Source organism: Seriola aureovittata, chromosome 15, assembly GCF_021018895.1.
Source record: "Seriola aureovittata isolate HTS-2021-v1 ecotype China chromosome 15, ASM2101889v1, whole genome shotgun sequence".
NCBI lineage: Eukaryota > Metazoa > Chordata > Actinopteri > Carangiformes > Carangidae > Seriola > Seriola aureovittata.
In genome coordinates this window covers 17,550,164-17,683,692 of record NC_079378.1, presented here as the reverse complement: position 1 = coordinate 17,683,692, position 133,529 = coordinate 17,550,164, and the positions used below count along the sequence as shown (strand labels likewise).

Sequence of the window (133,529 nt, the reverse complement as noted above, 5' to 3'; positions counted from 1 at the left end):
TCCTAGAAACTGCAGAGACACTGTAGGGTCGTGGGAATTAAAATGGGTCAGTGCATAAAAAAGGAAAGTTCACTTTAAAGGAGCCAAGTCTTGTTACATGTGTGCATACTGATATTCAGAAGAAATAATATCAAGTTACTAAAATGCTGAGTTTTTACAGTAGTTGGAATAGCGGTGTACAATTTTCTGGGTTAGGCAGGAAATATGGTGAAAGGTTGTGTTGGCTAAATAATTATGCTTCACTAGAATTAAAAATATGGTCAGGATTGGGATTGCATAGTCTGTATGCATTTATAAATTCAGGTGATGCTGGTTTTTCATCAGATAGTTGGGTATCAGCAATGGAATACCCAAATAATATACCATTGGAAAAGTCTATGATCCGTATAAAGAATTTAGGGACCATAAACATAAAACTTTCACAGGACTCAAAACGGACAGACATCTAAATGCTGTACCATTTTTGTACATGTCCCAAACAGAGTGGAAACTGAGGCTTTAGATGTAACATACTGTGGAGTTCTGAGGACCTTTTTTTTCCATTTATAAAATCTCGGTGTCTTTGGTGTACCAAAGAAATGATTGAAGGATATTCATAAAGTGTCGGTGTCAATAGAGAGGAGGACCAGCAGGTTTTACGATGAAGTTTTTCAGTTACGAATTAAACTAATGCTTTAAATAATAACAGACTTTTAACTCAAACTCATTTGATCTGTTTAGAAGCAAATGTCAATTAATTACAAGATCTTAATATTCAATTTTAACCAGACTTCATTGGCTGAAAACAGTATGTCCTCAAATCCAAATACCAAACACTGGCTTGACTAAAAGTCCACTTGTGATGCGTTTACAGTTATTAGTATGAAAGTAGTACTCAAAAAAAGACAAAAAAAGAAAATCTAAAAAGTCATCTTAGGTCATGTATGCATATAACGAGATACAATTCTTTACTATTTCTGACCACTGCAAAGATTTCTGTAAAAATGTTTGTGTACTTTGGATGCCAATGTTGCCATTTGATCAGGACAATTATACAAATGGCTGGTCCTACAGTAACAGTGTAACTCAGACCAGCAAGAAAAGACTCCAGACAAAGAGCAGTTGTGTTATATTTATTATCACAATAACACAACAATCTGACCAACTAGATATCACAACAGGAATATCTGACATTCTCTACTGGTGAAACAGTTCCTTAACGATACACAACATACCCAGAGTTTCAAGATAGATACATCACTTAAAAGCTGCATAGGGCACTACTGCGCATGGTATTCTAGATGTCTTCAATATGTAATTGGAGATTCACAAGCATGTCTGAAACACCTTATCTACTCAACAACAGCTATGTGCATTTACATTGTGCTTCAGTCTCAGATTTAGTGTGAGCAGCCCACATATCCAAACCTGTGCTTAAATTGTCTTTTTTTAAATACATGTACTGTAGCTATGCATACACAATAAACAAACATACAGGGACAGAGTGCAATAACTGCTGGCTGCATTGTAGACTGCTCAAACAACTCAAATGTGCAGTAACATTTTGGCACAAAGTGGCAGGCAAAATCCGGACAGAACTGACATTCACTACGTCCACTACAACAAACAACTGTCACCATGTAACATATTAACATGTGAACATATTTTATTCAAAATTAATGACACGACAGCCGAGGCTTATTTCATAATGTCATCCGGAGGCGATTCCTTGGGATGTTTCTCTGATGAGGAATACGAAAATTTACAGGACATAAACAGGGAAGTGTGTTTTATGGGTTTCTGTCATTTTTCAGCTTTTCTTTACATTATGTAATCATTTTTTAAATGTTCAAAGAAAAGATTAAAGGCCCCGAAAACATATTTTCACCTTTTTATGATGAGTGATGGGCTCCTACATTAACAGTTATTTTTGTGCCAACGGTTTTTGTCATGAGAGATTTTTGTTGTTGTTGGTTTTTTCTCACTGGTTTGAAGTAGATGGTGTGGTGTTGGAAAAAGGTGATGCCACGTATTTATATGAACAAATCAGAATCAAAATCTGTTTAGAGTTGATGGTTGGTTTTTGCTTCTGTTGCTAGTTAAACAAGAAACAAGAAATAGAGATGGTTTTTTATGAACTTTTCTTCTTCTTTTTTTTTACAAAGTGAAACATGCTTCAGTTGTCCTCACCATCCAAAGTGTTGGAAAAACCCCTAATAGAAGTGAACCTGGGATCTCTTGCTTTTACCTTTGAAATTAGGTGTTTATATTCACAATTACAAAACGTATGACATCATGGAAATATCACAGCAAATTTTGCTCATGTATGTCTGATATCCTATTTCTATACAGTGAATACACAAGTATAGACAGTACTGAATTTTACTCTACAGAGAATGATGGTTCACAAAAAAAGCCATATGGGGGTTTAACCCCTCAGAAACAATTTATCATTATTCAAACTTCAAACACCCAAGCTAAGAATTTTGTTGCCAACAGGTGTTTCAGAAATTATGTTTTTTATGACTTGAGCTTGTAGCTATAGAGAATTATCACATTGCAACATTCTCCTCAACAGGGGAGTGTGACCAGTGCCCTGCCAAAACTGAGCTGAAATGGCAGTAAACAAAGTCCCTACTTCAATTAAATTCTCTCTCTGAGCTCTCTGAAAAAGTGGGCTCCGAGCATTTCTTTCCTTTTCAAAAGTCTTCATCTTGAAAGGGTGACAAGCTTTGCCTCCAGACCCCTTTCAATTCTGACCTTTTATGATCTTTCATGTCCTAAGCAGGAGGGATGTCAAAGCATTAAACAACACTACGCCTGTGGTTGCTTGTTGTTGTTAAAACTTCCATTTGTGCCTCTGCTTGCAGAGCACCATGCTGAAAGCCTACATGCCTCCCTGTGGGCATGTCACTGTAGCTACACCAGGCCAGTCTGCATGTGGACATGTAGAGGGTAGGGGTGGTAGACGAGTGGGGGCTGGCCCTGGGTGATGAAGTAGCTGCTGTAAATCGGCTCCGTCATGTACGGAGCCGGCTGATAGAAGCAGGTAACGTTGGCTGTGTTGGGGATGGCGTTCTGCTCGCCCAGCACCCTCAGAGCCAGGACTGTGATCATATTTAGCGTCTGTCTCCTCTCATGTCCCATCAAGCACACCGTGCTTTCATCTATCACACGTCGCAGGGTCATCAGGTAGTCATACTTGTTTGTCTCCTCGCTGCCAATGAAATGGCACTGCAGGTAGGCCTCGATCTTCCGCTGCTGCTCGCTTACATCAGGAAAGTCAATGAAGAAGCGGGAGCACATGTATCGTTCCAAGGACTTAATCTCTGTCTCGCTGGCTGGCCTGAAGTTCCTCACCAGCAGGTCGCTGTATTTTAGCAGACCGCCCCCTCGAATCTCCTCTGGGTTGTGGGTGCCGATGAGGCGGTGGCGAAGGTGGTGCATCGCCTGCTCAAAGTCTCCGTACATGCACTCTGCTTCAACAGTGATGGTGGGCTCCCCTGCTGCCCCGGTCCATGAGCTTGACCCACAGCTGTTTGGGACAGTGTCTGTCAGGTCATCAACCTGTGGCTGTGTGGCGATGTTCGCTGCACATGTGTGAGTCTCTGAATCAGGGGGCTTCTTTGAGTGTTTTGCCTTAACAGTTTGTTCTCCACTTTCATTTGATCCAGTCCCATCCTGAAGCGCACTGGCTGAACTGTTTGTGGGAACTGTAAGAGCATTTGTACCCTCCAAGTTCTCCAACTTGGTGTCTGGTACATTTGAGCAATGAACTTGAACACTATCCAGTGCAGGAGACTTTGGCTGAAGAGGTTTGGGTATTTCTATGGGTGGAAACAGCTGTGTTGTAAGATCTGACAAATCAGTCAGCAAAGACCATTTTTCAGGCTTACTGATCATCTTTCGTGACATTTTTCTTTGTAATTTTGGTGAGGGGCAATAGTCTGGTACAACGTCCTGTGATGTGCTGCAGGTTTTCTTAGCTGGGGGAGGGAAGGAGAATTCAATATGTGAATCTTGTAGGTCTAATGTATTTTCAGTCTTGCAGATTACAGAGTCTACTTTGAACTGAGTAATTTCTTCACAATGAACTATTTCCTGTGGAGTTGACTTTTCTATATGCGTTACAGACACTGGCTGGGAAGCTTGTGACTCACGTAGCTCTTCATTACTCTGTAGCTTTAAACATGCACGTGTCATCAGCGGATCCCTGATCTCTGTAAATACAGTTTTAGGTGATGAAACTAAAGGATAACCACTTTGAAAATGTTCTTTCTCTTCTCCGGTTTCTTCACATAACTCAAACACAATGTCCTCCTCTGAGTGAACGTCCTCGATGCCATCCGCTTCCTCTTCCTCCTGCTGTAAGTTACTGCTCTCTGGTTCTAATACTTGCTGTGCATTTTGCTTTCCGTCAACATGCTCAGTCTTTGTATGTGGAAGCTCTTTCTCAAGCACAGAAACTGCTTTATCTGGACGCTGACTTTCTCCACCAGTTGCCATTACTGAGTCTTTGTCAACATCCTCTTCAAAATCTTGAGGATTGCTCAAATTAGATTGCTTTTTGCTTTCATCCTCATTGTCGCTTTTAGCCAAATTCCCAGCATTCAATGCCAACTTTCCTCCTTGTTTCCTTTCAGTCTCCCAGTAGGACTCCAGCATGCGATCTAATATTATCTGGAAGGAGTCCACACTGAACTCAAACTGTCTTCGAAGCGAACTAACAAACCTGAGCCCCACAGTTTTTGCTCTGTTGTTAGACAGTGAGATAAGACTCCATCTGTCATGCTCATTGAAAACTTTCACCATCTTTTGCACATATGCTTCCTTCATTGTCAGGCAAGTAATCTTCCGTCTGTTAACTCCACAAGGGAGGAGGTCTCGTAGGCTGCCCAGTACCACCTCCTTAATCACTTGAAAGTCCTCCTGTCTGGGCAGCTCCACTCCAAAAATGATGTCTAAATCGCTATAGCCCAGGCCATTATCCCTCACCAGGACATGGCTGGCAGTCGCACCATTAAGGCGTATATCTTTCACCTGAATGTCTCTTTCAACCAGACGATCCTTCACCACACGTATGATGTCTTTTGCTCTCACCTGCAGTGTGGGAAAATTTCCTCGTCCATGGATCGGGATTACCTCTGTCAACATCTTGTCCAGAGCTTGGACTTGCGCAAGGGTCAAGTTGTGGAATCTCTTCTCCGTTTGGAGCTCCATCATCCTTACCTGTGAAACAGAGGTCTGACATATGTATCACATCATGGCTAATGTTGTAATCTAAAAAAGACTGCTTTTTCTTAGAGTAACATCCACCACCAGCCCCGCCTTTCTGTTCCAGATGCCCTTTACAAATGGCAATGAGTAGAGAAAACACATTTTTCTTTTTTTACACGTTGTCTGCATCATCCCAGCATCTTTTCTACATCCTTATCCTTGAGTATATTTTTCACTAATTTATTTATTTGAAAGTCTAGTCCTTTGAAGACTTGGCATTTGCCATTTTGCACTCCTAAGATATGTAACACTATTTATCAGCTAGATTTGAAATTCAGCATTAAGCATAAAGGGCAGCAACATACTCAAAGTGAGCTCTGAGGACGGAGGACTCATTGATTAACTCATCTGGCGTGTTGCCACAATGTGGCGACAGCATCATAACATATGGTGAAGTCAACGAAATGCCATTTAATAGCTCAAACATAAGGGACCTAATTAAAATTTTCCATGTTGAAATGCACAGATGAAAAGAAGCTACAAGTGTATCTGAAGAATGTAAATTAAAATGTGCTCCCCATTTTGTTTCTTAAACTTGATATTCTACAGATCAATGACATGGCTGTCATAATAACAGATTTTTTTCTTCAACTTATCTAATGAAGAAGACAAATTTGTTGGCTGTGGCTGGTTTAGCTATGAATGAGATGAATGTGCCTACTTTGCAGCTCCTCCCAGGATGCTTTGTGAGGTTTTGTGAGGAACTTTTTTGCTGAGAGTGAGACAATACATTCCAATAGCACTGTGAACGTCATTACTCTCATGCCATTTTGCATTTCGTCAAACAAGATAAACATTCAGCAGTCGCCATGTTGAATTTCTTGATCATCCATGATCATCCACCCATCTGCTAATTATAGGTGACTCCCCTGTGTGTCATTCACTGGCTATCACCTAACAGGGACTACCAGTTTGATAGATCTAAAAGAGGCAAGCTGGACATATCTGTTGATACTGCACCTGTATGTAAGAGCACTCTTCTTCTGAAATAGAAGCACTGAAGTATGTCATGACAAACTAGGCATATAATACTGCGGTTATACACTTGACTCCATAATGTTGCTAACAAACAGCATGCAGTTGATTGATGATGTGTTTATTCCTGCTGTTATAATGTGGCAACACTGTATTTGTAAGAGGGGGAAGAGTACGTCATCATTAATGTACACTGACTCACTCACTACTGAGGAAAATGTCAGATTTTTTGGACCATTGTTTGTAAGCGTTAAAGGATCCTCATATTCTCAGATACAACAGTATGGATAAGGGATCAGTTAAGGATCCTCGGGGTGTTTAGAAAGATGAATGCTCTCATTGTCCCTGAACTCGTTATAAAGTCCTTTTAATTATCTTTTCTTTTTTGCCTTTATGCTTAAGTCAACACTAGCCCATCATGTAAGATATATATACATTTTTAAAAAAGGAGAAGGACATTGAATTTTTCTCATTTCCCACTGGGATTTAGAGAATAGAATCTCACAACCAAAACTACTTCCGGAGAGGAGCTTTACCTTGGACACTTAAGATTACACTATATAGATTGGGAAGTTTAGTTAGCCTACTTTTTGGTTGCACTGCTATTTATTTTTCTGCTGCTCCACCATAATAATATTCAAATCATTTTTCCAGAGGTATGTGAATCCGTGCAATTTTGTAAAGCTTGAAATAAAATATAAATATGCACCAACTTTTAGGTCATCAGATCTATGGTGCTTTAGTTGTATAAAATCAAAGGTGAGTCTTGTTCCATTTTTTTTTTTTTAGATATAGTTTAGATAAAAAATAGTAATATAGTAAATGCTTAAAAAAACCGTATTGTTGCATTTAAATTACTAACTAAAATGGAGCCAGAGTGGCAAAAACTTCATGTAAATACTTTAAATAGTATGTGATAAATGCGTATTGCTGGTTGATTTTATCTGTATTGTTTTCAAAGTAACATGGCCATGTGAGGTACGCCTACTGAAAACAGCACTTGATGATCTGTTGAGTGCAGTTAGTGAACAGCCTACTGCTTCCCCAGCCTGTGTCAGTATTTGGCAGTCACCAGTGTAAATGCTGTCAGTGGGTGGCAGTAACTCGGGCACAGGAAAGCATGGCCCACAGCAGCCTCTAGTGAATCTCACGGGTTACATCAGCTCGGTCCTGCAGCAGGACTGCTCTTCTGCCTCTTGGTTTCTTTATAGATAAGACTATATGAGTCATACAGCCACTGAATGAAGCATCACTCGCTTGCTCTCTTTCCTTGTGTGAAAAAACGACACAAAATGCACCACTTTAGGTGGCGTTTAGTGTCGTGACTTTCAAGAAATGTTTTATCATGAAGCCTGGTCAATGGAATATAGAACAATTACACACTATAATATTCAGCCAATAGATCTGGAGACATACATGTTGATGGGCATTTTTAAAAGCTGCCATGGCCAACACCATTTTGCACAGGCCATTGGTTCTGTAATGTTTCACTACAGCCATTATATCTTGTCCTCTGAACTCAAAATGTTGCTCATTTAGCAACTAACTAAATCACTAGTTAGTTCATAAAGCCCAGATTCTGTATTCCATGGTACAATTATAATCGTGGCAATATATGAATGCAGTTCATAAGTTGACAGCCAGCCTAAGTAAATGAACAGGCTGATATTATGACTGAAACTGTCTTATATACTGGGGGGGAAACAGTACGGTTATCTGCGTTTTGCCAGAATGACACACAATAATACAACAGTCGCGCAATTACAAAAAAGAAAAAAAACTCACCTGGTTTCTGGATAAATAAAAATGGGAAGTAAAGCCAGAGCAGCAACACAAGAAAAATAAATAAACAGTGAGATACCCAACAGGTTTATCCGACCCCGTTGGAGAGGTTGATGCTGAAGTTAACGCGGACAGTTTCCTCTCAGCACAGAAGCACTGTTTCCATGGCAATCAGGCGTCACGAAATTTACGGTAAATCACGACGCTCAGTCTCTCTCTAAATACCCAGCGACGGTCACTCAAGTTTTAAATAACATTGTATGTATGTCATCCAAACAGTTGGATAAAGTTTGACTTTTATTGGTGGAGCACACCGACATGTCATGCTGAACTACCGGCGTGCCACCGCACTGCCGAGATGCTGTTGCGGGGTGAACATCACATCAGACGGAGTGAGTCATCCTCTCTCCCCGCCGTGATCCACACCGTAAATCTAATCATCAATCAGCCGCTTTCACCGCCCACCACTCTGCCTGCTAAGACACCACATCCACTTTTATCTGCCTGTATCCACTTACACATAAACAACAACGCAAACGCACCGATAAAAACGTTAGCAGTGCCGTGTTATAGTGTTAACGGTTAGTTTTTTTTTTCTTCTCTTCATTCACATTTTGCTAGGGGGAGGGTGGCAGCTCCCTCGTGACGTCGAATGGAATACCGCCACCACGTGACAATGACGTTGTTCATATTTTGGTAAGACATCAGGAAGTGCGAGTGAAGGCGAAGACCGAAACCCAAAAGGCTGAAGTTTCACTGAAAACTTTAGCTTTATTTAACTGTCTTTTTGTGGACTGTCCGTAAGGATTCGACCGAGTAACTGTTGGATTCACCAGGAGCAAACTGAAGATGCCGAGCATGGAAAGTATCCTTTTAAAACAGTCATGAGAAGGGGAGGTGAGACTGTGGTGTAATGTCAATACGAAGGCTCAGAGAGCAACCACAGCGCGGTAGTTTATGTCGAGGCTGGAGAGATTTATGTGTGTCAGACACATAATACAATACTTAATAGGTTACATATCCACCAAAGGCACAGGAGTTGCATTATTGAATAACCTGGACACGTTTTAGTCAATTCCAGGCGTCGTTAAATAGGAGAGAGACGGGCTGAGGGCCTGGGAACCGTCGTTTGTAATGGCTGGAAATACCCAACACCTGAGACAGGGTAATACACACTGTAACCTCGCAGTCAGGGTGTTGTTTAATACTCTAAATAATAAAGGCAAGAACTGATTTGTTTTTTATCTGGTAGTCCTATCATGACTGTCTTTGATTTGACACACATGAAGGTTTCACAGGAACCGCAAAACATAGTCAAAGGGAAACTCCAATAAAACCAGTTACATAACCTTTATTCGTCACTGCAGGTATTTCATGTCGTAAATTATAGCTATTTTTGAAGCCAATATTGAAATTAATAATTGGGAGTTTAAAGTTAAAAAATTGGGAGTTTTGGGAGGGTTTTTTGTTGTTTTTGTTAGTCTAGTCTAGTCTATTACTCTAGCTCTACTTTAAACCTGTTATGGTAAGAACGTAACAGGAACGTAGACCCAAGGTTGGATTAATAAATTGAAGCAGACAGTTGTCCTAGACTCCTACACTCTTGGGGCGCCTAGAAAGCTCCAGATTTAATATGGAAGATATTTTCTGGTAATTTTAATTAATTACAAATTTGTAGGGATGCTTCACCATGCTTCACCGATCCACCTGATACTGATTCAGATACCTGAACTCAAGGTTATGATATGAGACCAGTGCTCTCTTTCAGCTAAATTCACAATCTTTATACCTCATAGAGCACAATATTTTTTATGCACATTAAACATGACAGAATGTAACTGATGGCAGAAACATGGAATATTATAATGACATTGACAGAGAAACTGTTTTAATTTGAATTGGTCACATCATGTCTGATCCATCCACTTTATTTGATCAGCATTGCTGCCAAAAACAGTGTTTTGGATCCGATTTCAGAGGATAGCCATCTTACAGATTAGTGCAACGCTGCAAATTTGTCTAGTAATATGGTATGGACCACTCAAATAGAGTATAAACTGAAGTGATAGGGCATTAGGGTAACTTAATACTAAAAAAATGCTGCTTAAACAAGTTACCACAAACTAATTACTAAATGATGCATACACAGCTAATTTTTGTAGTATGGTCTTAACCAAACACATTTCGAGCAGTTCTTACAGGATTTGAGTTGAGAAAACTAAGAGAACCACCACCATCTTCTCATGCCATGCTCACACAAAACAGTTATATTATATTTAAATTATATTCAAAGTTAAACACAGTTATTGAAGTGGTCATCCAAGGTTGCTTGTTTTTGTTTGGACTTTGTTCTTCTTTAACCTCACATTTCAGAAAATCTATTCAATTTAAAATTTGCTGCCAAAGAACTCCAAAGAAACTCCAAGAAATGTGACAAAGAGGAAAAAATAGAGAAGGCTAAAGTCAAGAAAGTAAGTTCCACTTTTGAAGCCAGTCATCAAGATAACACATTATGGGGGGCCTTGTGACTGGTGTTGGCTGCATAAGATTTTACTGAAGCACTTTTTGTGTGTGTCGTCTCTAGGCCATCCAGAAGGGGAATATGGAAGTGGCCAGGATCCATGCAGAGAACGCCATCAGACAGAAGAACCAGTCTGTGAACTTCCTGAGGATGAGCGCTCGGGTAGATGCGGTGGCAGCAAGGGTCCAAACTGCAGTTACAATGAACCAGGTATATTGAAAACAGGGTCACTGCAAACTGTTGTAAGCCTAGAAAAATCTGTTACAGGCTGAAGATTAGCATTTCAGACTAAAGAAAGCTTGTTTTTTTTAATTTCTGTTTTAATGATGGTGTTTCTTTTCACAGGTCACAAAATCTATGGCTGGAGTGGTGAAAGGCATGGATGCCACTCTGAAGAGTATGAATCTGGAAAAGGTAGAGTGTTATTTACACATGAAAATAATATTGTCTTTTCTCTTTGAGTTATCAAACAATTCATTAACCTTTTTTTCCAGATTTCAGGTCTCATGGACAAATTTGAACACCAGTTTGAAACTCTGGATGTTCAGACGGCCCAAATGGAGGACACCATGAGCAGCACAACAACACTCACGACACCACAGGTACGTCTTGGATCTACTCTCATAATATTTCTTGTTGTCTGACAGTGATTTAAACACAAAGGCATTCACTGTATATCTAATGGCGAATGTGTTTTTCAGAATCAAGTGGAGTCACTACTGCATGAAATGGCAGATGAAGCAGGGTAAACTTTTCATTTTTTTTCTAAGTATTGTTTGTGAAATAATGTTAGTTCACTTATATTCCTAACACTAACATGCCTAACTAGCACTTACTATGCACTTTCAGTGCACTTCTTTACATGATCTCCTTGCACTTATTGAATAAATGTAACACCCAGTACTTACACCAAGGCCTCCTACTGCACTGAAGGTTTAGTGTTGTCCCTCACTTTTATGTCACTTTGGATAAAAGCATCTGCCAAATGAGTGAATATAAATGCATTTACACAGGGAATGCATTCACAGAGTACAGGCATAGATCAAAGTGTATATTGTGGTATATTTCAAAGAATTTCATAGACATATAAGGATTGATTTAGACAGCGTTACTCAGTATAGTATAAGCAACAACACTGTGTCTGTAGTCTGAAAGTAAGTTTTAAATGTTGCTGTGTGCATTATATTTAGACTTGACCTGAACATGGAGCTCCCTCAGGGACAGACAGGATCAGTGGGTACCAGCGTGGCCTCTGCAGAACAGGTACACTTGCTTTTCACAACATCTTTGTTTTACAGTCAGGTAACATTTGGCACAGATAACCTTAAGTACATAAAAACCTCACCACTGTTCCTGCTACATGAGCCTGATTACTTATAAAAAGTGTAAATTATAGGTTTAGTGAAAAAGACACAGGTTTTTGTGTGATTCCAGAAAAGAGATTTAAACTGTATTTGTTGATGAAACGTGTTCTCCAAATAACCCATGTACATCCTCCTCACCTATACCCCTCTCTTTGCTCTCTCTTATCCAAAGGATGAACTCTCTCAAAGGCTCGCCAAACTCAGAGATCAAATGTAAAGGACGGCGGTCATCCTTTACATTGGAGTATTTCAGGTGGACTAGCGCCATAATGCAGAGCGCAAAAAACACCTGTACACTACCTGAATATAACTCCCAAACACCTTTTGATTTACATCATGTCCTCTCCTCTCTTTACATCTCATGTGTCTCTCTTGAGGAGCTACTGTATCATTGTTTTTTGTTTTTTTGCCCTTGTTGGTTCTGTATTGATGATATACTCACAGCAATTACAATTATTCTTTGGACACCTTACACTAACAAAACTGCTGGGTATGGAAAATGTATGTATTTCTTAAGCATATATAATTATCAATAAAGAAGATCCAATTTAGCTTTATTTTTAATTATGCACACTTAAGAAGACCACACATTAAAATAATTTGGATTGCAGAAATTATTACCCTGTATATTATTTATAAACCAATTTCATATACTTACGGTGTTTGAGCTTAAGGCTTTGGATGATAGAATTCAGTTTTTGCGTGATTGCAGAAAACATATATGCATTTACTCTTCCTGGTATCAGAGTGTGAAAGACCTTCCCCCATACTGGTGATAGACTTCTTGAGTTGTTTTGTTGTATTTTACTTCTGACAAATATTTTAAGAAGATAGTGGATGATTAGCCCATATGTTTGTCTGGTCATCTTAAATGTTTTCACTGATTGTTTGGGAAGGGGTTACAGTTTGGAGATTAGATACAGAAAATAAACAATAAAATTTTATAATACTTTTATCTCTTTGCCTTTTCAATTAATGTATCCTTTTCAGTAATTCCATATAAACATTTGTTCTGTCTGTTGTGAAATGTCTATTTTCTAAACACAAATTCACATAATGTATATCCTCGGCTCTATGACATCTCAGCAATTGCAGTGTGTTTTTCTGTTGTAGTATGGGCACATAAAACTGTCTGAGTGAAAAGGAGATGAAAGGTGTCATTAATCAACATTATGTAGGTACCAACATTTCTAGGTAAAAAAAAAAAATACTTAGACCCCAACAGCTGAGATTAAAAGTGCAGTCAGTATTGACTATTCATATCCTGTCTGAAATTTGATGCAAATACCTAAATATGTAATATGTTCTCTCCTTGCCTCAGTGTGAGATTTCCAAATGCAGATTATTTCTGACCACATCATTGCCAGTGATATATCGCATTTTCTCCTTAACCCAAAGGAGACAAGTGGTCCAAATTGACTGCTCCCTCTCTCTATCCCTGTCTCCTGCTCTCTCTCTCTTACTTCAAAACAATCTTGAATTTTCTGCTCCACTGCATGCAGATGAAATCAGAGCTAATGCATCACTGTGGGCTTTAAGACATGCATTTCTATTCAAGAAAAACACCTCAGACTTCTCTTCGTCTGGATCATATTTACTGAGAGAGATGTCATTTGCATGAGCTGCAGGGCAATGAGAATGCTGTTGTCAAAGCCGGTTATTCAAGTATTTCATGATTACGGGAGTTATGCATTAATAAGCAGACTTTCTATAATGAAGGACAGCCCTAGTAAACTGTATAGATAAAGTAGGTGAAATGTTTGCAAGTATGCAAAATCTTGCAGTGTTGATGAACTAGTGCACATCATTTATTTCTCTGGTCTCTTCCTTTGACAGAATATTGCTCAAACAGCACATTTTGCTCGTAAGATGTAATCATACCATGTGCACAGAACCACATGTAAATGAGGGTGCAAAGTCCATGGTTGTCTTAGTGTACAGTGAAGCCTTGCTGCTGCTGATCTGAATATTAACTGGTCCTATACAACTAACACTTTTTATTTTATTAATTTAATTTAATTTACGTGTTCATTCATTCTCTCGTGATCACAGTAAGAAATGAAAACTCAACATTCGTGAGTTGGAAAAATACAGAGGTATGCTGTCACAACAATCAATATATTGCAATATATACTAACCCTCGTGGAAGTGTTATCCACCGCATTTTGTGGGGTGCGCAGAATATTTTATTTTGAAAGTGTTTTCCGGACGTGGTAGTCACAGTGTGACGTTGGTGTTGACGATGTAGTGAGTTAATATGTAATCATGACTGCTCACTGCCCTCTGGTGGCTCCTGTCAGGAACTGCAGCACTGTATTAATTTCAGTATATTCATTAATACCAATATGTGAATGACACTAGTGTGGCTATCATGACTATTGTAATGTATTTGCGATAAGTATCAATTGCAAGTTGGTTTGATCACTATTTTCGCTTGTTCGCAGGCGTGATAGCATAGTAACACTTCCTGTGCACCCTTTCAAAATAAATTGAGATGTGAAAAGAAAATTGAAATGTGAAAAGACTTCTCTATGGAAGGCATCTGAGTGCCTTTAAAGGCGTATAACAGAAATACAATTTCTTTAAAAATAATATTTGAATCGACAGTTGTATGCAGTATGCAGTTTTAAATTCAAATTCGTTAATATCGACTCAAACAAAACTATTTTAACACTTCATAGAGGAAGAGGAGAAAGAAAACACAGGGTTTCTATTCTCTGGGTAGTGTCTGTTAGGCATTTAATTCTCTGCCTCAACTCTACTTCAACCTTATAACTGCCCTAACCTGAGTTTTGATCTATTTATAACCTTAATCTAACCATAAACATGTAATCCGTCCGTGATTTTAGTGGTGAAAACAGCACAAGACCTGTCAGACAACACTCAGGGCAGAGAGCCCAAATCACTTCATGTGACTTTGTCGTAAACAGGAAGCAGCTGATCTTGACTTCACTGCCTGTTTCCACCAAGTAATGTGTACAACTGTATTCTTGAAACCAATTAAAAAACATAGTCTAAAGCTGCTTGAATATAAGTAACGGGGTAAGCAGACGATACACCGCTGAATTTTAACTTAGGTAGTTAGCCGTTTAGCCTGGCTAGGATACCTGACATGTATCTGGACAGTCTGTCGTGCTAGCTAAGTTAGCATTAGCTTAGGTGTTTATCCGGAACAGAGAAAATAGTTATAAATTAACATGAGTAAGATGTTTATATATTCCTCTGTGTCTGCTAAGCTAACGATAAAGTTAAACATTTGGACTTGTCCATCATTTGAGAGTTCAAACGTGTTCTCTGTAGTCACATGGTTTTCTGCTTCATCAGAGCTAAGTGGCAGCTAGGTGAAAATATTTGTGTCTGCTCCGCAGCTGAAGGAGAGGAAGGGGAGAGCTGCAACAGACACCGACTGAAGTCATCTGACCTGCAGCTCACTGAAATACTCTACACCGTGTCTGTTGAGGGGGATGTCAAGCACAGCAATGAAGAAAAAGGTGACGCAGCAGTAAAATCACTGGTTGTTTGTAACATCACAAGCTGTGGTGAAGTACATTTACTCATGTGCTGTACTTCAATACAGTACTGTTTCATGCTTCTACCCAGTCTTTCAAAATGATAAGCATTTAGCTATTTTCCAATGCCCCAAAGTGATTCAGGAGGCTGTATTCATAAACATTCAAAAATGTACATGTTGATATGCAGTGTTTGGTATTTTAGTGTTTCAGTCCCTCCATAACCAAAAATCATGAGTCAAAGGGATTGCTCAACGATTGCTTGCCAGGAATTGTAATAACTTTGTAGGAAAGTTCTCACATCTTTTCTGCACTTTCAGCACAAATTACACATCATCAGTTTCATTCTCTAAATTAATTTTTTTCATTTTAAGCAGCCTGATGAGAAGTTTAACATACTATAATGACTTATTAGGCACAATTAAGATTCATTATCTTTAATGTGTCTGTTTTTGGCAAATCACTTAAATTCACTTAAAAGTTAAAGAAATGGGGTATTTCTTCCCCAAAATTATGTTTATGACAGCATGGAGAATTATTTGAAGCAAAATTTTACACTGTTGTGTGGAGATATAGATTTTACAGAGAATAAACAGAAATCAAAACAAAACAATGTACATGCTTTTTGTCAAATATTTATCATACATGTAAGATCTTATGTACAAAACACAGAATCAGTTAATACAATAATGCACATTGTTTTACATTAAACAGTGTAAAGCTGTTGAAATTAGCTTCCTCTCCACTAGCTACAACATCCTAATGGAATACTTTTACATCATGGATTTTCTGTTTTTCTTTAAGTCTGAATATTTCTTTGACTATCCTTCACACAAGTAGAGAGTATAGACAATTTTAGTGATGGTCAAATCTGTTGCATTTATGCTTTCAGGTGCTACTGATGGGGAAAAGTGGGTCTGGAAAGACCAGTATGAGATCAATCATCTTTGCCAATTACATAGCTCGAGACACACGCCGCCTTGGAGCTACAAGTAAGGGCACTGAAAGCACATGAAGATGATATTTTGATCCCAAGTGTTTCTTTAATCTCATCTAAAAAAATTCTTGTCATTCTTTTGTTCAATGAAGTTGACGTGGAGCACTCCCATGTACGGTTTCTTGGCAATCTGGTTCTAAACCTGTGGGACTGTGGAGGGTAAAGTACATCTCTCTTTTACTTTAATTCATAGTGTTTTACCAAATCTGATAAACCCCCGTTAAACACTGCTCTGTGCTCTTCTCTACACATCAGACAGGACACGTTCATGGAGAACTACTTCACCAGCCAGAGGGACAACATTTTCAGAAATGTAGAGGTGCTTATTTATGTATTTGATGTTGAGAGTCGCGAGCTGGAGAAAGACATGCATTACTACCAGTCGTGTCTGGAAGCCATCCTGCAGAACTCCCCTGATGCCAAAGTGTTCTGCCTCGTGCACAAAATGGACCTGGTGCAGGAAGACCAGAGGGACTTGGTGAGCTTTACCTGACATTTTATACATAATTCATGTGAAATGCTGTTTTTCTGTCACTTTCACATTGTTGCTTTCTTTGTCATGTCATGTTCACACACTCACCAGAAACCTTGCTGCTACTGTCCTCCTTTGGTGAATGTGGTGCCCTATAAGTATATTCAAGTAATTCTAGCTAAAAGTGATGGTTGTCCCTGTGAAAATGAAATTAATTAATACATTTATGAAAAAAGTAAATGAATAAAATAATAATGATGTTTTATCTTTTTACCTTTCTCACAAAAGTAATTCTTACATAGAAATAAGTTATCAATTGAAAGTGGTCACCCAGTCATGACACTGTGAGCAAAAATCAGTATCCCATAATATTATTCCTACAATTTCACAGCTGTCAAGGCTACTGACAACGTCATGTATGCATCAGATAATGATGATGATGTTGTTTTAAATATGTTAAATTATTTTAGCATTAGCAATCATTAAGTTCCATCATTAAGTGGCACAAAGGGGGAAGGTGCAGAATGAAGGTTAGTAGAAAGATAGAAAGATAAAGTTAATATTAATTTAATTGCAATTAATGTTAATTGTAATGATCTATCATTATCAATTAAAAATAAAATCATTACTTTAGTAAGTAGTTAATTTATGTATTCAATTGTTTTTGATGTTGGACTACAGGAGAATACAGAAAGCTAACTGCTTCATGTCCTTGGTTTCCTGTGACCCAATGACTCTACTGTGTTCACTGTCTTTACAGATCTTTAAGGAGCGTGAAGAAGATCTGAAGAGACTGTCCAGACCTTTGGCTTGCACGTGCTTCAGGACATCGATCTGGGACGAAACCCTGTATAAGGTTTTGAATCTGCCTGGCTGTATGTTGAATTGTTAGCTGATAAAGTGGATAGTCTAAGACACATTTTTACTCATCTTTGCAGGCCTGGTCTAGCATAGTGTACCAGCTCATCCCGAACGTCCAGCAGCTGGAGACAAACCTGAGAAATTTTGCACAGATCATTGAGGCAGATGAAGTTCTTCTGTTTGAGAGAGCCACCTTCCTGGTAAGAGCAACTGCTTCCTGTGGCATGACAGCTTCTGGGCAGAAAATCTGGATCTAGAAATGAAAGTCTTTTCTTTCTTATTTTCCATGGTGCTTTGCAAATGCAGGTGATCTCTCACTATCAGTGCAAAGAGCAGCGCGATGCTCACCGGTTTGAGAAGATCAGTAACATTATTAAGCAGTTCAAACTCAGCTGTAGGTAAGTTCACTCTGCAAAAACATCACCTTTACTGCCCTATTCACCTGCAGCATTTTTATGATGTTTCTGATTTTTAAAAAAAATATTTTTATTCCAGTAAACTTGCAGCCTCTTTCCAAAGCATGGAAGTGAGAAACTCCAACTTTGCGGCCTTCATTGACGTCTTCACCTCCAACACATATGTCATGGTCATCATGTCAGACCCATCCATTCGTAAGTAGTGAAGAGCCATTCTCTGCCTTGAGTGTATAGTTAAGAAACCAACTCAAAATAATAATAATAATAATAATATTAATGATAATAGTAATAATAATGATCCATGTGTTTATTTTCTAGCATCTGCAGCCACTCTCATCAATATCCGTAATGCTAGGAAACACTTTGAGAAGTTGGAGCGGGTGGATGGACCCAAGCACAGCCTGCACATGCGAATGCGCTAGCTGGCGCATTTGTCCCAGTGGATACTCTCAGCCAATCAGTGCACAGACCACAGAAGGCATGTTGCGGCCTTCCACCTTGCCGATACATATGAGCAGCCCTGCACCGTTTCTCTATATTTTCACATTCAATCACAGTTATTACGAGAGAAATCATATTTTCTTTTGGTCTAATTTCTACAGTATCTTGAACAGTGATCCTTTTTGTTGAAATATTTGTCCTAACTTGATGCATTAAAGAAAAAATGTATAGTTGTGCTTATTATGGAGGCGGCTACCTTTGCTGTCACACTTTGTCATACACGGTAGATACATTCACTTCATGCAATGCGTGAATCCCCGTGATCGGGGGATGTTATCCCCAAATTTGATTTTCAGATGCAGTTTGTAAGCTGTTACTCTTTGACAGTACAAACAATATAGTTATATTCAAAAAAATATCATATGTGATGTGTTTTTTCTGCTTTTATATTTTGAAAGTCCTCACCACTTGATCCACATTTACAAAAACATCATATTTATGGCGGTACATGTTTTAAACAGATCTACATATTGGTACATATTTACTTCCTGTACAAACTATCCTGCTTTGATAAGGTTCATGTTATTTCCTCTATTCACTACAATGCCCATGCACATAAGACCCTATTAACACTGCACCAGTTGTCCTGTACACATGGCACATGGTGGCAAAAGTGTGTAGGGGGTTGGTTGGAGCTGCGTGGGAGGGGACATGATAATGGGGTGCACCTGTTAAGCAAGCTGAATGGAACTGACAACAGTGTATGTGCAGATGGAGCAGCATGTTCATTTCAGTGAATTTAACATGACAGCTGCATGTAGTGCAAAGTGAATGTCCTATGTTGGTACTGTATATAAGTATTACTCTGCAACATTAAATATTCACAACTACATAAGCAACAATTAAGGTTATAAACATCTCCAGGTATTTATTGAGAATTTAACACCCAAAAACTCATCTAATCTACTTTATCAGGACTTTGTGGGATTGGTTTGAGTTCAACACGTGTCATCAGATTGTGATTCAAATGTTGCTAAATTCTGATTGGTGCAAAGAATTACATGACATCACTGCTTACCAAATCTCATTGGACTGTTGGCAAACACTTTATTCTTAACATAAAGGATCTGGCTCCAAGATTATAAAGATTCCTGTTGAATCCAATCCGTAAAAAGGCTGAAAATATGTATCAGTGAAATACGCCTGAAACACTCAAACTGAGCTGTTGCTGTGCTGCTTAAATCACCAGTGAAGGGCTGCGTTTCTTCAGTCTTTTGAGATACACTGCTGTGATTGGTCGAGTGTTTTGTTATTGTCCCTTAATTTGATAGATTAGTATGAGTTAATACTTCTTTTTATTTCAAGACTGATCTATATTCAATAATGTGTTGTGCCCAGACAGGCAGACTAAATGTTGTGCCATTCAGCCACCACACATATCTAACACATATCTGATTTCCGTGATTTGAGGGACAAAATTGGTTGTAAAATGAAAGATTTTTACAAGTCTAGATTACAAAAAAATTATTGTTTCAACCCAATTTCAATTATATTTTTCAATTAAGTCGACTCTTGCATAAAAATATAGGATTACATTACATGTAACAATGATGATATGTGACCTGGAAGTCAAACATTAAACTTTTCCATCAAATGTAGCCCATATATAGATTATATATTTGATCTCATACTAAGGTTATATTTAGGCCAAGATGGCAATCTTCATATGCTGTTGTCAAAACGTTTAATATTTGAGTCTATCAGGAGCTATATCTGTCATTTGTTTCTAATATCGTACAAAAGCGAGACCAATGCATTAACCAGCTTACAGAAGGTAACTGGAGATTTTAGCACTTTAGCCCACCCACTCCTTCAGGGACTGCAGGGGATATGCACTCACTACCTCCTGCCTCTTTATTATAGGCAGCTCTGCTGCAGAAGCATTGTTCCAGCTCTGCTTATCATCACTGCTCATGTGGTTGACTTGTATCCTGGAATGTTGAGGCTGAATAACTGGAAAATCCCCGGCCCCTCAATTCACAGTGTGTAATAGAGATAGGAGAAACTAAATGTAAACTAAGACAAAGCATCTTACTTGTTTTAATAAAAGACTAGCAAACCCATTTGCAGCACAACTGAAAAATATAAACAACTGCAAATTGCAAGTGAGTCACTTCATGACAGTTTAAAACCATTTTCAAAGCAAAAACTCCCCTTAAATGTCCCACAGTGTGTCTGATTCAGATCCAACCTGGAAAATAAGGACACTGGAAAATAATTGTTTGTGTATGTGAACCCAGCAATCACCTTCAACCAACTCTCCTTGGACTTTTTTCCCAGGAGGGGCAGCAAGGGAGGAGGTGCACAGGGCGAGAGCACAATATATTTCAAGAGAACGAATCCCTCCACTGATGCAACCCAACACAAGATGTTTACGAGTGACCCAACAACTATAACAACCAGCAATTTAAACTTGTACTCTAGCTTTTATTTTTCTTCTCATGTGTGTTTACCGTACCTTGATTAAGCATCTTCAGGAAAGAAACCTTAAAGCCACAATTTAAACACATTCATCTAGCTGGTTTTGGCACAGTCACGAACCCAAAGACTGCATGGGCACAGCAGTGTTGTCAGCTTTCTTTTCTTGTTTATTGACATGCAGACGTCTCTTTACACTCAGCTAAACTGACAAAACATTCTCTCAATGGAAGTTAAAAAGGGTGTCATGAGGTTTTCCTACTCTCTTAATGAGTCTGTATCAAAGTACTTCAGGAAATCTAAAAGTCTCTCGGTGAGACAGTTAATGTTTTGATGTTGTGCTCTTCCTGTTCTCCATCTGCACATTATTATCAGCAACAGGCACAGGGTCTGTTTCATTGACCGTCTCTTCATACGCATCCATGTCATGGTTTGCATCTGCGCCACAGTCCATGTGGTCCAGCTGCCGCTCCAGAAGAGTGATGCGCTGCTTCAGCTGTTGCTGAGTGTGTGTGTATTCATTAAGTAGACGGGAAAAACGAGTCTGAAGTGTGTCCAGAGAGGACTCCAGCCTCTCGACCTTCTCCTCTGTGTCTTCTTTCTGCAGCCCGCCACTCTCTACAGTCTCGTCCAACAGACCCTCCTTCATCAGGATCTCCCGGCCCCTCTCCTCTAGCACAGTCTTAGCATCTGGATACTCGGTCACTGCCTCCATCAAGTCGTCCTTAGAGAGGCAGAAGAGATCAGAGTAACCCAAGCTGCGTATGTTGGCTGTCCGACGATTTCCCATTTTACTACCTTTTATGTTCAGGATGCTGATTTCCCCGAAGCAGCTGCCAGAGGTGAGGAGAGCGTACTGTGTGACCCCGTCATCAGCCACCACAGCCAGCTTCCCCTCCTTAATAATGTACATCTCCTTACCTATGTCCCCTTTTCTGCAGATGTAATCTCCTGGACTGAAGACCTGTGGTCGTAGTTTGAGTACAAGCTCCACCAGCAGTCCTGCCTCACAATCTTGAAAAATGCGCACTTTCTTCAGGGTCTCCAGGTGTACATTTATAGCAATCTCAGCCCGCAGTTTGTTTGGCAAGTTCTTCAACACCTCCTGCTCATCTACCGCTTTCTTGTTTGTCCAGAGGTAATCAAACCATTTAATGACCCTCGTCTCCAGTTCTCTGCTGACTTTGCGGAAGTGCATGTAGTGTTTGATAGCATCGATCCGGGCTTGAAACTCAGCACGGGTTGCATTCATGTTGGCAATCATAGAGCCAACGTTTCCCACAATCGTGGCAAAGATCAGCACCCCGACAAGAAAATCGAAGACCACAAATAGGTACTCTTCATCTCGCACAGGTGCAGGCATCTCTCCAATGGTGGTGAGAGTAAGAGTCGACCAGTACAGACAGTAGACGTAACTCCGAGTCAGGGAAGCGTACTCAGGCTTGGAGGTGTTTGGGAATACCCACGTGTCCGAGCCAAATCCCAAAGACTTGGATATAGCGTAGTAGATGCATGCATTCCAGTGAATGATGACCAGGATGTAGAGCACCAAGTTGCAGATGCGGAAGATGTTGGGGTAGTTGGTGCGCGTCTCTGTGCGGTCAAAGAATTCAAACATGCGTGGGAAGCGCAGCAGGCGGTTGAACCTGAGCTGTGGTGTGTGGATGCCAGTGGAGATGTAGGCCAGGTCAGTGGGCAGGATGGACATCACGTCCAGCTTGAACTGCAGTGTACGGACGTAGCTGTCTCTTAGCTTGGCGTGGTCCTTCACCAGCAAACCTTGTTCCAGGAACCCTGAGGAAAGACAGATTGAGCACAAATTCAGTTGAGCAGTGATGCCTCATCTCATCTCAGCTCACTGCTGTGTTTTATCTCTGAAAATCAGTTCATGTCGTGAGATGAAGCTGTACTGTGGATGAAAAAAACTTAAAGCTGGTCTACTCAAAATGTTTATATCAACAAAGGATCAGATTACAGTGTTTGATATGAAAAGTATGACTTGTAGTGACAAACTTTCAGGGTTTTTATCATCTCACCCTTTTTAGCTGCTTTTGTCTCATTGTTTTGGTACGGTTACTCTCATTTACTTTGTTTCCAGCAGCAGCAGCAGGCACCTGATTTTAGTGAAAAAGATCTGCTAACTTAAGTTAGTGGAAACCAGAAAAGAGCTAACGGAGAGTGAATATCAGACTTCCATTTGCCGTGAGCACAGAAACATGACCCAAAATAAATGCTGATGTTGCTCTGTGTCTGCTGGGTGTGTAAAATGGCAACTATTTGCTTCGAACCTTCTACGTGATAAAATGTCAGTGTTGTATTTATACTTTGTTCTGCTCTCCATAGAATAAAAGAATCACTTAATGCAGCTTTAAACATTTTATGTGCTTGTAGTTTGTGCTCGCTTATGTGTTCTGTTGTCGAGGATAATAAGTCCAAATGACACAAGTAGTTTAAGGACAACTCACCTCACCTGGCTTAATTAATATTACAAATGCAACATAAGCCAGTGTTGCCTTTGACTTTGTGCTTCTGGATATCCTGTGACCTGGGTGCAAATGTAAATCATGCCAATTGTATAATACTGAGGGGAATCATTCTGCATTGTGTTGTAACAGCATTTCAAATGTTACCAAACACTGAATCTTTTAGGTATTGGGCTGAGAGCGACATATACAATGCCAACCACAACAGGATTGTCACATTTTTCAACAAACAGTAACATATACCATCAGAATAATTTGAAAGATATCATCTTTAATCACATAAGATGTTTACACATAGGGTCTTTAAGGCTTAACACTGCATTGTGTCTTGATGCCAGAAGCCGTATTTCATAGGTTACCTGTGCGAAGTCGGACACAAGTGTCCATAATGTATACAGTGTCAGAGAGGTAGTCCAACACCAGCCAGCAGATGTAATTGCCCACCTGTAACTTGTCAAAGCATGCCCTGTGGATAGAAAAAGAAAAATGGTTTACTTAGCCTAATAAGTGGACACTACATCCATCATCATTCTCCGGAGGCTGCAGGGCCTAAACAGATGACTACTGTGGGGTTATTACCTTGCAACAACAAGGAACAGGTTGTACAGCACTGCTGTGGCAATGACAAATAACCAACGGTAGTAGGCGTTATCGGATGGGGACACCACAAACAAATCCCACTTTTTCCTGAAAACATAGAGAGATCGCAGATAACACACTCAGATAAAACTATGGCTTATAATTCTATAAAGTAGTACATGTTACTGTAAAGATATGCAGAAAAACAGAAGCAGTTGCAAGACATAAGGCAATGCAAAACAACACCTCCACAATAAATACTATGATTCAAACAGTGTATTGTATGTATGTCATTTTTAAGGCTTTGAGGTGTTGTCTTCTAATGTATTATGTTGGAAGTTCAACTTCTTTTCCCGACATAGCAAAGCAAAAAATCATCTCAAGCAGGACCTGTCTATGAACTTAATGGGACAGTTGGAAGCTTAATTTTTGCCCTGAAGCCCCAAGTGCTCATCTGATTTGCTCAAGTGTAACTCTGTGGTGACTGCTGGGATAAATTTACCCTGAAACCTAAACATGCCCTAAGCTTGTGTGCTGATTAGGTGCCTTGTAACTCTTGTGGTATAAAATTATTTTGAATTTTACTGGTCATCCAGTGTTATGTAATGTAATGTGTTCATCAAAGTCCATAGTCATGGTTCAAGGTGGCAGGAAGGCATACTTAAAGATCCCTTTAGCATTGTTGCCGTTGGCGTCTGGTTGTGTGTTGCTGATGCGGCTGGGGGCTGTTCTCAGCTCAGGGCCACGGAAGCGCTCCAGGAAGGAGTCTGGCCGCTCCTCCTCCTCCAGCAGACTCCTGTGTGCCCATTCCCTCAGCCTAACCACCAGGCTCACCAGTCTGACACACACATGAGGAACAGACACACACATCTCATTAGAAATTAAACGTGAATGATGTTTCAGTCAAAACAACTTGTAACACTTGTGTTAAAGTACCAGGATACATGAAAACAATGACAGTGATACAAAAAGCACACATCTTGAAGGAGCTGCATAATGATTCAGACCCAGGTTAAAAATAAACAAATGAATAGTTATTAATGTACAACAACATCAGAGAGAGGACTGGCAGTCTCACCAGGTTGGGTAAAACACACTGACAGTGGGGCAAGTGAATGGGTGATGAAAAAAATTCCCGACATGTCCCATCAGGAAACTAAAATAGACGACTGTAAGATTTAATTGTGATATCCTATTTTTGACTGAGAGGAATCAGGTTTATTGAAAATATTGAGAAACCAATACCATTTAGCTTGACTGCACTCTCACTAGTTCAAACGATTCTACGAGTTATGTTTAAAATGGTACAAGTAAGTTTTAATTTATTAAATTATTTGGGAAAACATCCCTCAAGAAAAGATCCATTATCTTGGCATCAAGGAATTTCTCAGTGTGTGAAATTGAACATATGCTCTTGCTATAAAATATTTAGATTTCTACTAATTGTTTAATCCTCCAATGAGTATTGAGCTCTTTCTATAAACAAATGAAAAATTTTAGAATTTTAGTCTATACACTTTCTTAAACGCTCTGGATTCACAACTGATTTCATTGGTTTCTATGAAGTTATTGTACTTTTTTGTCAAGATTCTGGGAAACAAACAACTTAAAATACAACAAGAAGAAGTTTTACACATTGACAAAACAAGATGGAAAATGTTTTCTCTGTTTTCATGGTCCCTATACAACATTTTGATCATCATCATTTTCTGTACGAATTTCAAACTTTGTCTGCAGAAACAGTTGTGGGCTGTTTTTAAAAAAGTAAGAAAACCTTTGTTTGAAACAATAATGCATCAGTGGCGGTCAGTTTCTGAAGGATTTGTGAAGGAGGCGGATGGGCCACAGCTGGGCTGTCGCAGTTTTTACCTTGAGATAGCGCCGCTCCTTAGAAAAGAATTTCTGGAATTGCCTCTGTGAGCGCCGAGAGTGGCGATTCTTTGTAGCTCTGAGGAAGTGTCATCACAGTCAGATGGCACCCTGGGAGGAACAGAGAGAAAATACACCAACAAACAAACATATGACATTTCACTTTTTTGTAAATTACATGGTTTACTTCTCTCGAACAAACCTCTGAGACAAGTACATAAAAACAAATGACTGAATTGTTCTCATCACCTGCTGAGAATACTCTCAGCTCTCTCGATCTCCTCCTCCAAGGTGGTCTTCACTGACAGATTGTGGGGTGACCGTTCTCTCTCTGCCGCCTGGCCGGTCATCTTCAGCTCTGACAGTGTGCATAAACACTCATATTAAAGACACTTTTGTAGCTGTCTGTTCAATATGACTGGGAGAGTTGAACAATGTTTGGAGTTGGCTTTTCATGCAGTTACACTGTGGCAGGAGAAGAAAGTGTTTATAGTTCACAGGGAGCCTCAGTGTATATGGTGCGTATGACAGATTATAGTCAGGGGACAGGGGACAACTGGGACTGTCTGCCACAGTCCCTTAACTGGCCCATCACACAGCAGGTGGTTGCTGTGGTGACTGAAGCAACTGCAAGAGAAACTCAGTGCAGTTACATGCAGATGCTGCATTATTTTAAATACAGTTTCAAGTGGTGGAAATTCACCATCCACAAAGAGTAGCATCCCCCCACCCCCCGAAAACATGAGGGCAGTGACACACTTCCTCCCTGAGCAGCACAGACAGCTGACGGGGTGTTTAGATGACTGTTACCATTGTGTGACTAATTGGTGGATCATTAACGAAAACACACACATGGTTGGTCTGAAGCTCTGTGGCTCAGTGAGCCAATCAGCTTCTCTCCCTCAGGAGCCACATCACTTAGGAAACCAAGGTGTATGTGTTATAACTACCCGACAGCTGCTGGGTGAAATAAATGGAGGGTGCAAAAACTGGTAATTCACCCTTAAATTGATTCAGATATTACTTATACTATTTATTACTGTAAGTGCAGCCTGAAAAGGCTGTTTTTATTTACTTTTATTTTGGTAACACTTTATTTTATAGTTCCATATTTCTCAAGGAAGTTTCCCAGAACATTGCAATTTTGTACAAATTATAGGAGTTAATTCCAATGTATTGCTTGTGTCATCTAGATATTTGACAATAAGCATACGTGAAGAATGAGTTGTCAATAATAAATGAGAAATTAATAAATATTTATTTTGGTTTGAATTCTATTTTCTCTATCACAAATACCAAATTACAGTGATTAGTATGACACTCTCTAGGACATTATAGACCCTATAAATTCCAATGACATGGTGGAAACACATTTTATTTCCAATTGCAAATAAATATTAACTTGAATTGAGTAATAGATAATAAGACAGAGCTTATGTTTGTTTCACTTGAAACACACAGTACTGTAAATGCCAAATGAATCTTAGTTTTACGTACCAAAATACTGTTAAATTCATAATATATCTCTACAGAAAGAAGGTCATTACTTTTAATTGACTTTCATTTTTAACAAAAGAAGCATTGGGATCTTAATAAAATGTATATGCTACCAAAAAAGACAAAAGAAAATCATGGAAAATACATCAGATCACACATATCCTTATTCTTACCTTTACTTTCGTTAATAAACTCCTTATGGTGACTTTACACAGACACACCCAGAGCAACAATCTCTCAGCCAATCCATCCTCAGTGAGATCCTCAGTGTTATAAGAGGAAAAACCAAACTGCATCCAATGCCCCTAAAAAAACCCCCCAAAAAACCCCAATCACAAGTCCTGTTTTTGCAACATCTTCTGTGAGCCTCTGCTTGAAGTGTTTCCCCTCTTCCCACCAGGTGTGTAAATTCAGATGGAGCAGCTACATGTGGGAGGCTGGTAGGATGGGAGATGCAGGGCGGGGAAATCCTTGAAATGTTAAGAGCCCAGATGTCAGCTTTAGACGGAGGAATCTTCTGGGACAACCTCTTGGTGGTGCCTCTCCTCTGCTTGTCTCAGGGAGAATAGTGAGTAACAGCACAAAGCAATCAGGAAATTCAGCAGGTTATCCTATTGATGTGTGGTTATTTTTCTTTATAAACCTTGTATTTCAATGAATTCAGCTTGTTTATTATTTTGATCAATTCTTCACCTTATATGATATTTATGTCAGGCTATTTATTTGACATTTCTTTAAAAAAACAATACCACTATTTTTTACTATTCATCTTCATTTGACAGAGATAGAGATAGTGGGGCAGATACGCAAAACAATTGTGCATTTTATGACTAAAGCATGAAAGGTTCCGCAAATAATCTACATACCCCAAGGTTTTATTTCAGATGGAGGCAATTTGTATCTGAACTCTGGTGACCTTGAGAGGTCATTGACCTCAGCATTGCATTTTTCCAGTCTTTGCACCATTTCTCCATTATAATCATGTATATCTTTACCAAAATTGAATAAAGATGCGTATTTGCTGCTGTGGCCATGTAACATAATTTTGCATAGAGCACCAATTTTGCAGGAGGACTGCAGACCGCACCGTTTCCAGGTGTTAAGGTAGCTATAGCTTGTTAAAAACACTGACAACTTCTGCTGTGTGTTTCTATGGAATCACATGACTTGCTATCACATTAATGAACACTCTTATCAGAAGCTAGGATGCTAGTTTGGTCTGGACCACACTCATTACTCCAGGGGGCTCTGCCCTGTCCCAGAGGTCACATCTGAAATGCCTCCACGTCTGAAAATAAACTTCATGGTTTATAGAAGCAATAGTGAAAGTTTTACGCTTTAGTCATAAAATGCACAATAACCTTCCATATACAAGCTTATCAACTGCACTAAGACTGTAGTTACTAGTTACTTTTCAATTAAAAAATATGAGGCCAAAAGAAGTGAAATTATCCAATATTTCATAAAAAGAACAAAGATTAGACAAAACATAAATTTTGTTTTTTTCTTATTTCCTTCCCTTCGGAAGAGGCCTAACCCCTGGCTTGATATTTTGTGCAGCATTAGTTTATTTACAGTAACCTGTCATCGATTTTTTCATTATTTCCAGATTGGATATGAGACTTGGACTGGTCGTTGTCCGATCTTCCTCTCTCCTCTGTTTAAAGGTCTCCTGTTGAAAAAAAAAAAAAATCACTTATTTTAGAGATGTGTTAACTCTCCTAACTCTAAGTCCTAACTCTTTATCCAACACCACAGACACACTCTCTAGTGCAAATGGTGCTAGAAAATCCACAAGATGAAGGCCTCTGGAGACAACCTCTTCATCATCCAGCTCTCTGACAGAGCCTGTTAGTCTCTGCTATAATCAGGTCCTTGGAAAACTTGAAGACGGGAGACTTGCTGAGAAACTCTTTAGGGACTGGAGCCCAAAGGACTGACCCAGACCAGTGAGCAGTAAACTACAATCTGCCACTGCTATCCCTGTTGGACTACAAGTGTTGGTGGACTGTAAAAAAAAATCATGTCTGTTAACACTGACGAAGAGCCATCAATACACAGCTCAGATTCTCCTCAGTATTCCCATCTGGTTACATTCAAATCCCAATGTATTATTCATCTACACTACTACTAATCCATGTTTAAAGTCCATTTAAATGTTCATAGAAATCTTACATGATTGGGCTCAGTCCTGGCACATTTCCTCTTGGGTAGACTTAACCAGGCAGGAGAGAGGGGAAACACAAACAACAATAAATATATATTTTTATGATGTGCAATTTAAAACAGGTAGTGTGTTTTACAATGAGAAAGAGGGAAGAACATAAAAGCAAGAGGGCAGTAACAATAACAGAACATGTGATAAGAGAAAGGAGAAGCAGAGAGCTGTAAAAACAAAAAGAGGTAAAAGCTCGGATCAATGTGATATTAAAGAAGAGGTGAGTACCTGCTGTTCCTCCGGCCGCTTGTTTCAAACTCTCATATCACCAATACTAGCTGCAACTAGCTGTTCTGCAGATTCCAACCACATCACACAATCTGCTTCAGCAGATGGAATTTGTCCAGTATTCATGGAAATGCAGAGATTTAAATGTTTTTTTCTGGTCCATGTTGGCTTAAAATTTGAGATTAAAAGTAATTCTTCGCTATCGAAACAGCAGCTGACCATGAGGTCTATATAGTCGTCCATTTGAACATCAACAAATACATGACAAGTGGGCAAACTCTGTCCACTCAGGAAACTATAACTATACTAACTGTTCTTGGAAACTTGGAACTCAAAGGTCAAGAATGATTTTTCAATCTGAAATTTATTTAATGGCAAGTTTACAAAATATGTTTCATGTCAACAGGTGCAATATGACTTCACTCTAATGACGATCATTGGCATGGCTAAGCTTTAACTAACTATTGTTGATGTGCAGTAAATATAAAAAGGCACTTTGCCCCACAAGATTTATGTGAAATTGTTTCCAAAGGCCATTTACAATTAAGTTACTCTCACAAATAAGTTATGATGTAAAACATTTCATGTAAGAAAAATATAGTTTCTGAAAGTCTCATTCTTTCTCATTTAGGAATGAACAATATTAGAACAGAAAAATGTTTTATTTAAAAGTCCTCGCTTCTTTTGTAATTCATCATCTGACTCCTTCGTCTTTTATTTTTAATAAAATGTAGCCTACTGTGTTTATTATATTTACTAGCTTCATTACTATATTGAGATAATGTGTCTTTAAGGGAATTAAGCATTTGATTGCACTCCAGTAATTAATAAGAAATTTATTTGAATTTTATGTTGTAAATATTGTAAATAATTGTAAATGTGAACATATTAATGTAATGGCTGGGCAAACAAATATCCTGTAATTGTAATGAATTGATCGTTTAGTCTTGGATCACCAGTTCTGCTCAGTCAGGAGAGCAGTGGCAGATTAACAAGTTCATTTATAGTTAATTCCAAATCTATGGAAGATAAACACACAAGCACTTTTCAAAGTCATATTTATTGTTACATGTAAAGCACCTAAAGAGTAGACATGAAAATGGGACCAAATACAATTTGGCCACTGTCATAGAATATCATGAACCTACCTGGAATGAAGTAACTGTTTATATTTGGTAATGTTGAATACAAAATGGAAAAAAAGGAAAACCTCAAAGCGCAAAGGACAAGTCATCTCTATGACAAGAAGAAGGCACAGCAGAAGGCAGGAGAGTCCAGTCAGCCTGCTCCTCATCCAACGTAACAGACGAAAATAAAAAAGACCAAACACCAGACACCTCAATAACAGCATTTACCTCATGTGATAATCCCGAGAAACAAACAAATGACGAGTACAAGCATACAGACAGCACATCAGACTGGTCATTAGAATAATTTGACCACATGGCCTCTGTATGCCGACATGTAGAAGTTTATGGCGCCAGTTATTAAGACATGCCTGTACTTCATTAAGTGAGAGGGAATGATTGGGTGTTTTTAACATGTGCTGCACCCAAACATCCCACTGCTCTTAATTTTTTTTCTTTTTTCGCCTTGTCAAGCATTGTTTCATAAGTATGGTATTCAGGAATGTGTGTTGCTTAGTGAAGGATAATTAACTTATCAGTCTGAGTAAAAATATGTAAACAACCTTGCAGCTGTAAATAGGCATACTCGCTTAAAAAACAGCATTCTTATACATTAAGAGTTCTGGATATGGAAAGTAACAAGTTGTCCTCTGTACCATGAGACCCATCGCTTTATAAATTTTAGGATTTTGACCCACTTTGAATGAGAGGACAGCGCATTATTCATCAGTAAACACCTCTATTAATTAAGAGAAGCAGGGACACATGCAAATTTATGATTCTGACTGAATTCAAAAAAACAAAACAAAAACAAAAACAAAAACAAAAAAAAGAAAAAAAAAAAAAGAAGAAAAAACATATTCTTCATTCCTTCAGTTGGGGGAGCTCTTTCAAATTGCTAATGGCTTGTGGGTTATAAGTGTCACAATGATCCCAGTCACTCTCTTAGGCTCGCTTCATCCCCCGACCCATCAAGCAGGCAAAGACTGTCATCACCATTTTGGGTTTGACCTCCACAAGGTCTTCTGGGAGAGCGTAGACACGGGCGCCGATCTTCCTCGCCATAGAGACAGCATATCTAAGAAGGACAGAGAGGTTGTCTTGAATAAAACTGTTGACACAAACTAGTTACCAAAATAATGGCAAAAGGCAGGTTCTTTCTTACTTGGCGTTCTCCAGCTTGTCATCTTCAGATAGGCTGCCGGTTTTTATCAGCTCGTAGTTGATGCTGCCCGGCTGGATGGCGTCTATCAGTTCCAATACTGCCAGACTGCTGCTGATCTCCTTGTCCTGATCACCACACCACACACAGATTAAGGATCTGACTCACACAAGCTTATCTGACCAATGAGAAAATGTAGTGCTCTTGGTTTGCATGACACTGCCTGTATATAAATGACATTAAACTGCCAGATTTTTCTAATTGTGAAATCATCTTTCCTTCTTTTGAACATGGAGGTTAAATAATCTAACCTTAAAGGTCCACTTACTAGCTTTGTCAGAGCTTTCAACCACACCTCAGAGTCTTCAACAAATGAGAAATGATACATCAATGCCACCCCCATGTATGACCTTGTTATCGCATGACATTGTAAACTTGTGCAGTTGAAAGTAAAGGCTTTCCAAAAGAGCTCAGATGATTTTGCTACTTTCACTATATTTTAAACTCAGTGTTAAAATGTTTCAATCTAATCTACACATACAGGTCTTTTCACAGCAATGTGAGCAAATAGAGGAAAAAGAGCTCTACCTTAAAGCTTGAAATCTTGGTTGATTTTCCAGCCTCCGCCAATGTTTTGTTCACCCAGTTTACAATGATGTCATCATTTACTTTCTGTCCATCTCCTAGTTCCTCCAGTACATTCAACGTATATCTGAAAGAGTGGAGAAGCAGCTTGTTTATTAGAAACACTCCAAGACTCTAAGTAACTAGTTTTTTTGTTTTTTTAACACAAAGATGTGGGCTGAGACAAAAAAAACTTTAACTCTGGAGCCCTTTTCTTGTTTTAAAACATGTATTTTTCATTTGAAGAACCACATGGTCATATTGAGCAGAATGGACTTCTGTATCGTTGTGATTTTTGGGTCACTCAAACCCTGGAAACTCTGACACAAAGAATACAAAATATGGGGAACTATGTCAACACACATCCTTGTGATAGGAGCCAAGTGAGTTCATGGAAATGTGGTCTCGTTTTGGAGGAACACACATACTAACACCACCACTGGCATGGAGTGGAGGTTTCTAATTACCAACTCCCTAGAAGTTGTTTACAGTAAATACACAGTTATCACAATGAATCTGACAATGAAGACTGATGGTGATTGTAGAGTTTCAAAATACCACACAGACATACTGACTGAAAAACAACATGTTATTTGGAAGCACCACTGTGCATCCTAAGCTTTTTGATTTGTCTGTTTTTTTTTTTTCCCCAGAGTAATTCCTCGATAGCAACCTTTATCATTTTAGTTCTTTTTATATTTTGGTACATAATAATACTTCAATCTTACTAGTTATCATTAATTTAAGTTCTAAATAACATTTTAAAAAAGGTGATCCACCACACTTTGTCTAAAGTTTGGCCATTATTTCATTTTTTTCTTGTAGACCACATACTGTACATTTCGGAGATGTATTTCTATTTCACTCTTTTCTGAAGTGTCACCTTCTCATCAGCTGCCACACCAGTGCCAGAGTCAGGGTAGCGTTTCCATCGTTCAGGTCCTGCCCGCCGATGCCAACGAGGGAGAACTTGGCTGTTTTGCCCAGTTCTACTGCATAGTTACAATTCTCCAACTACGGGCACAAGAAGAAAAGTTGACAAAAGACAACCAAAAAGGTGGGTTTTTTCTTTCTTGCCTCGTAATGATCAAAAGAAACCTTAGGTTACCTTTTTCATGTTGGTCCCCAGCTTGGGGTAAGGTGGCTTGTTGACCTTGTTGTTCCAGTCGACAGGCACTTTGATCTTGTCGTAAAGTTGAAGGATAACCATGGCATCCTGTAGGTCTCTAGAAGACAGGAATGTGTTTTGTTATTATTCATATTAAATACATAAAAGTTCCCAAAAGCTTCAGATGTTTATTTATAAAGAGTGACACAAAGTGTCGTGTGTGGTACTTACCCATACAGATGATTGACATGTGGATTCACTCCCAGAGAGTTCATCCAGTTTCGGAACGTTCTCTCTTCTCTCGTCTCACCTAGAGAGCAAAGGATCATGGGATTCAGGGGATTTCCATGTGATCAGACTGGCAGCTCAACTCAGCAGTAGTCAATTGTGATTCTAAATGCGCAGAGCTGAATAGACATAGTACATATTTCTTTTTAATATTTTTTATGCTGCACAATTCAGCTGTCACTGACTTGTAAATAGATCATGTGCAGACAGTAGCTAATGTATCCAGAGGGAGCCAAAGTTAGGGTCAGCTTGTTGTCACATTCTAATATCAAAATTAGTTTCTCTGCAGGCCAGTTAGTTGACTAATAAAGGTTTTCAATTGGTTCTTCTCATACTTTTTGCTCAGTTGATTTGTAGCTGAAAACCTGCTTTGTCAGTCAGCGTCTTACTAGTAGCGATGGGCTTCTACATGAACACACAGTTTTTTGCCAAAGGTTGAATGGTTGTTTTACATGGGAGATATCTGTATTTGTGTTTTCGTCTTGTCTCTGGTTTGAAGTGAGCTGGTTTTGTTTGGAACGGGTCTCATCACAACAGTAATTCTGTACTGTGACGATGACAGTTATGGGGCTGTTTGATTATATTTCTAGGTAGCTGTCAAAGGTGATTAAATCCCACTCACATGATGAAGAACATTATTTGAGTTTGTGACAGTTAAACTCTTAATCGATAATTCATATAATGAGGATGTTTTCTTTAGTTGTTGCTTATTGGTCATGAATATCTAATGTTACATAACTCTAATACTAGAAGTTAACTATCCAATTCTTCTGCTCTCCATACCTTCCAATAGTCCCCAGTCAATATCCTCATTCTCAGGTTTGGTCAGCGCTGGATACTTGTTGAACAGATTGGCCACAAAAGCAAGGTTGAGTTTGGGGTTTCCACTGACGACGTCAGCTGGGGTGACAAACTGTCGACAGCCGAGCGTGTCGGCCTGCTGCAGCATGGCTTCTGCCCTCTTCATGTCGTCTTTCTCCTGAACCGGACACAGAGCACACGCTACGATCAGAGACAATGTACTGCTGTAACCGTGTGGTGAAGATACTCAACTGTGAGCACTGACGGTCGGTGCTTACACTGAAGCCTGCCATGTTGATGTCTATGCGAGGTTGGTTTTCATCTGTGCCTTTTGGAGAGATCTGATTCAGGAGGTGGAAATAGGCCCTCGAGTCCTGGAAAATAATGTAAACAACAAAACACAATCAGACTTCTTTATACATCATTATAACTTTTTGTCTCATGATGACAGTTACACTGATTAACTTAATATTGTCAAGCTTTTCATGTGAACTATATATTTTGTCTACCATCTGTGTTATTTACACAATTTGGGTATGGCAACCCTGTCACACATGCTTCTTAATGTGTAGTACTGTGTTTTCCTACTGTTGAGTTCCTTGGTGAAAATGTTCTATTTGTTGTATATTAAGTATAAGCTATGAAACTACATGCATATGCAGAGTAACAAAAGTATATGTGTGGAATAATAGAGTTACAGAAGAACTATTTACTTTTTCTGTACACATGATATCTTAATCCCTTCATAAACATTTGACAGTTTGTTAGTGTTAGCCAGAGACACTACCCTTTCAGCACTATATTTGGAGCAGTGGAGGCGTTTATTTGAGTTGAGTTTGTTGTGCAAACACAAACATGTACTGCCTGGTGCAGTGTGCTGATAGATGTCTGTGTTGGTGTTTCAAAAGAAATTCACACAAACCTACAGACACTTTCTGCAAGAACCTTAAAACCAAAGGTTTTTGAGTGGTTTCTGTTCCTGCATCTAACGTTTACTACGCCAGCTGGATTCAGTGTCAGTGTGTAGGCCCACCTTGATGTCAGAGCTGAAGTTGTTGATCTTCTGCCAGCCAGCATTTTCCAGGTGAAAGTTTGCCCAGCGTAACAGCAGTTCCTCTGGAGACAGCTTCATCAGGTCTTCCAGTGTTTCCCCATCTCTCAGCAATGCTGCCAGCGCTGTCAAAGGGTATAAATGATCAGTTAAGCTACTTGACAAAAGACCAGGAAACGCTAATGATAGAAGCACAGACTCAAATACATGTTATGTAACAGACAATCTCAATTATGGCCCGTACCTTCATTTCTGCTTAGCTCGATGTCGGCAAACAGACCGATCTTGATGATCTGCCATAGCAGGCCCAGCACCAGATGGGGCTTCCCCTCTTTCAGGTCTAAAGCACCAATGTTCACTACATGGCAGCCAATGGCAGAAGCTGAGTTCAGGGCCAGGTTCAGATTCTCCTGTAAGGTACAAAACATCAGCTGTTGGAAGATTTGCATAAAAAGTGATGGACAAAAAAAAACACCATAAATTAATTGTGACTCACCTGTATTGTGAACGGCGTCAGCTTCTTCTTATTTATGGTTCTCTCATCTATAGTGTCTGGCACTGACAGGTTGATCATTTTGCTGCGCAAACATACAAAACCAAACATGAGTTTTTAATCAGTCATTTGATGCAGTGTACATGTTGTGAAATAAGGCAGAAATAACAACCCAAATGTTCACTGTTCGCAAAAGATTTGGAAAAGTTTGTGAACTTTGTTTAAAAAATTAAATTTTTGTGGAGGAGGTGTTCAACATACTGACCATGTAATTTTTCACATCCAGAGTCCAGCTACCACTTACGGCACATTATTGCACATGTCTCTCTCTCTGCACTCATTTCATACGTATACTGTATACTACTTAAGGCAAAATGCCTGAAAAAATAAATACATGAATTTAACTTTTCCAAATGTTGCCTCTTATTGTGGTAAACGGCCATAAAGTGGAAGTATGCATGTTTAACAATTAGACAAAATGGCAATACTATAACAGACATGTATCATATTAGGTTGCTTCCTAATTAGCACGTCGGCCAACGTGATGTGCACAAGTCTTCATTATCCCTGTTAAGTTAGCTTCAGCATGTGCACAGTGTATCTCTTTGTCATGCAGTTTATCTGTTTGGAATATATTCAACTACAGTTGATTTGGTCTCTGCAGCTCTGCAATCTGTTTTATGTTAATCTAAATACTCACATGACAAAGTGCTGAATACTTCCAAGGCTGCTAAGTGCTAACTAGCATTCAGCCCACTATGAACTACCTTTACATCAAAGTTTACAATTTTGATTATGTTACTTTAGTATTAAAGTCACTTTCTGTTTCAACTAGTATACATCTGTAAACTTTCAACTTGTGATTTAACAAAAAGAAAGATAGATTTGGAACATATATATTAATTTCTGAATATCTTTAAATTAATTTAGTAGTACTGTGTTAGTCTCAACGTCTTCTTTGCAACTCAAAGCAGAATAATGTCATGGTTGACTGACATTCCCCAATACAGGCTAATAGTTGTCTGTTTTTCAGCCTGAATGTGACCACAACAGTAAATGCAGTGAGATGGAGGTATTTGACATTTATATCAGAAGGGTAGCTCGGAGATGAAGGGGAGAGCTGTGCTGCTTGCTTGAAGTGACAACAGGTTTCCTTACCAGAGTACTATACCATCTCCGACAGATGTGAAGAGAGAGTCTGTGTTGGGATCCATGGGCAGGACATGTTGGCTGTCAGGATCTTTTTCCAGAGCAGTGTTGATCCAGTTAACGAAGGCATATCGCTCCTCCTCTGAAGGTGTGTACATATACAAGCATCAGTTAAAAGCAAAACATCAACAACATAAAGTTACGTTGTTGCTCATAATGACTGATTTTAGTAGGTTATATGGTACATTAAGAGTTTCTTCAATGGTAAATTAACCAACTGTAACTGAATTGTAGGAGGCGCAAAGTCAACACTTTATGTGAAACATTTGCAGCGACTGACAGAAAGGAAGGAGTCGATATCCATGATGTCAGGACTCTGTGGACTTACCAGAGAACGAGTGTTGTGTTCCTTCACTCGACAGCTCAGACGTCCCTCCAATAGCCAGGATGCCTTCTTTTCTGTTGATGACCTTGCGGAATGTTTTTGCTATTTCGCTGCCCCTCAGCTCCTGGACGATCTAAAACAATAACAAACAAAACTCTGAGACCAATTTCTACTAGACCAGGAAAATCCTATATTATTGCTTTAACCTCCTAAGACCCGAACTCTTGCATGGCGTGCATTTTTAATTTCTCTTTGCTATTTAGGCTGATTGGGACCTGAGAAAAATGATGTCCACATATGAGGACATTAGTTTTAAATTTCGATTACTGAGTGGCAGTATAATATCCTCATATGTGGTCACCAGGCCCTTGTTGAGAATAAGTTAGTATTGTGGTCTAGAGGACCCAAAATGTGAGGTCCACATATGTGGACGCCAGGTCCTAGGAGGTTAAGCTGAAAATTGATATTATTTGTGTTAATAACTGACAGAATTGCCTGCTGCTGTTTGTAACAGTTTCCTGTTAATGTTTCAAATAAGAGGGAAATTATTTTCTGACGTGTACATTCGGTGGCCGCTTGATCGGGTACACCTGTCCAATCTAATTTAAGTCAATGCAACTGTTAAACAGTATATCTTCAAATCAATCCAGATCAACCACATTGTGGTTTTATTACAATATGAACCAGGTAAATTGATCTGTAACACACCTTTTACACATAATTTCTGCTCCACAAATACTGGATATTTGTCAGTTATTTTAAAACAAATTAAAAAAAATCTTAAATCAAAAAATAAATACATTATTTAATGTTTAAAACAATCTTTAGTTGCAGCCATGTCTGTGCAAAAGTCTTAATCATCTTCTCTCTGTTTACTGGTGTTTGCATCCTTTGTTGTCTTATCAAACTCCTGTTAGCCATCATGAGAGCCGAGCTCGCTGAGCAGACACAGCTGTGCCGCTGGAATTTCCCCTCACTGTCATTACAACACAAAGCCAACCTGCCAGCTACAGGGCTGAGAAAATATGATGAACGTGGCTTGTAATCGAGTTTTTGAACAATATAAATGGGCTCAAAAACAACATTTGGTTGATGGGTTCATAAAAGCAACTTTATTTTGGCGATTTAACGTGAGACTGTGCTTTCACTACACATCTAATCTAAGAATTACAGTGCTGAGTGTGTGAGTGCCAGTATGTCATTAGTGTTATCAACAGTAACAGTAAACCACCAAAGCAACAGCTATTATCATCCTCCACCACCTTAACACCATCATCAGGCTTGTCCCTACATCCTAACATTAAATAATTACCTCTAAACATTAAACCAGTCTCAACAACTAATGAGACCACAGGGAGCTCTGTGGTGCGAGTATGTAGCTTATCAGTAACGCACAACATGTGAGCGGCTTCAGACAAAGCTGCTTTGACAAAAAGTTTTCTATCGAAATTTGTGCGATACTTCCTGAAGCTGAAGTTATCACTGCTTCATCAGTGACCACTGCCCCACAGGCGTTGGTGTGACCACAATGAGCTATTGAGCCTGGTACCGGGAGAGTTGTTTAAAAAGCAAAGCACACTTGATACACAAACATACACAAGGTCACAGGGTGCCAGCTTCCATTGTTTGTGAACTCTAGGTAAAAGAAGCAACTACAAAAAGACAATCATTGCATGAATGATAAAGATTTCCACTCAATTCTGTAAGTTTAGCAAACAGCTATTTTCCATTGTATGGGCTGTGAGGGGGACATTTACATTAATTCCATATACATTTAATCTGGGTTGTTTTCATGCATAAGAACATATTTTGTATGGTGGTGTTTTATCAAACCCTAGTTTTGAAGCCTAGACCTTCTGCACACAATGGCACAATACTATTTTTGCATTTGGAAAGAGAAAAAAAAGAAAAATCAGCTGATCAATCACATGCTGGACTTATCTCCACAAATTATATACATAAAAGGTGTAATTTTAGACATTGTTTGACTTTTGTTGACCAGTTCCATAAATAGTTAAATATTAAATTTTTATTTTCCAATTCTAATATATCTGTTTATTTCACACTTTCATTCTATTTTATTTGAACTTTCAAGTGCCCAATCTTATTTAATTCCCTAAAATGCATGAAAGCTGATTTTCCCATTTAAAAAAAAACATTTAACTTTGTTTTGAAAGGGGCAATATGAATAAAACTTATCATTATTATTATCATCAGCATTGTGAAACCATAAAGTACCTCAAATTGTAAGATTATAAATGAGCCCTTTAAATTCGAGACTCAAACATGTTCCAGGTGGAGTCAAAGATGATGATCCAAGTTATAGGATGATCCAATCCAATTAGTTTCACTCTGTTGTTATCATAGTCATGGTTAAGCTTACTAACAGCCACACATCCTAAAACAAGATATCAGAACTATTATAGAGCGACAAAACACAGCTACACCCTCCTGATCTAGAGATTTTGAATCATGCAGTGCTGCTGTAGCAGAAGGGGAGGCGGTGAATGACTGCTCTCTCTAAATGACTGCTCCGTCTAAATGACTGCTCCGTCTAAATGACTGCTCCGTCTAAATGACTGCTCCCTCATCACTGCTGAAACAAAATAATGGAACTCGCACCACTTTGCTGACCTCACTTCCACATTCCCTGAGTATGTATGCCTGTGTGTGTGGTTTGTAGAGGCCTTCAATCTCCTGTCGAGCATTTAGCTGCTAAAAGTTGCTTTTCATAGCTGGCCCACTCAGGAGGGTGAGGTACGTTTAGGCAGAGCGGAAAACAAAGACCGACTCCCTGTATGAGAAGCTCCAAACAGAAGGTGAAAACTACGAGCTGCTCTGAGCTCAACTTGACCTACCGACAAAAACTCGTCAAAGCTGATCTTATTATCCTTGTTGCGATCGAGTTTCTGGATGATCTCTCGAACCATGTATCCAGGTAGGGGGTGGCCGGCCTCTTTAAGGAGCTCATGGAGTTCATAATCACAGATAGATCCATCGCCGTCCAGATCTACAGAAACAAAGAAATGAAAATTAGATACCAACAGTCATTTATTTTGATTTACACTGTCAGTTAAAGTTTTTTTTATTAATTATTTAGTGTATAAAAGGAATAATAATAAATGCCCATCAGGAGTTACATTTACCTCTTGGTTTTCAATTAAAAAAAAAAATTAAACAGTTTGCACTCTAAACATGCTGTAATGAGAAAATGTGTTGCTTATGTAATTATAGAATGATCTAATTAATAACACACTGTTATGGTAAAGCAGCTTTTACTAACCAATTTTTCCAAAGATCTCCCTCATCTCCTCCAGCTCCTCTTTTGTTATCTTTCCGGACATTTTTCTGTGATTGACCTGAGGTGGTCAGTCAGAGAGAAGTGGGACTGCAGGGAGAAAAAGTGCACAGAGTCATTAGCAAGGACCCCATCCTCATCAGTCTCCCGCAAACCTCTTTTCAATCCTTTTACAGACCGCCACAGCCAGGATTTGTACTCCCCAGCTCATCCTCACTGAAATAGCCAACTTTCCTGCTTCCTTGCCAACATAGAAGTGACTTTTCCCTCTTCAGAGCAGCAAGATAAAGGTCACTCCTCATCTTGTCAGGACTAAAAACTCTTAAAGTAGTACCTCTTGTTCCCGTCTCCTCACCGGTCCCCTCTGATCCCACACCCCTGCTGTTCATATCTACTGTTCTCTTTAGTTTCTCTCTTTAGCCCTTTTCCTTTTCCAAGCACGTCTCTCTCCCATGATCAATGTAATTTCATGATATTTCTATTGGATAGCAATGAGCCTGTAGTGTAAAAAACACTGCCAGAGAGGGTGAGACTACTTCATTGTTTAGCTGAAAAGATAATTCTATACAACATTTTCTTACATTTGATTACTGCAACTGCATTATCAAACAAATACCCTAAAACTGACCACTGCTTTTCATTTTTTTGTCTTTTTTTCTGCACTACAAATCAAATGTAACCATTTTATTTTAGTTTTAATAATAATCTTTATAATAATATAATGATTAATAATAATCTTTCATCCAAACTGAGCTAGCTGTAATGAAGGAAAAAATAAAAAGCTATTTTATGTGATAACGTAACATCTGGGTAATTTTTGTGAGTCTTCTGTGACAAAAACCTGGATCCCGGTTCATCATGAAGTTGTTTGGGCTATATTTTTAAATTGCATCAGAGAGAAGAGTCCTCACTGAAAAGAGAGATTCATCTAAATGTGTAAAGACTGAAGTCACAAAACGCAACCAGTGACAAGTTATTTAGCTTGGAAACAAAAACACTGTGTTCCCAAACTCCTCTGAGGCAAACTAACCATTTGAAAATCACTGAAAATAAGGAATTCCTCTGAGTACCTCCTTCCCGTTCAGTAGTAACAGAGGAATGCATGAGGCCTGGGTAGATCGAGCTTCAATTCACAGAGACGTGAGCAGGGTTTGCTGCCTCGCTCACCGAGGCTGAACTGGTATGATGGCATTCCTCTCTCCAACACAAGTGCTCAGAAAAGAAAGATGAGGTTTATATTGGGGTAAAATAAGGATCACAGATTTTTCCAAGCAGAAAAGTGTTCCCGTTTCCTGACTTAAAGTTCAGATTGTTGATTTTCATAGTGCATTAGTCAGAAATCCTGGGCAAGGCCGTTCTGGTTTCCACAATATAACATGAGTAAAACCATATTAGGGAATAGTTGAATGTCCAGTTTTTCAAATGGCTCATGTCTCATCTGACTGTAAGTAATTAATCTATGTCTGAAGTGAGTGATTTCAGCAATCTAGTCTTTCTCAGGCCACAGCAGCATCACAGGATGACATTCAAGCAGATAAACAATGAACAAAAGTCCAGTAAGTGTGCTTCCTCTTTCATGAATGACACTATTAATAGCATTCATCAAAGATGATTCAACAGTAGACTCGTGGACTCGGATGACTCAGTTAACGCTATTCTTACAAACCAAACAAAATGTTGACATAATAACACTTTGTCCCGCACAATCGGGAATGAGTTTTGCATCAAAGTCATTAATGACAAAAATGCTAAATACAGTAAACTGGTTCTGGGTCAGAGAGTGTTTTTCTTCTACAAAAGTAATACTAAATCAGGGCAGGCACAAACTCCTAACTAAACGATTAGGAAAATGACGATGTCAGTGTTGCTATATTTAACTTTTCTCCAAAAGGATGTGAACTGTGGCTGCTGAAGTCAGCCCGGCTACAATAAGAACCGACAAACATTACCTCATTTGCCAGCCCTTGTCACACCCTCTACAGAGGCAGAGTGAAAACGGAAGAGAGGCTAAGTACATGGAGCAAAGGCACAGATGGCAGCGGACAAATGTGAGACGTATCACTGGTGGTATAGAAGAATAGAGGGTTTGTAATCACCGTCACAAACCACGGCAATAAATCCTGTGTAATGCTCGAAAATGAGTCAGGAGTGTCAGGATCCAAAGACAGTTGCTGTCTTTGACAGCTGCTCTGTGTGCTTGGAGACACAAGAAAATTCCTGCACTCTTCTAAACGCAAAAACCAACCTCTTAAATAGAGTGGCTCATGTTTGCTTTAAAGCATAGGCCTATCAATACTTCTGATAGAGTTTAAACATATTATTCAAATGTCAGTACTTGGCCACAATGATATGGTTCAGTAGATGAGAATGATACAGACATACTTTTGAAAATTATGGAGAGAAGATTTACAAAACTGGAAGATTTTGCACTTTGAGTGGAAAAGTTCCATAGGGATGCAGTAACATAAAATGAAAACAAATGCAAGTACTACATACAACTGTGTAAGTTTCAGTCATCTAAGTCACGCAATGTCTAGCAGTAGCAAAACAAGAGCAACTGGACTTGCTTTGCAATCTTCACGACATTTCACCACTCATTCAAGGCGCTCTCAGTTCTCTAGCTCAGTTTTACAAATGAATATCACCCATACACAAGAATTTCTTTCCAAGCATCAACAGCATTGATTAGTGAGCCAAAAACAGCACTTTGACGTTGTTTATAATCGCTTTCAATGGATATTTTAGTTATTTTAAAGCGAAGGGCTGTTCCCAGATGGCTGAGTTAAATGTGTAGAGCTGACACACCCCACTCCGCCAGTGTTTCGTGCACACAGTTACATGGGAAATGTGAGGCGCGCAAATAGATTGGGCACCCTTCCCAAGTGTGGTCAAGTTCATATGCGCACACACCCAACTTAGTCTGCAGGAACACGGACATTTTTACTCAGTCAAAATCCACAGCAGATGTGAAGCAAACTGACTCATAAACACCAAACAGTCTGTAGCACCAGCCCTTTATTTCCTTTTCAGGCTGTGTGGATAAGATAAGCATGGCTATACTGACAAGTAAGGCGCAGGTAATGACAACAAATACTGCATGTGTAGTTTGCACATGTCTGACATCATGTGCAGCTGCAAGCATAACAACCTGGGCTGGGTTTAGGGGTGTTATAAAATCTTACAAAGCTTGACTATATGATGAATCAGCATGGAAATATTCAAACGAAATAGTCCCCTTGACATTTTCCCGAACCATGAACAGCTAACCTTCACAGCCTGCTCTCTATAGTACACTACTTTTCACCAAATGAAAGGACGGAGCTGTAGTAAATGATGCAGCAGGTTTTCAGAGGCCTGTGCTAGCAAAGGTGTAAATTCCTACCAACCATCTCTTAAGAATGTCATTAGACAGGTTACTGAGGTGCTGCAGAATCAGTTGGGTTAGGCTGTTACTGCTACAGGTAAGCAGCCACACCTCAAGCGTTTGCCATTACTCAACAAAAGCACTGTAAAGCATTATCATTTAAATGCTGTATAATCAGACAGTACAAGCAACAGTAACTATTAAGTACCACCCTTTCTTCATGCAAGCATTATACCACTGAGCAAGACACTGCATCACTGCTTGGGAAACTTTTAAACATTTAATATTTATAAGTTAACAAGTTTAGGGGATTGTTTCTTTAGGGCTTCTAATTGTAATGAACTTCAAAGAAGCTGAACAGTTCAAAGACTAGTGCAGCTAATAAGTAATTTGATCACTTTCACTGCGTTGAACAACAAGTGAGGGCACCTGTTTAAAATCCTGACAGCACAGAAAGTGGGGCAACCTGTTCATTTGCACAGGCGTGAGTGTGTGCAAGGGTGGAAACAAAATATAAGCACACTCCCTCCCCCCTTTCGACTGTCTGGTTTGTCCTTACAGAGATAGCATCAGACACATAACGTCTGTTTTTAACACACCTACAGTAGGTGATCTCATGTGGTACCGCAGCATGAGCAAGGGAAACTCACATTTTACATAAACTGTTGTGAAGCATAGTGCACATACCACACAGGCACACTCATGGGCAATTTGACCACACCAATCACGTTAATGACAGGCAGACTGAAATGAATTACAGCTTTTTTTCTTTCCCACAAAGGAAGTGCAAACAAAACTTTTTCCAGCCTTGATACTCTGAACAAAACTTTGTCTCCTGAGTCCAGACACCAATAATGGATTATTTTTGTCTTTAAGAACTAAACATCTTTAACAATCTCTCTATCAAAGTATGCCACTGTACAAGCAAAAAAAGATTTAAACCAAGGACAGACAGTAGGAAATGCTGAATAGGAAATACCGATCATGGATGAGCAACTGTATTCACAACACACTTGTTCCAAGGCACAATATTTATCCAGTTAAAATGTGGGTTTTTCTGATACTATCAGACAGCCTTAGTACAGTGCTTTTCTAACTGTGATCAACAATTGGGATCCCAGATGTACGTGTACATGTGCATGCTGCAGCCCCAGATAGGTTTACAGGAAAAATCTGGGAAATCATTCAGGGAGGTAAACAACATAGACCACTGTTTTGCATGAGTGAAAAAAAAAACACACTGAGTAACTAAACGGATGTCAATTCAGCTTTAAAACAATCACCAACCAACCTTTCCCAACACACTGTGTCACCCACTAAAATAAAGAACATATAAGAACAATTTGAGGGACCAGTTACCAACTCATGTACGGGGAGTGAAATTCCACTTTGTAAATAGCTCATACCACATCAAAGAAATATGACACACCAGGGAGGTAGGGGCAGAGCTATTTAACCCTGAGTAAAACATTTACTCGAATTGTTCTCACATCGTATGAAAGTGACAACAAAAAAGAAAAAATGTGATTTGTCATCACAGGAGCAAACAGTGGGGTTAGAGACGCCTAGCATGGTTAAAGACCTGTGAGACTAGGCTTCATCTAGTGTACAGACTGTATGTGCAATGTGTTTATGTACGGGTCAAAAAAAAAAAAAAAAGAATATATATATATTCTTTTTTTTTTTTAACCGGTGTAGGCTCCACCTATGCGGTTTCCTCTGGTGAGAGGTGATGTTCAAAATGAACGAACCTGGTTATGTCTAACTTGCTCCTTGCTATGGCATTTGTCAAATTCACAAATGTGAAATACTTCCACAAGCTCGAAGAAAACGTGGACCCTGTGTATAATTTTCAAAACACATACTGAAATTACTACTTACTTGTAGCCAATATTTTTGAATAGTAGTTTCTACTTTACTTTACTTGACTTGTACTGAAAGTTATCTGCTATCTGGTCATGAGGTTAAAGGACTCAGAGATTACTTTGTTACAGTGTTTAGGATCTTTGCAGCGCCGTGAGGATGAGAAGGCTGCTGTGAAGGTGCAGCTAAAGCTAACCGGCTAGCGACGGACACGCAAGTTTTACAGACAGGAAACTATCCCTATTTAACCTGCAGATCTACCTCTCTGGACAGAGGATAACCACTATCACAGAGAGCAATAGATTAAGGCGAGGGTGTAATTTTAATAAACAATGCTGAGACAAACTCTGGCTGTAAGTAGTTGTTGGTCTAGAAAGTTGCTAGGAAATTGGTACTCACCGTCGGTGCGCCTGAAATTCCAGACAGCGTCCAGTCTGGAGTCCTGCCTCCTCCACGTAGAGACAAAAGTAGACGGCAGTTGGAATGTTGCCCCGCCCCGCCCGCTTACGTCATCGCCAGGCGTTGAGGGTGTATGGAGTATTATCGATGCCAAAAATTAAAATAAAGTTACACGTAAAATATATCATTTTTAGATAAATTGATTAATAATGACTCTTGGGAATTCTTAAAAATATTAATCATTCATGGCATTACCATTTTGTATGGTACATATTATGTTTGTGTTTATGTGTATATTCTCAGTTGGTCTTACACAACAGTCTTAGAATAAATCCTACCTTCATAAAGGTTGTAATGTTCAGTTTTTGTTTAAACTGTTTTAGACAGGTGCTGAATGTATTTTGTAATGTTGCTGAACAATATTGCATAGAGAGGTGTTTCTGTTATTTAGTTTATTTTGTCATTGATCCGTCCAAAATCATGTAGTTGAATCATCAGCTCTTTGTTTCAATATGAACATCAACAACAAATTGAAAATTATAATCGTTATGAAGATAGGATTTATTGCAGGGCTGTAAGCAAGTTAGGTATACCTAATGAAATACCAACTGTGTTTATGTATACACTATTGTGCAAGACTTTTTCCTACTAAACATAAAGAGAGAATGCATTCAAAAAATAATACCATGAATATTTTTTATTTTCTCAGTTAACTTCACACAAATTGCAGTGAGTGAACAAAAAAAACAACTTAAAAATTGAAATCAATATTTGGGGTGACCACTCTTTGCCTTTAAACAATACCAATTCAGTACCAATTCTCCTCGGTACAGTTTTTTAAGCTTTTTGGCAGGTAGATTGTTCCAAGCATCTTGGAGAAGTTGACCAGTTCTTCTGTGGATTTAGACTGTCTCAGTGTCTTCTGTCTCTTCATGTAATCCCAGACTGATTCTATCATATTGAGATCAGGGCTCTGAGGGGGGCATACCATCTGTTGCAGGACTCCTTGTTCTAGTCACATACAATTGTTTTTTGTGACTCTGGCTGTATTTTTGTATGTGGACTCATGCTGATTTTAGAGGGTAATTTTGGGTACCAGTTACTTGAAAAGAAGAGACCCCCAGTCCGAGGAAAGAAAGTAGAGATCAGAACACACAAAACATGGTGGTACACAGTCATGATGTCTACAGTGCTGATAACACCACAAGGGATGGAAGGGTTAGGAAAGAAATTAGTTTTTCTTATTCATTTCGCTGTGCAAACAGGTTCATGTCCCTCCCTCATCAAAATTCAAAGGTTTTCAGACTTGTTATTTGAAACGTCATCCTTGTCAGCTTCTGCTTTAGTTGAAGGGGAAAGAGAGGCTGGATTCTTTTGCAAAGTAATGTGTGGTACAAGGAACAACAACAGTTTTTGTACATACAACATACAACATACAAAAGCCAATATACAAAAGCCAAAGGTTTAACAGGAAAACGATAATAGACTGTTAGGATATTAGAATATTAGGATGGAGAGCTACCGAGAAGTCCTTTGTATCAAATGTTGAAAATGTTGAAAAAGCATCTTATAAAGACACAATGATTTTAGAGCCACAGGGGAGTCTTGTAAGAAGAGACAATAGGTTAGACAAAAGAGAGCAGTCGGTGTAATGTGTGGCTTGAAATATGAGACGCGCAGTAAGATTAGAGCGAAACTCAGGGCTGCAGGATATGCAAGAAATTACACTAAAAAACAGCCTATTAAGATTTAACAAATAGCCTAATGTACCAGGAGTTATTTGCTTGTTTGAGAAAGGCGAGAGAAACATTGATAGTTTTATGATATATCTTAGTGCAAACGAAATAACACCAATCAAACCTGTAAAAACAAGTATAATGGTGCATATGATATAAGCTGCTTCCATGAAAGAAACGATAAACAGCAAATCTGCTTATCGGCGAAATGGCCGATCCATACTCCGGACCAGCAGGTGGCGACAATGCGCAATAGGTTAACATTAAAGGTGGAGCGCGTTAAAAAAAACAACAAAAAAAAAAACCACGGACCGTTCACTGGCTGTTGTTGGTTCTGCCTTCAGCTTCGCCTGTGATGGGAAATGGGACGCAGATTGAGCGCCATACTCTTATTACCAGATTATTCCAGTATCATGAGACGACAAGGATTTGAATGACTTCGGTTGTTCACCTGCTTCGCGATATGTCTACAGCGATGCTCAGGTAAAAACTGTGGACTGAACTGCGGTTGTCTAGCAGTAGGTATAACGACGAGCTAGCTTAGCAACTAGCTAGCTGTCTCAGCTAACTGGAGTGATACCATAAATAAAGATAATTCTAGTTTAGTTAGCTACGAACTTCAATTTTGTTATTGTTAACGGGATAAACAGCATATATTAGAAAAACGTGTTTTCGTGACGTCCCTGTGGTAATGTAAGTTAATTGTTCATAGCTATTGCTACATTGAAAATATCTTATGTGGGTTGAATTGAAGGTAACCCATCCTAGCTGCCAGTGTGTCTGGTGTAATGAGCAAGTGCATCTAAAATCCGACATTCATGAAGGTTATAATGCCCATCTGAACTACGATCTTTACAGTGGTATTTCCAATCATTTGTGCTGTTGCCCAGGGTACACCAAAAACCACTAACACTTCAATGTAAAGAAATACAGGTCATCAACATTACTTACAACCTACAACACGACCATAAGAATTAATCAACGCCTCTCTAAAACAAAAGCAAGCCTTCTCTTCATGGAGGTAGGGTTTACTAGACTTCATTAGTTTTGACTGGTGTACCTACTAAACTGGTGACTGTGTGTTAATGTGAAGTTGCTTTTTTGAACCTGTTAGTTTCTTAATTCCCCATGTCATGCCTGCTAAAAGTGGTCAGATAGATAATCATACCCTTTAGCAGAAAGAAAACAAGAGCCAAGAAAAAAACATGATTAAAATGCTTTATTTATCTCCCACATTGCTGTAGTAAGAGCTTGGATGAATGAAATCTATCTAAGCTTTGCTACACTGCCCTTCCAAGTAATCAGCAGGACAGTCCATGTAAAGCTGCGACACTCGTAACAATACTGGACAGTTCAGGAAAGTTTATATTCATTGCTACATTCTGTAGAAAACCCCTTCACAACTACTGTGACATGGAAGAGTTTATGCATTAACAACTCAATTTGCAATGTTGAATCCTTCACTCCCATAAGTTCATAACTTAACTCAGTAGCTGTTCCTAACATCAGAGGCTGGATCCTCTGAATGCAGCTCATATACTGTAGGTGGGTCTCTGCCCTGACGGCCAGACTGAATTACTGTATTTCCTGTTCTGGGATATTGCAGCACAACAGACACCAAAACTATCGAATGTCCAGGTGTTTTTTTCTCAATTTCTTGCCAGAATGCTCTATTAAACAGCTTATCAATGTACAGTAAACAGTAGGATACAGAGCATTAGAGTTTTGGATGTGTCTCGCAAATCTGGACAACAAGCTGCATTGATGGTCAGCTTTTGTAGGAGCCCTTGAAATGGGACAATTTTGTCAGGTTTCATTCATCACTATTTTATAAAAGCTGAAACGTAATATTTTGTGAAACATGGTATTTTAATTCCATATTTCAAGGTAAATTGGTGTCTACTACTGTATTAGATAGTAAAAGTTGAGATGTAGACGCCGAATAGGTTTTTGATCGGATGTTTAATGGGTTCCCAGATGATGAACAATTGATTCCACTGAAATCACTTACTAATACTGTTACTAATACTAACAAAATATGTAAATATGCCTTCTATCCAACAAGTTGATCAACCGGCTAGCCATTTCTGTTTTTAAGTTTACCATAATCACACTCTTTTTTTCTTTTTTTTTTCTTGACTGAAGTACTACTACCAACAAGCTGAATGTATTGGTCAACAAGCTGCATGAGTACTTGGCTCACTCCACTGTTGAGGACAGCAATGGCAAACCAACCCTAGAGGATTCTGAAGGTACAGCTTCTGATTAATGCGTTGATGAGTGATGGAAAAATTCTTGTCATGTTCACATGCTTTACAAACCTTTTAACTGATCTTCTGTTCATAGGTCTGACAAACTGGAGCTGCTCTGTGGGAACAGGTCATACTGCAGCAGAGGTAACTGAAGATTCTTTGTGTTTTTGTCATATCTGTCATCATTTGTATGGATTTGTACATTGGGGGAAGTAATGGTGCCAGTAACCCTTTAATTGGATCCACCGAAAAAAAATTCACATTTAATTTACAACAGTGCCACATTGGATGAAAATTTTTTTGTTGTTGTGGATATTGAAGCCCCCCGTGCAAAACTTGAATATGAAAAATGTATAATAATGTCTGTAGTTAATCCTTATGAATGAACTGATGACTAATTCACAAACCATTGCCAACAAACAAACAAAAATAAATAACATGTTTTTCACTTGCCTCACTTTTAATACAGAGATGACAAGACTAACCTTGCATTCATGTGGTGTCAGAATAATCGTACAAATGAGTTTCTGACAAGGACAATTCACATGAACTCCCCCTCAAAACAGCAGAAATTTTGTTACATGGCTTGCCGAGTTGTTTACGTCATATTCCCATGTGTCCAGTGTGCCTCCATCCACAAAATGCCAAAAGTCCACTTGCATCACCTCAAATGGTTTTTTCCCCCTTATGTTTTTGTTTACATAAATGTACTTCAATGTGGTCTTTTTAAGCAGTAGCCCACTGCTTAAACATTCAACCAGATGTTTACTTATATTTAGCCCACTTGTAATCTCTCTTGTCTGTCTCCCATGGTCTCTCCCAAATACTCAGTGAGTAGTTTATGATTTTTGAGCAGTCGTCTAACTCCTTGGATGTCGTTATTATCAATGCTTTCTGTTCGTTCTCACGTGACTCATAGTCTCCATGGTTTGCATAACAAATTAAGTACTTGCTGCTGAATGAGCATTACCCATTATTGTAATGGTTTCAACACCAAACATGCCACTGGTCACTACCAGTAACAACCAAACTAACCGACTGTATTGCTTTGCAGGCAGGAGTGGATGCCAGGTACTCAAGAAGGTGAATTTGCATTTCATCCATACCCTGCAAGCATAGATAACGCACCACAGCATAACACAATCATCACTTTGTGTGTCATTTAGTGTCAATAATTGGAGGACAGCTTAGATATATTTTAACACTACCATATAAAGTTTTGTTTTTGGAGTCAGATGGATTGCAGTGATACATAGAAATAGAGGATAATGCAATTACAGCTTTACTCAAAGAGTCCAGATTCCATGCACAAATACAGTGTATAATGGAGACTTTGGACTTAATATGCACACAGTTATTGCTGATTAGAACTGCAGTATGTCTGTGCTGACACAAAACTATAAAAAGCTTGAAACAAAAATGTTCATAATCAGATGAAATGATTTTTGCAAGGCAGATACTATTTGCACCCAGGTGTCTGTAGCCAATAGTGCTATTTGCTCCCAGGGTGGATACCAGGGTTTTAGCCTTTCTTGGACCATTTCAGTGAGTCTCATGGGAGAAATTCTGGCAGAAAGGCTTTCTAGCATGTGGGTAACGTTGTGAAAGGGTCTATTTTAGGGCAATCTAACCCACTAGTCTTGTTGTCTAAACCTAACCAATCTGTGACTGAAAACTGAATGTATTAAAAAAAGATAATAAGTAAAAATAAACTACTGGTACTGGGAGTCCAACCCTAGCCCCTTGGAGAAAGTCCAGTGCTCAACCCATTCATCCACCACAACCTCCCCTTTACGGTGACTCTGTCGCCCTTTTTGTTGCCTGACTTCTAAAAACATTCCTGCTGTAGTGGCGTTTCATAGGGGCCTGACAATGGCAGACGTTTAGAATGACTCTTATTGAACGGCACATTGCAACAATTTGTGCCATCCTGTGCACCGTTTTTAACAGGGCAAAAAACATGCCACTGTAAATAGTCAAATAGCTGCTGTGTGACTATTTTCACCTGGGTTTAATAGGCTTAGGTTATACTAGCTTTGTGTAGCTTAGCTTTAAAATAGGTTTATAATATATAAAATAAGAAATAAAATAAACTTTCACAGTCCAAGTAAACTATTAAACTGTGGGAAATATTAAAAGATATCTGTGACTTATATTTCTTCTGTTTCACTGATATTACAGAAAACCTTCTGTTGTCATAAAGCATTCTGGTCTGGATGAGTCTGGGGACTCAAATGCAAGTGTGGACTTGGATTTACCATTTAATGCAAATGGTCACCTTGATATGACTAGACTGCCTAAAGGTAGGTCTTTAAGATTCTCACACTGCTACTTTGACATTAAATAGGATTATATACTTCGACTCATAACTGTTTCTGGACAAATTGAGATGCAGATAATGTCAGTGGTTGATTGGTGTTCAATGAATTTATGTGGCTATGGAAATTTTGGCAGGTTGCCTCAGACTACAACACTCATCATATACTTGTTGCTAAGTATGTGTTGTTAATTATCTTTGCTTAGTTCCTTAGTACCTGTATCTGTATTTTTCCAACTGCAAGACTGAAAAATGGTAGACACAACTCAGTAATTATATTTGTTATGTTTTGTATTTTACTATCTGTATGGTGTAAGAAGTCTTTATATTGGTCTCCAGGTTGAGGCCATGATGAAATATTTTTATATATTTTTAATGTTGGTATGGTTTGTTTACACAGGCACTATATTAGTCAGGCCTGAACCAGTTGATAATGGAAGAGATGACTTCAGGGGTCCTGAGTTTCGCAGCCGCAAATCCGGTGTACTGCGGAAAGATTTCTCAAGAAGACGTGGAGGTCAGTCATTGCTGGTTTGTCATAAAATTGCACATCACTTCATGATTACTCAGGCAGCCATTTCTTCAACATAAAAAACAGTGGTCATGCAAATCCATTTTGTAACAAATGAAACAAAAACAAGGCACTTGTTAGTTTACTCATCCATTGTTTGCTTGGAATGTAAAAAAACAATCAGTGGTCATAGGGAGTGGAAAATGCACTTCACTTTCTGTCTAAATGCAGCTTGGTCATTATCTTGTTGTGAGAGAGATAACTGATTCACTGACTCTGAAATAAATCTGGTTCAATGGCTTCACTTCAATTCCACACTGCTTAAGGCTGTTTCGTATTCTAACCAGTGGTCTTGCTCATGGACATCTTACCAGCAGAATGAAGTGGATTTAAGTAGCGATTGAGTCTCACACTGTTGGAAGAAACCCATCAAGCTATATTTATATCCACTTTGTTGGTGATGACAGTGGTCTATCTTCGCAGGAGTTGAACACATCGGAATTGTCAGTTGCACTGCATGTGGCCGACAAGTTAACCACTTCCAGAGAGATTCCCTCTACCGGCATCCAGTTCTGAAAGTACTTATTTGCAAGGTGAGTTTGCTTTTTGATATGTCAGAAACAAATCCTCGATTATCAGTGCTATTCTGATTCATTTTACTATTATCTATGACCTTTTTAAGTTGGCACTCATGAACATATACAACTCCAAAAGTTAGAAACCTTTTTGAATACCTACCTTGTTATCAAGGTGTGAAGTTTACATGAATTGGTTATCATGATTAAAACGGCAGTGACAGTTGAGAGTATCATGCCTTTTAAATTTTAGTATCGAAGTATCCCATCGTTTTCTGTTAGGAAGCTCCATAATTTGGCACATGAAAGGCATCGCCAGTTTCTCTTATTTCTCTGTTTGCCTTGGGAGCGTGTCATTAATTCTGAAAGTACTGCTATGAATGGTGGGGATAATTTGCAGACTGGCTGGCTTCTATTTACAGAAACATGAAACATACCACTGTATAAAATAGTTAAAACATACAAAAACCAAAAACATACCAAAAAGCTAATCTTTTCTAGACACTTGAATCGTGTTCTCCGAAATGAATCAGCATGTATAAGATAGTGTAAATTAATGGATTTTATAAGTCTCCATTTTTTTAATTGTCATGATCTTTCAGCCCCCCAGTATTTGGATGTGCGATTTAAGCAATTTGGTTTGTCAGTTTTGAGTGTGTCATCAAACGAAATACCTAAATATTAAATAATGCAGACAGATGTAAAAATGTAAAGGAATCAGACTGAAAACTAAAGTGTTCATTTTACACTCAGGCACTGTCATTTCATATTCAAATGGATAAAATGTATACTAAACAAATTCTGTCAGAAACATAACTATTTGTCTGCTATGATCAATCAGATTAATATTATTAAAAGCTTGGTTTTAAGAAATGCACTTTTGCTTAAAATGTTACTGTAGCCATAAGAAATATTTGCTAATAAGCATTTACATTGCAATAAACAAGCTTGTGATACTTTTGTATAGAATTTCAAGTGCATTTGTAGTGTTCAAAAAATCTCTTGCATGTTTCTAATGCACTTTTTGTTCAAGTTGTCTGTAACTTTTCCATTAAATGTTTTGGTTTGTCAGTCTTGCTACAAGTATTACTTAAGTGACGACATCAGTAAGGATGGAGATGGAATGGATGAGCAGTGCAGGTAGCATAAGTTTTATTTAATGTTTTCACTGAAATAAAGACCTTTTCCTTAATTTATTTGGTACTAAGCTTTTAGCAACTGTCTTTTTTGTCTTTTTTTTCCCCCCTCATGTAGATGGTGTGCTGAAGGAGGAAATTTGATCTGTTGTGACTTCTGTAGTAATGCCTTTTGCAAGAAGTGCATTCTAAGAAATTTGGGAAGGAAGGAGCTGTCTGGCATCTTGGAGAGTAAATGGTACTGCTATGTGTGTAGTCCGGATCCCCTTTTCGACTTGGTTGTGGCCTGTGACAATGTCCTGGAGAGCATGGAGCATCTGTGGCATCAGCAGCGCAAGAGGAACCGAGCGGAGCCAGGGAAATCTGGACTTTATCACATGTTGCCACACTTGCCACAAAACATTCCTTTGGATAAATGGGATCACACTGGTATGGATGGTAACGTGGTTTTCAACTATAACACACTGCAGATTCCCAAGGACTTGACCAAAAAGGCCAAACACTTAGTGGACACAACAAACACCTTAAACCGAACATTTGTCAATTTCATTCATACTGTGACAAGAAACAAACAAGCACCTGGTGTTCGCCAGCTGTATCTGAAGTCTTTTTTGTCAGTAGTTAAAGGCTTGCGAAAATCACTTGTCATACTTGAGGATAGCCTGAAGGAAGAATTCAGTGACTTGGATGTATTGAACTGTTGGGAAAAGTTCCTTAGTGATGACTTTGATGCACAAACTGTAACAGACACAGAGCCGGAGATCTCTGAAGAAAGATGCTTTGGCAACTTGCAGAAATTGGCAGCTGAACATTTGGAAAACGATGATGATTCTGACTCCAAGGGTTTCGTAGATGGGAGAAGTACATATGACTGCCCTGGGGAAGACATGGATTCAGATTCACATGAAGCCAGGCAGAGTTCACAAAACATTGGCCCGAAGCTGTCAGAAACAGGGGTCAACATGACTAAAAAATTAGTAGTAAAACTTACACCTGTACCTATGGATCAGAAGCCTTCCTCTCATGCCCCAAAGATGGAGGAGGGCATCCACATGAAGGATAAACAGTCTGAGGGAAAAGATGTACCAGAAGATAAAGAGACAGCTGACAGCAAGATGAGCAATGACAATTCTAGTGCATTTCAACACTTAGAAGAGGAACATGGCAAGAGACGGTCTCCTCGCGTAAAGACGACCCCTTTGCGCCGACCAAGTGATGTCACAGGCAAATCGTCTCTTACTGCAGCAGACAGTGACAGTGACTCTGACCCAGAGGAAACTCCCAGCACAGTACCTGCAAAAAACACTGAAGAACAAAGTCTAAGCAGAGCAAGAGACGACTCTGACTCAGATGAAGTCCCTGCAGCTCTGCTTGAGCGAGCAGCTCTGACGCAAAGCTCTGATGACCCGCAGAGTGATGAGGATGGTGGAAAAGCGTCAACTAAGGTGGCCAAGAAATGTCTCTTTTGGCTCACTAAGAACACCCCGATGTCGCCAGAGAAGATGCGCCGCAAACGCAAGATGCTGGACCGCTCCCCCAAGTCTGACTCAAGTGACAGAAGAGTCAAAGCTCGAAGGGAAAGTGGGACAGATTTCTCCAGTGATGAGCAAGACTCCCAGAAGAAAATGCAACACTTGAAAAGGCTGAGGTCAATAGGGAAGCCTCACCTCATCAAAAGAGAGGAGAAAGGTGTGGCTAAAAAGCACGATAGGATACAGGCTGGGAAGTCTAAGGCTAAATCTCGTCAGGAAGCAATGGAGTCGTCAACCTCATCGAGTGAAGATGAACGTGATGATGACTCTGGAAGTGACGGAAGTGATCAGAAGATAAAGCCGATCACTGAAGATGAGGCCTTACTGGGAGCAGCAGCATTCCACCAATCATCAGGTGAGTCTTTGATTATTATGTATATATACTGTATAAGGTCTATGCTAACTTGTCAATGATCTATGTCTTGTCAGTTGTTAATTAGAAATTGTGGACTGAAACTGACTGAAGCTGATTAGACCTTTGACAGCAGGCAACTGTTAAAGCGACTATATATTTTTCCCACAGTGTGTAGTAGACACAGCTTGTGGCTAGCTGGTGAATATAGTGGAGCATTAAGCAGCTAAAGAGCCAGATGTTTCCCCCAGAAGTAGGTAGAGACCAAAAACAAAGTTAAAAGCATGTGAAGATGAGGTTTAAATTTTCCAGGTGGACATAAACCATACTCCTATTGAATGCTAATGTTACTCTAAAACTGCTGAATGTATAAATACCATAAAGTGAATTACATCAACTGAAACTGTGAAGATGTCAGTGTTGTATTTATAAATTGTTACTGCTGCCCCCAAGCGAACAAAAAGTAAATACTATTGAAAGTTTTAAACATGGTTGGGATTAATAATTGCATTAAATACAGTATTTGTTTTTATGGATTTATCATTAATGTTTTAAGTTCCACCTGTAGTGTGTTTTATGTTTTACAATAAGGAAAAAGAAAAGTGCTTTGTTAGCTAGCAACAGTATTACCAAGTTTCATGTTAGCAAGATTTATTCAGACACTAGAGTAACCTTCCAGATGGACAAACTCACAGAGAGAGAAAAACTGCTGATGCTCATCAGGGAACCACTATCTTAGGCACAGACTGTCTCAGGGGAATTTGTCAGTGCCATGTTGTACTTAATGAGCTGCACAGAGGCAATTCTGTTAGCTAGCAGGCTGTCTATTGTTTGAAATGGTATAATAACTATAAGGTAGTTTCTCTCTCTTTCTCTCTTCAAACGACATGACTAGATAAACAATTTAATTAAATATATATAATTAAACAATTTGTTTCTTTTTTGTGCTCATAGGAGATGAGGAGCACTCCGGGCTCTCGTGGGCAGCAGAAGATGATGATGATCCAGAAAATAGGTATGGTTCAAAAAGCCCGGATCTAGACATTGTAAAGCACCCTAAATGTGGAAGAAAGGCTGCAACTTCGAACCCTAACCTCTGTGCAAAATCTAGGAACACCCATGTCATTAAGACTCAGTTGCAGTCTATTCAAACACGACCAAAACGTAGCTGCAGTAAGGGCCCAGCGATCAAATACACATTCTAGAGCAACACTGTGAAACTCTGGCCTCACATGATGCAGTGAGACAGAACCTTGTTTAGAAGAGGCTTGTGTGCTTTTTCTTTTTCTTTTTTTCTTTTTTTCTTTCTTTTAGTATGCAACCTTGTAAATTCAATCAATTAAGTTAAGTTAAAATTTTTATTTGTATTACTTCTTATACCACACTTCCTCTCCCTGGTATATTAAGCATATACAAAGGGAAAGCCCTGCAGTTGACAGACCTTGAAGAAATACAAACATAGATCTGAACAAAGACTGAAACTTATTTTGCCTTACACCTCAACCTGTTAATATATTAGTTTTTTTTCAGTGACAGTGTTCTTGCGTATTTAGAAAGTTTTGAACCTCAGCATACTTTCCTGTGTACTGAATGCACAAAGAACTGTTGTCCTCCACTGTGCATCACTGGTAATATAAATAAATGGAATATTGTTATTACAGGTGAAGTATAAAGTTTGAAACATACTTTTTAAATTATTTGCACACACTTTTATTTAAAAATAAAAATACAAAATTTTAAGTAATTGTTTTTCTCAAATCTCCCTCATTAATATTTTGTGTTCACTGATGGGAGGCAGAACTTTTATGCTTCACCTTGGAAATCATCTTTTTGATATTCTGCTTTAAAAGTAATTCTACATGGGTTTCATTATGACAACTCAATTATGATAAAATGGCAAAAATGAATGTCTGTTAAAATTTCCCATGTGATGTACACGGCTATGTAAATGGATTTTAGATTTATGTTATTTAGCCCCAAAGTTAAAATTCCTTCCCGTTGCAGCCACTGTTTATTTTGGCCACAAATATATTTAGGAATTCTTCTACCAGAAAAGGCTTGAACCTCATTTTCAAGAGTGTGCCTGCATTTAATACAAGTGTTGATGCATTATTTCAGAGTCTGATTTCCTAATTTGTTTTGAAAAAAACTATAATGATGATTATGATCATCTGTAAATCTCAGGATTTGTTATAGGGCTACTCCCACAATCCAACAAACAGAAAGATTGGTATGATTTTTTTTAGCCTAGAAATTTTATTCAATGATAAACACCCAAAGCCCTGAGCAGCTCTCACCCCAAACACCATAAACAATTGTTAAAATTTTTTCCATTGGTGTTGAAATTTATGCAAATCAACCATGTTTACAGCCAATTGCAGTAGGTTTGATTTGTGGTTACATGTCACTGGGCATTGCGCATTTGTTTTGCCTCTTTGCAGTGGTATATTTAAGGTATCAACATCAAGGCTCTGCTATTTGCTCTTGGCAACCATGATGAATAATAAATGTTGGTATTACATAATACTCTATAACCTGGTATGTAGTCTCTCTTCTTAAAAATCTAGTTGATGTGCAAGCTACTAATGGAGTTGATAATATCGACCTCTTGAAAAAATGTATTACTGCAGCTCCAAAAACTACAAATACCAGCCCTGCTGGCCCACTTACTCTCTCAATCACACACAATGTACTTCACAGCAGGCATCATGCCAGACTAACAGATGGTGAATGGCTAGAGTGCTCATTTGTACCATTGAATTAATCAGAGCTTGTGAACATGCATGTTACACATTCAGTGCATTACTGGCTTCATTGACAATGTCAAGAGACTCAAGTAAAGGTTGTAAACACAGCACCCAGCTGTTTTACATAATTATTTCAATGCCAAGATGATCGTTGTCCCATTGTAAGTATTTGGGTCGCAATGAGTGGAGCTACTGTTCAGTGTTCCTGTCATTCAGTGATATTTATTGATATCAGATATTATCGCATTGCTGTTACTGTCACTTTTACACATATACACGCATACAGCACTGACCTCAGGTCTTCTCTGTATCTTGTAGTGTTGAAATATTTGAAACATAGATACACCTGGTCACATTGCTGTTGGAGCTTGGGAACATGTCCTTTTGCATATATTCAATGTGCTGTAGTTGTAATTTCAGGATTTGTGTCCTCTACCAAAAAAGTTTTTATATATATATATATATATATATATATATATATATATATAAAACGTTTTTATATAAATATATAAAAATTTCAGAGACATGTCATTTTGTTTCTCTTACAGTGGTGCCTTCAGAGATTCTCTTAAAGGGTGGCTCACTCAAATTATAAATGCATAGTTTTTCACTATTAGCTATGTGCAGACATTCGGTTTTATCTGCTGAGTTTTTGAGATATCGGTCTGAGATTTTTGACACCATCACAGTACAGTGGAGGTTAATAAAATTTTGGCATGTCTGCTCAAGGCAAAGCCCTAAAGAATCATGCAGGGTTTGGCTGGAGATTTTGGTGTTGAAATGGGAGGTCATCTGACTCTGGCCCCATACAAAATGTTATAGAGGATGCAGCTGCAAAACAATGAAGTAAATCAACTGTCACCAGCATTCAGAAATTACTCCACTAGTGCCAAAAAGTCTAATTGTGTATAATTTGTGTTTTTGTATGTTTTACCCCACTTTCTATACACAGTATACATTACTGCTGACCATTTTCTAAAGCATACTGTTCCTTTTATCAATTAAAATTGCAGAGACTTAGGCCGTGTTCAGACCTGGCATTGACATGTGTCTCGGGTGATCCGATCACAAGTGCTCAGCTCTAAGCACGTCAGTTCACACCTGGCATTGAAATGTATCTCCACATGCTTTATATGCAAATGAATAGGTACGCATGGTTGTTTTTAGCTAATCTGACAGAAGGGTCCATTGTGTGTGTGTGTGTGTGTGTGTGCGTGTGTGTGTGCGTTATTTTTGGTTCTTTATGAAATAGTGGAGGGACTAAGGAGATTGTGGCAGAGGATGTCAGTAGAGTCGGCGGTCCTTCAGTGAGGCCCAGGATGCATTTGCACAGAATGTGGCCGAGACCACCTCAGAATGTGATCTGAGTGAGCAGATCTCAAATGCGCCCTCTTTGCATCTTGGGTGCATTCACACCTGAACTTTGAACTGTCCACTTGTGATCGGATCACCAGAGACAGATGTTAATACCAGTTCTGAACAGGCCCTTAGACCCTGCTTGAGAGGTGAACCAGCAGAGAACAAGCTGTTGCTGTTTGTTTTTTTGGAGTGCTGCAGATTAAACCAATTTGTGTTAAAAATCCTTTCAGGTCAGTGCTTTCAGATGTTTATAGGAACGTTGTATATCTGAGAATTGACAGTGGGCTGTGAAACAACGACCATTATAATGCAAGAAGCGACCAAATTCTCATTATGCCTTTAATGACATAAATGTCTGTTTCTCATGTTTTTTCCAGGTTGGATTTCCTGACAGCACAGCAGTGAATATAGTGCTGTTAGGCAACAATCACTTAATGTGGAATTATGTAGCCTCCTATGAGCAGAAACTTTTTTTTTTTTTTTTTTCCCCCAGAAGTCTCTTTTTAGCTGTGGTCTAGTGTAGCTGTAGTAGCACAGAAAAATGGTCAGCAGAAATGTAAAATTCATATTGTTTATAGTTAGTGGGCTAAAACATTAAATGTACTGTTACTGCTTTGAAAACCACACAGCATGTTATTTCCAATGGCAACAATGCCAAATTTGCGTTTTTGTAGTATTTAAATTTTCTTCAGTGCTTTTTTGTTTTTTCTGCTTTTTCTGTGTCGTCCTCTGTCAAAACATGTCAAATGAGATCCAAAGCTCTGGTCTGTTTCTGCTGCTGTCCTCTCGCTTTGCTTTACTGTAATACAGTGAGTCTTTTACAATAAACTCTCATTCGATGTTGGCAGTTATCTTATGTCCAGTGACCTGCATCGACTACCCAATTTCAGATCACGATCAGACCTGTGTGCACAGTACATATTGAGAAAGGGGTGATGTGGAATGTACAATTGACCAGAGAGTAGATCTACTTGATCCAGACCCTGGTCCCGTCAAAGCTGTTGGACTCATGATTATTATGTGTAATTATAGGTCAGCCCTGTGTTGGGAAATGTCGTTTGAACACAGGAAGATGTAGAAGGGGTTTAAGAGAGTTGCTAATTGTATGTATTAATGAGTGGCCAAAACACAATATGGTATTAAATCATAATTTTCTGAACAAAGTATTTAACGCATGCATCAGTATTCCACTGGAATATAAAAATGTAAAACCACTTAACATAACATTTCACTCTCAGCAAATATTTATGTAGAGACTTTGTTAGTGATTCACTGTTTTTGTCTGGTAGTACCAGAGTAATATGTTGCCTTTCAGTCAGCTCTCAGTTTGTGTTAAAAAAGCCTGTAGCTCTTTCACCCCGAGCTGCCATGATCGGATGAAGTACAGGTAAATATCGTTCTTATTTTCAATTGAAAACAATTGACAAAATGTCTGACAGACATTTCAAGCAGAAAAACTGTCGGAAAAAAATTTAAATATCCCTCCCCATCCGAAGGACAATAAACCAAGAAAATGTCTGTTTTTTTTCTGTGAAGAATACTTGTAATAAATTCTTACTCTTAAAAACGTCTCTGTCTCATTTTTATCTTATTTTATGTACTATTATTTTAAATATATGTCTTCTGGCGTTATGGTATTTCACTTGGTCTGTGACGTGACCAACAGAATTTAAAATTGGCTTATCAGTTCAAGACTTGGCATTGACACATAATGTTGATTGAGTAGAGAAAGATATCTGATCTGATTTATAGGTCATTTCTTTTTAAGGCCAACAGCTGAGGTATTGTTAGCGCCCAACCTGCACTAAAAATGACTTAAATCTTGAAATTTAACTGTTAACTGCTATACTTAATTGTGATTTTTAAAAATATCCAGCTGAAGATGATGTTACTGATCATGAATTGAACTTCAGGTACCTTTCCCTTCTTTTCTACTTTTGAAAGAATCGCTAAGAAAATGCTATTGGCCCAAATCAAAGCCAACTACTCCTCGGGTGATGATATCTCTTCGGATGAGGAAACGCAGGAGGATGAATCTGATGAGTCGGACGATAACAAGGAGGTCAGACAAGGCAATAAGGATAATGGAACAGATGAAAATGGTAAGTATTTCTTTTTTTAAAGTGGCACATTTTTAGCTTCTTGTGCATCTTTAATAAGCACAATAATTATTTTCCAGTTTTATTCCAATTAACTGCTGAATTTACTACCGAACTTGTGAACAGAAAGAATCCCAATTGTCGGGTACCTTATCTGTCACTGTGGGTAGAAAATATGATGGAATATATCTCTGCTACAGGGGAAGACTTGGCCTCAGAATCATCTGACACCATGTCCGGTGGGCCAAAGACAAGGCATCATCTGCTACGCCACAAACTCACCTTGGATGAGGAAACATCAAGTAATAAGGCGGCGGCAGAGAGTGAAGTAGGAAAGCAGGAGAGCAAGAAAAAAGCCAGCAGCAAATGTCTGAGCTGTAAGGACATCTCTAACATTAGAAACTGATCTGCCTTTACAGGGAATACCTATGTTGCTCAAATATCTGATTTTGATTTTTGTCAAGCTGATGGTGGAAGCAGTGGTGACAATACAGAGTCGAACCTGGATGACCTTGGCATGAGCGAGGAGCTGAGTCAGTCAGAGGATGAGACAGAAGAAGAAAAGCTTAAAAGGTACATTAAATGGCAGCTGATGTCAACAACATCAGAAGTAAAACGTTAAAAAACAAAAATGAATGTCTTTGCTCTGATTTTAAATTAAAATTTGCCTTACAACTGTAAAATTCAGTTTTCTGCACATGATCCTGGATACTCTAAGGACTGTACTTGAGTCCTCCACTTAAGTGAGCAGCACTACAACATAAAAATACTCCCATTAAATATAAAAGCACTGCATTTAGAATTTTATTAGTACAGAATTATTGGCAGTAAAATGTACCAATGTGTCTAAACTTTTATATTTACATTACTACTCTTGTTTCTATATACAGTATGTGGCTGGTGTTATACCTTTAAAGCTAGCCTGTGTAACATAAGATAACATTGGCCACCTTTAGCTTCTGGTCATACCGGACCAATTAAGGCTGTAGCAGAAAAAAACCCTGAGTGTATTCAGTTGAGTTATGGGGGAATTTTAATGCTTATGAATTCAATTTCATTTGTAAGTGAATTACTGTGCTACAGCTTTTTTTTCAAAAGTTACAAGGTCTTTCTAGTAAATTAATATGAAAGAATACATAGACTTAGTCCTAATGCAGAGGATGCACTCAAAACAATGCACATCTGGATAATATACAGTAATGCAATAAAAACAAATAATTTCTTTCATTAAAAAAAACACAACTGATTATCCTCTAATCCTATGTGATGTAGAGACTGACAGCTTCAAAGCTAAATTATGTATTAGCATTTGTTGCTGGGCTAATGTGTGTGATTGCTTTAGACTGTACAGGTGTTCATGATATTGTGCCCATCCAAGTTGAACACTGTACCAGTGAAACAAATCAAGCACAGATCAGGATTAATGTAGAAAACACATTTTTATGTTGAATATTTAACAGGTTAACTTAATTTAACTGAATATTTAACAAAAAAATGTGTGTAATAGAGTAAAAATAGCTATATTTACTTCTGAAATAGTGAATGTTACTGCAGGACCAGTACTTTAGTATTCACACTTCAGTATATACTTTGCACATGTACTAAATTCATCAATTCATTTTCATTTCTCATCCTCTCCTTTTAGCTCCAGATTAACCAGGAAAGTGAAGGAAACACCCCGTAGTTTCAAACAGACGAAAGAAGTGCCCTGCATTTTATTGTCTGACACAAGCACTGAAGAGGTAGCAGCTGATGTTATATTTAAGTTATTTATCATTTCTATCTGTATCTGCTCATCTCTGATATTAACTTCATTTTTACCTCCCAGGTGAGGGAAGGGGAGTTAGCTCCTGTGTCTAATAGTCATATTTCTTGATGGATCTTTCTGTGTTTGAGCAGAGTGATCAAGAGGATGGAGAAGAGGATGGAGAGGAGGATATCGACTCTAAGGGCACTCCCAAAAGACGCAAAAAGATCCGCAAAATCATTGAAGATGTGAATCTTCGTGCTGAGACCCAGGAAGCGCTGAGAGAGGAGGAGGAGAGATGCAAACGGTTGGCAGATCGGGATCAACAAATGGAAGACAGGAGAGAGGTACTGCATGCACAGCAGGTCAAACAAACCCTTAAACTTCACTGCGGTGATGCTCATTGGATATTTACAGTAGTTTAACATTCAGACATCTGCAACAGGACTTGAATCAAATGCCATGCTCATAAGAGGCTGTATTTCTGTATCACTATAATTATTCAACGTTTTGGGTTTTATTAAGAGGAGGAGCAAATACACAAAATTCTGGCTGTGATTGTGTGGCATTGTTTTCCAGGTATTTGTTATAGCGGATGAGCTGTCTCAAGTGGCGTGTCCCATCACCACCAAGCTGGTCCTGGATCAGGATGAGGAGACCAAGAAGCCCCTTGTTCAGGTGCACAGGAACCTGGTGACATGCCTGAAGCCTCACCAGGTGGATGGTTAGTTTGTGCTCTCTTTTCACTTACACTGTCTTACATACTGTGTGAATGCAAAAATATCTTCATCTTTGGTCTGTTATAGGTATGAGACTCAGCTATTAATGCAAATGAAAAGCTAATTAATGTTGTTATTTAATGCTGTTAACTAACAGCTGTATTCAGGCCAATTTACCGTGTTCTCTTTATTCTCCACAGGTGTCCAGTTTATTTGGGACAGCTGTTGTGAGTCTGTAAAGAAGGCCAACTCTTCTCCAGGATCAGGCTGTATACTGGCACATTGCATGGGCCTGGGGAAGACTCTGCAGGTGAAGAAATAAACATATGCACCTCCAATATGTGTTAACTTAGATTTGTCTTAGACAATGGAATACGCCAAAGTTGCCGTAGATATTGATAGTTGTACAAAAGTGCTATCTTTCCACTTACTGTATGTACATCACCCAACAGGTGGGCCAACAGGCCAGTGTCCCCTTAACCTGTTACATTGTTATTACTGTCTTGGTCCTTAATTGTGCTTTATTATCTGTGGTCAATTGTCTATGCCTCATATTCATAGTTGTGTTGTCTTATAGGTGGTAACATTCCTCCACACAGTCCTGCTGTCGAGAAACCTGAAATTCAGAACAGCCCTGGTTGTGTGTCCACTTAATACTATCCTCAACTGGGTCAGCGAGTTCAAAAAATGGCAAGGAACCATGGGAAAGGACACAGTCAAGGTTTCAAAGCAGTTAATTATTTTAAATCATAAGAGTGTGGGACTAAATTTTGTGCTTCAGATGCTTTATGTCACACCTTTTGCCTAATGTCTGTCTATATGTAGTGATTGTTCAAATACAAATTTGTTACAGGTTACAGAACTGGCTACAATAAAGCATCCTTCAGAACGACTTGGAGCTCTGCAGAGTTGGCAGAGAGATGGAGGTGTTTTGATAATTGGTTATGAGATGTACCGCATCCTGTCACTAGGCCAGAAAATCAACAACGAGCAGTGGAAGACAGAGTTAAAGAGCATACTGGTGGACCCCGGTACAGTAACTTTGTAATGTCACAATGTTATTAAAATGTTTCCTGTTGTATGTGTCATTTCTTTGCTTATTGACACAGTTATTATCTGTTTTTTATTTTCAGGCCCAGACATTGTGGTTTGTGACGAAGGGCACATCCTGCGCAATGATGCGTCCAATATCTCCAAAGCTATGAATGCTGTCACGACCCGACGAAGAGTGGTGCTAACTGGCACACCACTGCAAAATAACCTGATTGAGTGTAAGTCTGCATTATAATATATGCCATATTAAAGATATGAGGCCAAACTTTGCTTGAAGTGATGTAGAATATAGAGAATGTGCAGTAATGTGCAATGAGACCATCATCTTTCACAACACATGGCATCATTTTCCTCATTAGAGGAAAAACCTGTCTGCCCTAACCTGCCTCACTCATGGCTGACTAACACTGTGCACCAATCTCAGAGCTGCTGAGAGAAAATGGAGTAAAACCAGTGACTCCACTGATCTCAAGGTCTATCAGTTGCTCTTATCTTCCTTCTCGTCCTATATCACTGCTGCCATAACTGCATTTTACAATGATGAGATAAGCAGAACCAAGAACAGCTAGAGCTGCATCTCAGTCCTCAGTTATGATCTTGTTGGATCTATCGGCAGCCATTGATATGGTGAAACACCACATCCTTCTATCTGTTCTCTCTGATATGGGTATCTCGGGCAAAACACTCTCTTGGTTCGAATTCTGTCTTGCTTGGGGCTCCTTCAGTGTGTCATTGCACTGAAAAACGTCCTTATCTCATCCCCTTCCCACAGGGGTGCCCAAAGGATCGGTACTCAGACCCCTTCTCTTTGTACTGTCCACCACCTCCTTGGGTCCAATGATTCGCTCACATGGCGTCTCATATAAATGCTATGCACCTGACACCCAACTGTACCTGTTGGTCCTGCCAGCCGACCCTATGGTCTCTGAACAGATCTCAGTTTATCTCTCTGACATTAACTAAACCTCTCCACGGGCCTCTCTTTACGCACAGTGAAACCCTTTCAGATGGTCTAGAATGTGGCAGCGCGTCTGGTCTTCGATCAGCCAAAAAGATCAGCTCACTGGCCACTCATGGCGGCTCAAATCAAATCCAAGTCACTAATGCTGCCTTTAGAATGACTCTACTTTAACTCAATCATACAAACTTTTATGGTCCTTTCCAAGGAATGTCCTCTGACATTGCCATCCCTGCACACAAGGGAGTCTCAGTCCAGACTATTCTCGTCTGTGGTTCCCTGATGGTGGAAAAATCTACCAAATGCTATCAAGACAGGGCATCCCTATCTATCTTCAAGAATCTTTTGAAAACTCATCTCTTCAGAGAGCACCTCCTCTCCTAATACCTCTAACACGCTCACATGCCTAACTACCACACTGCTAAATGAGTAAATGGAAATGTAAATACACTACGTACAGGGCCAACAAGGCTACTTGACATACATCACTCGGTAAATACTTTAAACAAATCTGGCAGGACTAAAACAAATTCTGCCTCACAGTCAGATCTAAGTCAGTAAAGTAGGTTAAGGTGCAATGTTTTGGAACACATTTTATTTTGAAATTAAACTCTTCATATTGATACAGCATATTTCGTTCCCACAGACCACTGCATGGTCAATTTCATCAAGAAGAATCTCCTGGGCTCATTGGGCGAATTCCGAAACCGGTTTATCAACCCAATACAGAACGGGCAATGTGCTGACTCCACGCCAAGAGATGTCAGAATCATGAAGAGGCGAGCACATGTACTTCATGCAATGTTGGCTGGATGTGTGCAGGTAAAAAATAAAAAAAAATCAGTGCATGTACACATACAGTTTGGTTTTATGTTCCAGGTCTCACTACACTGTGTTAATGTTTTTCCTAGAGAAGAGATTACTCTGAGTTGACACAGTTTCTACCTCCCAAACATGAGTACGTGCTGGCGGTGAGGGTTTCCCCGCTTCAGTATAAGTTGTACCGCCACTACCTTGACCACGTCGCTGGTAAGAGTCAATCTTCGTATTTTTGCCGTAACGAATGCAGATGTACGATTATTACAACTATAGAAGACTCTTAATGTTGCTGAGTTTAAGTTTTTTGCTGGGCTATGATTGGACAAATGTGTGACATAAATCTACATATTTATTATTTAAGACTGTTATGATCATTTTTTTTTTCAGAGCTCTAGTTTCGTATTATGTGATGTGTTCCAGCTGTGGTTACATGCACACGTTTCTTCACTCTGATTTAAGATTTGGAGTCACCTGTTTATAGAGTTGTGATCTGATAGGGTCTGGTATTTAAACTACCACTCTCCAACCGATTCAGTTTCAACCAGTTTAGGACTGTTTATTCCGATTGAGGATTTTATATAGAGCATTTTAATCTGGGCTTTTAAACTAATTATAATTGGAATATTAGGCCCCATGTAAACATATCTACTTAACACTTATCTCATTAAATCATCCAAGGCTGAGATAGGTTCAGTAATTGTGTCAGATCCTGTAAAATGTGTCTTTTTTTTTATTCCATTATGTTTTGGGGTTGTTCGTCTGTCCCATTATTGTGAGCCAATATCTCAGCAACGGTTTTAGTGATTTTTTTTCAAATTTGGCGAAAGCATTCACTTGGACTCAAGGATGAACTGATTAGATTTTGGTGGCCAAAGGTCAAGGTCTTGCTGACCACAAATCATGGTTTTGGCCTTGTGAATGCTTTATCTCAGGAACTCCTCAAGGGAATCCCTTGAAATTTGGCACAAACATTCACTTGGACTCAATGACGAACTGATTAGATTTTTTTGGTCAAAGGTCAAGGTCACAGTGACCGCACAAAACACTTTTTAACCATAACTCAAGATGTCGCACAGCAATTATTTCACACAAATGTTTAATATTTTATATGATTCTGGATAAACAGGGATGCAACCTGAAACTAGTCTGAGTGGCTGAGGCATACAAGTGCGAAGCGGTAATTCTAGTTTTTATTAGATTTTGTTAAAATTATGGGGTCAACCATCTGAAGAACCATCTTTTTTTCAGGTGTGGGTTCAATGGTTAACGCAGCAAAGATAAGGACTAGAGCAAACCTGTTCAAGGACTTTCAGGTGCTCAGCCGAATTTGGACTCATCCCTGGTGCCTTCAGCTCAGCTATGTCAGCAAAATAAAAAAGGTACTTTGAACACAAGTTGATTCCTTACTTTGACATGTGTGTTTAAAATGTTAATTAACACTTAAACTGATTTTTGTGTCAGGGACATTTTGAAAAGAAGAACCAAGTTAAAGCAGCAGCTCTGCTGAGAAATGAAGATGTCACTCTGCCTGAGAGGTATAATATGATAATATATAATATGTTCACAGTCAAAGATTAGGTATTGTGTAGAATGGTGCTTAAAAATTGCATCAACTTTGGAACAAGAAACTCCAAAATCTGAGGTTCTTCCCTACCTGCTGTTTCACAGAAACTGCAGTTCTCAACTTTATTGTCTAATTTACATTTTATCCTTTATTTGGTGTAGTGGACTGAAAGAGAACGAAGGAACAGAAGAGACAAACCCCAACAACAGTACAATGGTTAGCGCTGCTGTGTCCAAAGGCGCTCTAGTAGTGGAAGGTATTAAAGCTCCATGTGTCATGAATACTTCAAACCTGTAGCGTACAACCTAATACAGTTTCTCCTATGTTATGTTCTGTGTAGGAGAGAAAGCAACCACTAGCTCAAAGTCTCAGAGTGCAGATGAGGGCTGGTATAAGAATCTGCTGTCTGATGTGGATGCCAAAATCCTGGAGCACTCAGGGAAGATGGTGCTCTTGTTTGAAATTCTCAGAATGGCCGAAGATCTTGGGGATAAAGTGTAAGTTTCTTTTCTGATCTGAAGCAAATTTAACAGATTTATAAATGTAAGTGGTCTTTCAAGATGTTGACTTGTAATCGCATCTAACCAAATTCATTTTTGCATTTCAAGGCTTGTGTTCAGTCAGTCCCTGATCTCATTAAACCTAATTGAGGATTTTCTACAGGCTTCTCACAATGCAAGAAGCCCATCATCATCCAAAGGTATTTTTGTGTTCATGATAAAGAAAATATAAATACCTTTAGAAGATGTCTCACTTAATGGTACTTAATTTCTGTGCTTTATTGTTCTAACAGCAGGCAGCTGGATTAAAAACATTGATTATTACCGTCTGGATGGCTCCACCAATGCTACATACAGGAAGAAATGGGCAGATCATTTCAACAGTGCTGCCAATGTCCGGTACAGATTATCTGACTGTTCCATCTTTTATACAAGTTATACTGGAATAATAAGGTAGAATGTTTGACTGTGTCCTGACAAAGTCTCTCTTCTAATTGTATTTTATCAATCTTTGTTTTAGCGGACGATTGTTTCTCATCTCAACGAGAGCTGGCTCGCTTGGCATAAACCTCGTGGCAGCCAACAGGGTCATCATTTTTGATGCCTCATGGAATCCCTCCTATGACATACAGAGCATATACAGGGTGTACCGCTTCGGTCAGCTGAAACAAGTGTGTGTGTACCGCTTCTTAGCTCAGGTAAGCTCACTGGTCTTCATCAATATTGCCTAAAACGTGAGGAAATGTGTTCAGTGGTGGTGAACTGATCTTGCTATTAAACAAACTTTACAGTTTACTTTTCTAGGTTTTGTTATATGTAAATAAGAATTTTCCCATGATTATCCTTGTCCATTATCTAAATAAAGAAACTTAATGGTATCAGTGTGAATCTTCTGAGATTAAATGTAAAGGGTCCTGAGCTGCATGTTATGTAAATATTAAGAGCTTAAACATGAAAAAGATTTAACACTGATGGATGAAATCCTTCTTATTTCCATTACTGATGAATTCTCTAAGAATTTAATTTCACAAACAAACAAAAAAAAAAAAGAAAGTAAAATAAGGTGTTGGACATGGATTTCCTGGAGCTGCTGTATTTTTACTAAAGCTATAAAATCTTCTAGTGTGTGTGTTTTTTTTTTTTTATTGCTGTTATTTTCATCTCCAGGGCACAATGGAGGAGAAGATCTATGATCGTCAGGTGACCAAGCAGTCTTTGTCCTATCGAGTGGTGGATCAGCAGCAGATTGAGAGGCACTTCACCCTTTTTGAACTGACTGAACTGTATATATTTGAGCCGGACCTGCTGAACGACCCAAACTCTAAGAAAAGCAAGAGACCCAGTTCTGTTTCGCCGAAGGTGATGTCACAGTTGTTATTGTCAGGTCTCTGCTTCGACGCCACAAAAATATGACACACAGCAGTGTGACAAATCCTTACATGATGAACTGTGTCTGATTCTCAGGATAAGGTCCTGGCACAACTGCTGCAAACCTGTAAAGACCAGATAGTGTCCTACCACGAGCATGAATCTCTGCTGGACCATAAACAAGAGGAGGAGCTCAGTGAAGCAGAACGCAAAGATGCCTGGGCTGAGTACGAGGCCGAGGTAAAACGCTGCACACTGCAAATCGTAAATTATCATGAGCCACATCATGATGCCCTAGACTTTCTACTCTACGTCATAATGCTGTCTGCTTACTGTATGTAAATGTGTGCCTGTGTTTTTCTTCAGTCAAACACATCCAACCTTTCAGTCAGTGTGAGCCAGGAAACACTGGAGAAGAGGAGCAATGAAGAATTATTGGTATAAATACATATAATTTTCTAAAACTTTTTCTTAGAATTCCTACTGGTGATGTTTGTGTCTTATACAACATTTTATATAAAATTTATTTGCAGGAATTGCTTAACAAGTGCAGAAAAAATGTATCGGTGGCCTTCTTGTCAATGCAGAAGACGAAGTCTCACACTATTGAAGACTACCTGTTAAAAGTGGTGAGTGACTCTCAGTCATGTGGTAAATAAAAGTATTTAAAATCACGGTGAATTTTTTACAGTAATGAAAACAAGCTGGAAAACAGGAAGGATGTGTCTGACAGTATGTTTTTTAAATATACAGTATGTTCATTATCATGAGTTATTATTATACTGTGTCTAAGCGCCCTCAGCGTATGGATGATTTGTGGCTGTCGGCTTTTAGCATTTCACTGAAGCACTGCTGCAGATGTAGCTGGAATTTTTTTTGTTCAGGAGGCATTATGGTTTCATTTTTGAGGTGAAATAAATAATCATGGTTACATTTTGTCACAATGACTTTGCGATGAAGAGCAGCAATAGTAGCAGTAAGCAACATCGAGTAGATGTCATTTTACTGATCAAATCACCAGCCTCTCTTTGACCTGCTGTGTTTTCCGTTCATACAATACATTTGAACACCTTCAGGTCGGAGCGTCTTATGTGAGATTAAGACTGGATTTTGGGCTGTTGGTCAGACAAAGCCAGCAATTTAGTGACATCACCTTGTGCTTTAGGAAACTGTGATTTGCATTTTTTTTTTTCAATTAATTACGAAAAATCTCAATTCTTACATCTCAATTCATCCCATACATAAATACCCTTTTAAAAAAGTTGTGAAAGGTCTATTATAATATCTAAATATTGTGATCATTTATTTTTCAGCTTCTTTGTCTGTTATCATTTATAGAGAACTTTAGTTGTGTGACATAATGAACAGTCGGTCTCCCAGGCTCTTAATCCTTTTCCTTCCTGGGAGAGATACAACTGTATCTTGTCTTCTGTCAAAGGAATTCTATGTTCAAGGACAGAAAGCAGAAACTGCTGTGTTAGTATCTGTGTGCACTAAAGGGAGGATCATTTTGTGTTGAAAAATAAGACAGAAAATGTCACAAGACATAATAAAACCTCCCACTTGAGCGTGCTTTGACTGTTGGAAGTAAGAGGATGCGTTAACATTCTCCAACCGGCCTTCATGAGTAGGGATGGATATCGTTAAGATTTTAAAGGCACTACTACTTTTGTTGATACCATTTGTCGATCTGGTCCTTTAACTGTATTCTCATCTGTAAGTGCGAAAGCACTTTTATGTTGCAATAATAAAAAGGAAATCTATTTTCTTACTTTCTCAAGTACCGAGAACAGAACCGATAATGTTGGAGCTTATCGAGACTCTGGTCTTTAAAGGTTTTTCCCCTGGGCCTGTTTAATACTGGGTTTCGGTACCAATCCCTATTCATGAGCTGTGTGCACATGAATTTGAATTTTTTTTTGTGCAGCTGATAATGGTTCTCAATTATCAACCTTACTGTATGTTACACTTAAAATCAGCTGAGGCTCAGAATATTCCTTGTAGCTTTTGTGTGAACTTTGATTTAATTATATAACAGTGGCACCAGTATCCTCAACTGCCTGAAGACCACATTAAGACCAAGGCTGAGATTTGGAGGCTGTGTGATGAGAAGGAGCAGGAGCGTAGACAGGCCTTTTATCGAGAAATCCTTGCACAGCAACAAACCGTAAGTCCATATTACACGTGAGTGTGTGTGTGTGTGTGCATGTTTATCTGTGCATATGTGCACAAATAGCCATTCTCAGGTTTCAATCATATTTCTCCACAGCTCACACTCAGCATTCAGGCCATACTGAACAGTCGAAGAAATCAGTGAGGCAGACGACCATGATCATTGTGAACCAGCCCAGACAGACTGTGATTGTACTGGTAAAACACAGCAATGCCTTTGTTCTTTATTACATTATAGGGACCTTCTTTAATCACTGCTGTACCAGTGAATTGAATGTATCATTAACCAATATGGTAACGAGAGTACACTGCACCCAAAACATTAAAACAACATAGCAGCAGCATGTAATCAGGTGTCATAGAACCATATCTCCAATCCTTAAGAGTTTCAAGTGTCACATTATTGCAATGTTCAGTTTTGATTTGTAACACTCTGAGCACTTTAACTTTCATAGGATATGTAGTTAAGTTGTACAAATGATAGTGTTGGCAAAAACCTTGTAGTTCTTCAGCTGCTTCTCACCGAAAATAATATTCTGTGGAGAACATAAAGTTGATGGTTTCAACACTGGATGTTTACTATACATGCCTTACCTTTTCTATTGTTTAACATTTATATGTTTCTTACCAGTTGTTATAATTCTTTAATAAATCAACAAAAAACCTAATTGGTTCCTATTATTTTTGCCCATGTTTGTGAACCATTAACTAGGCTGAGAGAGGATATCTCTTCTGTGTTTTATGTAAATAATGATTTCCCCATCCTCTCAAGAATATCATTTTACGCAAATGCCGTTTTGTGAATCTGCAGCTTACTACAGTTTCCAAGTTGGTCAATGCTGAGTTAATCTTCCTCGTGACATACACCAACAATAACGTTATCTCCCTCACAAGTATCCCAGCAGAAAGGGAGCAGCTGTTCAGACACTGATTTGCTCCCGAAAGGAAGGTTCCATGCTCGGAAGTTTATTTGTTAATTAATGAAACCAAGCCAGCTGCAGTGGTGGAAACCCATCAAGGTTTCCCTCTGGCTCCACTTCAGCTGACAACCAGTGCAAAGGAAAGCAGTGTGCAAAACACTATACAGGCCTGGAATATTTTTAAAAAAACAAAAAACCTTTACACAGAGGACACCTTTCTTATAAATTACATTTTTAAGTGGTATAAAAGGCATTAGACCCCCCCCCCCAAAAAAAATGATAAGTCTTTGTGCACATACACATACATGTGGCAGTCAAGTATTGCCCCCTTACACAAATGTTATCCACAATTAGAGATTTTTTATGTTTTAGTTTGGGGAAAGCACCTCAAAAGGGAAATTAGGTCCACTTAGTGGATCAGCAAGTTAAAGGTCATAATGGTATCAATTTATATTTCTAAATTCACTGATAATGTTGAGTTCAATGTGAAGAATAAACTGGAAAATGCAGACTTTGGCAGGAATGACAAATAACCACCAAATCATGTAGTGAAATGCAGCATGCAGTCACTCATTTCCTCTACTTGGTTACTGTATTTCAGGGTGCAGAAACTGCAGAAATGTGTCCCAGCATGCACTGGGCAGAAGGAACGCCAGTCCATCACAGGTTCAACAGTCTGTGGTTATCAATGTACTATGACATTTGCACCCATGGACATTTCAGTTTAAAATGGTGGACTTGATGTGTTTTGAAAGGTAGAGATTATACACACAGGCACCGGAGAAGACCGCAGAGATAAAAAACAATTTGATAAAATTAATTGCCAACAATTTAGAAAATCTGATCATTTTAGATTTTCAAATGTCAGAACTAGTTGCTTTCCTTGTTTTATATCATTTTAAATAACACATGTTTGGGTTTTGGACTATTTGACAGAAAAGCAATTTCAAGATGTTAAAATTTAGATTTTTTCCCTGATGCTTGAGTCCAAATAATTAATTAAAATAACCAACATTTTAAAACAGTAATGAATTGTTAGGTACATCCCAGAAAAGATATTGGACGTACATGTGCAAATAGATGAAAAATGACTGATCCGCTTCACCTGCTACATGTTAAAATGTATTTTATCAAAAAAAAAGAAAAAAGGGATCTGGAAGATTAGAAATCATCAAGTAAAGGGGAAATTAAAATATTAATTGATTGATGTACTGCCAAATTTGACATGTATGCACTAGTTAAGTTGGTTTGGTGAGGTGTGAAGAAGAAAGGACACTACACTCAGACAGTCACATTTTAAGTTAATTAATAAAAACTTGGTATATAAAAAAAAAAAATATATCAGTCCACAAAAAGTAGTCCTTCACAGTGATGGCTGTAGCTTCCTGAAATCCTGTGAGTCTGACCCTCCAGAGGGAGGCTTAGTGTCTTACATGAGCACACATGAACAGGTAAGCCCATTGCTCATGTTTGAAGATCGGTTCCTCAGCCTAAACTGTGTCAGTGCCCTGTATCTAGGTCCCTCATGTATTCCTGAAGCGCCTGCAGCCTGGCATCGATCTCCGACAGCTCAGCACCTGTATCTATGGAGCTCTCTGTAGATGGAGAACATAGAAATAATCAGATGTTTTGAGGTGGCTAGATATTTTTTCCCCAGTTAAAATAATTTTATTGCAGCAAAAATGTAAAATCATGAGTTACCTTTGTCTTTCATTTTGTGTGTTGGAGTACTACACAATGGCTTCCTGGTTAAAAGGCCTCCTTTTGACTAGAAACAGATAAATTGCATATTGCATAAGATAAAGCTGGCGATATCCTCTATTTTCTTATTGACAACAAATCCCATGAAAATACCAAAACCATCAACGACTTACTGGCATGTCCTGCCTGTGTAGCCAAAGCTTGATCTGTGTTCCTCTCTACTATTGTGGTCTATGTAGCTTCAACAAACATAGGCACTAGTGCACCAAATGTGTATTAATCCAAGACTGAAAACCGTCGCCACCAAATAAAGATTTACTCTTGAATATTTTATCTTTTTTAAAAAACCAATGCTGAGACGTTTTAGGAAATTACTGAGACTTAAATTAAGGAAGTCAGACAGTACTCAGAGATAAACGACTAACACTGTTGTTTTTGGTATTTTCATAGGATTTATTGACTGTAAGATGTACATGTAAAATGTAAATGACCCCAACCTTATCCTTTAAATATACTGAGAGAGCAGCAGTGAACAGTGTACCAGAGTTGCATATATTTCCATGTCACTCACCACATTGGGTCCATTGTAAGTCTTTTTTCGTCCTCTATAAACACAGAAGAACAGATGTCAAACTAACCGGCTGAAACAGCAGATACTTCACAAAACCTGTGAAAGGTAATCTCATCACCTGAACAAATTTTTGGCCATTTCATCCATGTCCACTAATGAGCTTTCAGAGGAGTTCCTGCTTCCTCTCCGCTCCACAGATAAACTCCTGCCTCTGCTGCCAGACCGGGCCATCTGAGGATAGGCCTCTCTGGAGCGTGAACGTCCCCTCTCAGGGACGAGGGGTGACGTCAGCATATCCTTCCGCACCTTCCTCTGTCTGACACAGAAAACAGGATTACAACTATTGAACCAACCAACTACAGTGCTGTCAATGGAAAAATAACAGGAACCAACTTTTTGAGTTCTGTCTCTTTCTGTCTGCGATTTCTGTCCTGGATGTACGCAGTTGGATCAAAGCGTGGTACCCGTGACCCTGGATGATAACAGGCGGGAATAAAACACATTATTGCTCAGTTTGATGACTGTGGTTGATAAAATTACAAATTCTCTTGAAATTATTTTGTTCTACATTTTGATCTTTTAGGTTATTGATATAACAAAAGAGGCAAATGTAGAAAAAAAAAGAGAGACAGAGACAGTACCAGTGGGAGAGGGTGAAGGTCTGGGTATGCGAGCACGTGGTCCTGAAGAATCCGCTCTTCTTCCTCTTTCATCTGACCTTTGCAATCGGTCCTGTATCCGTTCTCTTGATCCTGAGCGAGCCCTGACCGTCCCGTACCCTGTTCTTCTCTCGCGGGATAGAGAACGATAGCTTTCCCCATCGACTCGAGAGCTGATGTGACCAGACACAGGCGTCACTCTGCTGCAGACACAAAAAAAAGTTGTGCCCTAAGTAGGTAAATAAGATTCAGATTTTAAATGTTTGTCCATATTGTAAGTGAATGGATGAAAGAGAGAAAGTAAAGATAAAGTACATGCTTAGAGTATCTAACCCTCTCCGTAGTAACGCCAGTTCACTGGTGAGACTCTTGACACGAACACGGAGAGCACACTCTGATGCTCTCAGCTCCTCCAACTAGCCAGGATGGGGGAGAAAAAGTTAAAACCAGCTGAGCAACCAAGAAAACAACATAAATCTTTTTCAGCTGACAACTGTGAGAAGCAGAACATCCACCTGCTCCATTAGGAGTCTCTGCTCCTGGCATCTCTTGCTTGCAGAGCGTTGACTTTTGGCTCTCTCCTTGACAAGCTGTTCCTCCAGCGTCCTAACCACATCTATAACCCTCCTGTCCTCTCGCCCAGGTGTGGGACCACAAGCTGTCATCTGCAATCGCTCCAGAACTTTGGCCATGGTCTCCTTCTCTTCTTTCACCAGAGTCAACCTGGAAAACAACAGAACACGTCAAAAAAAAGTCCTGCATCCCTTCGTATTGGTCATGGTAAGTTACGAACATTAAATACAACCTACTCTGCTCGTAGCCGCTGTATTTCTAGTCCTGCTGATTTGTCAACTCCATGTGAGGTGAGAGCGCTGAGCTCAGCCCTGAGGGTTCTGATTTCCTTCTGCTGGGTAGCTGGGTCAGGTTTACCCACGTAGGGCAGGGGTAAAGGGTAGTGTATCCTTCAAATACAGCAAATCAGCATATCAGGCCAGTTGTTGCCACTGACACAACAAAAATATTCACAAACTAAATCTGTGGTCAAAAGAGGACATAATGCATAAACAAAGTTTGTGAATATGTAAACGTTGCCCCAGAGAGACACAAACCTGTCAAACTCCACAGTGTATATGAGGATTAGATATCTTTTGGCAGTGAGTGCAGATGATTGTTGATGTCCGCGAGGACGACTAACCACTCCTGCTTTTCTGTTACGTAGCAGCTCCAGGTCGGCATAGGTCAAAAGGTCAAGTGTAACAGAATCACTCGTCTGCAGAAAAAGCTCAAATTCACTAAACAACATCAAAAATTAAAAATAGATTGTATGTAGAATGTAAAACATGTAAAATATTTTTTTATATGCTTCCCCTATTATAATACACAAAGAATAATGATTATGTATTTTTCTCTGATGAGAATCATGCATTTAAGTTACATTCAGATACAACAGGAGCCAAATTTCTTTACACAAAATTTGCCTGCTTGGGTGTTTTTGTGGTCAGTGTGTTACTTTTTTTTAGCCACAAACAGCCTGACAGACAGTACGGATCTTTGTTTGAACAGCACACACAAAAGGTTGTGTGTGTGTGTGTGTGTGTGTGTGTGTGTGTGTGTGTTTGTGTTTGCTTTGCTCGTGTGTATATGACAGTTGACTGAGACTGAGACTGATTTCTCAATGTACCCATAATTCCAATAGTTACTCCTATTTTCCTCCAGGCCCTCTCTCCTTTTAGCCCCTGTTCCTGTACATTCATGAGTAGGAGAAAGGGAACAAGACAGTTCGGGACAACTGTACAATTTTCGCTCAAGTGGAAACACTGAACTCAAACGAATGAGTCTCGCCTCAGCTCACACAGCCTGGAGCGAGAGTGAGTTTGTCTGTGTGTGTGTGTGTGTGTGTGTGGGGCTATCTTCACATCTTCATATCATTCTACTGACTTTATTTCTACCACCTCTACATTTCCTCCTTCCTCTTTTTATTTTATCTATGTATGAGTGCAACGTTAAACGTACCTTTCTAACAGCTGATTCCAACATGCTACAGAAAATGGGAAACTGCTTGAAGTTACCAGTTTTCCGAGTGAGGTCCTCAATATCTGAAAATAAATAAATAAATAAATGTAAATATCGTGAGTAGGACTATTTGTATTTAGTCAATGTTAAATTTATGCTACTTACATGCTGGATCAAATCCCCCCCTCCATTGATCTGCTGTCATTGAGTCAGAGATTTCAACCATCAGCGAACCCTTGTCCACCTCTATCTTCACAGAAAACTCCACCCCTCGAAATACAATATCCTCCATCACCTCAGAGCCCTCCTCCATTGCTCTGGATCTGTGCAGAATAAATAATTGATTTCTATGAATTACAAGCAACTGGAATAAAGCTACATACATCTGATGTCAGGAAAAACTACAAGATCTAAAGCCTCATCACAACCATGATCTGACTAAGAAAGCTAGATTTAAACAGCTTGGGAAGCCTTGGAAAGTTCATGTCTGCGAAAAACAGGGGCGCTCACTGTTCACAGTCAGCACGTTGATTCTTAGCGTGGTGGGGGTTTGGGATTTAGATCTGTTGTCCCCTGCAGCAGTGCCTTAGATCAAATGGAGCCATCACGAACAACCTAATAAATCTGGACAAATCTGAACTTGAGTCCCAATGGTTTCAAGAGGTTCACAAGATAAATCCAAATGGAGACAACTGTAATCTCTGAAAAGCAGTCATTAAATGATGCATGCAACGCTTCTGAGTAACTCATTTGTCCATTAGTGCGTTCATAGCTTTACAGAAACAACCCAAAAGCCACATTGCTGAGCAGTAAACTAGTTACTACAATTCTCAGTGCATTTAACTCAGTGTTGTTTTAGGAAAATACTTTATATTTGTGCTAAGTTTATCTTGATTTGTGCAGATTTGCTTTAACTTTAACATGCTTTTTTTGTCACTATCATAAAAACCTAGTTGCAAAAACACAGACCATGGGGATATAGAAATAGGATGGATATCTGTAATTATGAATCTAGCTATAGATATTATTTCTCATGACAGCAATGTAGTGTATTAGTTGTTTCAAATTTTTCCACATCACTGTTCTGGCTTTCTCTCCTGTTTCACCTGACTCACCTCAAAGTTTGTCTTCATCAAATCACACCGCGGGGGGCGGTAGCGAGCAGACAGGGTACATTTCAAAGGTGCCATCATTTTTATTGAAAAAAAGTTCGGGTTGATGGGTCATAGCGTATGTCAAAAACTCAGATGAAATGCCTTAAATCGTGTTTTCCGAGGTAAGTTATTAAATCATTGTGTATTTTGCTGCATTAAAATGCTGTTTAGATTTCACGCTTGACTTCACTTTCTCCCGTAGAGAGTGAAAGAGACTGACATGTTACCTGTGTTAATCTCGTCTTTCACTGTATATGATAAAACATTGGATATAACAATATCCAATATCCAATGTTGCTGGTTTAGCTACGATAACTTTAAGTTTAAGGGTCGGCTCTTCTCAAAAATACTCACGTTATCTTCCACTTTGTTGTTAATAGGTCAACTAGCGGGAATAACATCTCCGCACTGGTAACGTTGACGTTAGCTAAGGTTGGCTAGCACGGACATTACCGTTACTTAAAGCTAGGTAACTCAAGTTAGTACATTTATCTCAGTTTATCTCTTAGTGAACCACGTAACGTTATATGATGCGCGAGTAATCGCCAAACAAAAACACGTTAACGTTACCTTTGTTTGCAGTAATGATCCTGGATGAGGTGAGTTATTAGCACATAGCTGCTCGTTGTTAACACATCGCGGTGATATGGCCTGGTGAAGTAAATGAAACAGCCAACCGTCTGACCGGTGGCTCACTCGATCCCAAATCAGCCTGTAAGCCACCGGCACCGTGGAGGGTGCAGCGGTTCAACAACCGGGAACCGTTAAATTCTTCTTCGTCTCTTTGCGCTGTCTGTGCTGCATCTTCCTCTCACTGAATTCGACGGAGGTTTTCCGCCTCTCAGGCGCATCACTGCCCCCTACAGGCCATGGATACACACTGCTTTCAACGTTACTGCAAGAGGACAGTACAATTTCATTTCAACGTTTTAGTGTTAAAACAAGGGAGATAAATGTGTCGTGAGGTGAATGCATTATTAACAGGCTACTTTTGATTATATTTTCATTATTACCAGATAATAGGCCAAACATGAAACATTTCTTTTTACTATTTGCAGTTAAATATTCACATGCATCTATGGAATCTAACACGTGATGGATCCATTTCTTTAGTATAGATCCTATTGACACTAGCATTCAAAACAAGCCTTGCTAGTATCAATACTGAACCCCACCCATAGAAGTATAAGAAGTATAAGATGTTTCACTTAAGTAAAAGTAGCAATATACTGTAACAATAAACATCCTTCATTATAAGTAAAAGTCCTGCACTTCCAAAACTGACTCATAGAAGTTTCATCACTGATAATTACTACTTAGTACTGAGTACTTGACACTCATTATGCAGAAAAAAAATGGGTAAATTACAGTATTATTATAACACTAATAATAATCTGTAAACAGCATTTTACTGTTGTAGTTGACAAGAGTGGCACTAACTTCAACTGCTTTATATACTTTTGGATAGTGTCATATCTAACAGTGCATCATATTTTATAAACTGATCATATATTGTGCATGTAAAACCTTAATCTGCAAAGTAACTATAGTAGCTAGAGTTGTCAAATAAATACTGGAGAGTAAAAAGTAATAATTTCCTCTGAAGTGTAGCGTAGAAGTATACTCTTGGCATTTGATATTCTTCATGTCAATTTTGAATGTCCACATTTTTACGTTATCTGTGTTCATTGATGAACCCCAGGAAGATTAGCAACCACTATACTATAAACAGTAAATAGTATGACGCCTTTAATGAATGTTGCACATTGTATTCTGCAGGTAATCATGTAACATGATACCTTTTTACATCTGCAAATAATTATATTTCTTTTATTTCTTTTATTTCATTTAACCTACTTTTTATTTTTCTTGTTAATTAGTTAACTGTTTGCTCCATAAAATATTTGTGTGATGCCTTACAGTTTAATTTATAATGATCTGATGAACCAACAGAACCAACAACTCTTTATACCTGTGAAGCTGTTTTTCTGACACAATTGTATCAACACTATTGTTCATGTTCAACATTATTTTGAAACTTTCCATGTTGATAATTGTCATCATATGTGTGTTCAGCCTTCCACTGTTTGGTTAAGTGGTTAATAGCAGTTTTCAGTAGAAAACAAGTGCTCCCTGTAAATGTTTGATGAACCTGTTGCATAACACCAGAGCCGACCCTGTCCTCTGCAAGTCTTCACTCTGTCTTAGTGAAGGGCTGTTTCCATGGAGATGTTGTTCAACCAATAGACAAAACCTTGAGTGACTAAGTCTGAGGTCCTTGCTGCCTGTCCGTGAAGATGCAAAAAAAAAACACAGGCAGCACAGGAGTGTGACCTGGAGTGTGTATGTTCTGAGGAATGACTGACTAGGTTTTTTTTGTCTTTGCGTGCAGGTCTGCATGGAAGTAACACAAAAGCTGCCGGACTTCGTCTCTTGTTCCTATGACTCCCAAGAAACCTCAGAAGTGGCTGCAAGTGGTCGGACATGCAGGTTTGTTTATCTGGCCTCACTTGTCTTTCATGTTCCTCCTCAGCGAGTCTAATTCTGATTAAAAAACAAAATATTCACAATGTGATTTTTTTTTTTAACATTTCTTGTGTTTTAACTCCTGATTCTGCTTTTCCTTGCTTGTCTTCACAGGGAGCTTTCATGTAGGGGATTATGGTACACTGCTGAAGAGATTTTGTAGGACGGAGCAACAATGCTACCTCAGGCTGATGACGGACACTTTGAGGCCCTTTGTTCCAGCCTACCACGGTGTGGTGCAGCAGGACAAGCAGGATTACAACATGATGGACAACTTGCTGACCCATTTCCACACACCTGCCATCATGGACTGCAAAATGGGCAGCCGGTGAGTTTTAACAGGGCTTTTTTTGTTACTGTCAGAAGCTGATGGAGTTTTCTTTATGCAATTTCATAGGAGGAGAAATATAGTGCAAAACTACACCACAAAAAAGGCCTTGTAGTTTTTGATACAACCTGAATATCAAAAAAAGGGAACACAATCGTTTAGGGATAAAATAAGCAGAAAAATAATAACACTTGTTTAAATAGGCCAATAACTTATTAACTGAACTGACTGAAATACACAAAACGCCTATAAATTTAATAATAGCTTGTTTTACTTACATTTGTCATACATAGGGATTAAAAGATCTTTATTATTTCTAAAAACTTGACAAATTAGGATATTTCATGCTTCAATCATACTATTTATTCCTATGTAAAAGGAATGTATTCCTCTGAAAAGCTAGTAATAATAATAATAATGTAATAAGTCTAATACAATTAATATTCTCCAGTCACAATAAAGACAATGAGGCACTGTCCTTCACAGCACATATCTTGAGGAGGAGCTGCACATAGCCCGAGAACGTCCTCAGCCTCGTAATGACATGTATGAGAAGATGGTGGCTATGGACCCAGAAGCCCCAACAGTCCATGAACGAGCCCAGCAGGCAGTGCTGAAGACTAGGTACATGCAGTGGAGGGAGACGCTGAGCTCCACAGCAACTCTGGGATTCCGCATCGAGGGATTCAGGGTATGCTCTTCATAGATGGTTGTTTCAGGTCATTGATCCATCGTGATATAGTGAATAAATGCTGCTAGGTTTGACAGTCCTTTTTTGCACCAATAAAAATTACAATTTTTTTTATTGCTACAAATATTGGATTCCAATGCTGAGATTCGTACTTTTAATGTGCAGAAGGCAAATGAAGAATGCCACACAAACTTCAAAAGAACCAAAAGCAGAGAGCAAGTGATGGCAGCACTTGACAAATTTGTTGAATCCAGTACGCACATTGTGGTGAGTGTAGCATTCACTGACTTTGTTTACTTCTATTGCTACTTCTTCCTTTGTAATTCTTGTATCTTTCCCTTCAGTGGGGTTATCTGAGACAGCTGAAACAGTTGCGGCAGGTCTTGGAGGCATCTGACTTCTTCAGAACACATGAGGTAAGCTGTGTGATAGTTTTGTTGAACAGTGTACCAGATGTTTTGATTAAGATTTTGCGAAAGTAAAGGAGAAAACACACATATCTTGTTCCAAAAGATCTATACTGGAAATGAATGATGTGTTTTTGAGCCTATTTTTGTTAGCAGGTCTGGGCAGGCTTAGGCTAATAATATAGTACATTTGTCATTTTTCATTTTTTCTTAACAGCTGTTTCCCTGCAGGTTGTCGGCAGCTCCTTACTGTTTGTGCATGACTGGACAGGCAGAACAGGAGTCTGGATGATTGACTTTGGAAAGACAGTGGCCTTGCCGCCACACCTCACACTGGACCACCGCACTCCCTGGGCAGAGGGCAATCGAGAAGATGGCTACCTGAGGGGTCTGGACAACCTCATTGATATCCTAGCCGATATGCTGCCACTGACCTGAATGCCACTTTAAAAATGTGTGGAAATCCAATGTCAGACTTCCTTCATCACTCAGAAATGAATGACTGCAGATGGCTTGGCTTCTGAAATGATTGTGTTGTCAGACTTGATAGAATGAGCTCTATAGGAAAATAAAGCAATGAACAAAAGTATGAGGGGGGTAAAAAATTAAAGATGTGTGATTCGTTACAGGAGTCCTCTATGAGTGTCCTTTAGGACTGTGAGATGTAAAATTCATTGTTTTATGTTATCTAAAACTAAAGCCATAGAATCTAATAATACATAAGCCCATAATGTATTTAATTTTAAACCACTACATCTAGAAGGTGATTGCAAATGACTGACAATAAATAATCACAAAAACCACAATTTGAAAGGAGCCTAATAAATCTATCAGATTAAATCTCATGGATTAACTAAAACTAAAACCAGGCTTTTCTCATCAGAGTCAAGTCACTGAGTGTGAGTGAAGTGGGCTGGTAACCGGAGTGTAAGCAGCTGTGTAGTGTCCAGTTTTATATGACCGCACCAACCAATCAGATATAAATAAACTTTGATTATTTGAATGTGGTATGTTTATGGTTGGTCATAAAATTAAGTATTTTTTTCTTTAATTTTGTTCACTGTGTTTCACTTAAGTGAGATATGACAACTATGGATTGCCATGAAGTTTGGTTTCATCTAGGGCCATCAACAGGTTGAAAACTCTCAGCACTACTTTGTGTTTACTGAAAATCAGCAAATGGTTACATGCTAAGTTGAGATAGTGAAAATGTTAAACATCATATCTGGTAAACATCAGCATGTTAGCATACTGGCTTTAGCATATAGCTCAGTTATACATAAGTAGAGACCCACACAGCCGCTAGCATGCTGAAGACTTTATCTACTTTATCTACAAATTAAACTAGGCCCAAAGACAGCAATAGCAGATAAACATTATCTGATGCAGTGTTTATCGGAGCAATAAAGAGTAATATTATATCACAGTAGTTTTACTTTCATTTATTGAAAGATCAGTGACTAGAGATTATGCCATTATCAGCTCTTAAAGTTTCTGATCAGTTTATTTTCAGTTACACATTGAGATTTTAACATTGGTTTATCCTCCCTGCAGCTGACACCTAGACAGGAACCCTGCTTTTAAATTTAAAAGCACACAATGAGCTCATTATTTAAAAACATATATTTTATTGTCTTGGTATTGGTTAAATGAATTGTAAAGTAATTCTGGTGGGAAAGTAATGCATTGATGCATTCATTAAGATATCATGTAAAAATGATTGATAAGTTGTGCTCTAAATCTGAACAGATGAGGATATGAATCAAACTTGACTGGCGACATGAAGGTAGATGTGCTCTCTGTCTTCCACACCTGTCCTCTCCTGTCACTCAGCCATGAGACGGCTGGCAGAGGGAACCCCTGCCCTTGCCTGCAGCATCACACAAGATTAAAGGGATGGACAGACAGAGAAACTGAAAGTCATGCTCAACAAATCCTCCCACACAGTCTGCAGCAACAACAAAAAGCCCTCTCAGAGGGACTGGAAGCTGCACAGTACAACTACAGTCTGATATGGTGGCTACTGAGCAAACCCCACTGGGGCAGTTTTAGGTTCAGTGACTTGCTCATGCCCTAACTCATGTTTATCTGATGAGCTTATGTACATATAATACAACCCTACATGTACTTACATGACGCTTGTCTAACGGTCTAATGTTTGTATCACTGCTAAACATTCATTCCAGTTGATCATCTTCTTCAATCAGGACTTGAAATTCCTTGGTTGATGTAACTCAGTGATTAAGGGACCAATTATTTAAAGTAAACCTTGTGTCACTTGTTGCTCTTGCAGGAGAAGTTGATTTGAGGCGTGATGAAGGCTTGAGAGAAAAGGAAAGTGCTTTTAAAATGAAGAGATGACTGCACCAATCAGGGTGTGCTCAAAGACAGAGGGTGTGGGCAAGGGAATGATGATGTCAGTGTTTGACAGATGAAACATCAGACAGCCTCTCTGTTTGCATAAAAAACTCCAGAGGCTTCCTTTCGCTGGTCATTGTTCAGCAGATCCATGGATCGAGCACAGCAGATCAGCAACGCTCAGGAAACGGACACCGCTGTCAAGGAGACCAGGTACTAAGTGTTTGTTTTTTTTATTTAAATTAAACTGATAATTTGGTCTATGCGTGGATTACATATCTTACACCTCTACTGACTCATGAATTTAGTGTTTCCTTGTCACAAATGTCTTTATGATTTATTGATTTAACCAAAACTCGTCACATTTTCAGTCAGATTTTTGTGGTTGAATTAATTTTTTATTAATAAGGGGAAATATAAAGCATATACAGTTATGCAAAATTAAATAATAATAAGATATTACCATATTAGTGAACATACTGCTAATATATGTGTTTTTTGTTTTGTTACAGGCTATTATCTTCAGATGCTTAATCTTCTAAATAATCAAAGCAGCCCTCTGTAACCCTCTTCAAGAGATGTTTTGCGTCCTAATGTAATTTTAGAGCCAGATGTATCCCTGTGAATTTGAACCAACAGTGTTTCATATAGTCAGTGCATTCAAGTGATGCATGCAAAACATAGTGTGAGTCTGTGACTTGGCAGCGCTGGCAGAAGCAGTGCATGTTGTTGCAGTGGTGTATCTGTGCTGCTGCTGTGCTCATGGCTCAGAGGAGGGCTGCCGGTGGCTGCTGCTGCCCCAGGGTGCCCATGAATGAAGACAACGCCCGTTTCTGCCTTCTGGCTGGGCTCATCTTACTCTACTTATTATGTGGGGCTGCCATCTTCTCAGCCCTGGAGCACCCCTTTGAGCTGCGTGCCCGACGCCTCTGGAAACAACAGCTGGACAACTTTACCCAGCGGTATAGGGTCAACCTGGGTGCCCTACATACTCTGCTGAGACAGTACGAGGAGGCGAATGGAGCTGGGATCAGAGTGGATGCGCTGAGGCCCCGATGGGACTTTTCTGGAGCTTTCTACTTTGTGGGCACTGTGGTCTCTACTATTGGTAAGTGTTCACCTTTACAAAGTTTTATACAACTTCTTCTCAGATTCTTCTTCAGAAGTTCTTCCATATTGCTTATGAGATACTAAGTCCAAAACAGTACTGTTTAAGAACCATGACCTTTGAACCTTTTATTTTGTATGTCTTCTCAAGGATTTGGCATGACCACACCAGCGACCATCGCTGGAAAAATATTCTTGATCTTCTACGGTCTCATTGGCTGTGCTGCCACCATCCTCTTCTTTAACCTCTTCCTGGAGAGGATCATCACGATGCTAGCTTACATCATGCGCTGGTGTCATGAACGTCGGCTGAGGTGTGGTGGGGTTGGGGTGATGTCGAGCAGGGAGGAGACATCGGGCGAGGAGGACAGCCTGGAAGGCTGGAAACCATCAGTCTATTATGTTATGCTGATCCTGGGAATAGCATCTATCGTGATCGCCTGCAGTGCCTCCACCCTGTACTGCACCATGGAGAACTGGAGCTACGTGGACTCCCTCTACTTCTGCTTTGTGGCCTTCAGCACCATTGGCTTCGGGGACTTGGTGAGCAGTCAGAGACAGCAGTATGAGTCCCAGGAAGCCTACCGGCTCGGGAACTGCCTTTTCATTTTAATGGGAGTATGTTGTATCTACTCACTTTTCAATGTCATTTCTATTGTCATAAAGCAAACTCTCAACTGGATTCTGGGTAAGCTGGTCTGCTCGGGGCAGCATCAGCTCTGCTCTTGCTGTGCACCTGGCTGCTGGGGGCTCTGCTGCCCCTGCCTCCAAAACAAAAATCACAACCAGAGGCGCCTGCCTGCACACATCAGGCAAAAATGCTTAAAACGCAACACCGTGCAGCCGATCTCATCCCACTGCCCTGCAGGAAGACACGGCTACACAGACGGCTCAGTGGAGACAGTGTGTGACAGTGAGACGGAGGCAGGTGCAGTGGCTGATGGGGTATACGTGGGCCGTCGTCTGTCAGGAGAGATGATCTCTGTCAATGAATTCATGGTGTCCAATAAGGTGTCTCTGGCACTGCTGCAGAAGCAGCTGAGCGAAACAGCTCATCAGGGCCCACGGCAGAGCTACGGCCATCAAAATGGATTCTCTGCTGGAGTAGGGGCCTTGGCCATTATGAATAATCGCCTACAAGAAACCAGTGTGGATAGATAGCACCACATTGTATAACACACTAAGATTTTATTTGTGTGTACATTGTTTTAGGGTCTTTATATTAGAGCCCTAATCCAACCTGTTTCATAACTGAGTGATCTCAAGAAAGTCAATAATTTGCCCTCTCAGCACGACACAACAAAGAGATAGATGGAATAATTTTCCTCTAATTAGCCTCTGTTTAGAGTCTCTCTGAGTAATGTCAGTGGAAGTCTATGCAGATAATAGCAGACCTCCAGCATGGATGCTGGACACCAAATAATTGTTCACATTTTGTTCTGTGAGGAGAAAGATGAATACAGTTTATAGAATTCAGCATCACTGTGAAGAGGGGTCTGATTTCCTGAAGTGATTGGCTCATACAAACGCAATCAGATGAAAGAAGCAGTGAAGGACCACTCAAAGGGGACTGCTGATTTAAGAGTGCTGCACATGTCACCCGTCCTTCTCTACAAATATGGTTGTATGTGAGGTAGCAGTCAGTATTAGTGAACATACAGACATAGCCACACTATCTACAGTCTCCTCTAAGGTAACAGACATCTGCATATATAAAACATTTGAATTGTGATTAGTTTTTCAACAGAGCTTCTCAAACCCACTACAGGAGCTCGGAGAAAGAGACATTTTAATTTGTTGATTGCACAGAAGTAGCCCACCTTTTTTTCATCAGCCCATGTAATTGAAATTCACAGTAATCATGAAAGAGCACTGAGATCCAGAGTTTTCAATGGAGCACATCTAATCAAATGTGGCCTGTAGAGGACGTCCTTATGTCAATAAGTGCTGTACAGATAGCCATAGGATCACAGGAACCGAACGGTGAGCAAGATTCGGTCTCTCATTGGCCAGCTGGAGGAGATCCTTTACTATGCAAGAAAACCCATTTAATCCATCCTGTGTCATCCTGTATCATCTATAAGGCAGATTTTCATCAGTGCTTTGGATGAGTGTGTGGAGAAAAGCTTCCTCCTTAGAGATCTCACAGGAACCAAAATCATCCATTTTCGCTGTAGTGATCACGCTTAATGAATTGTCTTGACTGTTTCTGATTTCAAAGCAATGAGGAATATAGTTCTTTAGTGGGTTATCGTGGGTAAAAACAAAGCAAGTTGTCAGTCAAATATTCTTTATTTAGATTTAAAACAATCATGACCTTAACATGTAATGTCTATACACGGAATTACTCACTGAAATAATTTAATAATGCAGTATGATGCAGATAAAATGACCCATCTCTTATGCTGTTTGCTTTATCAACTCTTAAAAAGCACAGAACATGTCATCCAATTTATGGAAAAAATACATTTCATATACTCTGTATTGAAGAATGTGTTTAGTAATATGGTTTAATATATGGAAAGAATCACACAAAATGTGTACATGTAGAATTTATTTATGTAAAATACATTTTGATTGGTCAGTAAATATAGATCTTAGTTTATTTGGATACTTTTATTCCATTTCTGGTCATCAAACTGCAACATGCTCTTCTGTTAATAATCTAACTTTTATTTCAACAAAGAACTAATTTTCCAAACAACACTCCAGCAGAGTGGATTTTACTCTATATGTTTAAAACAACAAAAACAACAACAACAACAACAACAAAAACAACAACAACAACAACAAAAACAAAAAGTTGTAAAAGTAAACACCTCTTCAAAAATTTTTTAGATAATCTGTGAAATTTATTTTTTCTTGATGAGTGTGTGTGTGTGTACGTATTGAGACTTACTTAGCAGAATAAAATACTTAATCAATGTTTATTTGCCTGTCACTTCCAACCATGAGAGAAAAATATATATTTGTGCACTCCCATCAGCCACCAGCTATTAGCATTTCCTGTTGTAACAAATACAGTGTTTCACAATTTGTTTTTCCTGAAGATGAAAGGCAAATGGAAAATTCCTTAAATTATTATTCTATTATATCTATTCTTAAAACATCATCTTTAAAATACAACCCTACATATACTTATACTATCCAAAAATGAAAACGGACAATTTCACAGTTGGTTATTATTCAGTTTTATAGGCCATCATTTGAAATGATCATCTGTACTTTCTGTTCACTGAATATGAGGCAGAGGTTTGTTGCTGGGTCGGTGTCTCTGAGTAAGTTTTACAAAATGTCCTTCTTATATAAATATAAATGTATCAGGCTTTATTAGATCTATTTTTGCATTGTGTTTGTTGTGACAAGATGCTACTTGTTAGCATGATGTAAACAAACACCCCTGTCTGTTCATCATCTCCCTTTTTATCAAATTGCACACATGAAGAAAACAGTTTTAATATCGACAGTAGTTACAGTCGCTCCATGGATCCTTGGAGACAAACTCCAGTAGGGCTTCTCAGGAGCCTCCCAGGCCCTGGCAGACAGTCAAGTTAGGATACAATGATGAATATACATCATTTTTACATTTACATTTACATTTACATAGTGAAGGAAATAACATGTCCTCTAATGGTTAGAATTGGACAGATGTATAATTGTACTCACATTTGGTACTGTGGGCTTGTGTGTCTCTCTTTGTTGATAGTACGCAGAAATAATGCAGTTCCTTCTGTAACACACAGAGAAGTAACGTGGTATAATTTCCCAGTACAGAGTATAGATGTTCACACGCATACACATAAACACACATTCTGACTCTCTTACTTGCTCTGTATGCCTCCACCTGGTGGTAATCCAGGGATGACAGTGGATGCGAGGACCGTTAGGACAGACAGCAGGTCAGGCTCCTCTCCTCTGGCACACAGCTCATCATAGATTTCTGTCAGATATCAAAACAAAGAAACATGAAAACAGGCACACAAACAAATTAAAGGGGGTTACATGCAGATAACATACAGTAAGGTTGACTTTATTCTGTATTTTTCTATTGTCAACATATTACCAACAATATGTTAGTCAATCTCTCAATAATTCCTAGTACATATATATTTGTAAAAAACAAAAAAACAAACAAAAAAAAAGGTAACACATTCAATTTTTATTTTTTTTATTTTCAAAAATACTAAATCATTTCTGTAACAGTTTCACATTACAGAATTAACTCTCAAACGGGGTATATTGTGCATAGTTTTAGCTGTGGATTAATACACATTTGGTGCACTAGTGAGTTCAGTGTTTACGACACCAAACTGCACGTGTGTTTGCAGCTCTATGTTCTTTATCATTAACCTTCAGTGAAGTATGTTGAAATGACTCAAAACAAACTACAATGGGTGTTCATGGTAATGAAGGAACACCCGCCACAATGGTGTGACTCATTAAAGAGATTTTAATAGTTTTTTTGTACAGTGGAGCTCTATGTCACAGAGGAATAAATTACATTAGGCTTTGGCTCCACAGACAATTGTTATTCTCAGGAGGATCAATTCATTGTTGCTTTTGGTCGTCTCATGGGATTTATTGATGGCAAGAAAAATGGAGAACTAATAAAAGAGAGCGGTGACACAGTAGCACATTGGTTAGCACTGTCGCCTCAAAACAAGAAGGTTCAGGGGATTGAACCCCTAACCTGGGGCCTTTCTGTGTGGAGTTTGCATGTTCTCCCTGTGCCTGTGTGGGTCATGTCCGGGTACTACAGCTTCCTCCCACAGTCCAAAGACATGCACATTAGGTAGTTTGGTGACTGTAAAGTGCCCGGGTGTGAATGCCAGTGTGACTGGTTGTTTTTCTCTATATATGTCAGCCCTGTGATAGACTGGCGACCTGTCCAGGAAGTAACCCGCCCTCACCCAATGTCAGCTGGGTTTGGCTCCAGCCCCCCTGCCACCCTATAAGGATAAGCTTATAGTAAAAGAAAGGTGGTGAAGAGTTTCACCTTGATGTGTTTCAAGAGCAAACCATAAATCTCAAGAGAACAGAAAAAAAAATCAGACTTCAAATATTAATCCATCCTCCATCTAATATGCCTAACGCTTAATATCATTATACCCACATACCTGCTACTTTGGACTCCAGCAGGTCCTCCAGCTTGGCCTCCTGGTGTAATGCCTCTGCTGACAGCTGGGGGGCTCCAGGGAAGCACAGCAGGATGATGCTGATGTTGTCCAAGCTGCCCTGTAGAGCGAAGCGGTGTCAGCAGAGGTGAGTAATGATGGCTGACCTTACAAATGTCAACATATGAAGCATTATTTCATCCTGTGTGAGCTGTTTTAGAAATAGATTATTTTCACCTCAAGGTCCGGACACCAGTGTCACACAGATGCGGTCGAGCAGGAAAAACGTAAATGGAGTGTGGAAAAAGCTGTGACATTTTGAGGTCGTGCAAATCCAAGCTGAAGCCCTGTCACATAACAGTGACATGATGGCCAAACAGAGAGCACATGTGGCCCATGTTTATCCTGATATAATTATTTGACTCAATGTAACATTTACAATAAGCCCAATTAATTTTATGAATTGCCTTGAGGTGCTGTGGAACCTGGTTTTAAATAGGGTATGAATTTGAATCTTCAACTAAGGTAGAAAATATTTAAATTATGGATACAACCTAACAGCTAAAAACTTCTTCCTTTATTCTACAGATGAATTACTCTTTAGTGAAAAAAAAAGCCTTCACTAAACACCCATAACTCTAGCAGCTATAATATGAGTGCTTGCTGTAGTGGAATAATTACTCTCTGGTCTGAAATGATTTCTTATAGTATTCTGTGTTCCTGAATCACCCATCTGACACCCTCAGTAAGGGGCTGAAATGAGTCTGCATAGGAACCTAGAATAATCCCATGTAACCTATTCTGACACCTCTGCGGCCTATTTTAAGGTGGTCTGTCAGACTATTGTACCAACAGCAGCAACAGTGAGAGACTCACTGAACCGAAGCTTTAGCATAAGTCACTGCTGATTTTTCAGTGTAAATTTATGCTATTACACCCAAAGATGCTATTCTCTGGTTCACTTACAGATCTTCGCCTCTGTATGGACATGGATGTGTTTAAAGCGCCTATGAACAATATTTTTATATTAACAATGAATCACATGATTAATGGTATGTGAAAGTAGTTGCTTATAGTGATGAACCCACAGAGAATTATCACCAGACTTCATCGCTGCCCTCAGCTCTGTGGAGTTTAAAACTTCATTTATGGCCCATAACTTTACTTTTTACATTTGGTTCACTCTCACCGCTCCAATAATGTTCCACAGTAGGCAGCTGCTCTTAGTGAAAAGAACTAAAACCCAATGTACACTACCTGTCATACACCAAGTGAAGAAAGTCAAACGGGACCGATATTTCTCATGTGTTGGCAGAGAGCAAAATTTAACAAAAAGGAGAGCAGATATTGGACTTAAATTTGCCGAGTGGTCATAAGCAACTGTTTGCTAAGAAGTTCACCATATCAACTTTAAGGTCATAATATTTCAGCATTATGGTCACAGCATGTTTTGCTGCCCCCTAGTAGCCAAAAAAAAAAAAAGAAAAAAAGATAGAAACTTTTTGGGGTGACCAAACGGGATAAGTGACACTATGAAATACCATGTTCAGTCTCATATTACTTAAATCTATAGCACATATTGGCTACTTCTACTCATAGCTGTCTATCATACATCCAAAGGCAATGACTGAACTTTGGTGGATCTTAAGTGTGTTTGCAACCACCTGCATGTAATGGTTTTAAACTTTTTATCTTTATCTGTACCTGCCCACCATATACAATTTTTACTACCTATCTAATCAAAGATAAAAGTAGGTGAGACTACAGTGATTTGTTTTGAAAGCCTGAGTGTAATGAACATAAAAAATTGATTGTGATTGATAAGGTGTGTGTAGTATGAATCAAATAGAAACTGTCCCTGAGTTGCGTTTCAAATGAGATGATAGTCTTCAGATCAAGGCAAGCCGACTCAACACAGTCACAGTTCAAGAGATTATGTTATTACATAAAATCCACAGCCCTTTAAAAATTATGTAAGTCAGTTTTAAAGTGAAATTTTGTTTTGTGTTCATAATCACTTAAAAGGATTTGCTTTTTAAACTGCTGCAGAAATGCAAAGGCGCTGGATCACTTTGTATTTAAAAGGGACTAAGATAACATGGGCACTGGTTTGAGGCAGCAGGTTCTGACCTTATAGAGACAGAGGTCAATGACTTGAGTGCAGACGTCCCTCAGGTCAGTGCAGACACACAGCCGGTTGTGGATGAAGGCACACAGCTCCTCGTTGCTGATGGTGTCCCACACCCCGTCGCAGGCGAGCACCAGGAACTCATCTGCTGGTGAGCGCTCCACCACACACACCTCTGGCTCTGGTGATACCATCTGTTGGCTGGGCGTCCGGTTCTCTGCCCCCTTGTAGCTGAAGTCCCCCATAGCACGGGAGACTGCCAGGGAGCCGTTGATCCGTTGGAGGGACACAGAGCCGCCTGCGCTCTCAATTCGCTCTTTCTCAAGAGGGTTGTAAGGTTTGTGGTCTTCAGTGGAAAAGCAAACCTGGCCAGACCGGCACAGCATGGCCCTTGAGTCACCACAGTTGGCGAAGTAGATGTAATACGGTGAGATGAGAGTGGCCACCACAGTGGTGCCGCCTCTCTCCCAGCCTTCTCGACGTGCCACAGAGTGCAAGTGCTTGTCTGTTTGCAGGAAGCCTTCAGTGATGGCACATTTCACCCTTTGAGGGTCGTCCTCTGGCCCTATTCCACCTGTTTGCACACAGAGGTGCGATGTTAGAAAAAGCGTTTTCTGACACAAGCATCCCATTAAAACACATAACCTCATAGAATAAAATAGATATTTGCAGAATACAATGAGAAATTATCAGTCATGACATTGATGTTTGACAACAGCGAAAAATCACAGTTAGAAGAAAGTTTTCTCATTAGAACAAAATAAACAGCTGAGTATCATTGTATTAAATCAATAATTTGTATTATAAAATATTGCAACACTTTATTTAATCATATTTGATTCAATCTTTTATATTCATTTGATTGCTGCATTTTAAGTCCATATCTTTCACCTGTGGCTAGGATGTGACCCAGAAGGTGCTGGGAGCAGTGCTGTGCCACTGTGCTGCCTGCGTGACCATCAAACACAGCGAAGAAGCTCCAATCGGCCAGCTCTCCACCCAGCTGTGGCACACAGTTGTGAAAGTCCTCCATGTTGGCCCTCCAGCCCTGCATGCTTCCCAGGGCGTAGGTGAGGCCCCAGCGGGCGCAGCCCTCCTCCGTCAGCTTGTCCAGGACCGGCCGATCCAGGTAGGGGCTGGGGATGACCTCCTCCTTCTCCCCCTCCCCTGGTTGCTCTCCCTCTGCTGTTCCTCCACGGCTCCCCTTGAAGAAAGAGCTGACCCTCTTCTCTGTCTCTTTCACCAGCTGCCGCACAAAGGCAGGCATCTCCACGCTGCCCTTCCTGGCTGTCCTCATGGCTCTTATGCACAGCTGATGTGTGGGGAATCTTCTTTTCTCCCTGTGTTAGTGGCTGAGGGCTGAGCTAGGCCGGATACTGGGCCTGTGCAGTGTCTGCGTAGCCCTGCTGCTCCAAGGCTCAGAGCATGGCTGCCTGAGCTGATGGATGTTCCCTGTACTGGCTGCTCACCCGCCTCTCCCTGTTCATCTCCTCCCTTTCCTCTCTCCTTTCCCTCTCTGGAGATCTCACTGATCAGCACTCTCTCCTCCACTCATGCCTCCTCTCCTTCTTGTTTGCTCTCTTCTCTGTGCTGCTGTGATTTCCCCTTCTCCCTTGCGTTTTCATAGCTCTTCCCTCTTTCACTAGCTCTCCCCTTGCCTTGTTATTTTCCCTGCCTCTGTTCTGATTGGCTGGCTATTTATGTGCACCAATCCCTGCCTGGCTTGAATCCCTACTGTCATGTTTGAGCTCACCCTCTCTCGCCGTCCTCCTATCTGAAACTCTGCCCCTCCCACATCTTTGATAATCTCAACCTTTGATCAATTGGGATTATGGGCTTCCACTGCTGTGGATTACAGGACTGTCGGCCATTTAGGACAAAGTGTGTGGCTGATGGCGGGAAGGAGAGACACAAGGGAAAAAAAGACTTATTTTCATTATGTACACAGATCCCTTAAAACTGACATTTCACATGGTGACAGACCATAAACCTGAAATATGATTCTGAATTAAATTAGAGGAAGCATGAAACATTTACTGGCTCTTAATGTAGCAAAGTTTGCTATAGGCTGAATGCAGTTATTAATCAAGGCTGCAAAATGTATTCTGTTTAAATGTTGAAAAAAAAAATTGTAAGCCACGCATTTGTACATTTTCTATCTTTATAAGACAAGAAATTTGGAAAATTTGGATCTGAATCAGTAGAGATAAAGGGGAAAAGACTGCTGTGTGTTTCAACTGAACAAGCAGAAACATGATTTTGGTTTTGCATGATGATGCATGTCACCACAACATGACTTACAGCAGTTTTGTAGCAGTTTTAACTGTTTAAATCTTAATCAGCCATTTAATACTGTAGCAAAATAAATGATTTGGAGGATTTCAGAGGATGTGTTGGACTTGTTATAAGCATACACACATATTACTCAGAAAATATATTCAAGTCAAGTCCAATTTTAGTTATATAGCTCAATACTACAAATCACAACATTGCCTGAAGGGGCTTATTGTAATAGTAAGTACCATACAGTCTCTATTGTACCTGTATTGGAATAATGTACAATAATGTCATATGATGTCTGCAACATAAAGAATTAAACTAAATGTTGCACGTTGGAATAAGCACTATACAACAACCCACTTGTCATCCATTATATATTAATAGCAGTTGTAGAAGTAGTAACATATAACAATACTGCAGAACCCTGCAGAAAAATGTTTGCTTTTCTGTCATGCATGCAATCAAAATGGGATAAGTTTCTCTGTTAAAGTGTGTTGAGTTATGATTCCAGCTTTAATATAAATTCATTAGTTTTTGATGAATACTGCAGTACAGCTGGTGGAGATAGCAGAACACTGATTGTGCTCTTATTAATCCTGATTGTTGATAAATGTTACATTAAAAGTGGTTCCTCGCTATAACCTGGCTGCATGTGAAACCCTCTGCCTGCAGGTCGGCCACCAACTGGCTGAGGAGCCACAAGCGTCTCTGAAAGCTGAGGGACATGTACATGCTGATGTCTCAGGTTCCCAATATGAGTGTATTTGTGTGTGTGTGTGTGTGTGTCTGTGTGCTTGTGTGTGTGTGTGTGTGTGTGTGTGTGTCTGTGTGCTTGTGTGTGTGTGTGTGTGTGTGTGTGTGAATTCAAACAGGGGGTATCCAATACAGGATAAAATTAGGCCAGCCAGGCCTTATATTGCTGACGGAGCTCGGGTGGCCAAAAAAAGCCTGGAGTACAAGCCAACGGAGGAAGCGCAAGGAAGAGGACCGCTGCTGAAATGGCCACCAAACGTAAGGAAAATAAACTGTGACAGCTTTAAGTAAAGTGGATGGGAGCAGACAGGGAATTGGTCAGAGTTCAGCCATCAGGTGAAAGAGAGAGTTTATTTTTTCCCTCTCCTGGGAAGGTGTGAATACAGACAGGATGGCAAGTCAAATACCGAGTCCAGTTTGTCTTTCATTTGGTGGACAGATGGACAGAAAGGGACTCAGCAAAATGAGAGCTTGTTGCTGATTGAATGCTGTTGTTTCCTACCAAATTGTCCCATAAGACATAAGTGTTTTCTTATCAGGGCTGTTTTCTCAGACTTTATTTTTCCTTTGTTATTAAAGTTAGAATTAGAGTCAGGTTATGGTTATGCCCAGCTTGGAAAATGACTTCATAGGTATAATAGCAGCAGTAGAGTGTCTCTGTTTCTGACTCAACACCTTCTTGCCCAAATTTGTTGTTAAATAAGAAAACCAGAAAAGTGTAAACATATGTATTTCTCCGGAAACTTGATTATGAAATTGGGGCTGCTGGTTTAATTGTGTATGTCTGTGTGTGTGTGTGTGTGTGTGTGTGTGTGTGTGTGTGTGTGTGTGTGTGTAAATGTATGATTGTTGCTTGTAAATTGTCTTTTGAGGACAAGTTGTTGTTGTTGTTGTGTGTGTGTGTGTGTGTGTCTGTGTGTGTGTTTATGCGTAAGGATTTGTTTTAATCAGATAATTATCTTGACATTAACACTGGAGTTAGGAAGGTCGTGCTTGAACATCTAATATCATACTCTGGCTCATTGCATAATTATTAATTTATCTATTATTCATTCATTATTAAAAGCAATTAATTCATTCTGAAACATGTTTTCCTAAACTATCTTCTTTTTGTAGTAAGAAGAAATGACTGTATGGATGAATAATTACTTAGATTACTAAAATATATACTTAGATATTTTCTCTCCATAATGTACTGAACTGAACTCCTGTTATTTTTCTTTGTCATCCTTTCTCCAGCCTCTCACTTACTTATTTTACTTGCTACTTGTTTTTAAATAACTTTTCATTTTGCCACTCATATAACTTCTCTGGCACCGAGAGAGGGATGTGTGTCACATTTCTGTCAGCAACAGCAGATTTGTTTGTAATAAAAGACGATGATTTGTGTTGTTAGACTGAAACCGCATCCACTGACTAATCTTCTGCAGAATTTTGGAAAAGTGATATGAAATAATGTGTTTTATGGGCACAGATTTTTCTTACTGATTGCGCCTGACTATACTTCCCTCTGTCTGAGGCATCTTTACTGTCGCTTTTTCATCGTCAATGCAATTTAGTTCAATTCTCTTCACTCATCTGTCATGTATGTATAACTCAAATGTTATCACAGGGTAAAACAGCTGCTTCAGAGGCATCTAAAACCTTGTCACCATAATCAAAAACAAAAGCATCTGTTGGATTAACATATCTATGCAAATGATTTTCCATCATCTAACTGATCAAGGCCTTACTGAGTATGGAGGATATGATCTACAAAGTTAACATTTCTTAACTTGCCTCTGTCCATCTCTCATTCAGTGTAACTCATCTAATTTCTTGTCTCTAGCAAGTGTCCACCTTGTTTTGCAGTTGTGGATCTGGTGTACTGGCGGAACATGAGGAGGACCGGTGTGGTGTTCACCGGACTTGTGATCGGTCTGGCCAGCATGTTCCAGCTCAGTGCCATCACCGTGCTCTCCCACATCTGTCTGGGTGTCATGTGTGTCACCTTCCCTCTCCGTCTTTACTATAAGCTGCTGGAGCTGCTGCGCTGGAACCCTGGGCTGCACCCCTTCCAGTGAGTCTGCTGACTGAGGCATCATTGGTTTGTTTTCCCCAACTTCAAGCCCACGCCAGGGGCAGAAAACTGCTGTAAAGCTTTCAATCATCTTGCACTGCTGTGCCAAATATAGAGCCTCAGTTGACTTGTTTCACTTCAGAATTTCAATATATACAGCTTGTTGTTTTTCTAATTGTGCGTTTACGTGTCTGTTCCCAGGTCGCATCTAGATTATGACAGCTCTCTGACAGATAAGGACACTGTGATGCTGGTGGAGGAGGTGGTGTTGCTGATTGCATTTGCAGTTACAGAGATCAAACGCCTCCTTTTCATCGACAGCATGATCGAGTCTATTAAGGTCTGAGCTTGATGATAAAATAATGATTGAAATAAGACAAGTTAATGTATGAACAGTAACAAATCCTGAAAACTGAGTCTACAAATGAAGTGCATGGTAGAAAACCAAGACATTGCTGATTAATTAATTGTAAAAAATATAGGGAATAACCATTAACCATCATTGTTCTCTCTCTCCCCCAGTTTGTTTTGCTCCTGTATCTGTTGACCTATGTCGGTCTCCTAACCAACGGACTGACTCTTGTCATTACTGGTGAGTGGAAATTATTCTTCTCACATTTACTCAGGTTCCTGTTAGATCACCCTCCCGACATTCTTGTGTGGCCAAAGTCAAATGCTTTGTGCTCCCATCCATCCACTCGTACCTCATCCTGAAGAGCCTTTTCACACACGTCCTGCAGCCTACATTCAAAGACTTCTAGAGCTGTAATAATGTGCTGTGAAGTGTCCTTCATTTCAAGTTTTGCACTTGTCATTTAAATACTATTTTTTTATGTTTTAGGGAGGTAAACCATGCAAACCAGTCTTTTCTCCTTTGTCCTTGTTTTACAGCTGTCATCGCTATTTTCTCCTTTCCATTGTTGTACAAGAAGCAGCAGGTGAGACTTTGTGCTGCTGGACCAAATTTCAAAACACTTTTTGATAACATCATTAAACTACATACATTTCCTCAAGCAGAAAAGAGAGCAGTATGTATGAGAATAAAAAAAAAAAATCTCAAAGTGATTAAATACATGAGAATATCATATGGAAACTCTACTGAAGCAGCTCATGAGACACATTTAATTTTCTTGGAGAGAATATAAATGTCTTTTAGTAAATCCATCTCTCATTTTGGTGACAGGTGCGGATAAGGAGGATGGTTAGAGTGATCAAAGCTTTTGTAAAGAGAATCAAAAACATGTGAGTAACCTGGTCTTTATCATGGTCTTTTATGTGCTCCTAATATCTCGCTAGCAAAATAGAAAACATATTTTTTCTCTTTCTTTGTCTTTTCACATTGTGCCATGTAATGTGATGAACCTCTCTTGTTGCAGGTTCCTCAGTGTGTATAATTTAGTGAGACCCTCTGCTGCCCCTGCCCCAAAACCTGCACCTGCGGCTGCAGCTGCCGCCAAACAGAAAACCAAGTCAAAATAACTTGTTTTGTTGCCTGTTGAACGTACCGAGGATTTGAGATTTGGGAAAAATGTTGGAATGGTACATCCTCTGTGGGGCCGCTGGAGGAGAAGCTCTCTTCCATTTCTGCACTGCCATGTTTGTTTATGGGAGCAAGGTTTAATCAATCCTGACAGCTGAAACAAAGCTGCCATTCACTCAAGGACAGGAAGGGGAAATGTATGAGGAAAGGAATTTTATTTACAGAGATGCTTTGCTGGCAGGGTTTAGTATAACCAGTTCACACAGTCATACCCAAGCAGGGACAGCACAGAATATCACCTTTTTTTTTCCTTTGATATCATGTCTTTTTAACATAACTAGTGAGCACTGTGTTCCTGTTGAGCTGCAAAATTATTCATAACGAAGCAACGAAGCATTACTGCTGCTTTCATTATTTAGCATAATTTATTTTTAGTTGAATAGAAAAAAACTGACATAAGCATCACCTGCCGTTGATTAACATGAACAGTTTATTACCTGCTGTTGAAGTACGCACAACTTTCTCAGCAGCAACTGCTTACAACTTTCATGAGACTTACTGTCCTCTGCACTTCATGCAAACTGCATCAGACTTCCAGTTTAGTGGCAGGAACCTCAGCTGTCCTGCACTGACTCCAACTCAATTTGAAATCATTAACGGCACAAAAATATGTTGCTTTCTGGCACAAACAGAAGCAGCTTTTTACTTTGCAGGTAACAGCAGGTAACAGCCGCCTGCTGTGGCCCAAAACTGTCAAGCTATGCAGCAGAAAACTGAAACAATGAGCTGAAAGATGCTAAAATGCTCAATAGTGCTGAGTCAAACTGCAGAGTTGGGTGATAACTCTCATAGTCTTAGAATACTTTGTTAATATAAAAATTATATGTATTATATTATTTATCAAGTGCATTAAGACTGTCAGTGTATTTCTCTCTTATTTGTCAAGTTGCTCTTTCAACGACACGAAATGCCACTAGGTTATTATGTTCAGCTACATTTGTTCTCATCGTTCACCTTTAGTTTTACTCTTACATAACTATGTCTAACTACATAACTATTACTGTCTCATTGGGGATACACCACCTCCACCCTGTTTCAGTTGCATAACTGTGTGAACAAGCTGCACCATAAACTGCCATCAGAGGACGTTTCAATAGGTAAAACTGCAGATTTTATTTTTCTAAAATATGTATCGTCATCAGACATTAGACAAAAAGCCAGGAAATCAGTGGGTCACTAGACTCTTCTTTCAAGGCCGTGTCTTGCTTCCAAAAACAAATGAACAAATTAAGCAACCTCACAAAATGGTGCTGACAGCTTGAGAAGAGAGGAGTGCTTGAGGGGCAGTTTGACAAGGAGTTGAAGGCCACTGGTAAATACAAAATCCACTTTAGGAAGACATTCAATTACTCAGACCACTTACAATGTAGTTTCACTTGTTTCAAGAATGTTTGGGAAAGGCTCGAAATCCATAAAAGAATAATGCATTGAGAAAATTATGTTTAACTCCAAAAGTCTCTTTTTGATAGTTTGTCAGTCCATAATTCAACAGCTATTCGCTTGCACAACTCCAAATCAACATTTTGCAAATCAACCAAACAATGTGAGAATGTCGTCATAGGTTAATGATGAACCTTTGTTTTTACTGTAACTCAATACACTTCAGTTGTGACCTGATGTGGAGAGTTGCACTTGTCCCTGTAACTTGCTATTGGCTATTTGGACATTTAAACTTCACCTGATTTCTCTCCAGCCTCCAGTTGATAAATTATCGCCCCTGCAAACTGTGACAACAGCTGAAAGACTTACAAACGGCTATGGACAGATGAGAGTTGGATGTGTGCCAGTTTGATAAATCTTCCAGTACTTTACACAATCATGAATAGATAATGACAGAAGTTTCAATATTGGGTCAAATGTTCCTTTACCCTAAGAAATGTATGGTTTTAGCTGCCAAACCTGAGCCATTAAACTGCAAGCAGTTATTTCAGTACAGCAGTGTAGCCACCAAGCTACTGTTAGCATGTCGGAGTATTGTCGGTGACCGTGCCGTGCTCTCTAGTGGTTGTTGTTTCAGAACTTAAAATGAAGCTGCGCTCATACTAACATGTCTTAGTGAGCTTATTTACTTATTTACTGTAATTTCACATTATGATCCCAGGTTTAAGCAGCATTTGGACCCCTGCTGATATCACAAAGAGGGCTTTAGTAGTTTCAGTACGTCATCAAAAAATAAAAGGGTCAGTGCACATATTATGAAAAAAAATGAAGCAAAAAAAACATTGTCTTATTCAATCAAAATTATCTGCAGATGATTTTGTTTTAATTTGCAGAGAAAACACTTCAACAGTTTTTGTTATTAGGAAGAAATAGTCCCTTAGAAAAAAAAAGTCTTAAGATTATCCAAAGGAACAGTTTCTGATTAAAGACATTGCTGTTGAATCGTGTACATGTTAAAAGCTCCACAAACAAAATCCCATTCACCTCCATTGTATAGGGGTGGCAGCAGATCGACATTGCAGTAACTAGGAGCATAAAACCAAAACTACCTGCATCACTACTACTAAAAGAAAAAGTGAAAAAATGTAATTTGGGTGAACTGACCCTTTAACCAATGCAACCGTTTACTGTAGTACCAGCTCACATTATAGTAGTAGTATCAGTGCAATATTAGTTTTACTACCGACTTTTGGCTGTTGAATTGAATCTTTGTGATCTTAATACAACTGTCAAATGTGCAACAAACTAAAAGCGTAATTGTGGTCTTAAAAAATGGTCTGTTATAGTTGTCACTGTTACCTTTTGTTTTTGATTTACTTATTTCTATAGGTATTTCCTATTTTTTTATTGTCCTTTTCCTATTCTTATGTTGATCCCCAATAAAATGATTATTTTCAAAAATGAAGGACACTTTCCTTAGCACTATATTCAGTGATGGTGATTCAACACATACCACTAGGGGCTGCACTGACACATCTGACCACTAGGTGTCACTCTTGGAAAGTGTCAGCTACAACCCTTCTTAACTAAGTAAGCGCAGAAGCCCACAGCACCGACTGATCTGAAGAAATAAATGGATCCTGACAATTATTTTCACCATCAGTGTGATGTTAATATTGCGCAAGCCTCGGCTACTCCAACACAAACACTGCTGCATCTACTCACAATGTTCCTGGTAATAAAAACACCTTTTCTTTCTCCCTGTTGTGAGAATCACAGTGACTGTGACCTTGAGATTAAATTTTCTCAAAAACCCTCCATCCGTCAATTCAAACTATCTCTCAAATCTTCAAGGACTTCTTCTCTTGTTTCCACATGTGGTGACTCAGAGCTCTCGTCTCTTAGACTGTTTACTTTCACAGGGCTATTGAACACCCTCATGTAGAGCTATCTGATTTTACACAGCAGTTTAAAAGATTGCTTGGTCTGATTTTCTTTCTTTTAGCCTCTTTTGTTATTCTTTGGATGTGATTTTGTGTTGTTTCAGAGTGAGGACAGATGATGGATTTTCATTGTAAGGTCACTTACATACACTTGCAATTTAATATATAAATCAATCAGGACAACAACTCATGGCTATATACCCACATTGGAGAAATGAGAGCACTACAGCATGCATACTATATATTTAGAGGGAATGCCCTCAAAATGGCACTTATAACAGTTAGTTCTCCAGATCTTCACTATAAAAGTCGGACACAGTATTTTTTACAGGAGCCACATTTCCCTCAGTTTATATTTCTACATTACACATAAAAACACTGACATCAGTTATGTTACATTACTTACATTACATTGTTGTTTCCCTGATTAGTAGATTATGACTGCATAATTATACTGACGCAGAGGCTACATTTACACATTTACAAATCTACAGTTTCTGCTGCTAGAAAGCATTGTGTCATAACATTACAACAGCAAATCACAGGCCTGGGACAGAAACACCTTGATTAATCCCTTCATGGTCTGTGTTGCAGTTAGCACATTTGGTCTCAGTGGACCTCAGCAGTTCGCATCTGATGTGGTTTGGCGTAGTGATATGCCTGAGAATACAGTCTCAAATTTATGCTTTGTGGTATCCTCTCTGACAGGGGAAAAAAGATAATAGTGGTTAGATTTTGGTGGACAACTATGACCCTAATGTGAGCTTTGTTCTCTTGCTCATGTGATTTCTAAAGCCTCATCTTTGTATCCTAAGTGATATCAAAAAACTGAATACTGATAAATACAGAGTATTTGCAAAACGAAAATCAGATAAGGAATATTTTGACATTTTGGTAAATGCACTTATTAGCTTCATTGCAGAGAGTTAGAAAAGATTCATACCATTGAAATGCTTGTGCAAGTCATTTTAGCTGCAGCAAGCAGTTAATTATCTTAGCTTAGCATACAGGAGTAAACAGTTTGATAAGCTCTGTTTTGTTTAATCTCTAAAAAAACAGAAAGAGTGGTTTGTGGTTTGTGGACTATTTCTTGGCTGGGCTCCACTGGACAGAGCCAGGGTAGCTGAGTCCCTCTGTTTCTAGCCTTTGTGCTAAGCTAAGTTAACCAGTAGCTTCATATTTCACAGACAGATGTCAGATTAATCTTCTCATCTAACTCTCAGAAAGAAAGCAAATACATGTATTTCTCAAAAATGTTGAACTATTCCTTTCAGACATAACATTTTCACAATACGGAGTAAAAGTTCAAATGTATAAAAACTGCCTGCAAAGAGAGACGTAGCCTTTGATGTCTCAGGTAATCAGGTGACAGAGTGGATGACCGCCAGCTGCTTGGTGGATTGTGTTCAGGATGCCTGTTACACATAGTGTTCACGGTGGTTGATGTACACCCGGTCTGTCCCACTCTGATGACACACCCACTCCAGGCGGGACAGCTGCTGGGTGGGGTCTTGTGTTCCGGACGGCCCCGGCCTTGATTTGGGTGGGTGCTGCCAATCAGTCAGCTCGTACCTGCGCTCTGCCCTGCGAGTCTGCAGGTGAAAAAAACCCCATCAAAGCCAGAGTGATATCATTCACATCCAGCTGCTGCTCTTAATGTCACAAAACACAAAATAGTTTTAACTTCTTATGTGATTTTTTTTATGTCAGAGTCTCAGAAAGTCATGTAAAATGTGAGGTTTACTAGGTTTACTAGGTTTTTACTTTAGGCTTCTTTCTGGGTGAGACAAAAAAAAAGTACAGGCTTATCAAAGCTGGGGTTGAACTGAGAACACAAATTTAAATTCAAATTATCTTACATATTAAAGGAGTACAACCATCAGGCCTCCTACTTAATAAAAACTGATGACATCGGTCAGTATGTCCTAATTACTTCCTGTTGTGACTCAGTGCTCATTAGCTTACCAAGTGTTACTGTTTGCGTTGTAAGTACATGATGATTCAGATATGCAGAAATATACTGATACAAGGTGTGGGAGTGAGGTGGAGAGAAGAGGGGTTACCTGACAGAGCCAGGCCACTTGTGATGCGTGGACACCCAGAGGAACAGCCGGTGCTCTCTCAGTGTAGGGAGGAGGCGGCTTGTGTGTCGGAGGAAGGTCAATCCTTCAGAGAAAGAGAGAGAGCAAAATAGAAATCACAATGACAAGAGATTTTAGCTTCCACAGACACCTGAAAGGAAGCAGATTAATTTAGTGATAGTTTATGCTGGGTACAAAACCAATAACTGAATAAAATTTAAAGAGGAGACACTTAAAAGTTCACCTTTTGAGTCAGATGCTGCTCTCTAAAAACTGAGATAACTGATGATATGAAATAACCCTGATGATGTCATAGTGATGTCACCCAGGTTATCTTGAGTTGGCCTTGGAGATTTGTAACAAATTTATTACATAAAAGTGCTGTATCATCTGTCTCTTGTACGTCCGCCAACTTTTATGGAAATACAATACTGAATCAGCCGAGTATGCCTTTAAGCAGTGGTATCCTGTGACACTAATGGCATCATGCCTAAATCTGCAGGGTTTAGAATATTTGAAAACATGTGTACAAGGGTGATGGACTTTCATACATAATACTACATCTGAAGATTTTTGACAACTGTTCCTCTAAACCCCTGAAAGACGCTGAGGTCAGAGTCATTCTCTCCTTTATTGAAATCCCTGTCCACTACCAAGCCGGAGACCTAGAAACTGACCTTGGCCATTCATACAATGATGCCATGACAGGCATTGATTTTTCTAACACTGTATATCACTTGATGTTGTGCTTCTCTTTCATACTTCAGATGAGAAGTGGTCAGAGATTACAGTTAGAGCTCTCAGTGACCTGCTGTCCTACACTCACATCTGAGTCTGATGAAGGCCTACGTCCACCCGTCTGCCCCCTCCCCATCATCCCACTGGGACTTCCAGCCACGGTCACACTTAAGATGCTAAGTTTGTCATGGCATTGACCACAGACCAACATACGGCTAGATACACCGCCCTGTAGTTTCAGCACTATGATGCAGGCCTCACACCTGTGCACAAAAGTATTTTCCCCTCAATTAATACTATAATTTTCTGCTTGTGATCAGACAATCAGCAGTAACTGTAGGTCGACTATTTTCACCAGCATTGTACATAATCAGTCGGTTTGAAACTCAGTCTGAAGCATTCACAGTAAAATGTCTTTCAAATTTCCCTGAAGAGGGCACAGTCACTAGAATTAGGATGAAAAATTTAAAACATTCTGTATCTTGTCATTGACATATTTGCAGTTTACACAAAATTAGAATTTAGGGATTTACATTTATTTAGCCATTAGTTGCATTGAGATATAGTTGATGCATATAGCTGCGCTTCCCTGGAGTGAGCATGCACAATGACACACTAACAAGGATGGATGAGGGGATCAACCCTTACAGATATGGGTTGATATGGTCCAGAGGTTCACAATAATGATACGTACATAAGAGGTAGTAGGTCGATGAGCAGTATTAGATATTGGATATATAAAGTACACATTTGTGTTGCCATGTGGACTTAAATAGAAGCAGAGTCAATCAAAATAAACCCTCTAGGTTTCATCCCTCTGCACATAAAAGATCCTGTTCAGTCCTGTAAGTTACCATCTGTCACATTTATTTAGAATAGACACAAGAGAGACAGACAAAACAAAGAGCAAACTGCGCGCACATACACACACACTCTCTCTCTCTCTCTCTCTGTCTCTCTCTCTCTCTGTCTCTCTCTCTCCATGACTTCAGAGGACATTACAATGACTTAAATTCATTTCCTGGAGACTTACTCTAACCTCTAACTGTAACCATGACTACAACCTGCCTAACCTTTCACCCAACCTAAACCTAACTTTAAAACATTAAATGATTCATGTTATGGAGATTTGCTTTTGTCCCCATAAGGAAGACAAGTCCCCATCATGTGACTGTGTAAACAGATTTAGGTCCCCACAACATGAGTACTTCTTACATCACACGCACGCACACACAAACACACACACACACACACACACACATACACACACACACACACACACACACACACACACACATACACACACATACATACAAACAAAGACTCTGGCAGAGTGTCAACCAGCTTCTTCTGTAAATAATTTAACCTCAAATTTATTCCTCTTTGCTCTAACATTTACACGAGTGCTGCTGCGCTATAGGAACAGACGGAACAATATAGGACAAAGGCTCGCTGCCAAGACACCAATTATCTGCTACCCCTCAATCTTGTCCCACAGCCTCCCTGCTCCAGGGTGAGCACCGCTGCAGCTCTCTCCACAGGAGTAAGTAGCAACTCCCTGAACCCATTGATGGACTTCAGTCAACCTCGTGAGGTATCGTTTCATTAATTAACCAGCCGAGTATGTTCTGCAGCATGAATTATTTGTCAGACTTACACTTTGTCAGTGAAGGCTGGAGGCGGGGCCTTGCGAGCAGTGAGGATCACAATGATGAAGACGGCGATGAGGAAGAGAGCGAGGACGGCACCGATCACAGCTCCGGCCACAGCAATGGAGTTTGACCTCTCCGCTTGAGACTGGTCTGAGACAGAGTAGAGAGAGATTTTTAGTACCACAAGCGCAATAACATCAACAAGAGAGAGCAAAGGACAGACCCATCAAACTCAAAGGCGTAAAGTAGATTTTGTGTCAACATAGTCGGAGATGGTATTCAGGCATATATTAAAAAATGGGTTATTTGCTGAGAAAGGATACATGCTGTGTCAGCTGTGTACAACCAGTTTCAGATCCACAGTTGCCCTCTAGAGGCAAGGACAGTAACAGCAACAGCATTTAATATCGATATGTCACCATCTACTGGCAAAGAAGTAAAAGCATCTGAATGTTACACATTAAGATTGTTTTTTTTCAAATTTTTGAGGGTGTTTGATATTAGATTTGATAATTTACATGTTAAGCTTGCAAGATGAGTTTTGTTACTGGAGCACATTTTGTTCTGAAGAGAGCAAACTGCTCTGAGTCAAAGTCCTTCTAGGCTCATAATGTTTCTGTCTGAGTGTCATCATGTGTCTGCTGTCCTGAAGGACCAGGTTTGAAACATCCACAGGAAACGTGGGGCAACGCACGCACGCACGCACGCACGCACGCACGCACGCAATCATAAAAGCTGCTGAATATTTGAACTATGAATGGGTACTATTAAAATCGTTTACATATCTGCTTTTCATTATAAAATAGCATCAGACAAATTGTTGTTTTTTTTTAAAAACAACTGATAAAATAGACAAACATGTTGTATGTTAATGATGTATGAAAATTCTGCAAATAAGGAAATAAAGATGTATACTGTCTTCGTATATCATATATTATCAACATACATATTATACATATATATATATATATATATATATATATATATATATATATATATATATACTGTATATGGAGCTCAGTGTGACACATTGATGTTAAGTGGTAAAATCTCATTTTAAGCCTACACACACACACACACACACACACGATAAAACAGTGGCTTAACAAATTATAACATTGACATTTATTCATCTCTAGAGGTTTTTAACCATGGTCTTACTACTACAATTATTTTCTTCCCTTATAGGTGACAGAATAACTGGTTTGACACTGGCTGGTTTGAAACCAGCTCAGAATCTGCAACCTTGCTGCGGCTGACCAAGAAATAGTTGAACACACAATGTTTATAAAACCACAAACTATACTTTTCACGCTTCAGTTTCTGCACAAATGAAACGAACATGATATACCTTGTTTAATAGGTAGACAGATTTTGTTACCTTTGGTCAGAGCCAGGCAATCTGATTCCCCCTACTTATATTCTTTACACTAAACTAAGTTATGCTAAGCAAAATGTTGCCTCATGTTTAACAGACATATATTCGACTAGTATCAATTTTCTAATCCAATTTTTGGTAAGAAAGAAATAACGCATATCCCATATATTTTTTTTTTAAAAATGAGATAGGTGGCTAAATTCAGTCGGAGGTCATGCATTTTGAAAAATTTTTGTTTAATCACTTTATTTGAACATCTTCACCTCCATCCATCCATCCCTTCATCCATCTTTATTTTGTGTTTTGTGTGTGGAGTTGTTATGTCTGTTGAACTAGCTTTGTGAGACCATATGCTGCATATGCTCCATGTTGTCCGCTGAGGGGATTAGGATTAATTGTGATTAAGATGCATTAAACTCACAGAACAATGAGCTTTGGCCAATCAGCAGTAATGTGTAAAACTGTGATTGTGGGACACTGAAGGAAGCAGAGGACAAAAGGTGACGGAGAAAAAAAAGTGTGTAATGGTCAATTCCAGTTGATTTAACTGTTGAGGTAGGGGAAATAAAATCAATAATGTGCTAAGAATCCTAAATGACATTTCAATTATGATGCAGATTGAACAAGCTAGGACTTCTGAGCTTGACCCTGAAAGCCACTTCTCCCCCTTCTTTTCCCCCTCCCTCTATCCAGTCTTCTCCCTTCATTCTGTCCTCTAACAGTTAATAACCGTTCGACTTTTCTATGACAAAAGTCTCTTGAGTTGCTCAAAATGCCTTTAAAAATGCAGTGCATTAAGCTGCCTGCTTTACTTCCAGATGACAGACAATTTCTAAGACATTCATAATGTGGCAAGAAATAAAAAGCCCTTTAAACCCAATATGCAAGGAGCACCTTCAGCAGTTCATAAGGTCTAATTGTACAGGAGTATAACTTGATATGTTCATTACATGAAAGTCTTGTGAATGGTCAAAACTGAGGTGTGCATCTAGGGCAAATACATTATTAATCACACAGTGTTTCCTACATGCTTTTAGAAGACATTTAGCTAAAAATAAGACTATTTGGGACAATTAAACACATAAATATATCATGAATGTTCTATTTTGACATTTTTCTTCTATTTGAACGTTTCATTGGTTCAAATACCATCCATGCTGGAGGGGGCTTGGATTAGTGGTTAGTGGTGGATCAACTGTCCCGACACTGGGATCTGGCTCCAGTGCAACAGCCTCTCTGTCTCTTCTACTTCAGCACTTTATCACACACACATCGCAGCTGTGAGAGGTGCATACCAATGCTCATTGAGGTCAACGTAGCAGACGTGCTCATCATGAATTAAACACAGCACTGCACCTCAGTTGCCTGAAGTGAAGTGTGGGAGCAAGTCATGGCTATCCCCCCCCCCCATCCTACAACTGCAAGAGCAGGGTCAAGGGTCATACTATTGCCCAGACAAAAGAGCCCACCGGGGGGGGATTAGAGCTGTAGGCAGTGTGTCATTTCTAGATTTTCAGCTCAATGGTGACAATTTGATCCCACTTCTGCTCAGGAGTTAATATCAAAGTCTCTCTCAAAACCGGGGCGGCATCCCTGTACACTGCCTAAGTCGTTTGCTCATTCCTTTGTGAAAAGTATCCTTGGAAACTGTTGTGTTGCAGGCAAAAAGCAAATCCACTGATCTTCTTCACAAGTGTCTCAAACAAATTGGAGCATTGCTGGCTGACATCATTACTGCTACTGAGCTGCTCCATCATGTATTTTCAGACTGAGCATGCCCTGCTTCAAGGTCACAATGACAACAACTGCGGTGACCATGATAAGATCTGTAGAAGACAGAGAGGTCAGCTCAAATAAAGACTTTCAGAGGGAAGTGTGTCAGTCATGAGGACCTGGGGTCCATGCTTAACAGTGTCAAGGTCACATTGGCGTGATACGTCCTTATAGCCCGAGGAGCTCTCTGCAGTGCAGCAGGACATAATGGGCCATTTTCAATTCCAGTAGCTAATTCTCCCTTTCTGGCTTGCCTTTCACAGCAGCACATTTAACCTCTTTGCTCCACACAGCCCCTAGCATTCCTCTCCCTCCCGCTCTCTGTGGCCAGGTAGAGCTAGGAAGACAGTCTCCATCAGCAGCTCCAGATGAGCTTGTTGCCATGGGGACAGTCAATGGGCTGGAGAGTGGGGACTTTGGGCCAGACACAAACACTCAGCATTTAATTTTACCAGCTGGTAGACAGTTGGAGAAAGGGGGGGGTTGAAACTGCAAAGGAGAGGAGCTGTAGGAGAGAGTGAGGGCCTTTCTGTCCTGAAACAAAGGAAACTAGGACTGGTGAAGAGGACACAGAAAGAGCAGAAGGTGCTGAATCTCCCCCGACTATAAAGATACCACTGGTGAGGAACAGTTCAGTATTGCAGTATTGTATTTAATCAAGTGGCAAAGGCAATAAATAAACCTCCTTCAGCATTCTTGGATATTCAAGAGTCATGAAGATAAGCTGAAGTGAAGAGACATGATTTTGAATTGCGTCATGTACGGCGTCCCACACGTGCGTACTGGATTTGGGGGAGTGGAGGGTGGGGGACAGTTATGCAGCATTATGCGTTAGGGAGCTGGAGATGATGTCATTTATAGAGGCACAAAGAAGCTGAGACTGAACAGTATGAGAGTAATGGCAAGCTCAAAAACCTCCAGAGAAAAAATTACTCACAGGTGCTAAGGTGCTTTATTGAACTAAAGTATCTCAAAAAGGTGGACAAAATAATGCTCCACTGTTGTCACTGACATAAATATTTTTTTCTTCCAGAAACTTACATTTCCTCGTGTATATACAAAAACAAACATGACCACAAGGTATATTTAATTGATAATGTGAAACTGAAGTGAACTCTTCAGTCCTTCGAGCAACAGTGATTCTACAAAAACATAAACCCCTGACAAATACCTACGAAGTAGAGATTTAATTCATTTTACATCAAAATTCATTCAAGCATCGTCTTTTTGTGTGTTTTAATGACTCTAGGTTTTGCAAATATACTGCGTCATTAACTGTCATAGTGACAAGGGCAGAGAAGTGAATATGGCACTACAGAGTCCTCTTAACACACTGTAAGCAGTGAAAATCAGAACAAAAAGGTAACAAATAAATCTCATAGAGCAACAAATCAGGTTGTCACAGCCATAAGTAAACAATAATAAGAAAACACTTGAATTTATTCTTCTAGGTATCTAAGGCACTAGTTGTATTTCTCAACCCAAGGTAAAGATACTGATCGATCTCTATACAAAATGTCACAGTACAAAAGAACTTCAATAATCTAGGTGAAGGGCTGCAAACTGACAAGTCAAGCAAAAATAGTATATTGATTAGTGGAATTTCTGTCTTAATGCACAGAGACAAACAGGAGAAGAGGTTAAACAGCTGTGCTTCCTGTTATTCTTGACATTTATGTGAAATTCAGATAGAATAGGTGTCGGCAGCACACCCACGCCAAAACATATTTTTTCTAAATGAGGTTCTGTGGTTCACAAATTGCCAACTGTACGCTTAATCTTGCACACTCCCATTTAAAAGGGTCAATTCACCTAAATTACATAGAAACACATTTTGTCATTTACATATAGCACTATCTAACAATGCAGATAGTTTTGCATTTATTAACCCAGGTTTTGAGACTTGAGTCTCTGAGGTTTCAAACTACCACAGTATGATAAAGGTGGATGGGATTTTGTTATAGTGTCATAGTCTTGGAAAATTAGATTTCGAAATTCACCAGCAACATCTCTTTACAAAAATGTTGTCCTGGTTACTTTGGGTGATCCACACTGTTAACGGTTTTTCTACCAAAGAAATAGTCCATATGAAAACTTTTGACAATGTGTTGTGTAGATTATCCAGAGTGATTTAGGCAAGAGATGTTGCAGCAGAAATCTGAGAAGGAAATCTGAAAACCTAGGAACATTGAACCAAACCTTTCTGTATAGCACTAGTGGTAAGTGAGGAATTATGTTTATGTACCTGGAGTGAACTGAAACTGAAGGTCGTTATTGGACTGAGAAGTTTAGATGGAATAAATTAGTCCCCTTGTACTGCACAACATCTGAAACAACACTTGAAACGACATGAACTGCAGTAAAGAGGTCACATTCTCTGCTTCCAAGTTACAGTGGCACATTTTTAAATCTCACTATGAGAGTCGCTGCCTATTCACGCCACAAAATTCATACCCTGACAAATAATTAGTGCAGGTTCATAACAATATAACTCATTCCCATTTGAACAACTCTTACTGTAATATTAAAGTGGCCTTAAAGCATCTTTTCATTTCTATTTCAGGCTACAGACCCTGTATACAACAGTGATACGTTAGTCATTTATATAAGCTAATAATCAGTTGCTAGCTAGTCAGTAATACTTATGTGAGACACTGTCATCATATTTATACATACAAGTTAAACAAATATTTGGCATCTAGCAGCAAATATTGTAAAGGTGACCATACTACTTAAGTTGGCATGTATTCACAAACACTAGTGTACATGAAATAAACTGTTTGATATCCTCATGCAGTCTGGTGAACAGGCGCATGTGTTGAAATACTTTAGGTTTTATCTGTGTACCTGATCAAATACAAAAACTGAAATTTAACTTTAAATCCATAATAGCGTTATATACGTTTGACTTCTGAACTGATGGTGCTCCATAGCCCAGTGACACTGACGTGTAAAACATTTTCGCCTCAGTTCAGTCACCTGCAAGGTCTGAGCATCTTGACTGGCAATAACATGCAGCTGGTTACAACTGAATACAGATTTAATTGTAAATCCAGGCTGAGAACTATTTTTTTTGGGTGTATAATTTTGCAGCTACTTAAAGATAATCAAAAGTTGAAGATTTAATGATCAGTGCAACAAAATATTGTCTGTCCCTTCTGGTGAGTCAGCACTGGGCTGTGGATAAAAGGCTGAGTGGAAGTTTTGATAACCACAGGTGACGGTGACAGCATATCCATCACAAAAGACCTGATTTGCCTACATAATGTATATTTTACTGTGATAGTACAGGTAATAACATAAATGCTTCAGTTAAAAATAACTGGTTAGCATGATTAGTGTGCAGTTGCACACATGGATAAGACCCAATAAGCCTATTAATGCCTCAGATTGTAACTGTTTCTTGTTCCTACAGATTACTCGGAATAGTGAAATTAGACCATGGAGTGTACTGGCTGCACTCTTGAATGGTTTCTTTGTGTGACAAAGTACTTTGTGACTAGGAGGCCAGTGCATGGTGGCTGCCATACTGTAGCCTACTTTAAACAATGCCCCTGCTCATAGCACTGTTGAATTTCCAAGAGCCTTGGTTTGATGCTAGAGTGCAAATTCTTATACACGTCCATTGTCATCATCTGAGAGACAACAGGACAGTGTGTGTGTGGCTAACTGAAAAGGACAACTAACCTGAAAAAAAAAAAAAAAAAATCAATAACTCACAAATGTTCAAAAAAGTTTAAGCGATAGTTTTCCAACTTCTTTTAACTTGCGTTGGATGGCAGAATGTTGTGGCAAATTTGCATATCAAAGCATGACTGTATGGCAAACCTGTCTGTTGTTACAGTGGCTTGTACCTCCTGCATGCAGGCTTCCCTGCTCACCCTTTCTCCAGCCCTCCCTCCTGAGGATATAAGACGAGCTGAGGACATGCAGTAGGACACCAGTTTTAAAGGACACTGCTAAGACATCAGTGGTCAACTCCTCAAGCTCAAAAGTCTCCAATCAAAGGCAGACTTTATTGTAGAGAACAAATGGTTTGATGATCTGTTTGCCCGTTATTAAGTTTGGCAAGAGGCAGTGCAATACTTTGTATGACCATGAATGTGGAGAGGTCACTAATCACGGAGGAAATATTGATTTCTCAGGGAGACAAATCCTTGAGCCTGTAACAGCTCTGTTATATCCTACTGGGTTTTCAGAAAAGGACCTGTGACCAACTGAATTTCATGGATTTATTTCCAACCTAGGTCCTGTACTATTCTTGAGTATCAGCTGATCATATTCAGGTCTTTTAAACAGATCAGTGTCATCAATATCAACACATACAAATACAAATAAGCAAGTGTCACATAGCTTAAGAGGGCTGATTCTGTAGAAACAAACAAAAAAACTTTCTTCCACCCATATGTGATCTCCAAGCCCCCAGGGCTTCCATTCAACTCAAAGACATTAGTAATGCTAAATAAATTGGCAGTCCGTGTAGTAAGGCAGAGACAGCACATACATCATGATCTTTTAGTCTCTACACACACAAACTATTGACATGCCCACTTCTGTAGGCATGTAGATGTTGACTGTCAAAGTGGCTGTGCAGTCCACAGTCTGTCCCCCATGAAGAAAATAAACATCAAGTGTCAACCAGGACGCTTGAAAAACAAGGGAATTACAGAACTGAGATTAGTAGAAGTGTGCATGTGCATACAGAACAGAAAAATTGTGTTGCTTCCTCATTTAATAAAGGAAACTCTCCGATTACTGTTGTTCTTCTGCTCCTGCAGAACCAGGTAGCTTGTCAAACGTACCACTCCCTACGTGAGATGACTGAGCCGTCTGTGTGAGAGACATAGTCACCGTCTGGCCCACTATCGTAGCAGTCATCTGACAGATAGGGGGAGCCGTTTCCCTGTGGTTTCGGTGAATGAGGGTATCTGGCCTGCCGTGGACTAGAATACTGTGTGTGTTCACGGTGGTGATTCGGCTGATGGCTGTGGTGACTGCTCTCCCTCATTGCCCTAGTGTAGCCATTAGAGGGATACTCCTCTCCGTTATAGTTGCTATGGTGACGGCGGTCACGCTCTTCTTTGAGCTGGCGGTCGCCCCACTCCTCTCGGTCGTGGTCTTGATGGTAGGAGCTGCTGCCGGCTTTGGTAGGGTGGAGCTCATGCTGTGTGGGGGCTTTTTGGAAGTCACTGGGGCCCAGGTACTGCTTGGTGTAGTAGTTCCCGTGGAAGGTCTGCTGTTTCCGTAGGTAACACACACCAACCAGAGACAGCAGCAGCAGAAGGAACAAGGCCCCACCCACAGCCCCACCCACTATGGAACCAAGATTACTCTCAGGTAGGGCTTCAAGTGTGGGGGAGCTGAGGAGGACATGACCCTTATCATCCACTAAGGTGGAGGAGGCAGAGCCAGTTAGGACAGGAGCAGTAATGGTGGAAGGCATGGTGGGAGGATCTAATGAACGGAAGGAGGGTGAGAAGGGAGTAGAGGGTGAAGGGGACAAATGAACAGACAAAGAAGCAGATAATGTCAATGCCAACTACATCAGCATTTACTAAGAAGGGATAGGTTGACGAAAACATTAAATAAACTACCACATATACAAAACTATGCAGAACATGCTCGCACCAGTCTCAAGTTTGCACTACCAATGATGTAAGTAAAGTATAAAAATCTAGAATTTGGTCAAATCCGTTTACACAGCGGATATATTAGATGATGGATAAATTAGAAAGTTTGTCACAAGGGTTTGAGCAGCAATGGTTCAATTTTTAATAAAATAAACAGCACTGCAACACCGGCAGTGTTTTTCAAACTCTAACCCTAAGATAATAGCTACCAGTCACAGTATTTACAGCTCTGAAATGTCTCTAATGAGTTTTCTCCATCCCTTTAAATCTGAAATTAAAATGCATACATATTGTTTTACTTTGGTCAAAGCAGGACATGTTGTCTTCAGTTAACAAATTAACAATTAACATGTAAGAAATCTTTACAAAGCTTTCATAGACTGTTATTCTGCATCAGCATTTTTAGTCTTGCTAACAAAATCTTATTTGAGTACAGTTTCGGGTGTTTGAGCACCATTTTGCTGTCAGTTTTCTTTATTTGACATGAATACATTTAAAGACAATACATCTCTGGAGATTTTGAGGAAAAGTAAGAGCAAACCAAAGGCCACTGAGGAAATCAAAGACTAAACAGAATATATTGTACAAAATCAATGAAATCCTCTTGTATTTCTTTTGGTTTTTCTCACAGTAAACTACTTTAAAAGGAGCTATATGTAAGTCTTCTCTGCCGCTGAACATGGTTACTTGCCAAGAGGTGGGGATGGTTGCTGGCGGCTTTGAAAAGAGCGATGTAATGGCTTTGGACAGAGTGACATAACAGTTGCTTCCACATAAACAAAAAGGATCTTTAATGTTTTCAGACACTTACAATAACAATCTGAACCTATCAGTGGCAAAAACAAGCACTTTAAGTGGACATACTTTGAAGCGGACAAAGGCACCATTTGGTTATATTGCAGCAGCTGTTTAGCGGTTCCGGGTACACCGTTCTAGCTCAATAGTGGAACTGCAATATTACCTTTGTGAAATGTCATTCAAGTTTTATTTGTTGTTGACACTGACACAAAGAGGTGTTGATTCAACTACATCGAAATTTTGTAATTTTTAAGACCACAAACGACAGTCTCAAAGTACCAATGGGTTGAATGCGAATTGTAAACTATTAAGTCACAGAGTTATTTTTACATGTAGAGAGAAAATGTGTGACTTAATGAGGTTAATTAACGATGGGACTTGAAGAAACACCAAATGTTATCAGGGATATCCCTAAACTTCCTGACTATGTCGGTGTTACCAACTTTCATAGGAGTGCATAACCAAATCATTTTGTACATTGCATGCTTAAATTGCATTGCAAATATACATTTAAGACCCTATTTTGCAAGTATAACGATACATTGCCACCTTATCTCTAAGCCTAAAATTAACTGGATTAGGGGTGATGTCCACAAAACAGAAAAGCCAAAAGCCATATTCAGCAGGAGCTAAAGAAATGGAAAGAATCTCTGTCTAAAAGCTTTAATGGTGCTGCTAAATTGCTCTGCCGCTGTAACCTTGGTGCCAGGCCAGATGTGAGGAAAAGATTCACATCTGAGAGATGAGAAACATGAACCCAAAGGTTTGTAGTCTCTAAGTATATCAATCGTCCAGCTCCATGCAGAGGCAGTGAACTGACATATATGAGCACACCGACAGCAACACACATGACCGTGGGTACACCAACACGTATAAGCTTATTCATGCCCGTACAGGTCCTCTCAAAGGAAAATGAAATATGGATGATAAATAATAAATAGGAGTGGAGAAGAAGTACTTAATGTTTTATGAATCTGGGACATCATCTCACAGTCAAGCTGCAGGGTTTTGCCTCTTACTGCACTGACACATGCAGAAATAAAAGAAACACAGAAAGGAAGCGAGAGAAATATAAAAGAAAATCACATCATAATCAGAACATCATTCAGGGAGAGAGTCTCCACAGACAAGACGGATCCTATGAAACCAGAAGAACATGCTCATCATACACAACAGAGAGAGATCACACACTTAGATGCCAAGCCAAGAGGACAGAGCAGAGGCAGTGCACTGTGGTCTGAATAGACCTTAAATATTTGCAGCTGTTTCGCCCAGAAACTTCCCCTTTGAACATCTGGAGACCTAATGTTAATCAAAGCTAATCAGCATGCAATTAAGACTGAACCTAATATCAGTGCCAACACACTGTACCATGGGTGATTGCTTTATAGACTGTCAGTAAGTACAGAATTGATGAGAGTGATACAGTGTCACATTTCAGCTTGAAGGACAATGTCACAGGCAGTGATACCCTCTATGATGTGCATGCACACACTTCCTAAGGGAAGATACAGCAATAGGAGTCAGCTGTGTTCTGGTGTGCATACTCTGCTCACCTTGTATGAGAATGCGCACATCCCGACTGCGGAGGTTGATGTCATTGGCAACCTCACACCTGTAAACTCCAGAGTCATTTCGCTGGAGGGGACGCAGGAAGAGCAAAGTGCTGTTCATTATTTCAACCCCTTTTGGCATTTCACTGTCCAATCTGTGGTACACAAGAGACAAAACCATTTAGACACACAAAGACACACCTACAACAAATATCTGGAAGGTTTTAAAGAAAATACAACATTACTCTTCAGTTGTCGATCTTCTCTTTAACCTTCAGTAGCCAGTAAAAGCTCAGAAGAGAAAGGGAAAATGTCATACACAGATATACACACCTGATCCATCTGAAGTGATGAGCTGGTGGGTTTGCGTTGGCTTTGCAAGTCATTTGAACATTTTCCCGACCCACATACCAATCTCCATCATAGCCCACAACCGAAATATCAGGAGCAACTAAAGATAGAAAACAAAAATAAATAATGAGAAATCATTTCAACCTAACCAGAGACCTAACAAACAACCTTAGTAAACTGTTCAACTGCACACACTGAATTTTTATACTTTAAAAATAGTTCTGCTGTGATATAGTACGGATACTTGTTTGGGGTTTGCTCAGCCATTTATATCCTCTGTTAGCTGCCATGTGTTCATAGAAAGCTACTTTACTACAGAATGCAGACTATGCTTGGAACGTTTGTTGTGCCATCTTTCACAAACAGTAAGTCAGACCAAAGTAAATGCATTCTGTCAACCAAAAAAAGATTTTCAAGGAAGTCATTTTACCCCTCTCAGTCTATTTGTAGCTCATACAGAGACCCATTATGTGCCCCACAAAGTACAGGTATGTACTCCTCTATCTATCTATGGGGGCTTACTGACAGAAAACATTTTCACTGTTGTTGTTTAGGGGCACACGAACATGTGCTTACACAGAAAAGCCTTCAGACTTTGAAAAAAAAAAATCAGAAATCAAGAACAGTCTTTCTTAAACCATAATTAACACCTGTAAGGAACCTGTGTGGCTTCTTTGTTCTTGATTTCATCTCTGTTAATTCAGCTGTTTTGAAAGTGAAATATTGTTGACGTGCTTCAAATAAATCAAATGTCAACACTGACAAGGCCAAGGATTATCAATTGTCTGTTGTTGGAAACCAAATACCTTTGCTTTTAACACTTCTTCCTGTTCTTTCTGGTAAATACAATGTTTAAATGTTTAAGGAAAGAAAAGAAAGGGAGCAAAGAAATAACTGCTGTATTTGTTCTCATTAAATGACAACTAGGCTTGGACCTCAATCCACTCCATTTTAGACTGTAGACTGTACAGCACTCTATAATCTACTAATTTTATGCCTGCATGCTTATTTTAAAAACTGACCTTTTCCAAAAATGTTATTACAAGTGCTTATTTCACTGATGTGTCAACTGAAAGCCTTACTGCAGGAAAGAATCAATATTGATCAACATATTCACTATAAGTCTCTCTTTCAGCTGTTAATATCTTGCCCCACATAGCCACTTATAAAAGGCACCCACACTGCACATTGAGCTGGTAAGGGATCCTGAAGTCGCCCTGCAGAGCTGGGTGGCGGACCACACAGGTGAGTGTGTGGCCTTGGACGTGGCGTGTGGGCTGCCAGAGGTAGCGCACTTGTGTGCTGGTCGTGCCGTTGACTTCGTCAAATAGCTGCACTTCTGACTGCCCAAAAAGGTTGGACTCCCAGGACACCTCAGCAGGCGGCCGGGCCCGCTCAGCAATACAGATGGCTACCACAGTTTCGTTGCCACCATCGATCAGGGCAGTTGAACCTGCAGACACGTAGACCTTTGGCTCCACTGTGAGAGCGAGAAAACATATGGAGGGAAAAATGCTTTAGAATTTAAAGACGTTTGAGTTTTTTTTTTTTTTTTTATTAAATAAAAAATCAATAACTCCATTTTCTTCACCTCTGTCATTCCACTAGAACCGACTCCAACCCATCATTAGCATTAGCCCCTGTGATCAGACTGAGTGAGTACACACATACATGCAAAGGGTAGTCCCATCAGCCAATTGAAAACACATGATTGGAACCTGCTATTGCTCTAAAATGATGAACATGCCCTTTAAAAGAAGGAATAGACACAGACTAAATCAATGTTTTCTAATGCTTAAACACTCATTGTTCTCCCTCCAAATACCTGGAAATATCTCTGGATTTTATGCCACTGATCTGAAAATATATTGTTACCAGTACTATGATATTGATTTCAACATAATGTCCAGCCCTAACAATCTGGCAACTAATAGAAATCACTCCCTGATCCAGATCTGTTGGAATCCAGTTACAAGAAAAACATTATAGTGTCAGTATCCAAAAAAGAAAAAGAAAAATGCCAATCACAATTTCCCAGAGCCAAGATTATGCCTTCAAATGGCTTGTTTTGACCAACCAACAATCAAAGATATTCAATTTACAGTCACGGAAGACATACAGTACATTCACATTTTATCTATATTTTGATAAATATTCAATATTACACAGGTAAATATACATACTTACCAAGCACACTGACAGTGGTGGAAGCTTGATTGTTTCCCAGGGGAAACGTAGCGACCTTGCAGGTATAGATGCCAACATCAGCAAAGCCCACGTTCTCCAGAATGATGGTGGCATCATCAGAGGAGGGTGAGCGAAAATACAAGCGGTGGCCAAACTCCGGAGGGATGGAGATGCCAAACCTTGGGTTGTAGACAGCCACTGTGACAGAGCCTGTAGGTAGACGGCGCTCCCAGGAACTCTGAGTAAGAGTAAGGTTTGCGCCCACCTCCACCCTACACTCCAATGTCACATTCTTCCCCAGCACAGCGCTCACCCTCTGAGGCACCACCACCTGACTGCACCACACACCTGTCAAAAACACATAAAAAAACAGGACTGTAGTCACATGCAATCATGTTCATTTGCAAACGCTTAGGATGATTTGACATCATTATGCAAAACAGCTGGAAATTAAAGCACTTCTACTGCACTTTTGATTATCAAAACATCTCTAAAATGTACTATGGACACTTCTTGTGGAGCATATTCCCTTCAGCCCAATTAACACTGTAGCTGTTCATTTATACACATCCAGAGTTTATCCTTCAATATGAGGAATCCATCCAACCACCTGACAAAAAAAACATAAAACTATTGAATGTTACAAACGGTAGCTATGTAAAGACCATAAAAATTGAAAGTCTAAATAATTGCAAACCTTTTATCAAATACTGAGCAATGAAGGAACACTTTTATCCTTGAAAATGGGGAAAGGCTTTTGAAACCAAAACCAATTCTGTGAACTTATGAAAATAAATAAATTACAACTTGTGTGTATTTTTTTAACTGAAAGTCGATTGACAGAAAATTAATCTGTTATAGTTTTGATAAGCAATTAATTGTTACAGTTGTTTAATCAAGCAAAAATGGCACACTTTCTGGTTCAAGCCAGGGCTGCAACTAACAATTATTTTCATTACTGATAAATCTACCAATTATTTTCTTGACAAAATGCATTTGATATTCAGTTAACAGTCAGTTTAATGTAATAAAAAAAACCCAGCATATTTGAAAATGTTGGACTGGTCGTATTAAAGACATGTAAAGATGTCACTTAGGACTCCTAGAACTTGCAACAGAAATTTTTTTTGGCATTTCATAGACATACAGATTAATTATTTCATTTTCCATTTAAAAATGCCAGATGGGATTATCAGAATGGGCAATCACTGAGTGAAAAATCAAGAGTACCATGACAGCAGCAGTGAGTGAAGTATATTTCTGATCTTGCGTCTGATGTCAGTCTTTAAAAAATATTTCATATCTGTACACATTCAGTAGCATCTGACATCTGTGGGTATCAGCCTAGACTCAGAGCTTGATACCACCACAGAAGGCGTTGGGCTTTATGAACAAATAATGCACAGCTGACTGTGTGACTGACTATTCCATTGATGAATTTGTTTTGTCTCTTAAGCTTTCCTCCTCCTGACCTGAATTCAAGAATCAAAAGCAGGCTGTCTGTATGTCCTTTGTCCAAATATAACCAACCCATACACTCTGTCACCTGCGCTTGTCAGAAATGTGGCAAGTCTTGAAAGCAGGATCTCAGCATCGTGTTGAAGAAAGTCAAAGGGATATGAAGAGAATAGACTGCGACCGGCAGAAAAAAAAAAGAGGGGAAGAGATATGCTAACATGAGGATGACATCATCGCTGAGAGAAGAAAAAGAGGGCTGAGTGAGAAGAGGCAAGAGCAAAGTCACATATGGAACACAAGTGAGAGGAAATGTATCACCAGGATTCCGGCAAACAAAAAACAGAGGAATTAAGTTACTGATTTAGAAAAGAAAATATAACACCGCTAGACTGCCAAAGCCTTCAACCAGATCACTAATTGCAACAAGCTGCCAGCAGGAAGACATCATCATAAATCAAAACCTGCTGTGCTGCTTGGCAACTGACTTCAAGTATTCTATTGTTGTTTTGCCAAAAACAGCTCTGTCTCTGGCCAATCACCCTCTAAAAGGCCATGTCCTCAAATATTAATACTGTAGAAAGAAAATCCCCTACCCCTAAAATATGAAGAACAAAAGCCTGTTTTTAAATATATTTGTTATTTATCTATTTAACTGTACTGCCATTGAAGTGATTTTTTGAACTTATTTTTACTTTTACTTTTTAGTTTTCTCCAGTTTTCATCAATGTTAAGATTCAAAGGTTAATTGCACAGTTAGTTATTACAGCTTCCAGACAATGACAAGAAGAATGATAATAAGAAATCCAGATTAGTGTGACAGCTAAACCAATTACAGTGGAACTCATTTGCCAAATCTGGGAATAAATATGGTAGATTATATTTGAAATATTTATCAATTCACTTGTAAAATTTAATGATTGACACAGCAAATGATTTAACATGTTTTATTGTTGGCCCAGATGGGGCTGTAAATAAATATTTAAAATACACGACAAATGTTTAATTGAGGATATTAATCTTGATAGCATATTTTTGGCAGAGTAGTCATCATGAGTCATCGTGTTGCACATAGAGAGAGAGAAAGAGAAGTAGATATCAGTGCAACTGCAGGGACATGTTCAGCTATGGAGGCTGTAATCCTGATTTTATGTGCTATTTAGAACAATGCAGACACAGAGTTTTGTAAATCAGCTAAAAAGTTAACCCATGGCCCATAGATTTACTCTGCATTAAAGGATAGGTTTACATTTCTTTTAGGTCTAGTCAGATGCCCATATGTACCATGAATTTTTCTGCCTGTGATCATTCATTCTTTTCATACTTGCCACTAATACACTTCAAATTTAAGTGATTGGGACAAAATCCACAGCCCTCGTTCTGTGCTAAAATGCAGTCCAAAACTCTAGCTGAAACTTGTATGAGAGTTTAGCAGTCTGAGTTAGACAAGTTAAGTGAGTATCCTCCAAATTCTTTTTAGTAGGAAATCTCGACTTTGTTTTGTCATCCCTCAGCACAAAAGAAACATAAAGAGGGAATACTGTACTAAAAACACTAACTTTGATTTGACTAACTCAGACTGCTGAAGCCTTTTATTGGCTTCAAATAAACTTTGTGTTACACAGAAGTGTGGATTTTGCCCAATATCATTTCTATTAGAAACATGTAAGGAAGGGATCTTTTAATGGCCTGTCTATTCACATTACAGCAAGCAAAAATAAGTTTCAGTGTACACATGGCACTTGACTATTGTTTTAAGACATAAAAAAAATGTGAAAGGATATCCTGTGAATTTGCTTTGAGTTATTGCCTGCATCACAAAATAATAACGCTTTCACTTAGACATTACTGGAAGTGCCTCATTGCAGTTAAGTTGTTTGCAGAGCGGTAGCAGCTGCTATCTGAGGCAGATCTCCCTGTCAAACCAAACTAAGACAAGACTACACCTTCTGGTGTCTGGACCAATCTGGATCTACTTTAAATGATTAATCAAAAGGTATTCTGTTAACTTACAATATCAACACAATGCAACCAATGATATTATGATGCATATGATGAATAGATTGCACTATAATAGAGGGAAAGGTGATTTTGATGTCAATTCACTGTCAAAATGTTATAGGCGTGTGTATAGTTTTGACAACCAAAAAATAGTCCAAGACTAACAGAATGGGTGGTGAATGAACCACCAGTTGAAGAGCTTCCCTTCCTGATTACTCCCATATCCTAAATTTCACACTACGCATGGCTCACAACTTCCTCCGAGGAGGAGTGAAGCTGTTCTGCATATAAAGGGATACCCCCAAGCTAATGTTTACTATTGGCTCAGTTGGTGGAGTTAATTAGCAAGTCAGCCCCAAACAGTATCCTCCATACAAGGGATAAAGTCAGGTGATCAAATAAGGAGGCAGAGAGCTGAAAGCACTTTAAATAAACTGGTACTAAATTGCACAGTCTGTGCATGTCAGCACAAATGCCCCATTTTTGGAAAATATTTAATGAATAAACACACAGTAAAAGATTCAAACTTTTATACATTGCATACTATTTGCTTAACAAAAATTTTACGTTAATTTAAAATGTGCAAAATGCCACACCTCAATCCAGATGGTAACCACTGTACAATACACTGGGAGTGAGCGTTTTGCTCAAGCAGAATTTACAACTCACTGTATATGTTAGGTACAATGATAAGGGTTGATGGCAAGAATAATAGCACAGTTAACAGTAAAACAGCATTTTCCCTGTACTGTATATGTAATGTTAAAGGTATAGCGACTGTATTAAATTTTTACTGGCGACATGAGGAGGACCTTACATAAGTGTGCCCTCGTTTCTTCAACTCAAAATAAAAAAGTGATGAGAATAAGGGCAAAGTCTATCTGATCTATGCAGCATATCTTGATATAGCAATAACGGCGTTCTCTCTCTTCGTCTTGTGCCTTCAAAGACAAAGAAAAGAAACCGCTGTAAGTTTTTGCTATCCATATATCCTCAAAGAGAAGCAGCTAGTGTAAACACTTTTAGCTTGGTTTGCAAATGCGACACAATGTGTCACATACACACACACACACACACACACACAGTGTAGAAAACAGATTATAGATATCCTGGCATCAAGGACACATTTCTCCCTGCGGACACTGCTGCTCATTCTCACTTTAGTCAATATTACCTTCACATGCACCACTTATGTGGCAGCAAGTGTATTAATATGTGTGTCTTGCCAGAGGGCAGCATTTCTTGTTAAAAGTGGAAATCAGAACATAGATAGGGATGGTGTTAGGATGGAGGTGGCAAAGCCAGCTGTGCAGAGCCGGACAGGGAGGGATTGAATGGTCATTTGACAGACTGATCTTATCGGGCCTTCATATCAACTTTTTGCACTGAAATCATTCACATACACATTCTGGCTTCTTGTTTCTGATGAGTTGTCGATCAGATAGCATTATTCAGTAGGTACAAACTTAGGCACTGTTAGGTTTCTCACCACTACTGGCGCTGTGGAGCAAAGTTTTGCTGAGTGGATCTATTTTATTTGCCTCTTCTGATCTACTTCATACTGCAAAGACGTACAATCACAAGGTTGATGTAAATATCCAAATGCAATTGACTTAGCAAGTGTTTAATGGTGTTTGTTAATTAATCAATAAGCATAAATATTGTTGGTATTATTATAAAAATAATATGATAATTTAAAAAAAGAGTGCCAAAATAATGGAGAATTAACTTCAAATTCTGCAGATGTGTAAAGTTTTTCAGCCTGTATTAACTAGTTGTTCTTGTTTTAAGGTACGAACAGTTTCTAAATGCTCGTATAGGAGTTGTTCTCATTAATGGCATGACTCCCAAGTCTGCTGGATGTGACAGCAGGCGATTGTTTGCTAACATGTTAGCTAAACCAACTTCACAAACTGGCGATATGTCTCTCTATACTCTCATTCGTTTTGGTGTTTTTCTGCCCCCTCCTGGCCAGAAATATGATCAATGTGGCTTTAATGAAACATACAATGTTTGTTCCCCTTTAAGGCCCATACTTAATTAGCTATAAGAAGACGCAAATCTACTCTACATTCAACAAAGGCACAAGGTCAAACCCCTCATTGACATGTACAGCACACTAAAACTGAAGCTAGTGAAATGGACACCTGTCTTTCCTCCTTAACTTGAACTCTCTGAAGAAGGTAAATAGTCTGTTAATGGGGTGGACTTTAGGATCCTGGTAATAGCATGACATAATGAAAGGATATGCACTAAATTAATAATGTGGTACAGGGTCTCTGGATCATTTTACTTGTGTCTCAAGTCAAGTCTTAAATCAAAGAGTTAGGGATTTCTCTATGAGTTCCATCCAAGTATAGTAGCCCAGAAATTTTCCTCTGTGCACACTGTCCAGCTCTAGGAGCACTAGTCTACTGCTGAGAAGAGGCTTAAGTGCATGGGAGCCGTTCTAAAACATAAAACAGTGGCATCATCAGTTTTTGATGAAAGGTTTGCAATTATTTAGTCTTTCACTTTTTAAGGTCTCAACATAGCTGCTAATGTTTGTAACATTCAATGGTTTGAACTGCCCCCCCCCCACCACACACACTCATCCTACATATAGATGTAAATAAAAATATAAATATACCTTTATAAAGATATGAAGATAAAACATTTTGAGAGAATAGCACTGCAACAAATATTCAATTTGTCAAATTTACTAAAAATGTAATTGTGAGACAAAAGTTAACTCTAACCTGTATGGAATTATGGATGCAGTTTGTGATGGTGTTGCATTGAACTGCATTATACAGAGAGATGCTCAGTCAGCATATTAGGGGGGATCCTTTCTTATCTACAGATATGGTGAGAGAAAAAGTGTGGGAGAGAAACAGATCTTCAGGCCTGATTCACTCATGACTCAGCTAGGGTTGAGCATGGCTGCAAAGGCGGAACACTAAACTACTGATTATCCTTGGGAACAGCAAACTTTAAATTTGGTGAATTTTCACAAAAAATTTATTTTGGTATCATGAGTCACACTTGATAAAAGCTTGTCATTACACATATATTCCAACAGTGATTTATCAGAATTTTTCACTCACCCATGCATTGCTTGAAAGTAAAGCTACACTGTAGTTTACTTGTTTTTTGAATTTTTTGTGGTTAATACAGCAGGACTACAGCATTGGCCACCAGGTCAGTGAAGAGTTTTTCAGGGAGGAGTTAGTAATTGCCCACCCCTTAATTAAACCATAATGAGCTGGGGCTCCTCTGCAGGCACATGGTAACTGACCCTCATCCCGACCTAGGAGGGGCTGACACTTAGCATTGTCGTCTCTGACACAAATGTAAGTTCCCCAACAGTTTTACAAAAATGTTACTTTAACTGAAAATGTTTCTGGAGCTAATATGGCTGCCACTGAATCTGCAATGACCCAAGTGTAGGTTGAGTATATTTATAACTGAGTATCATTGCCTGTGCTCCTCAGCGGTTTCTATGGACTGTTTCTATGGCAGCCTCGTCGCACCATCATCCGCGGCGGTGGCGCTGGCTAGCTACCTCTGTTGAAGTGAACTTGTAACCAAGTTTCCTTCAGTCTTGAAATGACACCTGCTAAACTTGCTAGACTTGAAACTTCAAATAATTCCCAGTCAAATCACGCGGTGGTCGCCAGTTTTCACTGGGATTTCTGCACGATGCGCGAGGCAGTCGGCTCCCTCTCAAAACTTCTGTGTGGCGTTAGTAGAACAAATAAAACTACCATACAAAATTTAGGGCTCACCTGTAATACTGCACAAAAGGTGTAATAGCGCGACCTTGCTCTGCTGCCCGAGGTAGCTCCGGTAAGAAGACGGTAACATTATGAAAAGCAGTGTAGCCTGCTGCTACAGAATCCAGGCGTAGGCTGCATGCCAGTTTAACGGTATGTGCGGAACAGAGGAACCTCCTCAGCAACAACTCCGAACTGCATGTGGACTGTACCATCTACGCGACACGAAGCGGGGAGGCCAGGAGCTCACCTGACAATAGGAGTGAACGATCATTTGTCGAGGTCTTACAGCAGCATCCCCCTGGAGGAAGGATCCATTAGTACACACATTACGTCATCTCTGTTGACAACCCGACATATATTGATTCATCTAATCACTTTATTCTTCGCTGTCTTTGACGGATAGTTACTGAAAGCACATTTATCCATATCTTTGTCAGAGAGAGTGTGTATCCGGTGCATGTTGTTTTCTTTTTATGTCAGTCAATCAGCAGGATATTCTGGAATTATTGAACATAATATATTTAAATAAAATGTGGTTGAAAGTTAGGTCAGTTAATCAAGGAGAACGGATCCATCTGGGTACAAACGAGGCCGCCATGTGAACATTTAAGAAAAAGCGTTTTCTCTATCAACAGAACTTTGAAGGGTGGAAACAATTTTGGTCCAACTATAGGCGGTCCAATCCATAGACTACCATGTGGGCAAAAAAATGTGTACAACTAATCCAAAGTTCTTATAATTTGGTACAGAACACACGACTGATCCTGTAAAAAAACAAAAAAAAAAACAGAAGCATGCCTTATTTGAAAAAATGCCATAATTCTTGCATCATGTAACTGCAACCACATTTAGATAAAATGCACATTTATCGACAATTCTCCAAACTATATATATTGGTGAAATGTCATAGCAGAAATGCTGCTTGGACACTTAATTTGAACTGAGCCATTGCTACTGTTATTAGCCTACTCCCACCAAGACAAGTCAAAATGTCTGCAGTAAAAAAGGTCTTGATCCTGGTGGGGTCCCTTGACAATCATGACATTTAAAGCCCTGTGTATAATAATGTGTCAGTTGTATTCAGTAGTTTATGTTGATGGTATTTCAAATCTAGGATGGTATCACAAAATCGTGTCCTTTGAATTTCCAAAAATTGTAATATGTTTTAATTTTTCTCACTGGACTTTCACTTGAATTGCTGATGGCTATCAAACACTGATGTTTTGAAGTGACACATCAACGTTATTGAGAATTGAAACGTTTTCTCTTGGAGGTTCATTATAGCTCCATGGGTCTGTCATACACAGACATATGTTGGTCAAAAAGTTAATCTCTGTGAGGTAAACATGGCGGGATGGGGTGGGGGTTGAAGGGCAGCATCCCCTTCTGCTGACATAAAGCTAACAAGGTCAGTGCTTTAATTTGAGTCTCTGTGCTGTCCTCTGAAGAGCCATGAGGGATACAATTACTTCCCATCATCCCATTCATTTGCAACTCAACAGTGCAGAAGTTTGTGTACGCGAGCATATCAGCATGTATTTTTCCTTTTAAATCTGTCTTGAAGTGGGTAAAATGAGTGCATCAAATATTCCCATTGTTCTTAAGTTCAGTTATAGCATGGAGCCTGGGGTGTAATGCATCAACTTGAAAGCTATATGTTGCTGTGACAAAGAATGTGTGATGAGGGAGAGAGAAGAGTAAACTTAAAGACTGTATAATTCAATACAGGGTCTTTTTCTAAAATCACAGCCATATTAAAATTTGTACCTAAAGTTTCCCTCAGTAGACTGTTCCATTATTCCACTTTTTTTTCCTTTTTTGCTCTTTGTTTCATATTTCTCTTTCCTTTCATCGGCACCTTTTCTTGTAATTTGACCTCCGTTTCTTTCTAATCTCTTACAAATATTTCTTGAACTTGCCAAATCAATAAACACAGTCAAATGTATTGCAACCACTGGGGGATTAAGC

The 133,529-nt window shown here is 39.3% G+C and overlaps 12 protein-coding genes across 20 annotated transcripts; 6 read left to right on the top strand and 6 right to left on the bottom strand.

Moving 5' to 3' along the window:
• Positions 1-1,096: 1,096 nt before the first annotated feature.
• On the bottom strand, positions 1,097-8,566 carry LOC130182858 (uncharacterized). Its single transcript, XM_056398035.1, has 2 exons — positions 8,017-8,566; positions 1,097-5,208 (listed from the first exon to the last, which is right to left on the bottom strand). The coding sequence occupies exon 2, from the start codon at positions 5,200-5,202 to the stop codon at positions 2,899-2,901; it is 2,304 nt and encodes a 767-aa protein (XP_056254010.1). The 5' UTR covers positions 5,203-5,208; positions 8,017-8,566; the 3' UTR covers positions 1,097-2,898.
• Positions 8,567-8,719: 153 nt separating this feature from the next.
• Positions 8,720-12,853, top strand: chmp1b (charged multivesicular body protein 1B). Its single transcript, XM_056398036.1, has 8 exons — positions 8,720-8,878; positions 10,387-10,484; positions 10,598-10,744; positions 10,880-10,948; positions 11,029-11,136; positions 11,236-11,279; positions 11,725-11,797; positions 12,071-12,853. Exons 1-8 carry the CDS (start codon positions 8,863-8,865, stop codon positions 12,113-12,115), a joined length of 600 nt encoding a protein of 199 aa, XP_056254011.1. The 5' UTR covers positions 8,720-8,862; the 3' UTR covers positions 12,116-12,853.
• A 1,902-nt stretch (positions 12,854-14,755) lies between these two features.
• Positions 14,756-19,012, top strand: rraga (Ras-related GTP binding A). 2 transcript variants are annotated; one of them, XM_056398131.1, is made up of 10 exons: positions 14,756-14,867; positions 15,267-15,389; positions 16,300-16,399; positions 16,497-16,563; positions 16,660-16,882; positions 17,637-17,732; positions 17,815-17,937; positions 18,044-18,135; positions 18,233-18,348; positions 18,472-19,012. In XM_056398131.1, the coding sequence occupies exons 2-10, from the start codon at positions 15,363-15,365 to the stop codon at positions 18,573-18,575; spliced, it is 948 nt and encodes a 315-aa protein (XP_056254106.1). In that variant the 5' UTR covers positions 14,756-14,867; positions 15,267-15,362; the 3' UTR covers positions 18,576-19,012. The 2 variants fall into 2 exon arrangements, with proteins under 2 accessions (XP_056254106.1, XP_056254105.1); XM_056398130.1 differs by having other exon boundaries at positions 14,786-14,940.
• A 1,293-nt stretch (positions 19,013-20,305) lies between these two features.
• cnga2b (cyclic nucleotide gated channel subunit alpha 2b) lies at positions 20,306-26,353 on the bottom strand. The gene is made up of 6 exons (XM_056397957.1): positions 26,253-26,353; positions 26,004-26,114; positions 24,821-24,972; positions 24,135-24,273; positions 23,915-24,021; positions 20,306-22,866 (listed from the first exon to the last, which is right to left on the bottom strand). Exons 1-6 carry the CDS (start codon positions 26,351-26,353, stop codon positions 21,395-21,397), a joined length of 2,082 nt encoding a protein of 693 aa, XP_056253932.1. The 3' UTR covers positions 20,306-21,394.
• A 4,634-nt stretch (positions 26,354-30,987) lies between these two features.
• Positions 30,988-47,148, bottom strand: pls3 (plastin 3 (T isoform)). Its single transcript, XM_056398010.1, has 16 exons — positions 47,059-47,148; positions 41,418-41,522; positions 40,993-41,144; positions 38,138-38,267; positions 37,759-37,891; positions 36,604-36,685; positions 36,352-36,517; positions 36,090-36,232; positions 35,335-35,430; positions 35,039-35,234; positions 34,199-34,277; positions 33,968-34,085; positions 33,743-33,873; positions 32,824-32,947; positions 32,239-32,363; positions 30,988-32,151 (listed from the first exon to the last, which is right to left on the bottom strand). Exons 2-16 carry the CDS (start codon positions 41,476-41,478, stop codon positions 32,019-32,021), a joined length of 1,869 nt encoding a protein of 622 aa, XP_056253985.1. The 5' UTR covers positions 41,479-41,522; positions 47,059-47,148; the 3' UTR covers positions 30,988-32,018.
• Positions 47,149-49,100: 1,952 nt separating this feature from the next.
• Positions 49,101-75,242, top strand: LOC130182118 (transcriptional regulator ATRX-like). Its single transcript, XM_056396733.1, has 35 exons — positions 49,101-49,277; positions 50,940-51,046; positions 51,141-51,190; positions 52,101-52,129; positions 53,228-53,349; positions 53,764-53,880; positions 54,358-54,467; positions 55,522-55,589; positions 55,704-57,472; positions 58,424-58,484; positions 63,520-63,677; positions 63,875-64,051; positions 64,139-64,247; positions 65,320-65,416; positions 65,574-65,768; positions 66,001-66,145; positions 66,341-66,450; positions 66,718-66,861; positions 66,994-67,171; positions 67,274-67,411; positions 68,798-68,973; positions 69,063-69,180; positions 70,219-70,349; positions 70,432-70,505; positions 70,696-70,790; positions 70,875-71,031; positions 71,143-71,234; positions 71,328-71,433; positions 71,555-71,732; positions 72,202-72,393; positions 72,499-72,642; positions 72,769-72,840; positions 72,936-73,031; positions 74,441-74,569; positions 74,672-75,242. Exons 1-35 carry the CDS (start codon positions 49,228-49,230, stop codon positions 74,717-74,719), a joined length of 5,742 nt encoding a protein of 1,913 aa, XP_056252708.1. The 5' UTR covers positions 49,101-49,227; the 3' UTR covers positions 74,720-75,242.
• ccdc61 (coiled-coil domain containing 61) lies at positions 74,734-82,399 on the bottom strand. 3 transcript variants are annotated; one of them, XM_056396734.1, is made up of 13 exons: positions 82,163-82,399; positions 80,604-80,761; positions 80,439-80,521; positions 79,535-79,695; positions 79,235-79,387; positions 78,941-79,148; positions 78,741-78,841; positions 78,408-78,628; positions 78,160-78,238; positions 77,885-78,082; positions 77,767-77,800; positions 77,196-77,262; positions 74,734-77,089 (listed from the first exon to the last, which is right to left on the bottom strand). In XM_056396734.1, exons 2-13 carry the CDS (start codon positions 80,749-80,751, stop codon positions 76,995-76,997), a joined length of 1,548 nt encoding a protein of 515 aa, XP_056252709.1. In that variant the 5' UTR covers positions 80,752-80,761; positions 82,163-82,399; the 3' UTR covers positions 74,734-76,994. The 3 variants fall into 3 exon arrangements, with proteins under 3 accessions (XP_056252709.1, XP_056252711.1, XP_056252710.1); XM_056396736.1 differs by having other exon boundaries at positions 78,408-78,625; positions 78,759-78,841; XM_056396735.1 differs by having other exon boundaries at positions 78,759-78,841; positions 82,163-82,398.
• On the top strand, positions 81,606-86,170 carry itpkca (inositol-trisphosphate 3-kinase Ca). 3 transcript variants are annotated; one of them, XM_056396739.1, is made up of 7 exons: positions 81,606-81,714; positions 83,985-84,082; positions 84,233-84,446; positions 84,933-85,137; positions 85,303-85,404; positions 85,482-85,553; positions 85,776-86,170. In XM_056396739.1, the coding sequence occupies exons 2-7, from the start codon at positions 84,034-84,036 to the stop codon at positions 85,980-85,982; spliced, it is 849 nt and encodes a 282-aa protein (XP_056252714.1). In that variant the 5' UTR covers positions 81,606-81,714; positions 83,985-84,033; the 3' UTR covers positions 85,983-86,170. The 3 variants fall into 3 exon arrangements, with proteins under 3 accessions (XP_056252714.1, XP_056252715.1, XP_056252713.1); XM_056396740.1 differs by lacking the exon at positions 81,606-81,714 and having other exon boundaries at positions 83,761-84,082; positions 85,762-85,976; XM_056396738.1 differs by lacking the exon at positions 81,606-81,714 and having other exon boundaries at positions 83,762-84,082.
• A 2,259-nt stretch (positions 86,171-88,429) lies between these two features.
• On the top strand, positions 88,430-91,811 carry kcnk12l (potassium channel, subfamily K, member 12 like). 2 transcript variants are annotated; one of them, XM_056398254.1, is made up of 3 exons: positions 88,430-89,010; positions 89,161-89,705; positions 89,853-91,811. In XM_056398254.1, the coding sequence occupies exons 1-3, from the start codon at positions 88,626-88,628 to the stop codon at positions 90,168-90,170; spliced, it is 1,248 nt and encodes a 415-aa protein (XP_056254229.1). In that variant the 5' UTR covers positions 88,430-88,625; the 3' UTR covers positions 90,171-91,811. The 2 variants fall into 2 exon arrangements, with proteins under 2 accessions (XP_056254229.1, XP_056254228.1); XM_056398253.1 differs by having other exon boundaries at positions 89,161-91,811.
• On the bottom strand, positions 91,549-97,909 carry ppm1nb (protein phosphatase, Mg2+/Mn2+ dependent, 1Nb (putative)). Its single transcript, XM_056398255.1, has 6 exons — positions 97,143-97,909; positions 96,254-96,825; positions 94,127-94,244; positions 92,835-92,949; positions 92,676-92,739; positions 91,549-92,544 (listed from the first exon to the last, which is right to left on the bottom strand). Exons 1-6 carry the CDS (start codon positions 97,546-97,548, stop codon positions 92,527-92,529), a joined length of 1,293 nt encoding a protein of 430 aa, XP_056254230.1. The 5' UTR covers positions 97,549-97,909; the 3' UTR covers positions 91,549-92,526.
• Positions 97,910-99,423: 1,514 nt separating this feature from the next.
• Positions 99,424-105,728, top strand: rtn2b (reticulon 2b). 2 transcript variants are annotated; one of them, XM_056398006.1, is made up of 7 exons: positions 99,424-99,542; positions 101,136-101,343; positions 101,545-101,683; positions 101,866-101,935; positions 102,235-102,281; positions 102,527-102,585; positions 102,720-105,728. In XM_056398006.1, the coding sequence occupies exons 1-7, from the start codon at positions 99,530-99,532 to the stop codon at positions 102,820-102,822; spliced, it is 639 nt and encodes a 212-aa protein (XP_056253981.1). In that variant the 5' UTR covers positions 99,424-99,529; the 3' UTR covers positions 102,823-105,728. The 2 variants fall into 2 exon arrangements, with proteins under 2 accessions (XP_056253981.1, XP_056253983.1); XM_056398008.1 differs by having other exon boundaries at positions 99,485-99,542; positions 101,113-101,343.
• A 143-nt stretch (positions 105,729-105,871) lies between these two features.
• On the bottom strand, positions 105,872-131,876 carry nectin3b (nectin cell adhesion molecule 3b). Of its 2 annotated transcripts, XM_056398005.1 has the most exons (8): positions 131,571-131,876; positions 124,348-124,695; positions 123,341-123,640; positions 122,143-122,260; positions 121,813-121,964; positions 110,683-110,827; positions 108,270-108,372; positions 105,872-107,798 (listed from the first exon to the last, which is right to left on the bottom strand). In XM_056398005.1, exons 1-8 carry the CDS (start codon positions 131,647-131,649, stop codon positions 107,625-107,627), a joined length of 1,419 nt encoding a protein of 472 aa, XP_056253980.1. In that variant the 5' UTR covers positions 131,650-131,876; the 3' UTR covers positions 105,872-107,624. The 2 variants fall into 2 exon arrangements, with proteins under 2 accessions (XP_056253980.1, XP_056253979.1); XM_056398004.1 differs by lacking the exons at positions 105,872-107,798; positions 108,270-108,372; positions 110,683-110,827 and adding an exon at positions 114,669-119,282.
• Positions 131,877-133,529: the final 1,653 nt, after the last annotated feature.

Coding starts and splice junctions, on each gene's coding strand:
- LOC130182858 (XM_056398035.1), bottom strand. CDS start 5,202: ATGATGGAGCTCCAAACGGAGAAGAGATTCCACAACTTGACCCTTGCG.
- chmp1b (XM_056398036.1), top strand. Junction 10,485..10,597: donor AGAAGGCTAAAGTCAAGAAA/GTAAGTTCCACT, acceptor TGTCGTCTCTAG/GCCATCCAGAAGGGGAATAT. Junction 11,280..11,724: donor GAAATGGCAGATGAAGCAGG/GTAAACTTTTCA, acceptor CATTATATTTAG/ACTTGACCTGAACATGGAGC.
- rraga (XM_056398131.1), top strand. CDS start 15,363: ATGTCAAGCACAGCAATGAAGAAAAAG. Junction 16,400..16,496: donor ACGCCGCCTTGGAGCTACAA/GTAAGGGCACTG, acceptor TGTTCAATGAAG/TTGACGTGGAGCACTCCCAT. Junction 16,883..17,636: donor AGGAAGACCAGAGGGACTTG/GTGAGCTTTACC, acceptor CTGTCTTTACAG/ATCTTTAAGGAGCGTGAAGA.
- cnga2b (XM_056397957.1), bottom strand. CDS start 26,353: ATGACCGGCCAGGCGGCAGAGAGAGAACGGTCACCCCACAATCTGTCA. Junction 26,115..26,252: donor GCTGAGAGTATTCTCAGCAG/GTGATGAGAACA, acceptor TGTTCCTCCCAG/GGTGCCATCTGACTGTGATG. Junction 24,973..26,003: donor AGGAGCGGCGCTATCTCAAG/GTAAAAACTGCG, acceptor TGTGTGTGTCAG/ACTGGTGAGCCTGGTGGTTA.
- pls3 (XM_056398010.1), bottom strand. CDS start 41,478: ATGTCCGGAAAGATAACAAAAGAGGAGCTGGAGGAGATGAGGGAGATC. Junction 36,686..37,758: donor GGAGATGGTATAGTACTCTG/GTAAGGAAACCT, acceptor ATGTTTGCGCAG/CAAAATGATCAACCTGTCAG. Junction 34,086..34,198: donor CATGTCAATCATCTGTATGG/GTAAGTACCACA, acceptor CCTGTCTTCTAG/AGACCTACAGGATGCCATGG.
- LOC130182118 (XM_056396733.1), top strand. CDS start 49,228: ATGACTTCGGTTGTTCACCTGCTTCGCGATATGTCTACAGCGATGCTC. Junction 51,047..51,140: donor AACCCTAGAGGATTCTGAAG/GTACAGCTTCTG, acceptor TTCTGTTCATAG/GTCTGACAAACTGGAGCTGC. Junction 73,032..74,440: donor AAGACTACCTGTTAAAAGTG/GTGAGTGACTCT, acceptor ATTATATAACAG/TGGCACCAGTATCCTCAACT.
- ccdc61 (XM_056396734.1), bottom strand. CDS start 80,751: ATGGAGGAGGGCTCTGAGGTGATGGAGGATATTGTATTTCGAGGGGTG. Junction 78,842..78,940: donor AGAGACTCCTAATGGAGCAG/GTGGATGTTCTG, acceptor CATCCTGGCTAG/TTGGAGGAGCTGAGAGCATC. Junction 77,801..77,884: donor ATGGCCAAAAATTTGTTCAG/GTGATGAGATTA, acceptor CTGTGTTTATAG/AGGACGAAAAAAGACTTACA.
- itpkca (XM_056396739.1), top strand. CDS start 84,034: ATGACTCCCAAGAAACCTCAGAAGTGGCTGCAAGTGGTCGGACATGCA. Junction 84,083..84,232: donor GCAAGTGGTCGGACATGCAG/GTTTGTTTATCT, acceptor TTGTCTTCACAG/GGAGCTTTCATGTAGGGGAT. Junction 85,554..85,775: donor ACTTCTTCAGAACACATGAG/GTAAGCTGTGTG, acceptor GTTTCCCTGCAG/GTTGTCGGCAGCTCCTTACT.
- kcnk12l (XM_056398253.1), top strand. CDS start 88,626: ATGTTGTTGCAGTGGTGTATCTGTGCTGCTGCTGTGCTCATGGCTCAG. Junction 89,011..89,160: donor CACTGTGGTCTCTACTATTG/GTAAGTGTTCAC, acceptor TGTCTTCTCAAG/GATTTGGCATGACCACACCA.
- ppm1nb (XM_056398255.1), bottom strand. CDS start 97,548: ATGAGGACAGCCAGGAAGGGCAGCGTGGAGATGCCTGCCTTTGTGCGG. Junction 96,826..97,142: donor GGGTCACATCCTAGCCACAG/GTGAAAGATATG, acceptor GTGTGCAAACAG/GTGGAATAGGGCCAGAGGAC. Junction 92,950..94,126: donor GCTGGAGTCCAAAGTAGCAG/GTATGTGGGTAT, acceptor GATATCTGACAG/AAATCTATGATGAGCTGTGT.
- rtn2b (XM_056398006.1), top strand. Junction 102,282..102,526: donor TGTTGTACAAGAAGCAGCAG/GTGAGACTTTGT, acceptor TTTTGGTGACAG/GTGCGGATAAGGAGGATGGT. Junction 102,586..102,719: donor GTAAAGAGAATCAAAAACAT/GTGAGTAACCTG, acceptor CTCTTGTTGCAG/GTTCCTCAGTGTGTATAATT.
- nectin3b (XM_056398004.1), bottom strand. CDS start 131,649: ATGTTACCGTCTTCTTACCGGAGCTACCTCGGGCAGCAGAGCAAGGTC. Junction 123,641..124,347: donor CACCACTGTCAGTGTGCTTG/GTAAGTATGTAT, acceptor TCGCTCTCACAG/TGGAGCCAAAGGTCTACGTG. Junction 119,283..121,812: donor TGTGCGCATTCTCATACAAG/GTGAGCAGAGTA, acceptor TCCGTTCATTAG/ATCCTCCCACCATGCCTTCC.